The sequence below is a fragment of the Hetaerina americana genome, unplaced genomic scaffold, assembly GCF_022747635.1.
Source record: "Hetaerina americana unplaced genomic scaffold, ioHetAmer1.1.p SCAF_1, whole genome shotgun sequence".
NCBI lineage: Eukaryota > Metazoa > Arthropoda > Insecta > Odonata > Calopterygidae > Hetaerina > Hetaerina americana.
Genome location: NW_027286069.1, coordinates 74,966,086 through 75,095,148, shown reverse-complemented (window position 1 = coordinate 75,095,148; position 129,063 = coordinate 74,966,086). Strand labels below are relative to the sequence as shown.

Genomic DNA, 129,063 nt, shown 5'->3' with positions numbered 1-129,063 from the left:
GTCGAGCTTTAAATACATCACTGAAAAAGTAAGATAATTTTTAGAATTCAAGCATTATTAGAGTTGTCCTAGTATTTACAAAAACTGCCTCCTCACCTTGTGAAATAATTTTATAATTGTTAAATATGGCTAGGAGGACATGGAAAATAATATGCTATTTTTCAAGTCTTTCAATTGAAAAACATAATTGAAAATCTGTACTTTTCTTTCTACTCTAAGGGAAATCTTGCTCCCTCTCACCTCCTAAGCTATTATATTAATGCCTCTTCATTCAGTCATTTTTATTATGCATCAGCAGCTTTCTTGGTGAGGAAAGTGTCAATATGGCATCTTTCTCCAGTTTATTTCGGGCCAGGTCAATCCTTGTGGCAGCAATGATGGATCCACTTGATGCTGGGTGACATTGTAAGTAAGAGAGTAGATTTTTCGCTGAAACAAAGCCAACAAAGTTTAAGTTTTGTGATGGCCCTTTCAGGACATGAAAAACAAAAAAATAGAACTGCTTCCTCTTTCCTGTACTCATGATTTAATGATTAAATATTTACCGAAATGTGCCAAGTTGAGGCTGTTCTAAATTAACGCATCAAATAGTGACGTGTTTTTACTATTATCAATTTGATATTAGGGTGGGAGAAAGGTTGATTTAGCTGCTTTCATAAGCTTTTATGTCCATTTCTAAGGAACGCCTATGTTTTCTTGAGGTATCACTCCTACCTGTCATCAGGTACTCTTTAAGAGTTCACAAGAAAACACCAATCCCCAATTCATTTTCATATTATGAGCAGGCGGGCGTGTTCTTGCTAAGCCGTGGTTACACTGGACGTGGATGCAATATCTTAAAATCAAACGCGTGAAAAACCGTGGATTCCGATACGAACCTTATTTTTCTTTTGTCCTACATGCCTGGAGGAAATCAAACTATTATCAGATTAATTCGGCTCTGTTAACTGAATGTGGTAAAATTGATATTATGTCAAATGAGGTCTGCTTTAAGTTGTCCACGCAATTATACGATCGGTAACCATGTATTTCCTTTTAGAAAAATCATAATTTCATAGGAGTATTGTTATTTCTCCATTGACCTTACCAACGCCCAGGAGGACGTTGGGACACCATCATCCTTTTCCATGTGAATTCGGGTGAATGGCATGTTCATTATATTGTTTCAGGCTACACTTCGTGGAAGTATTTATTACCCATACTAAAAAGACTGTACTTTTCCGCAGATTTTTATTACGAGGCACAATGCGTTTCACCGACTTGCGGCAACCACTTGCGTACCTGATTATGCCGCAATTCGGTGAAACACGTTGTACCTTATAATAAAAATCCGTGGAAAAGTACAAAGTCAGTTTATCTTGGAGAATGGCACATATTCTTATAGGGGCTTCTCCCCACACTCTCGAATTAAAATATCTTAAGTTTTATTTTACTGATATGCGTCCAATATGCTCGGCTGGCTGGTTCTGAGGGCTATAGATGGCAGGTGTAAAAAAAGGAGCCGACTTGTTTTCCCACATTTCCAACGCTTTAAACGCTAATTCAAGTGGGACAACGCTATTTTGACGTTTCTTGTGGAAAAATGACAGAATAAACCAGGTGTTCCTTTGGGTGGCCATGGTCCTGATTCAATATCGAGATCGTTCGTTCACTCTGTTACTAAGTAGCTAAAATTTTTAATTGACTTTTTGAAACTTTTTTATCTAGAATGATTTATGTATGTCTAGCATTCGGTTTGCAATGAATTATGTAAAGAATATATGAACTTTTGTATTTACAAAACGTAAGTTCTTTTGGAAAATTATTTAAAAATTGTTGGCTATACTTTGGCAGGTGTAACCTCTCTTTGTATTGATAAGTAGCAATCGCCATTAGCAGATGAGGGCAATGAACCGCTTCCTTAGGGTTAATAAGTGACCATTATAGTTAACTACATGTGCAGATTGACTCTCTCACCTTCGTTATTTTTACGTTTTTACCAAGACGTCTCCTCTAGTAACTACGGTGCATTTCCTTGGAAACGTATTATAAATACATAAATATGTCTATAGGATTTATACAAGCCGTGCCGTGAGGGAAAGTTGAAAAGCAGTTTGAAGAGAGAGTTCAAGAGTACGTGAAACCGTTTGGGAGTAAACGGGTGGTACCCAAAATTCCAATAGTTGTTAACACCTCGCACATCCTAGCGGTGGCTTGTAGAGTAGATGATGTAGAAGATTTACCACAGCAACCCTCCATTTTTTCTTGTTTAATAATGTTTCTTTTAACTTAATCTAGACCCCCTTCCTCATGTCTTTTTTATTTCTCCAAGTATTTTCTCTTGGCCTTTTTCTTTGTAGCTTCACCTTCTTTGTTATAATTAAGGTATCATTATATTTTCAAAACAGTGTTTCCCAGTTATTTTTACGTTTCTCCTTACCTGTGCATCCCCTTATTCCGTTCTGATGAATTTTACCAGCCTCTCCAGCACCACTTCCTGAAAGCGTGTCATCTCCCTATATATGAAGTTTTCACTTTGGCGTGGTTTCTTAGGCATTAGGTGCCACCCTTCGAATAGAGGTTTATCACATAATTGCATCATTGTTTTGAATCGCAATTTAAATTAAATCAGCGTAATCTCTTCATCAGGGATGGACTTGACTTGGGCTGTTCTTAATTTAATGTTTAGCTATTACCATCTCAAGTGCTCTCACTTTTAAGGTTGGTATCATTCCTTGAGGTTATCCCAGAGCCTCGTATCTTAGCTCCAGCCCCACCTTTTTTTCTCTATGCTAGAAAATGCGATCCGTAAATAGACAAATATTTGTTGCTTTTATATTATTTTCACCAGAGGAGAATTAAGCAGCTCATGGTAGAACATACTTTTGCAGTATCACTGCTCTAGCAATGACATCTATTTACTTTTTGGAATATTATGACGTTCTGAATTTTAGCTCGAATAATTATACATTCTTTTCCAATTTCCAAGATGTAAGCATTTAATTTTTGCCTTGAAAAATATGGGTACGTCGGGGAAATTTTGATATTCGGACATCTGTTAACCCTGTCTTCGTTAAACTTGCAACACCTCTGGGGTCCCATTCACGTGAATAGAAGAAATAACTCTAATAGCGTTTCGAAAAATAATTATTGGCTGGGTCACCATCAGAAAACGCTTTCTACCAATTCTTCTCCCAGGTTGATTCTGTATCAAATCCCGAATGCCCACTCCGTTCGCCCCTCTCCCCCATGAACCTCATGTCAGAACCACCCTCTCCCGGCCGGTTGCGTGGGACCACCCTGCTCGTCGTCGTCCGTTCATTTCATTTTCCAGCCTGGCGACCACGCCCTCCCTCCTCTTCACGGACCCCACTTGTGTCTGATGCGAACACCCCCGCACTTTTTTCTTCCGCCCTACCCCTTCCAGTTCATACCACTCTTCCCTCCCTCGTCGGAGCGCCCTCCCTTACACCCACGCCGGACGTCGCGGCTCCCGCTCGGCCCAACCCACAGTCCCAACGCCGCCGCCGCCGGGTGTCAAACCGTCTCCCGAAGTGGTTAACGACGACGAAGAATCATTAAGGGCGTGCATCCGGCAAACAAACTCATTCCGGCCAGGACGTCAGTCAACCTTCCGTTCGAGAGAGGAGAAGTCCTGAATCGAAAGAAGAGAATGATGATGAAAGAGGGAAGGGAGGAAAGAGGCCTTGTCCTTTACTCCCTGCTGTTGTGCCTCGGAGGAAATGAAGTCATTCCAATGCATTTAAGTGACGGGTCGCAGGACTCCAAACGGAGAACAAATATGAATATGAAAATGTGGGCGAAGACTTTGACAAATGGTGGAGGTTTTGTGATTGTCTAGCGGCCATATTTAGCCTCTCTTCGTTTCGCCCCACGTTATTAACAGAAACCATCACCGTCTGGAATATTCTGTTCCTTCCACACATGGGTGTGCGTGAATGCCAGTGCAGGAATATAAACGATGAAGTCTGGGCTCTAGCAGTACGCACTCGGCTACGTTCTGAAGGTGATTGCGCTTGATATCGTGCAGATGGCGAATATCTACCCTCATCGCGCTATAGGTACGATCGAGGTAGCTGATTGAACGGTTGCCATCTGTTCTGTACTTCATTCATCTTCCGAAGGGTAGAATTTATGTACTTTAAGAAAACGAGATTCTTTCTCAATCCAATATCCCGATTAAGAAATCATGTCGTCAAAAGACACGCCAATTCTTATCATACCTTGCGATAAGAAATTACTTACAATTGGCACATGCTGACGTATGACGTCAAATAATAATGGCTAATACAAATTTAATAGATAATATCTCGTTGGTGTGAATAAAGACTTTCTCGCCGGAACTGCTGCCAACCAGCAAGCGTAATTTCAGGACATGGATTGTGCTCTTTGGTAATCTCATAAAATTTAGGAATTGTAAATTGAGGATTTCACGAAAAAAATTTCCTTTGATCCCACTGTCATGGTGACAGGAAGCAGTATGGTTCCAATTTGGTGATGTTTCGCCGCCAGAGGTGGCCGGAAATGTTTTGCCCTCGGGCGGCCGCCTGTGACTTTTGGTGGCTTCTGCCCTTATCTCTTCACTCTTAAGCCGGTGATTTACCCGAATGCAATGTGGGTAGGGGGAGAAACCCAACGTAAGTTTAATGCGGTGGAGCAACGAGAAAGAATACCTCTGCGTACCTATTATTTATTCTTATTCATGGAAACTCAATTAGTATTATGTGACCTCTTGAGAGTACGAGCATTTAATGGAAAATATAACTTCAAAATATAAACTGATAATAATGGACTTGCATGGCGTAAGAGAGTGAATTAGTGAACCATAATCGCGATAAAGAGGACCTTGGCAAGATAAAATATTCAACTCCATTACCTAAGGACCACAAGCAATTTTTCTCGGGTCTATCCCATCGACAAAGATAGGGATGACAGGGTTAATGCCAACAGTATAGATTATGCTATTTGTAGTAATGGAAAGATAGGACAACGGAAAAAAAGATCCGAATTGGTATATTCTTAAGTAAATGAACCAATTAGGTAAGCATTCAACAATAGTGTTGGTAGGATGAAATATTATACCCTGGTACCTATTAGTATTAAAAACACCTATACACTTTTTTTGGGTGTAAAAAGGTTTTTTATTACACTAAAAGACGAAGCAGTCCCAGGCTTAAATGCTGGCATTGACTTGACTTGATAAAAAATAATCAATGGATAATAAAAACTGGGTCAGGTTCCTCATTTCTGCCAGTTCTGCCAATGTCCGTCTCGCACATTGGCTTAAGGGCTTCGGAGGCGATCAGAAGCCCTGGATACGATGACATTCGAGTTGGGCATCGGTGGGGTAGGAGGAAATGGAGAACTGGCCCGGTGGAAGACCTGGGTGAACTTAACCCAGAAACCGGGAAAGGACTAGTTCTGTGATTAAGTAATGAATGGTTTGAAAGCTGTTTACTATGATGCAACGGGAGCATGAAATTTATAGAAATAATTTAGGTAAACTATTGCTAAAAATAGAGTCATAAGAAATTATTTTTACTACATTCATGGAAGTAAAAGGGACTAACTAGGAAGCAGCAGATTGCTGGCCAGGGTGAATACCGTGGGAAGACTCATGAAACCCGTGTCCAGTTGTGGATGCCTGGGATCAATTTCTCGAAGTCATACATCAATTTGCAAGTCCTGTAAAAAGTCTTAAATGCAATATGCGGGTAACATAAAAAGTTGTGACAGCAATTACTTCCGGTCCCACACTTTATTTTGCAGTAACATAAAAATATAGACTTAAAAGGGGCAATTTCCCCTTTTATCCAATTTCCCCTAAAATATCCCGGAGTTGGGATAAGTTGCAAAAAACACTTAGGAATACCCGTTGCGTGCCTATTCTTGAATCTCACAAAAATTAATGAAATTGACGGCGACTAATCATGGAGCCCACTCCTTAAGCTATGGTACTGTTGTGCCAGTATCACTTGAGTTTAGAAATGAAACGTGATAATTTTTCCCTTGCATATACATATTTTGAAAATCCTTCGAAAGAGAGTATTCGCCCGAAATGATAAACAAGACTATCGAAGTGACCAGTGTTTAAAACTTTCTTTTGAACATATTTTGTAATGCAGGTGGACAACAAGTACTAGTAACAAGTGCAATACCATTTATTACCATCAGTGCTCTACGGGAAAATTTGAAAGATTTGTGAACCGTCTTAGGCCGCTGGTATTTACTGCAAAGATATAAAAGTTGCTAAAGTAGATATACTAAGATAAGATGCATAAAGTAAATATACAAGTAGATATATTTGTAGCTTAAATAGCCATTATGCCGTCAACGTTTGATTAATAACCTAGGAGTTAAGTTTAATAAAAATAAACTCAATCAGAAATGGCAAATGAATTAAGTTGAAACGATGCTGGTTTCAATGGGCAAAATGTCAGGCTGAACGGTACTTAAAATATTAAAATGGCAACTATCAAGTTGAACGAGGATGCGAAGAAACGACAAAATAGAATCATATTTTTGCTCTAAGAGGAGTGAAAGGAGAGAGAAAAGGAAAATAGGAAAGAAGAGAGAGAAAAACATAAAATACAATTACGCATGAAGCTATACGGAGAAATGGTAGACAATGTGAGTCGCACAGTCGCAATGGATACTTTTCAGAAGATGGTACACGGAATAATTGACTTCACACATCGAATAATAATACGGATGCTGTAACGGCCAAATGTCATCAATCGGGTTAATAATGATAACGTCTACACCTTAGGAAGATTTTTGATTGCGACCAAGAAGTTATTCATTCAACATTACGCACCGGAAAACAATGGAAGGGCAGTTTTGTGTTTAATTATTAGAAATAGGTGAAGTTAGAAGTGAACAATCAGTGCATAAATCTTAAATCGATTGGAATTGGTGAATACATAAAAAGAAGAGAAAAGAAATTGGTGTTGGTCGAACTGATTATGCAGACTGTAAATGGAAATGAGGAAGTTTGATGAGTGTGCTTTCATACCGAAGTGCGGAAATGGTATCCGACAAGCTATTGAATTTTAAATTCATTTAGGCCAATAAGGTGGTATAGAGGCAAGCAGGTGCCCTAACACTATTAATTGAATATTGATAATATCTTTCATATGTAATGCTGAGTGAATATATATATATATATATATATATATATATCTTAACTTATCTTATCTTATTTATCTCAACATCTTAACTTATTTATATCAATGTACTACTTCAGTTATATTTTCTTCCGCAACTATAAAAACGGTCGCAAGACCTTCACCCTCGCCTAAATCAGCCTAAACGTACCAATTTCAATTCCGTCTGTTTTCAAAGTAAGATCACTTAGTCAAAGAAGTTTTTTTTCACCGGCACTTATCTCGCATTCTTCGGTAGCAGCAAACAGTCGATTCTAATTGGTCAATGTTTAGCGTAGTTTCGTTAATGAGTGCGTTAATTGCCTAGGCATAAAACCTGCTCCCGTGATTCTTCAAGGAAACTTGAGACTTCAAAAGGGAATCTTTACTTATGGGTACTCTAAATGTTAAGTATTTTCTAAACGTCAGCCAAACCGTGTTGATTGATCAGCGCTCCCTTAGTCTTCATCTAAAGATAAACAATATGACTACATGTGCACCAGCCCTCCCCCGCCGTTCTTCATACTCAGAAAATTACTGATTTAATTGATCTCAAAAGTAATGAAAAATGTGCAAGGATTATCGCATATCCTGGAGTCATTGTTTTACTTACCAGAGGCCTTACAAAAATTAAAAAAAATACTATCTATTAATATAAATCGCGTCGAGTCATGTTATCGAATTCGTATAACATTTTACAGTGAACTCACAACAATTGCATGCTATAAACTGTTTAAGCCAAGATTTTCAATATCGTTTGTCAATGTCAATATCATTTACCAAGTCAACATTTGAAATTCAGAGACGGGGGTTGACCTTGGAATGTAATATATCTGTTGATCATTTCCTGCAAAACTATTGACAATGGGTATCGATCGAAAAGAACGAGAAAAAATAAGAAAGCTATTTTTTAACAATGAAAATAATTCAGATATTTCATGGGAATTTAAACAGTTTTAATTGTGCCAGTACTTTCAGTTTTATCCCATTTCGCTAATCCTCATTTTCTTAAACATACGAGGGTAGGCTGAAAAGTAATGCACACATACTTGTAGAGCGCAAACTAAATGACCTTAAGAAGCACAACAGGTGGCAGGTGGAAGTAACATTCCCCCTCAATGCTCATGCACAAGTTTAAGGTCATTGCGTCCATCCAGTGTATTTCGAGAAGCCAAAGTTGGAGCCGTGTTCTAGTGCTATGTCAACGCTAGTCAAACAGCATACTGTTATCGAATTTTTAACTGCTAAAAGGCAGCCAGGGGCCAATAATCTGGCAACATGACAACGCTCGTCCACACCTCGCGCGCAACTGGAGACGCTCTGCGAAATCTGAAATTTGAGCTGATTCCACACCCTCCTTATTCTCCGATCCCATGCGACTTGCGATTTTTATCTTATTCTTCAACTCAAGAGACACCTCAAGGGTAATCATTACACCTCGGACGGTGAGGTGAAGGCAGCTGTCAAGTCCTGGATTCGAGAAAAGTCGGAAGAGTTTTTCAGTGACGGAATGAAACAATTTGTTACACGTTGGGAGAAATGTGTTAGCCTTAACGGTGACTATGTTGAAAAATTAATATATGATTTTGAAACTTAAGAATTTTACTTTAATATACTATACTTTCTGTCCGCACTTGCTAATTGTTGTTATTCGCGCTCTACAAGCATGTGTGCATTACTTTTCAGCCTACCCTCGTATTTGTTTGAAGTAAGAGCATGAAATGGGACAGACAGATGTTTGACTTGCTTCACTCATGCGCAGACGCTGCGCAGAATTAAAAAGAGGCTGATCATGCGAAGTCAGAAGCTCAACGTGATTCTTCAAAGGCAAAGGTGGCTTAATCATCAATTATCTGCCTATTTTCGGCGCTAGTATTTCATCCGTTATATATCCATCTCCTTCAGGATTTCCGACATTTTACGATTGTTTTTGACTGGTATCATAAATGAGCTCCATCCTCTCTCCAACTTTGAAGCGTCCAACTGATTCTCACAAGAAATGATGACACATTCATTAGTCATACTGGTTGTTTCTCACTTAAAATTCTATGCCCATCGCCTATCGTGTGCCCTCTTTTGCCTTCGGCACGACTGCTAAGTTTTTTAAAACGTGAACTATGTTTTAAAAGTTAACACGCAGCACATGCATTTAATAATACGTTTTTAGGGCATGACAATATGATGCTACTCAATGATACTACAAACATAAGGAAGGAGCTTTAATCCTATGTTATTCATCTTCAATTTATTTACTTTTTTGCATACTCGTATATCGACCTAATTTTCCAATAACAATAACCATGTGAACAAATTCACTAACGATGCAAAATGAATTTGGAATATTTTTCTTTTCATCGAGTCTTGATATTGAAAATTGTCTACTTCGTTAATTAAGCTGTTCATTAAGTAAGAGCTATTATTCTCTCATGAAATAATTTCCGATTGCATTTGTAAAATCTCCTTATGATCAAATGGATTAAAGTGGAATATTCGAAAATAGCACAATAATAATGGTTATCAGGGTCAACCTACTGTGAATATTATCACTTTTCTAATTCGCGGATTTCATATATCAAACAGAAAATAGGAATTTCATTGTCGTCGCTGTACTGTAGCTGTTTAAATGGCAAGGTAATTCTAATTCGATCGGAACTGATTCTCGTAATGCACAGACTGTTATTTACGCGTGTTCTGAGCCACATTCTCTCACGAAGGCGATGGAATAATTAAGTGTATGCAAGTCACCTATCCCATTCGGTTTCTACACTAGGAGATGAGAGTACGATTTTATATTCAACTAACAATGCGATTGCGTACAGCCACTGCACGCTAAATATGCATGCAATGCACGAAGTAATAAATATACTAATGCCGTCTGTATTTATCTGTAATCAACACCTTGAAGCCCTTTCTTACATTTTTGTAAGGAAAACAACATTGCAAACAAAACGCTACTGCCCGAAATGCCAAAATGACCTCAATTGAGGCAAACATTCATGGGGGATATTCTGTCTCTTATACATGTACATATGTACATTTTTTATGCGGTTCTTACATTAAATCTAGAGTAAAATTCTTGCACTAGAAGCATGGCGCATCCATTTGAAAGTTTATAATTTGTGCCTCGATTAAACCTTTGAGTGGACTCGTTAACTCGTTGAGTATAGCACCCAACCGACGGTCGTTGGTTTGAACCCAACCTCAGGGTGGATATTTTGTTTTCACATGATGCATTTTCAGTTATTGAGTTTGCGATGCGTCAAACTGTTAATATTCTGGAACTCAATCAGTGCTATTCGAGTAATCCTGGTGCTATTTAATTGCTAAATCATGTTTACGATAGAGTTCGAATCCAAATGAAATACGTGAAAGTTGATGCCGAGGATTATATTTGTGCGCTGAAAGGCAAAATGTGTAACGATTAACTCATATTGATTTATAACTCTTAAGCCTTGGCGAAAATCATTTTAGCGCATCTACAAATGCAGGAAAAAATGTATGGACATCGGTGGCAAACTTTTAAACTAGATTATGTGAAAAAATTGAAGATACTGTTGCAAAGTACTCACCGCTCTTACTTATATTTCATGTTTGCTAATTTGTTATGGAGATCTCCTCAAGAGGTATCTCATATCTATGTTTCTGAAGTTACAATAGCCTTTGTAGAGCTAGAGCTGAAGTGAAATAATTTTAAAAAATCTAACTTTTATTCGCTTCCATTTCAAATTCACGCTTCGAAATATTTTTGAAAGTGCCACTATTTTATTATTGTGAACGAGATATCCTTTTGTACGCATCTCGTCGAGGTAGTGGGTGTCTCATGACGCCCAACACTAACGTGAGTTTTGGCCTCTTTGGCTTCCGTCCCTTCTGTGCGCAGCTGTTCATCATTTTGTGAAAGAACCGGATAACGTCACGTGTCGCTGACTTCAGTGAAAAACACTTCGTTGCTGCAATCACCTGCCTTGGCTTTGCCTCACGACGGGACTTTGGCAGCGCGAATGCAAAGAGGACGGGTGGACTTATCTATATTCCCCTTCATAAGAAGGCAAAACATATGTAAATTCATGTCGCTAATATTTTGTTGCAATGTGTGTTTTTGTGAAAAAAATAGCGGGCAGATTCAATTGCAGACTTATTTTTGAAACCTACAGCGATTTTACTGGAAAATATTTCTAACATTGGATGCGTTTTCATCTATTCAGCTAATCCGGTTACTAAAAATCGGATGAGTTCCGCCACTAATATTATCATTTAGACCTATAGCTCTTGGGAAGGTGAGAATTCCAAATGAAAGTTATAAACCCGCATTTGCTCGCGTAGTGGCCTGATTATGCAAAGTGATGCATGTATGCAGCGGAGAGTACCCTTGTAAAAAAATACATTTTCATTACACTTATAACTGGAGAAGATGTTATTATTTTTAGTCTTTCGTGTGTTGCATGAAAAACACATTCTCTTACTGACAAAGTGTAGGAAGCTTATAGTGCACAATATATCAGAACGATTTTTGCATAATTGTTTGATGTGGAACGTTTTTCCAAAATTTTTTCATGGAGAGAAAATATATTCAAATCACCAAATCATAAAATAACCAGCATGGACATAGCTGTAAGCTGGTTTTTTTTTAATTTATCTCAAAAGAATGCTGGTCCTCATTTTGTATATAGGTAGTTCATTGGTCTCATAAAATGGAGGACAAGCTGAGGAGAGTACATACTATCCACCCCTATTAGTGGGCAGTATTTTTGGAGATTAACCTTAAATTGCTGCCGTCTGCAGGAAAGCAACTAGGGCGTTTCATCTGGGAAACATATGAGCACACCGCTAGCACTCGAACAATTTGTGCGCGTTGATATGTTGTCATGGTTATTATAAGTGCCAAGAAACATTCCTTGTATAAGAAAGAAACTATTTTGCCTTTACTGTGCCCCTCCAGAAAGGCGCTCGGGGCAAGTAGCTTCGGCTTCCATCATCAGCCTCCCTTTTACGAACATTTCATTGAGAAAATTCATAATTCCTCATATTGACGTAATTAAATGTGGAATACTATCATAGTTGACCGGATTCATTCTGTTTTAAATAGGCACGTACGGCATTTTTTTGAATCTCAATTTAATTAGTAATTACCTATCGATTTTTCCATTAAAAGAAGATTCCAGGTGGCGATTTTGATTTAAAATGAAAAAAACTTGTTTATGACTTATTCTCATGACATAACCATTGCAATATTTCCTAACCGTTCCATCGAGGGCAGCTAAAACAAATGTTTACTTACTTAATAGAATCCGTTGATAAATCCATTACCGAAATAAAAAATATATACCCAAGTGTATAGCCGACAGCAGGGCATCGAAGGAAAACATGCATGATTCCCCTTTGATTTTCGATGGTCTCATATATTTCAGACATATTATTATTTATTTTGTTTACCAAGCCATTTAAACCTACCAATATAATATGCTGAAAAAACTGTCATCCCAGTAAAAACGGTATGAAGGGAAGGAAAGGTAATCATTAACGAGGAAGATGTGTTTATCTTTCCCCTATTTCCCCTTCAGATAGGGAAAACTAGGCAAATATCTAGAGTTGATGGCTTAATTTTAAGGGCGATAAGCATTAAAATGTCTAAGTTATATTAATGGAATTTCTCTTATGAATACAATCCATAAGGAGTAACCCAGATCGGTACGGACGGCTACCTTCCCCAATGCTTTATGGAGGCGAGCATTATCCTTACGTCCGTATTTTTCTCAGGGTATTTTTTGGGACCTTTGATTTTTTGGACGGTGAATAAGATGCCAAAGTGTGCCAAAGAGAAGTGAAACACGCAATATTCACATTTCCAAAGAAAAAAATGCAACTCGTACATGCGTTGAAGCCATTTATACCTATAGCACAAATTACGGTTACCTGGGTTGTTACTTACGCTTGCTAGTTCTGGCTGGTTTTACCTTTGTCTTTGCCATTTCCAAAATGTTGATCTTCTCCGATAAATTATGTCCAAGTTTCATTGGTACAAACGTTTTCCTGGTATTTTCAAATCTAATTTAATACCGGCAATGGCAAGTGCGTGAGAAATGTCGCACTTATACTTAAAATGCTTTAAATATTGTATTAAAAACTTTTGTTTAAAAGTACCTGCGTTGGAATGGTGAATCAGGTATTGATATAATGTTGACTAACTGCATTTAATAAGAGTAGGTGTTTTATCAGCTGTGAAGTTTGAAGAGTTGTTTATGGCTCGTAATTAAGGTATTTCGTTGCGAAAGCTATTGAGGAAAGATCGCAGGAAGAAAGAAACGAATTGATCTCGGTACTTAGACTCGATGAAACATTCAATGTCAGGAACGAATGGGCTGTGTTGAAATGATTGGCAATTCTATGATAATATGTCTCCATAATTATTTTTTTTCGGATTATCGTACTACAATGCTGGCATTTCAATTATCCTTATAGTTTCGGAATGGCATTCTGTAACGTACATATTCTTGAAAGTGATGTTTTCATGCACATGAATGTGAAAGTGTTAATACTCAAGAAATTGACTTCTTCACGTATCAATTTTTTAATTATTTTTTTACAATTTATTATTCAAATCTGATAATTACAAATTCGGAGAACGTTCCATGGTTGTTTTAAGTGAGTTTTAATTTATTAGATGCATTTTCCTATTTCCCTGGAATATTGTTTGCAATTTCCTCTTTATTTGTGAATGAAAACGGCATATCTATTTTTTCATTCTGCACTTTCAATAATGTTTAATATTAATAAAGTAATATGCGCCATCCGTGTGTAAAGAGTTCTCTAACAGCTAATATAACTATTACAACTAAAGGTTCTCTATTGTATGACGACTGTACAGTATCTATTTTTATTTACTAAAATAACAATACTAAACGGCTTCATAAAAAGTCTTGTGCTCAGCACGAGAGAAATCCGTTTATCACCCTTGACGCTTTGTTCACCAATGTAGAAAATGTTTAAGTCTCGAGCGTAAAAAACCGTCATTTTGAAACTTTTTCCATAAATACCTATTCTTAACTGGTGAGGTTTTTCACACTATACCAATCGCCATCCTCGTTTCTACTTTTGTATTATTACCATTATTGTGCTACGCCACTCAATGCATTACTACGTAACTACGTGTTTACGTTTTATTCGAATTTTCTTCACCTGCATGATTGATCAATTACAGATCAGCCATGAATGCATTGCATTATATAATTGCTAGTTACTAGAGAAGTAATATGTAGTGTATGAAATAGAGTAGGAATACAGGGTTGCAATGGATACATGGGGTGGCCGTATTGCAACCCTATACAACTGTGTAAATGGTACCAGTACGAGCTTCGTAATAGCAACTGGGCAACATCTTTACGTTTGATGGAAAATAACTGGGCTTCGTTTAAAACTCGGCCAAAGAGTTACGTAATTAGTACCTAATGATGCAAGGTGGCACTGCTAATACATGATACCATCTAATGTAAACCGTTCCCACCCAGTCCAATATTTCATCCCAAGTGTTCAACTTTTGACTACAATTCCAAGAATTTGCTACATGACCTTTTGTCAGGACATCAGTTTCTTTGGTAGCTAAAAGAAGGTTATCTCACGTTATTGGTGATTTATAATCCGAAATTTGAACTAAAATTGAAAATTTTGAACCGACTTGTTTTCGTCCCCGACCCGACCTTTGACCCGACGTGCTTCTATGCGTGTAAAACATATATGCTTCTATTATTTGTGAAGGTATTTTCGTAACTATGCATAAAATTATAAACGAAACAGACAGGCTTCATAACGATTGGGGATAAGGGTTCTTTTTTGCGCCATCCACTGCTTAGTGATATTTTTGCCCATCCCTTGACGCATGTGAGAAACTTTAGTTGCGTAATAAACACGGGGATGGCCAGTAAGAAGGAGAGAGGGATGGTGGAGCCTTAAGGCGCTCTAAAACCTGGGTTTAGGCTTCCTTCCACTCCACCAATGACCCTCATCGACTTCTATTTACGTTGCAAAGCTGTGTACGTTTGTAGTGAGATAGTTTCCGTCAACATTCAATTATAGATAAATCCCTCGATTAGTGTCATTCTTAACGGTATTTAGTGATGTTTTTAGTTTCTAAGAAAATAGAATGGCGTTCAATCAATTTGATTTTTACGTAGACATGCGCAGCGCGAATACTTGTGTGCAACTGTGCCAAACGAAATAAATATGAAAGCCGACAAAAGTAAGTGGCTTACCATGTGATTTATGAATGTTTTCGTGGTGCGAATCATGGGACTCAATGGGGCACAGTGGAAATGAATGCGCCATTGAGAGCACCAAGACTTAAGGGGAATGAGTTTCTAAAAATCTGTTCGTAATGGAGCCTGAAGCAAAAAATGCGAGTAACAATGGAATAGATAAATGATGAATCGCTAAAGTCATTCTAAAGTCGTCTTTCTCACCGTTACGACATTCTGGGAAAAAGAATGAATCGCAAATGAAAAAATAAGATGCAAAAGATGTTTGCTTTAGAAAGTGCATATTATACAGGATATACTTGTAAGTATATAATATCACGTGGGTATATAGGCTATTTGTGTTTTTTCCATAGACCGGTAAGGAATTAAAAAACTAAAATAAAAGTCTGTTGCATTGAGCATATTCTGGTCTTCGCCGAGTTCCCTCAAAGTCTTTCATCGATATTATCAATGACCATTTATAAAACTTTACATCCTGTCAATCCTGCTGTGTTGCTGAAGTCACTGCGAATATTTTATGTTAGTTAATATTACGCCTCATGAACCGAAATACAGCTACTCTAATTCGTACTCGTCGACAATTGCATTTTAACTAATTTTCTTGTGCATATTTTGTAGTCGGGACGAGATTTTAAATCAAAAGTTGTTTAGCAGTCTACGGAAACGACGCCAAAACTTCATCCATGACATCCTTCAAAAAAGTATGCCGATATCCCTAAGGAGATGGAGCAGGTCTTCTTGAATGCTGTCGAAATTGGTGCTATTATTTTTTAATTCAAAGTGCTTATTCCTTTTCAAATTATCGTATAACACATAACTATTGATGAAGTTGGTTGGTATCATTTATATCTCCGTTAAATATTCTGAAGTATAATCTAAGTTTTATGGTCTCCTGCGGTGCAAGGGAATGGAAAATGCCCCGATGACCCTGCCTTTATTTCTGGTACAATAGCTTATTTTTCCAATGAGATTTTTTTTCAAATTCTTTTTCAAATTTTTACATTTTTCCAAATGCTCGTGTACCCATTCGAAAATGTGTTCTTTCGAAATAATAAGTCGAAATATATTTTTGCATTTAATAGTATTTTGCTGACTGTAAATTATCAGTTCCTGCAAAACAAAATAAGTTTTCAATGAGGAATATGGTGGGACAAACGTAATCTCGAAGTAGCTGAAGCGAAGTTATTTATAAAATTATTCCACGGGTTTGTTTGCCTATTGCTAATTGAAATGCTAGAATTGGACGACGGTGAAGATTTCCCTCTCTGATCGTTCGGCACGCATCCGCAGGCGTAATGCGCTATACCTTCGGCTTATACGTTTTTCCTCACTGTGTTCAGCCTTGCGTAATAATTCCACACGAGGAACAACCTTCAACCCTTTTCCTCTTGCTATAACGCTCGTCTCTTGCAGCGAAGAACTGTTCCGTGGAAATCACGGTGTGATACAGAGAGTGAGTGGGTGGAGTGAGAATGATAAAGTGGGGGGAGAAGACGCGTGATGGGGGAAGGGTAGTAGTTTAAACCCAATGGGGGTGCGCGAAGTCAGTGCTAAGACCGCGCTGATTTATTTAAGCGAACGTTTTTTCGCCCAGCTGAGCGGCTTCCATGCATTTCTGCGGCTTATTTTTTCAAGATAGAAGGAAAACTGAGCAGGAATGTAAGCAGGTGGTTTAGAAAGACGGTGGCCGCGGACAAAATATAAAGGACCATAGATGAATGAAGTAATGGATCAAAGAACTTTTATAGAAACTTTCAAAAATACGTGTACCTCTCGTGTTCATCTTTATCGTGCGTTGTCACCTATTTTGTGGCTTTTCTTTCGTCGCTGATACTTAACGCGGTGGAAAAATGCTTCCACTCAAGGCTACGGTTTTTCATCGCGTGGAAATCTAAAACGATGCAGACATGATAAATTTCAAGGAGGCATAAAGCGTACCAAGATAAAAATTCACAATGGTGATAGAGGTTGAAAGTGAATCATCAGTAATCTCACAATAAATGCTTTATTCACACACGACAATGGTGTTGATGATAGGCATCATCATCACACTAAACACTAGGTATCCTCCCAATATTTTTTTCTCCATTACTCCACTTTCTCCTCTTAACCTTCCGGTGAAAAAGGTGGTTATGCCGTCGTCACGCCCACGACTATATTTATGGAGAGCGTTGGACTACTGACCGGAGAGCTCGGGTTCGATTACCGGGAAATTTTCTCTGGGCACCCGCAGCTCCACCCAAGCTATGTGATTTTTCGAGTCCCAGATCTTCCTGGGAAACCATAACTGGCACAGGGAAAGGAACTGGCCCCCCTACCCTGATGTGTGAATTTCACACGCCGTCGGGCTTTGTACTGGGTGAACTCTATCATCACCTACCAAACCGACCTTCGGGTTGATTACTGTGTTTATGGTTTATATATAAACCTTATATTTATATGCATTATTCGATATTATATAAATGGTTTATTTATACACACACACATACATACACACATACACTCATACGCGTGTGAAAATATGATTGCTTTTAAATTACGGATACTCCTTCGCTATATGAATCAACAACCGAAACATCACCTGTTTAAAAACAATATTCTACTGATAATAATAGCCCCTATATTGGGAGTACGGACACGGACATATGAAATATCTTCGCAATCTGTCGTTAGGAATTGTGGCAGCACACCTGTTTTAATCACGAGACAAATATAAAATTTACCGTAAATCATCACGGTATGTAAAAACGGGAAAGCTTTATTTCCGCAATATTAAAATAACCAGTAATGTAGTCTTTTCCTCGGCTACAGGACTGCCATCTGCATGGCGAGTTACGGGTTAGTGAAAATTAAATCAAATGTTTCTAAGGCTAGCGATAACATAAATGCAAGAAAACATTTCGGCGCCTAGGAAGGTTGGCGGAAAAGAGTGGGTGGAGGATTTGGGAGGTAGTCATGTTTATGATTGAGGAGTGACCGGAAGTACAATCAGAATCCATATTTCTCGCTATTCGTGTCGCTGCAAAACTCCGTCGGCGTTTCTTCCATCAGTAGTTTCCCAAATGATTTCTCCTGTGCACCTAACCATTCTACGAGTATTGTCTTCTCGAAATCGATTGCACCTGATTGAACTATTCATGTAGCTGATGAAAGCATGTAACTCATTCGTTCATTTACCACTGTAGCGAAAGTATAACAATTTTTTAGATAGTTAAGTACATTTTTTGGTCCTCTGTATTAAAGAGTTTGGCACGATATGTATTGACACTTGAAATAATAAATAAGTTTAGGCAAGAAATAATTTGGGAGTGATAAGTGGAAAGGATGAATATGGGTTATCAAGTTTGTCATTGTATATACATGTATGCAGCCGAGAGGTTTAGAATTAAGTCACCCAAGGAAAATCTCTCTCTCTCTCTCAGCAATTGCATCCTGTTATTACTCTTGTGTGTAAAACACTGCATCTACATACTAATGGTAAAACACTAACAGCAGTATGCTGGTTCGTATTGCTATCAAGGTATTACTTTTAGGAGGGTTACTAGCCAATTTAGAATAGTGAATGCGGGCATGGCGTAATGTTAGGCTTGGCTCTCGCTTGCGACATGCTGACATGTGCCAAAACTGACTGGTAGAGTTCTGCAACTGTTAGTTAGGAATGCTGATCTGGGTAACGCAAAGACATACCCTACCTTTCATTACTTTTAAACGCCAACTTGAAATTAATTACAATTAATGCGTATATATATCGTACACAATGTTTAAAACGGAAAAAATGTGATTCACTATCCACAAAATGCTTCATGTAAAGAAATTTTTATACAGAATAAAACACGGCATAATGGCAACTTGTAACCTGCGAGGAGAGGGCTCAGATAGGGACCATATTTTTCGAAATAGTCAAAACTTGTTAAGGTATACTACATATGCCTTCATTTAATCTTCGTTAGACATTGTGACCTTTTTTCATTCTCTCTTTCAGCGTTTTATTGCTTATGATAATATCATCAAATTAGGAATAAGTATGTGATGAAACGGGCATTATTAGAACGCTATTAGTAACAGTGCGACAACATTAGACGCTTTGCTGCTCTTTTCCGCCAAATATGGAATATGTATATTAAATAAATATTTAATTTGAGTGGCATGAAAATCGTGGATCTAAATATATTGAATGGCATAAATGAGATTTTTATCTGAATGATACCTTCGATTTAAGGCTTCTAATTTTGCTCTGGGAAAACTGAGGTACCGTTCCCAATGATTGATTGATACTAAAATTAGCTTAATAACAGTTTACGTTCAACAATAAACGTCTATTTGGTAATAGCCACAAGGTCTCTTCTTTCTGGAGACGTATCTTATTATGAATTCCAAGTATTTCATACTGAGACAGACAGTCAATCTCTATAGTGGAGTCGTTGATGCCGCAGAAATCTTAATTATCATGTTCACGGTAATGACTTTTGGAGTCATGAAAATTCTGAGGGCTCACAATTAGTAAGCATTTAGGACTAGTCAGGGTAATGGGCAAAGGATTTCGAATCATGTGACTCCCTAGAGGGGTAGGAATGCAATTATGAAGTTTTATTGTACCCATTAATTACTAATGCGCTCCTTCATTACGCTAGTCATTGCAAGTCGATTAATCTTGAAATTTGTGTCGTTTCTTTGTCGGCTTATAAGTTTGAAAGATGGAAAACTCCGAAAGATATAAATAATGTCGGCGTACACCAACACCAAAGTTGCGGGACTTGCTGGTCTGGTCTTTCAACAATAGGTATTAATTTAATATGATGCACACTTTCATGATGAAAAATGTCACATTAATATATTACATCAATCTCCAACGATTATTATTGGTTTGAATCCAGTACCAGATGTACATTTTGAGAAGTTTTGGCTACATTTCCTTGTTCGACTCTGATAAGGTACGATTGCTCGAACAGAAAATCCATGCATTCTAAATTGCCACAGGGGTGGGGTTAAGGGCAAAGTCTGACCATCTGCAAGGTTATCCTTACACATTGAGTCTGTTTTATGGCTTCTGTTTTCCACCACTAATTATGCGCTCTCTCAACATATTCTTCAAATCCGGTTTCTAGTTCTATGGAATTTAGACACAACTTGAAATACAGGTAATGTATTTGTAAAAAGAATGATTCGTCGTTAATATTTACATTGTTCTCAAATAGAGCATTTGGATGGGTTCATTTTGACAATCTATTTCAAATAGCCGATGGTCCCACAAATTAAAGATTTAAACATGCATTATACATTGTCTCTAGTGAATCGAATTTTTGTGTGTTAATATATTCACTCATATTCTCTCATAAAATTGGATTCAAAGACGTCATTCATTACCCAATATTACACACCTATATGGGGTTTTATGGGCCGGCCCTGTATTCCGAATAGCAAAACGCTCTCGTCAAAAAACCTTAAGGGTGCGCGAACGAATCCGCTGCAGGTATTATTTAGTTGCTCCGATTTCTCATAATGCTATGATTCTATTCTGTTTTATTGATGCTGCGATTGAATACTGTATCAATGTTTTGCTGTGCCCGGTTTCATGATGCAGTAAGGTACGAGTATTTTGTAAACATAGATAAGTAATATACTTTATTCTCACGATCACTCGACGTCAGTTTGAAATCACTGCATGAAATACAGTAGTTCCGCCTTTGATTAGGGGACTGAACTCCGCACAAAATATAGTCTTCGACTCGAAAATAATTATAAACAAAATTGGTGAGTATAGCGTATGCATCACTGTGAAGTGGCAAATGTGTTTGCCTGGCCTCACCTGTCACTTCGCTTAGAAATCGCTTTCGCACACTCCACAGAGGCCCATCCACCGCGACGACCGTGCGGTCTCGCCCCGGTGGGGGAGAGAGGTTGTGACACGGACACCTGAACGTGCCCACCGTATTCCCAGACACGCGCGGGCTCGGACACGCGGACGGTGCATGGTAGCACTCGCGCGCGCATGGACGACTCGGAAAGGCTGGGTCGGAGAAGCTTCTTATTTCGACCGAAAAAAACGTGCTTGGCAAGAAAGAACGGAAAGAGAATAAAAAAAACAGGAAGCTCCTTTCCCACACTCGAATTGCGGGTGAGAGCGTAGAAGGGGATCCCTCTCGTGTCATGGACCGCCGCTAAAACTACACCCTGACGCCAGCGGTGTACATCCTATTCACAGTCCTGCACACGGCGTCCAATTTTTTCTCCTCCCCCCCACCCTCCCCGCATCTAGTATGCCTCAGGGAAGAGTTGACTGTCGGTTGCTAGTTGAAGCTGCGCACCGGTTGTTTGGTGAAAGACCGTAGACAAGAGGGAATCCCGGCTGTTTGGAGAACGAGGTTTTCAGTCATTCTTGCCTTTCCCTCTCCTCTTACTACGGCGTCGAGGTTGTCTTGCGCCCCTCTCCAAGAAGGGAGGAAAGAAAAGAGAGTTCAACCCAGCTGGCGGAGGAGGCGACGAGTGGGTGAGGAAGGTAGACATCGTCCTGCTCGCACCTAGTCCCCACGAGCTCTTTCTCTTACTTAAAAATTCCCTTGCTTTTCCCTCTCCGAAGGTGCGATCGAAAGCGCTGAGAGAACGGAGTTGAGGGGGTAGCGTGCGGAGGAGTGGTCGGAGGGAGGGCTCTTCAGAGGGAGGGGAGGGGTGAGTGGGTGGTGGAAGGGAGGGGGGAGAGAAGGAGTTGGAGGGAGGTTTACCTTCGTTGTCGCCCCCTCATCCCTAACTACACCCACCCTCCACTTATCCTTCTCCCCTCCCTTCCCTGCCCTCCCAGTTCCCGACTACAACTCCTTCACTCCCTTTCTCTACACCTCTCTTCACAATCACCAACTCCTTACTCCTAATCGGACCGTGGCTTATCTGCTCAGAAATACTTCCCCCCCCTCCCGCTAGCGCTCAGCGGTGTTATCGGCTGGGAAAGACGGTGACGGAATAGCGCGGCGGTTCACGGACGTGATCGACGCCGGAGTTTTTGAGTTGTGATTTCCATATTTTCGTTCGCTCTCGGGGAAGGAAGGACCCTCAACCAAGAACCCTCTTCCTCGTCCCAGGCGGTTGCTGGTGTCATTTGCTGCCGCCCGTGTTGGAAAGAATCACACTGGAGGGATGTGGATGTACGACCCCGATCTCAGCGTTCTCCCGACGGAGTTAAATAGGCGGTGGGTGACAAAGGGTTCAATGGGAATCGCAAAGGCTCTGGAAGGGTTAGAGTGGAAGAAAGAGATGCGTGTGTTGTGTGCTGTGAGGGAATCGGAGCTTGGGCTGTCCACCGAAGGCTGTCCACCGAAAGGGACAACCTTGCCTCCTTCTGGTGTGCATTCGCCGCTCTTTTCTCCCCCATTTGTGTCACTATGTGCTTATAATGTGTGTTCTCTGGAGTCCTTTGTCTCGCTTCACAGAGCTACCTCGTATATGTGTCGATAAGCTGATGTGTGGCTCATGTGTTGATGATGCTTACCCTCGGATCGAATCGGACAAGTAAGTGATTAAACGACACGCGACAAGACGAATTCTGCGCTATCGTGACGAAAACGAGGGTTTCATTTGGTAAGAATTGAAACAATCGAAATTCTTCCTGCTCGTATTGGGCATCGGGCGGCCCTTGTAGGGTAGTGTCGCTGTCACTTGGCAACATTTATTTAGTCGACTGTCGTTTTCTTTTATTGATTTTGATTGCGCCTCATTTTATAATATAGGCTAAGTTTAATTTATATTTTATAGCAAGATGCTTAAATAATGCATCATTTGTAATATAATATAGCCTACGAAAAATGAAAACTCCGATAGAATTTTAAATAGGGGAAGTTGTGGATATCCGGTCTTATAAGCATGCGTCTCAATACTTTTCCACGAAAAAACTTTTCACAAAAACATTCCATTTTAGGTGTGTTATAAGTTATTAGTTAAGTGAGGACTATAAAAAAAATAAAGAAGGAACGGTATGCATTTTGAATGTTTCAACATTTTGTTGGTATGATCAAGTTAGAGGAAATATTTATCCTTATTTTTTCGATGGCAGAAACACTTGGAATCCTCTTTATTCTAGAGGAAAGTTTTCACCCTTTAAACGCGTTCTCGAACTTTTTGAAGGGAGGACGGCGTAGGTTCATTATTGACTAACAGAAATAACGAAGACCCAAGATACATCTGGATGCATTGTGTGGGAAGAATGCGCGACTGCTTACACAAGCAATAGGCAATGACATTTATATCGCCGGTCTTGCGCCTCGTGCGCCCCGTCGTCGGACCCTATCCGTGGACGCCACTGTGACGCGGGTCGACATTCCGCTCGCCGCCCGCCTTTAAAGGCAAGTTTTCGCCAAATCGCGGTAGTCTAAATTTGAGAATATCTGAATTGGTAAATTACTTTTCGCTAACATCCTTTAAGATGGGAACATTTTTTTTTCTTTTTTTCAACAACTCTTTCGTGAGCGGCAAGGAACTAGGATCGTTTTGCTTTACAATTAGTTCCGACGATGATTTTGTAAATAGCGACCGGGCAAATGGTTTGCCGGAGTTGGCTTTAGTCGGGCCACCTTTCGGAGAAGTGTAATTAGGGAAGACGACCAGCAGCTGAAGTGATTCGCGCCTTAACGATTTTCGGCCCAAATCCTATGGGTGTTTGAGGGAGAGTCAACCGAGTGAGGCACAATTTAGTCAGGATTTATATTTCGGAGGGCGTAGTTACTGCGTAGAACTTAAGTTATTCTTGTTTCTCGATGCACAATATTATTGCGGATTATAAAATGTAAGTTGATGTACGGGAAAACGGAGTAAAGGGAGGAACAGATAAGGGATATAGGATTGAATTTAAGAAAGTGGGAAGTACGTTTATATGGAACTGAAAAAATTGTTTGTGGTCTACTGACTCTTAGGTTGTTTAGTGTACTACGGAATACAAAAATGCAGCTATTCAAATTCCCCTTAAAGTAACATGTACAAAACGTGGAATAAACAAGGCTGCATTCTTTCATTCCGTAATGGACAAGTTCCACAAAGTTAAGCCAGAAATTACCAAGTTTAGAGAAATTTTAGTCGGGGCTTAGAAGTGCAGCCGTGCTTAGTCCCTTTCGTTAACAAAAACCTATCTTTGACCGCTATACCGCTGTTAATAATATATATTTTGATACATCCCAAGAACACAGTGCCAAATTGATTTACCCAAACGTTTGAGTTGCTAGAGAAAATGTACCTTGGTGTGGTCCGATGTTTGATTGATCACTCCTAGCCAAGTCGCTGGTTTTGGTAGGCCTTTGGGAAGATGACATCTGATTTTCGTGTTTCACCGTAGTGCATGAATATAGCCCGACAATTTTCAGCAGGGAAAAATCGTCTCGCTGAAGGACATGACCACCCGAACATGTGAGGATCACGAACACGATAATCTCCGGTAATGTTTTTGACATTCATTCAAATCTCCGGGCCGGAATTGCATATGAGGTGGCAACCCTGTCTGCAGTCCGTTGTCTTGCCCCGAGGCGGATGTTCTATTCTCGAACTTGCAAAGGCACGACTGAGCCGAGCGGTAGCGGTTCCCTCGCTCATTCACCGATGGATGTCGTCGCTCCATATCTGCGCGGCGTGAGTCACACCGAGTTTAATCGCCCCGTTTGGAATCGTCGGTCGACAGGCATTGTTGTCGGCGCATAACAGAGGGCGATCGGCGAAGGTGGGAGAGCATCGATCACAAAAGCTCGCAATATAATAGGTGATAAGGGTGACTGATAAGGTGGAGGTTCCTTGGCCGGTGCGGGCCGGCGTATAAACTATGCTCACAAATAAGGGGCGATATGCACTCGAGTTATGACCGAAAATATGACCCGATCAATTTAATTAGTGTGCGGTTTGCATCTTTAGGAAGATGTGAACCCACTACTTCCGGCTTTGGCGAGCTGAAGGTAATACTCTTCGTCGCATTAGAACGCACTGCGGGGCATCGGATTGGTTCGGTGGTTATTGTATGGGCTACACACCCCGAGACCCCTGATTCCGACGGTGACGGCAATATTCAATGATAACCAGACCAAACTTGGGAAGCTATGTGGAGAGCACTTCAAGTGGAGTGCGAAGTCCGTCCTGATGGGGCTGGGGATTCGTGGACTTCTTGGCACCATTCATTGATTCAGGCTGTTTCCAACACCCAGTTTCTCTCCATCCTTCCTTCTCCCAATCCCTGAAAATACTGTGTGTACCAAACTATCCATCTATCCCTAACGGTGCAGATGACCTCAGCTGTCGGTCGCCTCCTCTGACTACTACCACAGGCTAAGAGGAACTACAAAATATTAAGTCAGAATTGCTTCCTTGGTCGAGGGCCTTGATTTTAAAGTCCAGTGAAAGTAGAATTTTCAGCGATACTCCGGCACTTATTTGGGTTCTCTGTGGAGAGCACTCCACTGTCGACTACATCGCGCGTTCTGTTTCGGAGTTGGCGAATACTCACTGAGGGTTTCTGCCAAACGGTCTTTCACGCGCCAAAATCCTTCCTACTTTCTCTTAGAAACCATCAATTCAAAACTGCGAGATACGAGATTCGGACTTAGTTATCGAATTATTGTCATATTCAAAAATCTTATGTGCGTGTATGAATAGGCGAAAGTAGGCTACCTTGTATGAATTTCCGTGAGTCTATGCGGAAGAGTTTTTGAACTTATTTCCGTACTTCTAACCTAAAACCTCTTCACCAGCCATGCCGGCGAAAGAGCAGTTACATTGTAATTTTGACGTCACTTAGACACGCCTCTGCTGTCTTCCAAATCGTTTCTACAATTTTTTTATTGAGTCGATAAAGGAGGTGGTTGTATTATCGTAAAACCTTGGGAGAGTACATCTATGACATTATTGCATGCACATATTGTGTCATTAATTTGATCAGGTGTATTTTCAACTTGTATTTTAAAAGCTAATCTCTGGATACAATGAATAAATTCTGGAGACCTAATACCTCATGCCACACTTCCTCGTGGCGGCTTTTATAGTAGAATGCAATGTAGATATTGAATAAGATTATGCTGATATCTTATTCCTCAGTCTTTCAACAAGCTTATTCGATTCATTAATTTTAAAACTTATGCTTGAAATTATACTTCAATAATTACGATATACGATATAGTAGTTCCTATTTTAAGGAGCATTACACCGGTCAAGATAGTTTTGCGATCGATCCAGGGAATGAGCCCAGCTGCACTTCTAAGCCCCGCCTAATATGGCACTAAATAAATGCTCCTAATATAAATACTATCGTTCTGCATTACCGCAAACCATTCTTCCGCTTCACATACTTCCTGCGTCCCTTAATTCCGCCCAACTTGCGTATTCTTTTCCTGCTTTTATTTGGCTCAAGCAACATTCTCCCATCTATCACATTCTTCAACATTAATTGTCTCTCAGAATAACTTACATGGACTATAATTGCCTTTACCGACCTTCTTCCAACAATTTATTTCCTCGTTTATTATGCCGAGAACTTCTTCGTTTGGTTTTCTTTCCGTCAATTTCACTTTTCTTACACCCTACCCATATCTAAGACGTATCCAATCCACACATGCTCTTACCTCGCTCGCTAAGGCGAAATTTCCCATCCGTTGAATACTGCCCTCCTTGTTAAAAATGATGTGGTTTTCATTGCTCTTTCATTTAAGATTTCGGTAATTAACTATATCATTTTTGTGTAAGTGTCTTGACTAAACAAAATTCTTTTAATTCCTTTTCTACTGTGTCCAGCTTCATTTAAAAGACTTCTTATACAGAAGAACTGATCCAACTCCAATTCCTTTAACTCCTACATCAACATACAAGTATACCTACTAGTAATCTACGTACTTATAATACCCCGCAAGGGCGTGTGGCGGGGGGCGTTAGTACCACCTGTAAATAGGAACAAAACCACATGCAAAATCAACAAATCCATGCAAACCTATACCCACAGTGGCGTATGCATTCATGCTATAATCCTTTCAACTTACACGCATGCAAATACATATACAAATGTATCCAATAACTTGCAAGTAATTTGACGAATAAGAAGTGAAGAACTCCAATGGGAGCTTTCGCGGCGTAATTCCTTAAATTTCAATGTTTACTCCTGCCTTCCTGTTTCTTGAGAACCGTTATCTGCAATTTCTATTCATTCATTCTCATCCTGCAACTATCACACTGATACTGTCATGCGCTGAGCAATGAATATTATTTATTGGCTGACTGGTCAATTGAAGCTTGACCATCCGCAATTCTTACTTAATTAGTTTCTCACTGATTGTCATTCTCTCCTCTAGCTCTTTCGAAGCCATTTCCTTCGTATATAAGACGTACGTTTGAATTATCTTTCCTACCGCTTTTCAATGTCATCCGTAAGTGCGGAAAATACAATACTTGTACGTATCTCTGTATATATTCCTTCGAAAAAGAGCGCATTTAAAAAAATTTCCGACGGAGAACAATAGCGAAACCTGGACACAGTAAACATACGGTGTCAAGGATGAATTTCCCTTGGGTTTCCAGCCGGGTAAGGTAATCAGCGGCCAACATTTCGACAGGAAACTCAGCCATTGTCCTCAGTGCTTTGAGGATGATGGCAGAGACAGCCATCGAAATGCTGACCTTAACTGACCGGAAACACGGGAGAACTCCATCCCTTACCATACCATTCGTCGCGAAAGCACCAGATTCATTCATAAGGAGTCATTTTTTTTTCTTTTTATGCCTTTTTATCTCATTTAAGGAACCATAAAACTGCTACGAATACAGGATCATGCAGTGAGATCTATGTATTGCACTCTGAGTTGATAATGCCTGTATAAATCTAATTATGTACGGATAGTTTATGCATTATTTTCCCCTTTGATGTGACCTACCGTAAACAGCCGTCCTTTCATTATTGTATGACCGAACGAAAAGAGGATTTCACTCTATGTTTCAGTCTATTTTTATTGGAATACATTCTTTAAAAGCCAATAGTGGGACGATTTCTTGGAAATTTCATCGTAATATGCAAGTGAATGTTGGCGTTTTGCTAAATTGCAGTTTTATCAGTAATCAGCGAACGTCACGCCGGAAACAGTTTCATGATACTGATACCTCTGTTGAAGAAGATAATGCATTCATGATCAGGTGTCAGCTCTTCGAGTATTTTCCCAATATTCATAAATAAAATCCTCTGGAAAAAACTTTTAGGATCGAGAAGACTCTCTTACAGTATATATAGTTTCCTTGGCCTAGACTAGATATGTATCATACACTTGCCGTGATTATGAAGTCTTCCTTCATCTCATCACAATCACGACATCTTAAAATTGGTATATTAAGGCCCCGAATGAAAGGTGATGTTCTCAAATTTCAATTCAGCCTTTAATCAACTTTCGCACAATAATATGATTAAAAGAAGTTTCAATCATCCTTCGGACGATACACAATTAGTTACGAGCATAACTGATTCAATTTCTCTCCTCTTGGAGTGTACTCCAGCTTTTCTCAGGTGTGTCATCTATTAAAACGTCTGTATTTTCATGGAAAGTCTCAAGTAGGTTTCGGAGAGAACCGCCTTTTATCTTTAACGCTCAATCCTTATCATACTTTATTTACCATTGTTAAAAGCATCTGATTAGTGGGGAAATAGGCCAGGAAAGAGTTTTTACGGGCTCATGGAACCTAGTATGGTGCTTTGAAGTGATGATATCTTTGGGGCATCCATAAATGACTTCAACGAGAATTTTGGGATTTTTGACTCCACCTCATGCCATTAACCGTCACTTTATGAGACCTTGCTGCCAGTTAGCGTCACGTTTGCCCCTTGGTGCCCTCCCTCGAATGAAAATTAGTTGCAGAAAAGGTCAGTTTAGTGCTAAATTGATGGGACTCTTCGTTATAAAGTCTCCTAGTGGACATTTTGCAAAAAAAACATGTGTACCGCGTTTTCGTTCGCTGCTAAATATTTTTTTTCGGGGCAGGAAAAGGGACGGCATAAGAAATATTCATAAGTTTTGGTGCGTTGGTTGGATCTAAACCTACCAAAGTCGGGCCACGGGGGCCAGGTTTAGACTGGAATCGGTTAGTGTTTTCAGGGTTAAAAAGTGATCAGAAGAAGAGGGTCAAAATGTGGCTCACTTTACTTTTCACGATCCTTGACGTCATTTGAACGCAATAGCCAGCCTCCGCTCAACACCGAATTGTCGCAGACTTTCCGTATTAGTATGCAAGATTAAAAATTCTGTCGACTGCCTTAATGTACATGTAATGTGATTGATAAAGCTGGAAAATAATGAATCTTCTAAATTTAGTGTCAACTTGGAAAGAAGATTATTTTTGAGTAAAGTGTCCAGTAGACATAAACGCCAAATTCCCTACTCATCTAGGTACAAAACCCCCTAAACTTACAAACTTCCATGAATCATTCCGGTTCTTCGAGAATCTTCAAATCGAGACGAATAAAGTCAGAGTGACCAACTGTATGTCACTGAATGTAGTTGATGTGATAAGATATATAATAAGGAGTCCGTAAGTTTAGAAGGTTAAAAAAACCGGAACAGTGGCACCGATGTGAAATTCCCCTGGTCTTCACAAAGATGATCACGGGAAAATGATGAAAATATTTTAAATAACGACCAAAACTGCAACTGTTACATTCATAATACTCGTACATTTCAATTACCTTGAAACTGGCTTCCTGTTGGGTAGCTCAGTGCTAAACACATAGCAGTGTCGACAAGAATTTCATCACCTCAAGGATAATTATACAGAAGATGATCATTTTAACGTTTTCATATATTGTATAGTAAAGGATGGTTGTAATTTAATAGGTCAGTACTATTTATTTCTAGTGTATTCTTCTGTAGTAATTTTAGCACTGAAATTCAGTTTTTTTTCTCTTTCAGTCGGTGAAAATGTTTTGCACCAATAAGTAGAATTTCTCAAGTACGTATTTTCAGTTATGCATTTGTGAATTTTTTACGTGGGTAGAGCACTGGGATAATGAGTGGAGGTTCAGCGTGGTTCCTGTGGATAATCCTAGTTTCACCCAAGCTGCGTGATGTTTCGGGTACCAGATATTCCTGGTAAACCACAGACGGCACAAGAAAAACGGCTGGATGCACTCTGATGCGTTAATGTCACCCGCCGTTTTACGTAATGTGAGCCAAGCTCAATAACCTTTCCTATCAAACCAACCTTCGAGTTAGTTACTACAGTGGTTTATGTTCATTTATAAAGATAGTTAAATTCCGGGTTTAAGTGCAGGATGATGAGCGTTGGCTGCCGCATTAGATATTTCGAGTAAAGTGAGTGAGTTCAGAGAGTGAGTTGTAGATGGCATGAAAATTCACTACTTTCACTTACTAATGCACTCAGTACTTCGTTTTTTTATATCCCTCATTGACTTACTATGCCATCCTTTCAGTACTGTGAGATTGATGAGTATAATTCACTTCCTTCCACTTCGGCGCATAGGAAGAGATGGAATTGAAAGAGACGGTTATCTCTACCCTTCCATTTTATTGTTCAGTTAATTTGGATATTATAATCATATTTAAAGAAGGGTGTTTAAAAATCAATGAACTCTATGGAATAGGAGTTTCAATCAGTGACTTGTTTTGGAGGGCAGCTTTTTTGACTGAGTTGTCTATTCAGGTAGAAATATCGCATCCGTTAGTGTTGATATACGTACGGGTACGTACAAAGATATCCACAAAGGTTCTGTTCTACATCCAGGTCTGAATGTTTAATCAAGGCCGTAGTACAGCTATATTTTAAGAATAAGGACAAATTTATGTTTCTGTCTTATTTTAGGTGCGATTTTCAACTGAACAGGCTGGAAAAACATTAAACGATGACGTAAAAACCACAGTTACTTATCGTTAATGCCAAGTAGGAACCAACTCTCTCGGATATCTTTTATCATAATTACCAAATCATCATTTGGAATGCAAACGAACACCCAGTGTATTGTTAGAAGTGATCTAAGGCTTAGGTAGGTTTTAGATGAATCCAGTTATTAAGCATTGAAATTCTATGCTTTGTCAAGCAGGATACTTCGTGCAGAAGTATCCTAGCAATCCTAGTAATACTCAAGCATCCAAAATTACAGCAAACCATTTCTGTGCTTTACAAACTTTCTCTCTCTCTTCATGCCGTCAAAAGTGCATATTATTACTCTCTTCCTAACCGAAAATTTTCCTTTTTACTATTTCCGTGGCGTATAAGTCAAAATTAACCGTTTGTAATGGAAAGTTTAGTCTTGCTCCCTCGTTTATCACCGCCCATTTCTCACCCTGATACCCTTACCTGTATAGTCAGAGACGTGTACGTTTCAAATATGCTGCCTCTCCCACCTATCTAATCCTATCTTCTGCAATGCGTTCATGAAGTATGCCCAGTACACTCTGTTGATCGCCGTCCCCCTATGTACGAACCAAGCAAATACATCCTGATTATATTCTATACGCATGTGCAAAAACACGGAATCATCATAGGTTTTTACCATTTTATCAGAATACTAATTTCCTCGGTTTGAAATGCTTATAAAGAAAATAGAAGCCATTTGTGTTATAAACTTATAATTTATATTCCGAATTTACATCAGATTTCTTTTATGTATTTAAAGTTTGTTAGACCTCGAAATATGCGAATTAATGGAGCTCTCTGTTAAATTAAGATTTCTATTTAATCTAAATAACCTAAAAACACCCTGTTAAAAACTGATCAGAGAAGTTGAATTTTTTGGTTTCGTAGCTTCTGTGTTTGAGTTGTTCGTCTGAAATATTATTGCTCTGGTTCCTCAACTTGAAAAAAAAATATGTTAAACCTATAATGGCTAACCCGGAGGTAGAATTCGACCTCGTAACTATTGAGTTAGTTACCTCGGGTACATCAAGTAGATGCTATTAATATGTGAAGCTGAGGAATTAGTGAAATGCGTAACATCACAGGTTATTAATCTGAGGGTTATTTTTCAGCAGCTTTCAAACTAACCTGTCCCCTGCCAATTCCTCCATTCCATCATAGCTCTTCGCTTCGACGGTTCTTATCTCCTGATTCTCTTAATTTATTCTCGCTCTTACTCCGGAATTGCTTCCAGCCGTGGAAGAGTTAACTCCATATAAAAGTTTTAATGAACCGTTTCTTTGAACCAATACTTTTTTCTGTGAGTAGTTAGTTCTTCTGATAGGATACCGTCTTTGGATGTGCCATTCTGTGTACCATATCCTTCTAGATTCTTCCATTGCTAGTAAACTTTCTGCTTCAATACGTATACTTATTTCCGCATGTCTTTTGGGAGTCTTACTTGGAGATTACCATCTCTTTCTCGAATTTTGGCCATTAATGAAGTTGATTTAATATCGCTTTTGTTTGAGTTGTACTTTCCCATCCATATATAGGGACCGATATGCTTGTCAGGTCTTCATTATTTTCTGCAAGCAGAGTTCTGAGGTCCGCAAATCGCAACATACTCATCCTTTCTCCGTGTATTCGCAGGTCATTTATCTTTTCCTTGATCTTGTTAATTGTCTACTCAATGTACATATTAAATTTAAGGGCTAGGATAAGTAATTTTATGGTACGCCTATTTTTACTGTAGCTTCTCCTCTGCTTTAATCTAGCTTGATCACTGCTGCCTGCTCTCGATATAGTACGTGTGTAAATCTTCTGTCGTTGTACCTCGTTCATTCCAATGTGGTAGTTTGTAAGGGTACTTGCCATCGTATTCCAGTGCATATATCAAAAGCTTTTTCCAGACCAACAAATGCGAAATTGATCGGCTCATCTTTCTTGTTCCTCTAATTCTAATTATAAAGTGGTCCTCACTGAAATACTCATCCGCTTTCTTATCTACAGGGTTTGTCCGGAAAATAAGTGTACTGAGCTCAGGAAAAAAAAATTATTACACTTTTACATATCTCAAGCTAATATTCCTCAAAATAGGACCCTTGTGAGTCGATACACTTGTTCCAGCGGCGTTCCCATTCCTGGAACGCTCCCGCGAAGGCATCATCGGGAACCTCTCGAAGACTCGTCGTCGACCTCTTCTCTGCCCTCCACGAACATCTTGTGCCACCGAAAGATCATGTTTCTGGACATGGCTGACTCCCCGTAAGCCTGGTTAATCATACCGACAGTTTTGGTAGACGATTTCCCAAGCTTTACCGCAAATTTGATGGAATAACGCTGCTCCAAAAACTTCGGCATCGCGTTCCGTGACGTGGGTCGAGCGTGGAGGTTCGCGTTAACAGAGCTCCTCACTACACCACAGCTCAGAGCCGACTGCCTTTTTCAGCGTCGCTTGCCAACATACCCCACTCCAATCGCAGCCCGTCAGAGCGGTGCTGGGCGCGCCTGGAGCGTCGGAAAAAAATCAGTACACTTATTTTCCGGACGAACCCTGTATCCTTCAATGAATTATGCTCGTACATGGGCTGTCAGACAAATTGCTCTGCAGTTTGCACATTTTCTGCCTTTTTCTTTTGTGTTTATAGGGAAATTCCACCGGACCGACTGTTCTTCTGTTTTATACAATCACATAAGGTGGTATAGATATGTCAAAATCTTTTTTCTCGAAATTTCAATTATCTTGGGAGGACATATCGTCGATCCTTGGTGCCTTATTTGCCTTTAAAGCTTCACTTCAGCGGAAAATCATATCCTAGGATGTGATCTCATTTATTATTGCCATCGTCAATATCCTATTCTCCAAGTATTCTCGCATGAATTTCTTATACAATATAAAGATACGCAGTGGGAAACCACCTCAATCACTACCATTATTTATCCCACGAAAAAATGATGATCATAGTTCTTAAATTGAGTCCTGGCAATAACGACGTTCAAAAGTTAACTCTTAAAGATATCATTGGAGATTATAGAATGTTACATCAGCTGTTTAAAATGTACCAAGCGTCTGCTCAGCTGTCACGACAAATCATAACATGCGTTTTTAAATTATATAATAGCCAGAGAGAGAAGGGGACGGTTTCATTGTCGCTCCTCATTTAAGTGAATGAATTCAATCTTAAGTCGGAGTTAAAAATGTGCTACCTTCTGCATGTGAGTCTGTATGTCGTTTGATAGTGACGCGAGAATGGGATGCGAAGGAAGAGATGATAATGGTCTGCAAAAATCTGAATTTTCAAAAAATCGATTTTTTTATCTCAAACGTATCTAGAAAAGGTTTTCTAAATTGGACCTAGCCTATGTTACCTTGCGTATTTTTACCCTATTTATACAAAATTAGAAATCCTTACTCTCGTGGTAACATCACATCTTGGTGTGATGTGTCCCGAAACAAGCAAATTAATTTTCAGATTTATATATTGTTTAGGCATTGATAATTTTGGGCTGTTCGAAATAAGTTGGAAGGATAGCGGAGTTTAATGGAATGATAGTTTTATGGTAATTTTGAAGCGGAAGGGAAGAGAATCAGCGGGGGGTGGAAATAATATTGAACAATACGGTAGGAAGAAGCACAGTAAACGTAGGGCAAGTGAGTAATAGAATATTGTTAGTGGAGGTAAAAGCTGATCGAACGAACCAGGCCATTCTTCAGGCCTATTGTATATGCCACCAACCAATCACGCGGAGGAGAAAATAGACGGAGTGTACGATCACTTGAATGAAACAATTGTGGGTATTCCTAGGAGGAAACATTTAATAGTGATGCGGGAATAGGACGTGAGGGTAGGTGAAGGATGACATGGTAATGAGGGTAATCCTAAAGAACACCTAGTTTAACAGCCAAAATAGGCCTAGGTATACCTGGAAAATGCCCATTGCCTCAGAGACGTTTCAGTTAGCCTATATTATGGTTCCGTACGGATTTAGTTGCTGTGTGATTAGTTCACACGGTTTTCTGAGTGCGGATGCAGATTCAGATCTTAATTTAGAACTAATGAAGTGTTACGCCATGTTGAAGATGATATATCAGGTAATTCTGTCGGGGAAATGGAATGTTGGGTTATTAAACACGACGGAAAGAAAGCAGTACCAGGAGGCACCCGAGAAAATAAGTGAGGATACAGGGAGGGGTACAATATAAGGAAAATGGGAGCATTACAGAAATGGAATATCCAAATCCGCATACGACATTATAGGAACAGTGGATGGGTAAAGAACAAGAAAACCATGGATTACTGGAGAGATAATGAAGAAGGTAGCTGATAGAAGTACATGGCAGAATATAAACATAGAATTAGGTATAAGTAAGTACAGGATATAAATAATAAAGTGAGTGAGGAAACTAATAGAGCAAAAGAAAGGTGGTGGAGTAAGCATTGTGGGGTTAGGAGAGTTCACAAGGAAGGGTGAAATAGGTGCGCTGTACAGAAAGGTGAAAGAACTATCAGGAAGTAAGGGGGGAAGGCCCGTGCATACTTTTAAAGATACGGCTGGAAAATTAATGATTGAACCTGGAAACATTCGAGAGAGATGGAAAAAATACGAAGAATCTATGTGTAAAGATAAGCCAGCGGGTTGAAAATTGGAAGAGAGTATGACGTTGATGGATTTAGGTTAGGACCAGGCATACTTCATTGTAAGATAGAAAGGACATTAAGGGAATTAAAATTGAATAGGTAGTGGGGATTGATAACATTCACTGGGGGTTACTTAAGGGAAAATGCTAAAGACATTGCATGGGAAAGGAGGTAGAGTCTTGAATAATTCGTACCATTTATGAGAGAGGAATTTGGCTAGAAAATTTCTATAGATCAGTATTAGATTCTATTCCAAAAAGGGGAAGTCAGCCATGTGTGAGTGACGTCTTTTGAACAAAGAGTTTATTTTTGCTCCCAGAGAAAGTGGTAATTAGGATCATCAGTAAGAGGATAGAGATGGAGGCAAATGAATACTTAGGGTATGATCAGTTTGGATTCGTGAAGAAGAGAGGCATGCATGATGCTACAGCAGTAATGAGGTCACTAATAGAAAGTGGCATATAATACAATCAGGATGCATTTGATGATCATCCTCTAAGATCAAATGAAATAGAGTGGAACATGCAGTACGCTTAGGATATATTTGTTTGTTTCTTAGATTTCTAGTAGGCGTTTGATAGAGTAAATTGGGAAGAATTAATGAATATTCTGCAGAAAATAAGAATTGATTGGAGGAATAGGTAACTTATCCGCAACCTGTATATGTCTGAGGCAGCTCAGGTGCAAGCGGCGGATAGAGAGTTGGGGTGAGCTGTGTTAGCAGGAGGGGTAATACGGATGTCCATTATCACCCGTGATTTTAAACCTTTCGTGTCTGTGGATGAAATGGTAAAAGAGGCAAGGAAGAACTGGAGATAGGAATTAAATTCGGCGGATGATTCATTAATTCAGATAAATTTGCCGACAATCAAGCTTTAGTTTTTCAGCCAGCCAAGGGTTTGCAAACGTTACTGAGCGAATTTAAAAGCCAGTGCGATAGATATGCAATGAAAAAAAATCTACACAAAACAAAGGTTTTGAGAGTTTCGGGAAAGAGGAAGACTAAAATTATCGTAAAACAGGAAAGAAAAACTAGAACAGTGGACCAATCTTGGCAATGTTCTGAACCAAGGTGGTCAAATTAGTAGGGACACAAGGGCATTAGCCAGAGAGGCTTACACAAGGAGGGAATCGATGCGATGGACGTTGAGAAAAGATGCAAAGAAAGTATTAGTGAAACCTTTGACATAAAGCTTGTTTTTGAAAAATGCGGAAATAGTCTTTGAAGCAAAATTATAAGCGTAGATAAGAGGATTTTGAAATGTGGGTGTGGGAACGGACGGAAAAGGTGAAATGGGCAGAAATAAAAACAAACGAGGAAGTGCTAGGCATGGTGGAGAGGCGATTGTTGGTAGAAATCCAATGGAGGCAGGAAAGGTGGATGCAGATCATTTTATTTGGTAATAGGTTATTGAACAATGTGTTATATAGAGGGGAGAATGTTAGGCAAGAGAGGGAAGGGTACGGAAAGGATAGGAATGCTTGACGTTATGAAGGGAGGAAGGAAGTATGGGGAATTGAAGAATGGTTTATTCTAGTGTCGTATGTCGGGCTGTGTTTTGTTAGGAGCGGCAAAGAAATTTAAACTGTCATTGTTCAGTCTGTTTTTATCCAAAACCTCCCTAAAACATTAGATTACCATTAATGCTAATCCCGAATGCATTGATATTTGCTCTGCGTTCATTAAAATGGTCTCTCACGGCTCTTATAAGCTACTTTGAATGTTCCCCAAGGTAGTGGCTTTGAGCAATCATTATGTTCTCTATCTGTATTCTTGATTTTAAGATGAAACTTGATTAACACCAAATTGTGGTCGCTGTCTTAATCTGACTTCGGATAGATTTTGCAGTCCTTCATTTGATTCCTAAATTTTAAGTTCACGAATATGTAGTATATAATATTTCCTGGCTTTCTCCACATGTATCGCCTTCGTGTGTGGCTCTGGAAGTTTCTTTGCCACCAACCATTTGTACAGTTTACTGATTTACAAATACTTTACTTCCATTTTATTTCGCTTTCCTTGACCTTTCCAGTCTCTAAGAATAATGTGAATTTCTTCTCCCTTAACATTTTCATTACTTAGACGATACACCTCCGCCATATTTGTATGCCTCCACTTTGGCATCATTGTGGTCTTTCGTCCACATTGTATCAATACGTTATTTGTGGGTTTCGTTGGCTCCTCACTTTTCAAACATTCAATTTTATGATAAATACTAATGCAAGACTTCACTACTATAAGAATATTTTTCTTTTCTGCTCCCTGCGACACGCTTTTTTGTATGCCACACCATTTCAAGACATTTTATTTTATTAGGAAGGAAAATTAGATAATCAGAAGAAAAATGTTTCTTCAGAGCTAATATGGTCGGTGGATTGTGCGCGGGTGGACATATACAAGGGTAAATTAATTCCTTCGGATGATTCAGTAAACCGTAGGGTTAAATCCTTTAAGTACTTGCATGAATCAGTTTAGAAGTCCAGGTGAATCAACTTCTATCGCAAAGAGATGCGTGCGTCGTTCAATAATTCCTTGGGTAAAACGAGGGAAACTTAACTTTGGTTAGATTTTTTTCATCTAAGTAGGATTTCCACGAACTCTAGATGTGCCACGAACTCTATCCAAATCGTCTTTGATCCCTCTCAGTGTTACGCCTTTAAATAAAAGTGTTTAATCACCGCGCGAAACTCATTTTTCTCAATTTTTCAAATAAACAAAAGCTTGTTGCTTCAATCGACTATGAAAGTGAAATTACGTGATCTATATTGCTGAAACTTTAACGGCAGTCTAGTAAGAGGCGACACTCACTAGAAGTAAATATTTTCCGATAATACAAGTTTCATCTCTTGGATTTTCTAAGGAATTAATCAACGACCCCCTTTTTTACTTCGGCAAGTATTCAAAACTGATGTTACGTAAATTTTGGTGGAAATGAGCTCCAAATAAAAATAAAGGAATAGCATCACGACTCCTGATATATAGTGTTCAAAAGACTTTATTTTAATTAACCAAAATTTATTCTTGAAATGTTTCCATAAAATCTATTTTCATTTAGGTTTGGTGGGTTAAAGTGAAGCTCTGAGCTAAGTCTTATAATGTACATCAGTTTCTTCACTCGTGCAATTATGGAAAATATTCCTTAGAGTTCCTATAAGGCCACTTTTCCTATATCCGTTATGGTTTTGATTGAATAATTCAACATGTTAATTGAGAAATGATGAAAGACTGTACCAAAATTATTCGTTTTCTCTATGTTTTTTAGTTTAATTAGCCACTGTTTTATTCTTAGGTGATGCATACGTGCCAGCCTTTTGTTTTTGGCTCTTAATGTTCAACACAAATGGTGTTTGCCGTTGGTTTTCGTCGCGGTGTCTTCCTCTCCGTTGTTTCCAACTAATCCCTTATATCTAGATATGTCCCGATCTCGTTCTTATTTTTATTATTATGCCGCTTAATGTCTTTTCCTCCGCTAATATTATCTTCACTTTATTCTCTCCCACTAAGGTTATCGGGTTGCTTCCACGTTGATCCTTCGGCTGGATGACGTTCTTTTAGGCGTTGCAGTCAGCATCTTCGGATCTGTAGATGCTTTCTGCAACGTCAGCGAGACTGTCGTCCAGCCAAATGGATCATTGTGGGAGCAACCCGATAACCTTGGTGTGATCAGTACATCGCCACGAAATGCTTAATTATAAGTTTTTTCATTTCTAATTTCAACTGATCATATTCTGAATTCGCCTCTTGCACCTGTTTTCGAAGGTTGTTATTCTTCTCTAGTCTCCTTTTTTAAAGGTCAATTTCTGATCCATCCATTCGAATGTTTTCACGTAATGCTCTCTTGTTTGTAGATCTAGTCTCTTTAGCCATAACAATCTCTGATTTTTCCAAACGGCTATGTTTAAGTTTACCTCCCAGAGCATCTTGATGATTCTCTCTCTGATTTTTCCCATTACGGGGAGCTGCGTTTATTCAGCTGTCTCACTGCTTGTTCGAAATCACTTCTCGTCCGCCTCATTCTCATATTTCATAAGTCTTTATTCCAGTGGTTCCGGTCCTTGATTCACCGAAATTTGAGATATGAAAGCGTGGTGGTATTTAGATTGTAAGTGATTTAGACCGAGTGGTGAGAGACTTTCGGGAGAGACTTTCGGAAATGAAGCGGGAACAAAATCAATGGAAACGAGCCTATTTACTCCTAAATAAATCTAATAACAGCCGGGTGTACCTGCAGAGATTGTTGCCTCAACTTCGCCTATGGCAATGAAACGGGATCGCTTGTTAATTGGTGGGATCTGAAAAAAATCCCCACACGCTCATTTCGATAAGCAAATTGAAAGATGGTGGCGTTGACTAAGATAAGGTTGGATCGCATTCTTTTGAAGAGGCGGTGGTAGACTCAAAGATAAAACTCGCGAGCAAAAATTGCGTTAGATACTTGAGTCGTGGTTAAATGGTTTCAAACACTAGTAAGAACTTCGGCGTTTGATAAGGTGGCATCCTATCATACATTAATACACCGTATTTTATTCACTTGATCTTCTGCTGGATCCTAAAATGGTAGTATTCAAAAATACTATAGTTAAAAGAATATAATAAACATTCACAGGAATGAAGTACCACGCACTTCCCTTAAGGAGTTTAGGCAAAATACATTTATTCATAAAAGCCATCGCGCTAGGAAAACTTTCAGTAAGTAGTGTTTCAAAATATTAAAGTAAAAACAGACGACTCTACTGGCAGTAGATTTGCTTAATTTAACCAATTCCTATTAATGCCTTAATTAAGTCAAGCCAGTGACTATTTTTTCGCTTAAAATAAAAGGTGAAACCAATAATTATTGGCCAACAAAATAAAACCATAACACCAGCTTGCGGCAGAAGAAAGGTCCGGCAAGTAAAATTTAATAAGGCAAATAAGCAAAAATGGTAGCAGTTAAGGAATTTAGTTACCTGAGAGGAAGCTTGCCAGCGTTGAAAAACGCATCAAGGATATTCCGAAGTCAATTGCGAGACGAAGAAAGTATGATATCACAATGAAGATTACCCGGAAATTAACAACAGGAAACTGAGAAAATTTTTCATAACACTATGAAGTTGAAAAATTATTTTATATAATACAAGGCATGAACGGAAAAAGTAAGAGAAAAGAGAAGGTGGGTCTATTTTAGAAACATATTATATCAGAAGAATGCTGAAGATTTCATGGAAAGAAGGAACACGAGCAACCTACGAAGATTCAGTGAAGTAAGAAATCATTAAAAAACATTGCTAAGAATAAGGGACACGCTCAGCAGACATTTAAAGAAATTCGCTAACAGTGATTCACATATATGGATAAGTCCAAAGCAAAACGTTCGACTCTAGATATCAAAATAAGTGAAAAATACGTTATGTGTTTTAGAAGCTACTGAGGAATTTTGGAGGGACAACAGGTAGCCGAGATACAAATGTTGTGGAAGGCGAGGCCGCTTAAATAAAACAGGACTCGTTTTACTCGTTGGGTGCCGAAGCCAGGATGGTTGACCGTACTGGCGTGAGTTATACAAATGAGTGGCTTTACTTACTTACTTTACAATACTTTACATTATCTGCTAAAATGTATCAGTAGGTATAACAGAGTGATAAAAATATATTGTTTCATTAGTTACTCAAGGTGACACCGTATTTTATCTTATCAGAAGGTGTAACCAAATAGTTCCTTAGTGTCTCACCTGTAAACTGTTGCATTGTTCTTTCGGAGGTTTCCGCGGCGTGGATCAGATGAGTTCTGCATACTTCTCGGGTTTTCACTGCGCGTATTGACTTGCATCAGCAACAGTTCCATTGCACTGTGGCATTCCAAGTGATGATAATGAACGTAGCACACTTTAAAGCGAGCTGAATATGGATTGTAGATGCAAACAAATAGCATCCCTTAGGTCTCCAAGTAACTAAACAAAGGGGAGTTCATCTTATCATTGGTACCTTTTTATGGGAATGAGAAAACAACCAATAAATGAAATCATGATCCAAAGTCTTTTAATTTGAGAAGTCTAACATGTAATTAAGTGTGTATGCGGTAACATATTCATGACTCCGATTACTATTGGCCTTATCATTGAGGAGTAATGTTCGTAACCCGCATGATCCTTTTAATGTCAATTCAGAGTACGATACAACGCAAGTCAGAATAGCAGAAGGAAAAATCACGATAGGAAGTACGAAGGGAGGAAGACGGATATCCGTTGCCGCCCATGCTTTTCCACTCATATGTTGGGGAAATGGGAAGAGAAAGGTGAGAGGGTCTGGAAATCAGAATCTAACTTTGGCGAGAGTTGATTCGCGGATGACCAAGTGCTAGTTAGCCTGTCTTCAATGGGTTTGCGAAGTTTTTAGTAGGGTTAACCGCAGGCCTAACGTCAATCAGTAGGCTACTTCTCATAATCATGGTGACATACTAGAGCGTTGAAACACCCAGGAAAAAGGATCCCATTCAGGAAATCGTATGAAGCACATACTTCCAACACGCTACCTCTCATATATCACTAATGTTTTAGTTCAAAGAGGACCATCAATTGAGAAAAAATCTTATCGCCTAGCATACCATCCACTTTCTCGAGGTGAGAAAATTGCTGGTAATTGCTCCATTTTCGATGACGAGTATACAAAGGGAATTGAGATTCTCGATCAATCGCAATAATACCGCTAACGCACAAATCTAAGAAGCAAGCACATTCGCCGCCAACAATTATAACAGTGAAATCACCAATACATGTTATTACAAATGCCTTACTTCGACATCTGTTCTATTACGAACTATTCCAAATTGCATATAATGTGATTTCAAGTGACTTATGGTTAACTTTATTAATTGACTAAAATCATTTGAAAATTTTGTTAGAAAGGGAAATTTTCTTTATTCAATTTAATGTGCGTAAATCAATGCCATATTCTAGTTAACATATAACTCAGTGAAAATAATTTTTTAATTATAACTGTTTCATTGTATTCAGTACGGACTGCAGTCACTAAATGAAAAAAAGCCTTGATTTTAAAGCTGCAAGTACTAATTTTTAGTTGACTTAATTTAAATAGTAAAAACATATAGTGTTCATTGGTAGACACAAAAATTTGAAGGTGATAAATAGGTAACTATTACATTGGAAAAAGCTAATTAGAGAGGCTCAAGAAAAATATCCAAAAGGAAGAACGAATGATTCACATATCATCAAAATGATTACTTGTAGATGAGCCTCATTTTATGTCGGTGTAGACTTCTCAAGGAGGAGAAACAATTGGTGTCAACTAATACATCTGCAATGTAAAATGTATGGATCTATATTGATGTGCGTGTTACATACCTGACTAGGATACTAGAAAAGTTGCAAAACGTATTTATTATAAAACAATCGTGTTGTTCACGACCTCGAAAAATTATAGGACTGCTAAGGGAAAATATTACAGTGAAGTTACTTACGGGCGCCGTATTTTAGTAAACACTTGGCAGTATGATCGAGTAGAAATTGGAAAATGTACGAGGGTAGTGTGAAAGGATCTCCCCAAGAGATGCTTGCGCTTGCACCAAAGCAACGAATTTCCCGTGTAGTATTAAATAATCCTTTATGAGTAAACACGTAACGCGTCAATGCTCTGGGAAGAGTGGTGCAGACGCCCTGCTGTTGCTCCCGTATAGTGCTTTGTGAATATGGAAAAAATTAAAATTCGAGCAGTGATTAAATGCTTTGCAAAGAAAGGTATGAAAGCAAAGTAAATTCAAACTGAATTTCAGGAAAATCTGGGGACTCTGCTCCTTCATGTTAAACTGTTGCCAGGTGGATAAACGAGTTAAATTTTGGTCAGGACAGCTTAGATGATGATCCGCGTCGTGGTCGGCGAAAATGTCCCACTACCCCAAAAATTATTGCAATAGTGCATCAAATGGTCATGGAGAATTGTAGACTTAAAATGCGATAAATCGCTGAAATTGTAGAGATGTCATCTGAACGGGCATAACACATTTTAACCGTGGAAATGGATATGAGAAAATTATTTGGTAGATGGGTACACTTTCTTGGAGAAACGACTCGTTGGATCACAAACGAGATTTTCTGCGCCGGTTTGTGGCCGCAGATGAAACTTGGGTCCACTAATATACCCAGAAACAAAACAGCAGTCAAAGCAGTGAAAACTTGTTGATTCACCTCTACCAAAGAAAGCAAAGGCAATACGGTCGGCCGGAGTGGCTTCAGTTTTATAGGATGCGAAAGGGATTCTGCAGATAGATTATCTTCCCGCTAGTCAAACAATAACAGGACAATACTACGCTAACCTCCTGGATCAACTATAGCAAAAGATACATGATAAAAGGCCAGGTTTTTCAAGGAAGAAAATCATCTTTCATCAAGAGACAATGCACGCTGGCACACAAGTGCTGTTGCCATGGCAAAAAACGTGAACTTAGATGCGAATTGTTGCCACACCCGCCTTGTTCGCCTTATTTGGCTCCATCAGATTTCCATGTCTTCCCTAAGCTCAAATTTTTCCTCGGTGGGCAGAGATTCTCTTCAAACAAAGCACTAACCTCCGAAGGAGACGGGTATTTCGCAGACCTGAAAGAATCTAATTTTCGAGATAAAAACATTGGAACATCGCTGAACTACATTAGTCTTCAGGGAGACTACATTGCAAAACTAAAAAAAATCACGCCTGCGTGAAAATGAGGTAATTATAATATAGTCTACATCCGTGTATGTTCATTTGCGGAATGAAGTCTTACATTCCAAATTAATCAGTGCTTAGATTCATTGATTGATAAATGCAATCGAGTCGTTACACTCAACGAGAAAGGGGTTGGAAAATGTTCAATGGATGGAAGGCACTTTTATTTAAAGTGCGACGTCTCACGGCAAGGGCTTGAACAATGAATACCGACAAACTTGTACTCTAACGCGAGGAAAGATTGACGGTTCTTTGCATCATCGACAGCATTTATTCCAAGTGGAGAAATCTTAGGTATAAATGAACGTTTCTCATGCCTCTTAAAAGGAATTTAGGATACAATATTGTGCTTATTGAAGGTTTTTAATTCAAGGAATCCATACTAATGACGCGAAAAAATATATTATTAGCAATAGCAGCTACATTGGATTTTCTAAATTTGTAGCTGACCCAATCAATTATTATTAGATGTTTTCGCTTCAGTTGACAATTACTTTTAAAAACCTGTATTAATGGAAGTTACTTTTATTTTTATTGAATTTTGATGGTAATGCGGAAGGGTATCCTTGATGATGATTTTCGCCTGTTATTTTTCAAAATTTGAAAGAGCTTGGTGGCTAACTGGTAGTATTCGAATACACTGTGAAACTTTATTGCGGTTTTTTTAACGATATTCTTTGTCGTTCCACCATGGTGAGTGTTGAAGATCTACTCTGCCAAGTACGAAATCGTAGCGAATTTTAAAAACTATAAGCGTGAAATATTGAATTACGAATGACAAATCTACCCCTTCTGCGTCTCAATGACGAATGAGATAAAAATGCAGGAATGAATACGAGGACATTTCCTTGACTTGAAGAATATATATATGTAAAATTGAAACTGTCTAAAAAATTAACAATATATATAACTGCAATACTTGGAGGGTTTAGCTAAAGAATATTTATATGGTATGGTATTTAAAAAAATTTATCGAAGTATTCCGTGTGAATCTAATCATAATATCATTTTAGTACACATAATTTATTTCATAGTTTCGATATATATTGTAGTTAATACTGCATATTAATAGTTCTAAAATTAGTCTCGTTAGTTTTCCAAATGTATAGCCGAGGAGGCTACTTTATTTATGATGAAAACGAATTTAAAAACATGTCTTCGTGTCATTAAGAGGATAAAATGTTACCGCCAAAATCGTTTTTGGTTAATATATATGGCCCAAAGTATACCAATTGAGAGAAAATTGATCCACCCGGTCTGTATCTGGGATGATATAAATAATTTTACCGAATTTATTTTTAATTGACTGATATCACAGTAGTCAATCTTCTTTCTCGACAACCCAATCGCCAGATTTTTACTATGACGACTCATTACCAGGATAAGTAGAGTTAGAGTTACTTAGCAGACATTTGGCGATGGAAATGGTAGCGTTTTATCGTAGAAATTGGCTTAAATGAATTTAAACGATATAAAAATATTATTGCCTCATCTTTCAAACATGATAAATGAGAATAAGTGCGGATTATGATAGAAGGTAGTAACAAATATGACATAATTGAAGTATGAAGCTAGCAATTTGAGCGTAGTAATGACCGTAAAAACCCTTGCATTTTAGGTAATGATGCTGACATGCTTTGAATAAAAATTATTTTATTCTTAAAGATTTCCCTTCGTGTTAAAAAGGAACACGTTTTACCTGCAGATTGTCGGTAAATCAAGCTAACCATATCGCAAAATGACAAATTAGAATACAGCCTATGAAATAAGCGCTCTAACCTACTATTGCCTTTCGTTACTCATTTGTAAAATGTTTAAACGGAAATCCCAAGAGATGGCTTAAATAGGCTGTCGGCTGTTTTCATCTTTCAGAAGTGCCAAGGTTATAGACATGATACAGATCGAAGTTGAATCAATGTTGAGAATCATGTGCTAAATACTGAAAGTTGAATGACTTGTTCGTGGGCTCAATTGATGACAAAGTTTGTTTTGAAACCGTCTCACTTACGGCTACGTCATAAAGCAGCCATCTTGGATTATATCGGAGAGCCTGTGCAGTGGGATTAGTTCTTTAGGGATGACCCCGTGACGTTGTCCGTCCAGGAAAAACCAAATTTAGGTAATTTAAATCTCCACTTATAAAGCTTATTTAAGTGCAAATGTATTCCCTCTGTTTTTTTGTTATAAAATTAACTGTCTCGCCTACTGTTCATCACTACCAAATAAGACTGTGACAAATTAATTGTCAATAACACTTTTTCCAGTCATCTGACAAGTGTTGTTTTTTGAACTAATAATTTTATTTCCTCTGTTATTAGCTACCTAGCCTGTAAAACGCCCATTTGATCTGTTTTGACGGTATTAGAAGTAGTGCAGATTTTGCTCATTCGTTTTTCTATTTATTTGTGTACGTTTTTTATTAAGTACGTTTTTTTACTCCCATGGAATGTGTTTTTAAATAATTCCAGTGGTTATTCCTCTCATATTTAATATGATTACTACTGCTTGCACCGTTCATGAAATGTCGGCCAGATAGTGAGCCTAATGTTATTATTTTTACTTCTGGATGAAACCTACCTTTTCGAAAAATATGATTTCATAAGCCTACTTAGTTTACTTACTATATGCCACTTTCAGTCGTAGAAATTTTATTGAATGTATTTCAAAGTTGAATGCAGTTGCTTTTAAGTCTTTCGTATTTCTTCGATCAACATTTTGCTATTCAACCTCGTAACAAATAGCAGTGCATGCTAATGAAGAAATTAATTTTTAGCCAGGTTCATTGCATTAAGTGAAAGATAGTAGTTGCACGAACTTTGTTCAAGCCATCTAAAGGGAGTTTAGTAGATCAACAGTTAGGTGCATAGCCTGTTACCCGTATTTATAATAGTTATTCAGTAGCGTTATTAGACGCTATTAATGCATAATTATTTGCTAGTGTTTGATTTAGGCAATATGGGCTGGTTAATTACAGCTCGTATTAGTGCTGTCTTAATAGTTAGTAGTAAATTAGCTGTAATTTGGAATAACTATGTCACGTTTTAACAACTAGGCCGGCACAGGTTGTATTTCGCCGGTTTTGCTGCATACCTTGGTGTTACTTACGCAACTGCTGTGTAATCCCTAAAGTCCTCTAGAACCTACCCATTATATCCTAAGAGTTGTATAGTTGATGTTTGCATATGCTAAATCATAGGCAGGTTATCCTTCATATATACCCGTACTAGTTATCCATTATGGCGCCCTTCATTATATTTGATTTTCAAGTGGCTATGTTGAAATTATTTTCCTTGTGAGGAATATATTCGTAAAATAATGTATTCCGGCAATTTGCTGGATTGTGATGCAAGCAAGCAAAGGGTCTTAACCCTTTCCAACATATGCTCCATCTGCAGCTTCACCCAGGGTGCAAGCAGCCTCCCCTTCTCCAGCAAGGGGTCATCCTGGGCACAGAAGACTTCAGCCATGAATCCTTCCGACCACGGGTAAAGATTGCTAGAATTGGGGTGGTGTTAGGTTGCACATTCCCTGTTTTGACACTTAATACTTTGGGTCTCCTTTTCTAGAATACATGCGCAGTGCATGATGTCACTCAGAAATATTGTGTGATGATTGGTTTCAAGATAATTTACTGTTCTGGTGGTGGAAATGAATGGTAAATTTTATGTATTTGCTGTGTGCATGTGTATTTTTCATTTATACCACCTGTTTGCATGATTTACTGGTCATCAGTGTATTTTGTTTTAGTGTGATGATATTTTGGTGGAATTTGATGGCTTACATTTCCATAGCATATGAGTAGAAAAGCTTAGTAGTTTAAGTATGTGTACATACTAATACTTGAAAATTTTAGTGGATCATGCTTGACTATGTTTATGTTTAGAAGTTGTTTGGTAATTATTTCTTGTAAAGTATCTATGCTCAATGTTTCAATGGGTATATATATGTATCACACTTTAATGGTTGGTCTTTTTAAAGTGCTTAAAATAGTTTCTTGTTCCCAGCTTCTCATGAACCACCCCAAGGTTTGTAGGGTGTACAGCATTCGCAGTATCACTGATTAAATTGTTCCAGCTTCCTGTTTGAGCTGAAGATAGAAGCTCTTCTGGTTGCATTCATTAATGTGCTTTCAGACCTGCAGTGTTTGATGTCGTTGAAGGACCAACCTTGCTTTTGTGTTTCTTTCCTCCTGCCTTTTCCAGTTTTTATGATTGTAGAAGATACTGTTGTAAATTTTTTCTATTAGGATTACTTTTTCACCAGTTAACCTCGGACCAATTTGGATGGCTTTACAAAGACTTAGGATGTTGAGAAGTTATTGTTGATAGTTACAGGTATAATTAAGCTAAACTTAGTAAAGAGTGCTAATAACATGCCTTGATCTCAGGATAGAGGAGGGTAGCAGTTCAAGAAACAAGTGTGGGTAAATGGGTCTTCTAATACATTATGTCAAGTGTTTTATCATTTCATTATATACCTTCTTTTTATTACTGTAAATAAAAATAACAAGTTTGCAATATTCTTAAATGCATATTTTGTGAGTTTAAGTAAGTTTTTATTGAAAGTAATCATTTCTTGTCATGTTAAATTTTCTATCAGAGTAATCTACGAAAGGGAATTTAATGAAATGAAAATTTTTAATTGCTATAAATAGTGTGGCTGGTACTTTGGACAGATGTGGAACTTAGCAGCAAGGTTAAGAGAAACTTGCCAAGGATATTCAGGAATTCATCTATTTTATCTTGTTGTCTACATCTAGGAATCCCAATAAACTACCTTAGTTTTCTGTCTAGAGGGAGATTGAATATTGTACTATTTTTATATGTAGGTCTTTGTAAACCTTGTTAGATTTCTTCAATGGTAAACATATTTCACATTTTTAGCCACTTTTGATGATCCACATTTGAAGTTCATTTATTTTAAATGGCTGTTCTTTTTGAATAAGTTCACTTATCCACTTGGCACACTCAAACCTTGATAAATATCTCACATATTTGCCATTTTTGTAAAGTAATAAATAATATTATAATCTGAATTCTCATTACCTGCTTTATGTATTTTTGGCTTGATTTGTGGCCCCCAAGTAATAGGATGACCACTCTAAACTTGTAAATTTGACATGCTCCAGTGTACTGGGACTTCTCTAGTTGTGTGACATGAAACATTTGATTTTGTTCGTCTGAAATACTTGAAAGAGTATGGGATCAGATGATTTTGAAGAAAAAAATATTCTTGAATATAGTGACCTTTTAGTATCCCCTATCATGTGGCAATTAAATATCATGTAATAAAGAATAATTACAGTGGAAACTCATGTGAGCATAAACTGTAAACTATCTATCTCATAAAGCAAAATGCTTTGTAGTGAAACAATTTTTTGCATATAATTTATGTACAATACTGTAATATGGAACAAAATAAATTATGTACAAGGTTTATTCAAAGAAAATTATGCATACAATGATTAGGATCATGGATTGCGTTCTCCTTTTCTTCTAGTGCTGAATTTAGCAACAGGGAATACAAACTCTATTTGTTAAAGCAAAAAAGAAACTAAATACATCTTGAATGATTTATGATGCATACCTACTTCCTTTTTACCAGAAAGTTGTGTAGAGACATTTGTTTTTTCCAATGCTTCAAAATTTGATAAAAATCAAATTTTGAAGCGTTGGAAACTTCCCTTTCTTACAAATTATGTTCTCATTTATAGTGTCATTTTGCTATTGCTTTTTGCTTGTGCATATTAGAAGCAACCTGTCAACATCGTTGAAAATACGTGCGCTTTTGTTGATACTCTCGTCACTCTATTTGAAGTATCTGTCTCCTTAGTCTTGTCTGTGTTCTTGAAGAAGAGGCTAATCATTGATGTTGACTGATTTTTCAATGATTTTTTTAGTTTCTACAGTTATTTATTATTTTTATTTTATAAGGATTTCTCTTTGAGGTCAATTTGAAAACTATGCACAAAATATTATTAAACTTTGCCTTAACAAATCACTAATAATATGTTTGAATACTAGTTTGGAAAAATGCGTGATCAATAGTGATGCTAAGATTCTAGCGAAACGAGTGCTAGACATAAAGTGCTGTCTCACTTCTAGACAAACTGTACTGGCAGGGCACAGTGAATCCAGGAATCCCCCTCTCCTCGTCACTATTTAAGCGTGTCGTATTTGGGACTAATATTTTTGCTTGTTTTACGAATTAGTTGCTGTGCAAGGTGCAAGGTCTCAAGCGATGTTTCTCTGTATATGTAAGATCATGTTAATATTGCCTTTTTTATGTGTGCTATCTCAAATAAGCAGTTTTGATAAAATAGATATGCTCCATGAAATGAGTATATTTATGTGATCATGATTTCCATCTCCAATAAAAGTTGTTCACCAGCATGTTCTTAAAGAATTTGATTGGAAAAATAAAGATGTGTTAATTGCTGCAAAAATGCTACTGTAAAAAATTTGATACCAAAAGGAATGAAGAACTGGTACCGACTGGCTGGGTTACCAACCAATTCTTTGGTAGGGGCATATGGCTCTGAATTTCTCTCAAATTTTTCCCATGGAATTCTTGTCCTTGCAGAAACTTCCAGCAGCTAATTCCCCATAATATAAATGAGATGGCGTAACTCCATGTTTTCCACATTTTACCATTAATCGAATTCAACTGTAAGGAGATGTTTCAACTTCCTAGCAAACCAGGGATAAATATTTAGGTTAAATACTTCCGTTTGATTTCCTGTAGGGATTTCTAACTCCATGTATGAATTATTACAAGTTCATGTTACAACAATTCATCAGCTTTAGTAAGCTTTCACCAATTTGGTATTGATAGGTTTTTTGTAAGCCATTTGTTTAAATATTTTATAAATTTTTCGCTAACCCTAATGGTGGTGGGGAAATTCTCGTCTGCCAACCCAGGGGTTGCAGGTTTGATTCCTGCCTAGGTGGTTTTTCATCCACCTAGGGCTTAGGTGTATGTAATTGTAACATAGTTATATCGTTGTTTTTAAGGCCAAAGTGCTGTTTTCGAACAAATACAAAATAAATGAATATGAGGTAAAGCACAGTGTCTGAGCTCTGTGTAGATAGAAATTGCTCTTTGTACTTTGATTTTTGAGCCTGAAATCAACATTATTCTTGTTTCTTATTAATGCTTTACTTGATTTACTAATATGTAACTGTATAAAAATAGTAACTTTGAATGTAAAAATAATTCATTTACTAACATTTTTAAAAGTTTCAAAACAATGGATTTCCTTTTCATATTTCAAGATTTAGTAATTCCCCATGTATTGCCATAGAGCTATGAGTGTTTATATTACATTAGGCCAGTTTTCACATTTTTATGACCCTCTCTTTTGCAATGGTCTGTAAGATAAGAACCATCCCTCATCATGCATAAGTATTGTCATTTATGTATCAAATGGAACCTTTTCCTGTCCTAAGTTAAAAAAAAATAATATTTAAATTTGAAGGAAGTATTTTCACAATGTTTATATACTGATCACTTCATTCATGTATGTGCTTGTAGTGAAATGGTACACTACCTTAAAAGACAACCATTGCATATTTTAGTGGTACATGTGAGAATACATAACAGCAAAATGGAGCAAATATTTAAAAACTTATAAAATGTGGTATTTTAATGGAATGTCATAATTTCAGAATTGATGGGACCAAAATTTAAAGAAATATTGAATTACAGTTATTAAGGAGGGAAATATAACTTTTTATCTGTCTTATACATATCTATTTCAGTGAATTTACTAGAAATTCATTCCAGTTTTCTTCTGTTACTAAGGATTCAGATCTTCCTCTCATTATTACAAAGCATTCGAAATGTTTGTTTTACCCATCTTTGAAAGTGTCTTTGGAGTTATTTCCATTTCATAGTAGATTTTCCAGCCTTCTAGTTTACTCGGACACAGATAACGAACGCCAAAGGTTTATAAGACTAATTTCATATAAAAAAGTGTGTGGTCAGCCTTGACCCAAGCAAATACATAATTGACCAGTTGTGAGTGGGGGTTGCCTATATCTGAAGAAAAATCACTAGTAGAATCCAATCTTTAAATTAAATATAATTTTTTCCGATTAAAAAAATTCATGATGGTGGAAATAAAAAAGAATTTTAATATTTGCATCAGCGATAGAATCCTCTTACCTTACCTCTTTGCTTAATCTGGAAATTATTTAAGAGAACTGAGAATTCAAGAAAATGCATCTAGTTTTTGGATTCAGCTTTGGTAGAAATTTTTCTCCAGTAGAGTTCAGTTTTATACTTACTATTTATCAGTACAACTTGAACTAGATAATTTTCTAAGCCAATGAAGGTTGGTGAAAGATTTTGTCTTGAATGAATACATGTATACATATTTTTGCAGCTTTTATAGAAATATACATACATATATATTCATATATATATATATATATATATATATATATATATATATATATATATATATATATATATATATATAAATATATATTTTGATGTCTTTCATTGCATTTGTTGCATGAGGAATGTAATGTCATTTGAAAATGAGAACCATGATAAACTAAACTTCATTTTGTGTACATTTTATGTAGCTTTCACGTAAAATTTCTCATTTGAACATATTCATATGTTCGTAATGTAGAATAGTTATTTCCAACCAAAGATAGAAAAGATAACTAACTATTACAAAAGAACCAATTTTGTAATAAGCTTGCAGTTATAGTTCACAGTTCTAATAGAATCTCTTCTAGCTCAGAATTTTGTACATGATAGTGTTGCTTGCATAGCATCTCATGGTAACTCAAGAGTTGATGCGACCCACATGTAGGTTGTGGCATGCAGCTGTGAGCATGATGGTTAATGTTGTTTTTATCATTTACTGAGGTATGAATAACTTTCAGGTTTCATGAATTAGGTGTGGCCTTGATTCTTACATTGGAGTTGTACGTTAATTGTGTGATTAATTTGGAACAAAATGATAAAATATAACAAATGTTCATGATAGTTATTTACTTCATTGTTAATTTGTGATTTGACATGTATCTTAAGAGAAACAGGAATAGAAAACTATGAATTGTCAAAGAAACTGTGGGAGATGCTGTAACAGTAACTTTTAACGGAGTCATACACTAATATGCATTTCATTGCAACAATTTCAGTGTAAAAATCATTCGCCTTGACTGGGATCCCGGTCAAGGTGAATGATTTTTACACTATGAAATTGTTGCATTGAAAACTATGAACCTTAAAAAGAGCTAAAGAAGTTTAGAAGAGTGCTTTTTGGTAGACATTATTGTGGATTGTTAGACACCATCTTTTCCCTTAATGTGGGTATATCTTGATGGTTTTTCCCTTCACTGGAATGAATTGTTTGATAAATTGGACTTTTATCAAGCACTCAAAACTCACTTCTAGATAACAACTATTTTCATATGAGGAATTAAAATGGCTCCTCATAACGGTAAGGCATATGAAAGTTAAAATGTAAAGAAGTAGTTAGTGGAACATTAATGAGAGTAGGTATATAAAGCTCAGAATAAGATATTGTAATAATTTTATTCATTCGAATGACAGTTTTTTAAAAAAAAAGGAAGAGCCTGTGATGGATTCCCACCCACCCTTCTCATTCCACCTGGTATTAACTTTGCTTGTCCATATCTTACAGTGCTTTGTTATTCAATGACTTAAATTTTGATTATCTTATAGATATTATCCCTCCAAGATTTAATGCATAAAAGAGTTGAAAACAAGTTTTGGAATAATAACAATAATTTGACTTTATTCGAACGAGATTGAGACTGTGGCAATCCCATCTTACATCGAACCCGTAATATTTTGAGGTGAACTGAAGGGGAAATATTCTTTGCCTTGAAGTCCACCATAGGTTCTTTTAATTATTAGTCATGCTGATTTTTAATATTTAGTTCTATCATAGTTAAAATAGCTCAAAATTTTGCATATGACTTTGCAAATTAAGGTCCAGAAATTCAATTAAAAATGTTGTTCTCATGACCACACAACTTAGATATTTCTGGAGTGAAACTTAATTCCCATCGTGGCAATTATCATTCCAATGGCTTTTCAAAACAGTGTCTAAATTCAAATATCGCCAGCCCTTGATGTTTTGGACTATGAATTACTTAACACTCTCACTCTTCTTACGCATTTTACTAATCATTTTACGCACTGAATGGTTGAGGCCATAACTTTGTAGAATTCTATTTTTAACTAAGGAAAAATAATATCTTTGCTTTCTACAAAATAAACTTTATCCGTCAACTAGTTTCGTTACCCTGTAAAATCATCAGGACTAGTGGTACAATATACATTTTTCTGAGTTATATACTCGGTCGGGTAGAGGTAGCGGATGGGAGATGGGGGAATGTAATTAAGGAAAGGAGAGGTGTAAGAAGGGGGGGGGGAAAGGTTGGGAAGGGAGCGTGGGTCTGTATCATGGGGATTTTTTGGGGTGTAGAATAGGAATGTCCAGGAGGGGTGAGTGGAAAGGGAAGAGGTGGTCATTAGTTATCTTTTCCTTCTTCTTAACCATTTTTAGAATTTCTAAATGCTCTCGGATATCCAGCTGCGTCCCTTTCTTCACTCTGTGCAGTAAAAAGGGACGCAGCTGGATATCCGAGAGCAGTTAGAAATTCTAAAAATGGTTAAGAAGAAGGAAAAGATAACTAATGACCACCTCTTCCCTTTCCACTCACCCCTCCTGGACATTCCTATTCTACACCCCAAAAAATCCCCATGATACAGACCCACGCTCCCTTCCCAACCTTTCCCCCCCCCCCTTCTTACACCTCTCCTTTCCTTAATTACACTCCCCCATCTCCCATCCGCTACCTCTACCCGACCGAGTATATAACTCAGAAAAATGTATATTGTACCACTAGTCCTGATGATGTTACAGTGTAACGAAACTAGTTGACGGATAAAGTTTATTTTGTAGAAAGCAAAGATATTATTTTTCCTAAGTTAATCATTTTATGTTTAAATTCAAAGGAAGAAATATGTCAAGGCCTGTAGCGATATCCCAAATATTTGAAGCACGCAAATACTTAAGATTCAAACCTAAATTTTAAATTCCTACGTGTAAAAAAGATTGAAACTTCAATTTGTGAATGATTTTCTGTTAACTTCAGCCTATCCATAAGTAAAATATACATGTTAGATATTTTACCCCCATTTTCACTGATGAAATATTGCTAATAAAATCAGGAAAATAGTCATACTAATTAGTTCATAAGGGTTTTGTTTGTTTAAAGCAGTACCTCCAGCTAGATTTGTTCAAAATAAGAATGCTGTGTTTTGAAAAAAGGAATATAAAAAAATAAGGAAATGCTATCTTTTTGCTGCTAAAACATGAATATAATACTTCAATCAAATGATATGCAAAGGTAATGAGAATTTTTCAGGAACTAATATTTTTTAAAACTATTATCAAATTCATTAGACCTTTCTGTTATGGTACCATGTAAGAAAAGGTTAATTGGTGATGGGCTTCAGTTGTAGGTTTTATTTTAGCTGCCTCTATGTGAAGTTTTAATTTATTTATGGATTTGTATAATGGATAGTAATATGCTTTTGAAATTAAAATGGAAATGTAGCCATTAACTTTCTTAGTGAAACAAGTATGTTCATCTTTTTTGCTCTTTTAGGAAGGTGGCTTACATGGTAATCATCCACTAACACTTGTGGAGCATAGTGTCGCTTTCCTATCCTTTTGGTTATCACTTCTTCCTTCTAATTTGGTTAACTTTTCTGTTATCACAGCTCCACTTTCTCTCTTTGGCAGATGTCCTAATTATCCTTCTCTTCTCTTATAGGAGATTTAGTGTAATTCACCACTAAAGAAACATTGGCTTTAATATAATATGCATGATTGATGAAATGGCATTGTTTATTATCCAATTTTATTATGGTATAACCAGTTTGGGACAATATCAGGTGATGGTGATACCTAGTTGTGTCAAAATCATTACTATTCATTGAAACTGGTGGTACCATAATAATATTGGGTAAGGTAACAAGGTATGTTTGAATCAGTAAAAATGAAAAAGAAATTGATAGTTGAGTCTGGAAAAATTAAAAGATAACGTGCATATGTGTTAAGATTCACTAATCTATAGCATGTATTACTTACTGTTTTGATATTAGTTGAGTGGCATATTTCTTATCATCCATTAACGGCATGTGATACTCCTTCCTCCCTTGGACCTCTGACTGCTGCTTACCTGCTGGGACAAATACAGGTTCAACCCATCCTTCAACATGGCTGCCATCAAGCAGGTCATCAATGATGCTGTTGAAAGAGGTATGTTAAAGTTTTTGAACTAGTGCTGTAATGTGGGGAAGCAGGCTAGGATGTATTGCAAGAGCAAGTGTATCGGATGTAACAGCTGTATTGTTTTGGTTGGACTTAGTTGTAGCTTCATAATTTTAATCCATCTGCTTTGCAATATTTTTTGGTAGTAGACCAAATTAATATAAAATCTTCTTTTTTATTCAATATCTATTCATTTAGTCCATAGGTATATAGTGCATTTTAATGAGTTCTGCATGTTTCTTGGGTTTTCATTGCATTTGTTGGCTTGGATAAATAAATTTCACCAGTATTCCAGCTGGGGCCATCAGGTAGATGGTTGAAATATTCATCACATAGGCCATCCCATCTTATACCTGTCGTTTGAGTGATTATTTGCCAGATTACTTATCCATATACTATGGAGTGAATATCCATAATATCAGTTGAAGTTTAGTGGTGTTTGGGAAATAAATATACACTCCTTTGAAAAAATGTTGAATATTGTCTCTAAGCCTCATCAAATTGTCATTTTCTTCATCAAGCAGTTTTACCCTGTGCTGACGTTATGATTTTTCTGTACTCTTAGCAATCTTTTCAGTGGCTCCTGTGATAAAAGGGATGCTTGGCTTATGCTTTGGCCTTCAATATTTGGGTTTATTATTTTTTATCCTTTCCCGGGTCATGCTTTCGGTGCAATTGTCCTCCTTTCAAAGAGAAGTGATTCTATCCTGTATTGATTAGGGAGGCAGTCAAAATAAACACCAGAGTACTGAAATCAAGAAGATGGCTACATAGTTTGTGGAAAAAAGTTATTCAGCATTCAATAAGTTCTCTCGGGTTTCCCACCGGGTCAGGTTGCTGTACACCGACGTTTCGAAGGTTGACTCTGCCATGGCTTCACCCTGAAGACGATGGCAGAGTCGGTGTACTGCAACTTGACTCAGTGGGAAACCCGAGAGAACTTATTGAATACCATACGCCAGGAAAACCTGAGATCCTTCAAGTTATTCAGCAACCACCCAATCAGAGGGCAGTTATAAGATGGAATGGCGTACATGTAAGTGGTAACAACTACAGCAATCTACCTTCGACCTAGAGATGCCAGCTGGAATGGTGGTGAAACTGTTGTCTATCTAAGCCAAAAAATGTCGTGAAAACCCAAGAAACATACAGATCTCATGTATTCATTTTGATATTTTGGTGAAAATATTTAAACTTACTGTTTCAATGCTAGTTTAACAAATGTTTTGATAATTATTAAAACAATCTGGTAGGGTGTTTGGCCATTAACTTGGATCTTCTATACATCAGGTATATAATTTTTCCCAAGGTTAATGAGTGTTGTGTTTTAATAATTTTTAAATATTACTTTTAGCTGGTGGTTCACTTAGTAAATTATTGCTTCATTCCAAGTGCTCTAGCTAAGATAGCTAGAGTTTGCTTGTTTGCCAGATATAGTAAAATATTGGTGAATGACTTCTTTTACAAAGCATTTAGAATCCATTACTTTGAGATTGACTAATCCTTTCTGCTTTGATTGTCCATTTCATTTCATTGCATTGCAAAGTCTGTTATAATCCTAAATAAATTTTTCGGTTTTGGAGTGAACAATATGCCTAGTGCCTCTTACTTAAGTGCGACCAACAGATTAAAAGAATCAGTTGTAATTCAGATGCGGTGGTTGGGTTTTACTTGACAAACTTTTCTTATTGTTAGCGCTAGAAAAAAGAATTAATTTTTTGCGAAGGGTTTGAATGTATTGCAAATGATAGTAACACTAGGGGTGTTGGCAATGCGTATTAGGTGTCTTTCGTCAAAATTGTTCTCACGAAACCTACTTAGTGGACCTTAAGTCATGAAACACCATTCCTTTTCAGGATATAATATGTATCTTAGGCAATCTATCAATTTAAAAAATGTACTGGAGACCTCTAATTTATATTTAAAGTTCTAGTTAATTCCTTGTAGAAGATTATTACCTTAATTTAATTTAAACTTGATGTACCCAGATATATAAAAGGTAACTTCATCCATCAGAGAATTCAATTGGAAATCAGGAATGGGATTCCAACAATGGTATTCAGTTGAAATTGCCTTTCTATAGAATGTCAGAGAATTTGGTAGTGCGTTATAAAACAAGATTTTTTTAATTGAATAAAGAATATTTTAGTGATAACATTTTTCTGTCTAGAAAAACTTTTTATGGTGTATCTGATTTCAGTATACATTAAAGTCCGTTCTTGCCTTGATAATGGTTTAATTGTAGTTCTATTCATTGGGGTTTGTGATTGAATAATTATATCTAAATTTGTGATATAATGATGCATATTGGATTTAATAACTAGGATACAATCAATATGACAATTTTAAAGGCATCATCCAAAAATTAACTGGTTAATATTTAAAGTTAATATAATATATAATAAGTTAATAATATTTTAACATTAGAAAAATTAAACTCAAACAGCTTATTTAAAGCCGATGAAAATGTGTTCCAATATTTGCATGAGATAACTGATTCACATGCATGAAAGTAAATTATCACATTCTCATTGGTACACCTCAACATGCGACAATGGTTCCTCAATGCAGAAGGTAATGTGAACATATTCTAAAACCTTTGTGCTTATTTGGGATATTAGCAAGTCTTAGAGTTATGTGCTAATGTAGTTGATTAAAAATTTAAATTTGCCACTGCTAACCATTCTGATTTTGTCCATCTCAGAAATATCATTGTGGAAATTCTTAAAAATGTTGTCTACATTTATTTGTAAACATCTCTGGTAGGTAGCATTGCATGTAAATTTTTGCATAACAATGATTGTATTGTTTAATAAAATGAAGGGTGGTACAATTGGTAAATTATTTGATAGAAATCAACTCTGTGGGCACAGCAAAAATCTATGTCAAGCAACTCTTATGGCTGGCTTGCAATTTCATGAAATTGTATCATACCTGAATTCCTTTAATTGACAGTGAGGATGCCCACTCCAATGCGTCTTCGAGACCTCATTCGGCAAATACGTGGTGCACACACGGGTAGTGAGGAGAGAGCTGTTGTAAACAAGGAATGTGCATATATTCGTTCTACCTTCCGGGAAGAAGATCCCGTGTGGAGGTGTCGTAATGTTGCCAAACTCCTCTACATCCATATGCTTGGGTAAGAATCATTTTATTTAGTGTTATTGAATCGAGTGTGAATTGGTGGAAGTTATTGAGATCCATAATTGAAACAATTTTGTGGTTTCCACAAATTTAATGACAAAAAACATGGCACAATGGATTTTGCTCCTCTTGTTAACTCATATCTCTTGGCATTCTGTTGTGATGATTGAACCAAGTGCACCACCCCTTGGCATTCATCCTTTTCCCCTTGCCACAAACTTGCATGTCCCTCCCCACTATTTCCTACCAATGGCATTGCAACCTGCAGATGTCACAAAATGTATTGTACATGATTATTTAGTTTAGAAAAAGGCGTTGTGCAATGTTCATTGTCATGAAATCTGTAGAAAGCATAAAGTTATGTATATTATGAATGATTTAATTGATTAAATGATACCTTAAAAAATGAAGATTCAACTGGGAATAATACCTATTTCAGTAGAAGTACTGCTGACTGAAATGTGTACCTATGGTGGTACTAGTAGCAACTGATGTGGTGATGCTACTTACTAAGTGTAAAAGTTTGAAATAAGGTTTTTTTTATTGGAAGAATGATAAAAAGAGCTTTATTCAAAGTGTGCTCCATTGTTAGTTATATATCTTCCCCATTTTTTGGGCAATTTGTAAATACAATGTTAGTAAAAATCGTTCCCTTTTGCTGTGAACCATTCATTGAGCCATTTTTTCACATCTTCGTACAAACCTAAGCACTGCTCAGCACGTGGGTGACCTATTGATGCATACAAGTGGTAATCAGAAGGAGCCAAGTCTGATGAGTAAGCTGCATGGGGTAGAACTTCCCAGCTGAGTGCTTCCAATGTGCCATGAGCCGGTTTTGGTTAATGTGGATGGTGCGCCTGGGTCTACCCATGATTTTTTGCATTTGGGTTTCTCCAAATAAATCCACTTTTCATTGCCAGTAGCGATACGATGCGAAGACGACTTCCTTTTTTATCGTGCGGGAAAAATTTCACATTTGTTTTAGAGAGGCAGATGGAGAGGCATTCTTGAATCCAGTCTTCTTAATCTTTCCAATCTCTTGAAGGCAATTGGAAACAGCTTGTTGACTAATGCTCAAGTGCTCTGCGAGTTGTTTTTGTGTTTGTGTTTAAATTTCCAAATCTTTGTCCAACAATGCTTGCAATTCCACATCTTCGTACCCTTTTGGCGGTTTTCCATGTTCCTTGTCTGCAACATCAAATTCACCTCTTTTGAAATGCTGAAACCATCTTTCACAGGTATCTTACGATGAAGCATATTCAACATAAGCTTCTTGAAGTAATCACCATGATTCAGCAGCAATTTTCTCCAAATGAAAACAAAAAATTGGTGGTTCGTGAATGCTCCTTGTTCGAAGTATATTTTAACGTATTGAACACAGCAACACTTAACTATGCAATAATTTCAATTTATCACTCTTTCACGTCTGACTCTTGTTGATGGCACAACAAAATGAGATAGATGTCAAATCTTAATACCACAAACTGCATAGTTGCACCATCTGATGTCAGAAATCTGCATTTCATACTTGAACACCTGGTATATGTATGTGTTTCTTATAAATCAGCATTAGTTCTGTCTCTTTCTGTGTGCTCAAGTGTCTTTCTGTTTTCTATAGTACTTTGCCTACACTTAAAAAAGTATATTTGCGTGCCATATCTTTAAAAAAAATGTGTCTGTTATCAGAATATACTTCAAACATTAAAATAATAAGTTTGAAATAAACTTTTTAGTATAGAAAATTAAGGCCCATTTTAGAAACTTTAATCATGATAACAGAGGGCACTGATGCGTCTTTAGAAATAACTATTATTAAGCATTCTAGGTGAATAGTAATATTTTGTTTAGATATTCATTGCAAATTTCTACATTTAAATGCTATATTTGTTGTTACTTTTCCAGTTTTTGATTCGTGTGACCCAAATCATTTATTATTATAGTTGTGTGGAATTCATGCCATAATATATGCTAGATCTAATCCAAGGAAAAATAACACTGAATGCCAATGAAAGGAATAAATTGAAAACAAAGAGTTTTTCAAGTTTTCTATGCAGTATATGATAATTTCAGGCATAAATAAAGATGAAAGAATTTTGCACATAGTGTTGGTGACCACCATGGTCTTGGCCAAAGAGCACTTGAGGATATGGGTATAACATTAAAGTTCTTGGTGCTGGACTTGTTCTGGTGTATTGGCTTCATGTGCCTAGTTTTAATACATTACTTAAACCTAACATACTGGTATTGTTCTTTTGGCTTTTTGGCCATTGGTTCAAATTGTTCTCACATTTCTGTTCCTCTAGACTTCATCTCAAGCTTCATTGTTATTTTTCTTACGCTTCTGAGTTCTTAATTTATTTTAGCTGAAACTTTGGTAGATGTTTCTCTAAATATATCCTTTTTTCCCTAGATACCCTGCCCACTTTGGACAATTGGAATGCTTGAAGCTGATAGCCTCACCACGTTTTACAGACAAGCGCATTGGATACCTTGGAGCGATGCTACTCTTAGATGAGCGACAGGATGTTCATCTGCTTATTACTAATTGTTTGAAGAAGTATGTGATTATATTGTGTATTATTGATACATTTTTTGTTGATTTACCTCTCAAGTGTGACTATAATATTTGTTTTAATTCACATATTTTGAATTGGATAATGTTATTATTGTCAATTTAATTGGCAAGTGCCATAGTCATTTGCTTATACCATAGTCATTTTTTCCCGATTAATTTCCACCTCCATCCTTAGTGACCTTGGAAGTACTACCCAGTTTGTTGTTGGGTTGGCATTATGCACCCTTGGTGCTGTAGCCTCTGCAGAGATGGGTCGAGATCTTGCAGGAGAAGTTGAGCGCCACCTTCGGTCTCCTAATGCATATGTACGGAAGAAGGCGGCACTATGTGCCACACGGATTTTACGTAGGGTTCCTGACTTGCTCGAGATATTTTTGCCTGCCACACGTTCTCTTCTTTCAGAGAAGAATCATGGTTAGTGTTATTATTTAGGCTAAAGAGATATTTTATTCTATTATTGCACATTATAATTTGAAATTGATGCAGTTTTGTTTTAATTGAATTTTATTCCAAATTTCATCTATCAAATAGGTGTTTTAATCACTGGTGTAACCCTAATCACCGAGATGTGTGAACACAGCCCTGATACGCTTGCTCATTTTAAGAAGGTTAGTTTGAACTACTGTAAGTGTTTTTACCTAACTTTATGGAAATTATTTTATGCAAAGTTATGCCAATATTTCATCATTGATTGAATGAACGTTAAGATTTGTTCATTTTAATCATGCATTTTATGGTACATTAAAGCAGATTGCAATAATTTAAGCAGCATATCTTATCAAGATTGGTTGTGCATTTATTTGAAACTTCAAATTATATATTCCTTGTACTGCCATATGTTGTTTTTACCATCTGTTTTACTTTTAATAAAATACTGTATTTTCGCATCAATAATGCACACGTTATCTGTACAAAAATGTTCAGATGATCGAAAAAATGACAATACGCATTAAGTAATGAAAATTGAAAAAATCCAAACATAAATGTATTTTTACACATACTCATCCGATATAGACATTTTTACACACACTATATATAATTTTTACGTGCGCATACAAGTGTTGTGTATATGTATGTACATATGCGAGGCATCTATTCCCGTTCAAGATAACTATGAAGCCCTGGGCGTGCGGTATCTATACAAATTTATGATAACTACAAAGTTCTGGGTGCCCGTTATACATAAGGTGCACCTTATCGATGGGAAAATACGGTATTTACCTTAGTATGAACTTGAGCCTGATTAGAAGAGCACATTTTCATGTAGTGAGCAAGATGAAAGGTAATGCATCTATTTCAAAATAGGAGAAAATCTAAAAGCTTGATGATGTTTATTGTGCAGTTCATAGTACGGTTTAGAAAAATAACTATAAATGCATATTAATACAAAGTCAGTATCATAAGTTTCCAATTGCTACTACTTCCAATGGAAACCATCAGGGGTCTTCGAGCGAAGTCTGTCAAGTCATCAATGCTATTGATTTAATAGGTGGAGGAGCCGAGGTAAGGGGTGGATTCTAAATTAAAATATATAAAGAGCAACTTGCAACTACGTTCACAAAAGCTTTTGTAAGAACTTTATGAAGCTCAAAATGACAGGCCTTGTTTCAATTTTTATCCATTCATGCTTCTATGATAAACAATCATATTCTTGATGGTGAATAGTAAATCATTGTGTCATTTTACCAGCCTGCTGAATTTGAAACTGTGAAGTAATTGTTTTTTCTTTTCCATGCGAGTATTGGGTAAACCTTTGGCCTAATATCTCATACGTACACACTTATGCTGCTTCAGGGATTATAGTTTTTATATTATTATTTTTTTATAATTTTGGGTTTTTGATTGAGTGACTGGTAGAGTATTTGAACTAGTGGATGATATTGAATGTACATTGGTGGATAATTCAGAAATTAAATAGGTTAGATGAAGAGATTGAAAGGAATGTAAATGTTGGAAAAAAGGTTGGTAGGGTTTGGAGATTATCTGAACATGGATGTTCATTTTAATCCAGCAAAAATTGTTGCTGCATATGAAAGTGTGCTCATCTCCACATAAATGTCGTTAGGTGAAACTTTGATTTGCTTATGTGCAGGATTGCCAATTAAATATGGTTGTTTTTTGATTTGAAATTTGCGGAGTATCTCAGGTAAAAATGAGAAAGATAGGTTGAAGGATGAATGGGATATGAAAGAATGTGGATTGGATACACTGTTTATAAATAGTAAGAAAAATGTGTGCTATGTTGTTTGATCATGTTGAAAAAATAGAGATTTTAGTGGAATGAACAAGAATTTGCGATACTTTTTGAACAGACCTCATATATTTCTGTGCATCAGGTACAGAGAAGAAAAAAATCACTGTAATTGGAGAAATAATTGATTAAATGGTAGCAAAAGTATTTTTAATGTTCAATATTTCTATGGGGCATACGTGTCTGTTGTGGTCATGGATCTTAAGTAAGTTGTAGGAAATTGGGTAATGACTATCTAGAAAATGTGTTTAATTAAGCTTTTTATAAACTGAATTCCCAGGCTTTGTAGTGCAGCACACTTTGCTGGACTAGCACTTTAAGCATGTTTAGTAGTTGTCAGGAAGCAACTTTCTTGAGCCTATGATGATGAAATTTTTTTTTGTGACTGAAATGATACTGCCCTCTCCACTGTTAGCATTTTGTTGAGGTTACTGCTGTAGTGAAACATTATATCACGATTTTTTTCAGAATATGTTTCATTTTCCGGTAAATCCATGTTTCTGTGAGGGAGGGTTCATTAACTTGCAATTACAGGAGAATCTCTGATGAAGCAGTGTACTTGCACGGGTATTCTTCATATTTTTGTCCATACTTTGGCATTCAGCAGGCATGTACAAGTATGCTTGTATCACGTGCTGAATATCAATACGAGTACCAACAATTCCTTGTAATTTTCGATACCTATTGTCACTTATTATTAAAACATGATCAATATTTGCTCTAACAAAAACTTTTTTGATTTTGTGGCAAATCTACCAAACTCTGGGAATTTATTATTGTTGGATAGTAGACACTCAGTGTCTACTTTGAGATAGAGGAAGTAGATCTTGCTGGGAAGAATCATTAAGATAGTCCATGAATGAAAGGTCGGGAAATAAAGGAATGGTATTGGCGTGATATTTCTGATGAATATCATATTTAACTCATATTCTAGTTATGTCTGAGTCTCAGCACCAACAGCCAAAAAATAGAAGTATTATAAATGATCCCATTAAATTTAAAAGAAATTAATTTAATGGTTTGGAAGATGGATACATTATGACTAATTATGTATAGTGTTACAGAAGTATATTTTACTCCCAAGCACACATTGTCCTCAACTACATAGGCAATTCGTCTTAATCTTTCTTCATAAGTTGAAAACTGCAAAACTCAAAGTATGTTTACACTGATAAATAGTGATTGTTTAGTTGAGAAACACTTTATGGTAAGTGAAAATATTATAGAACGGCTTGCCTCTAAATATGATAACTAAGTGTTTTGTCTGTATTTATATGCAAAAATCTAAGGTATCGAAGAGAATAAAATGCCATGCCTATATCTGCACACTGATAATTGATAGTTTGATGTATCAGAACATTGGGGTACTGACACTTCATTGATGGTAATATATGAACATTTGGAATTTCCAAATGTCTTGAGTCTAAAAAAAATTAATAAACAGTCCGTGGAATAAGTGGCAGGACAAGATTACCTTGGGTACCTTTGTGAAAAGTGCACTCAAGCTAATTATTTCTCATGTGCTGAGTTGATCATTGTTGCTGATCAAAATTTCTGCATTTCTACACTGCCCTTATGGTAAGAGAAAGTTAGGTTTTAAGGCTGGTGGAGAGCTTTGGGAAGGAATAATATTTGTGGGAATCATATGTAAATTATTTATTGGGTCATGTCTACAGTCAGGTTTTTAATTTAAACTTCTTGAGTAAATTTGAGAAGAGTCTTTTTAAAGTCAGAATGTGATGAATTTCTCTGCCTTGGTATGTTAATACCATTCATTATTACCATAAACTTATGATAATTGATAGTTGTGATATGCAGAAATCATTTCAGCAACTGTTGCACATATCTTCACTTTAATTGTATTGACTAATGGAATAATATATTTGCTAAATGCCTTAAGTCATTTTCATGCACATGCTGGATGTCTAGGTGACAGGTTAAAAGAATAATCTCTCTTGACTGTAGCCTCAAAACCTAATGGTTTGTCTAGTGTGTCTATTACAAAGCAACACTTTCATTTTTGTGCCATCCTTATGTACACATGTTTACCAATTAAAGTACTGAGTAGTGTAGTCAACTAGTACCCAAAAAAATGATGATGTCACTAGTGAAAGTTGTGTTTGGTAACTTCATGAAGTAAAAACTGTTAAGCATTACTTGTAATTTAATATTGGTGAGAAATCCAACATTTATTAGTGGATATCCAGGTTTGGTGGAATAAACAGAAGACTGCAAGATACTAGTGGTCTATCCACAAGGGTGGACCATCAATTGTAGTAGCATTCGTTGGCTTGTAGATCTATAGACTCTCACTAAATTGCTTTTCCCATGAAATTCATGCATGGGAGTGTACAGAAACACTACCTTTTGGATGTGAAGATTTTGTGAGCATGTGAAAATGTATTTTAATTATGTACTATTGAGGCTGAGATCATCTGAATAATTTGATGCTCCGCTGTGTGTCTGAAATTTTTTTGGTTATCTCGTAGTCAGAAAAACCTAGTATATATTTGGATGATGAAAATGGTATTTCCTTCTAATGAATAAACCTTAGTAATTACTGGATATAACTATTTCCTTTTCTAAATAAAATAATCAAAGAAAAATCCAGTGAATTGAAGATCATGTATTGACTCGATAGATTTGAAGTTGGATAAGATCAGTTACTTCCTGGAACTGTATACTCATTGATGTGCTTCATATTCATTTTTCATTCATTCTCCAGCTTCACATTCACCAATGATTCATTAACTAGCTACATTAAATACTCTGAACCTAATGGAACATCCTGCTAAATTTAAGAGTAAAAGTGATGATGGTCATTGGCCTTTGAGATATGTATTTCATTTTCAGATAGCTATCATTTGAATACCTTTACATCTGAATTCTTTTGGACATACACTTCAAGTTTATGTACTTTCTTTAATAGTCTATAATGGTTGCATAAATTTAATGTCGCATTTCAGCTCTGGAATCGGTTCTCTGATCAGTCTTGGGGGATGATTCCTTTCTCTTCATTAGCTATAACAGTTTATTCTCAGCTCGCACTTCCCCTGCCTAAGTGGGATAATTTTTTTGGGAAATACAAAAGCTTATTCTGGTAAACTGGAAATGCATTAAAATGTCCCTAATTTCATGTTATACACATTTTGGAAAGTATGAACAAGTTGAGGTGAAACATATGGTATATCACTCAAGACTGATGGTTTTGGTAATTGTCTGTATAATGAACTCAAGCATATATAATTTAAAATCATTTAACTTAAAAACTCATGACTCATTTTATCAGCCCATAGGGTCCCCTGATTATTGAAAGTATGATGGTAATTAATAGCATATTTAAAAAACCTGTCTTAATAAGGGCATAACAATTGTAAACTATTTTCTTAAATATCCACTCGAGGTGACATATATTGTTTGGGATACCCTGGAATTGACTTTTTCATGTAATAAATTTTTTATAAGGGCCAGTATAGTTTGCTTTAGAGGTATTTATAAAATTTGGCTTTTTAGGCATGCAAATAGTGTATTATTGGGCTAGTTTTAGTGAAGCACTGTGTAGCATTTATTAAATCTTTTCCTGTATTTATAATTTCAAGGATAACATTAAGGTAGAGATTTTGAAGTTATACCATAAACTTTTCATTCAGCAATTCAATCTGAAGTCATTGTAATTATTTAATTAACTGATGAGGTGCTAAGAGCTCAGTGTCAATTAACTTGTATTGACATTATATTTGATTATATAGTTGAAGTCCAGACTATAGGATGATTGCAGTTATTGAAATCAAATCTAAAGCTTAAGTTTTTATCATTTTTTAAAGTTGGACTGCAGTACTGTATTGAGAGAGAGCAAATCCATCCTTTAGATGTATTTGTACACTTCATCTTAATTATCTTTATGCGTATTCTTCATCATAAAATATCTTTAACATAACTTGAAGTATCAATATTATTCATCGTAATTCTCAAGAGTAGAGTAGGGACAATATGATATTATTTTGGTGCACTTCTGAATTGTTTCTTGTCAGTCTTATATATTTTGTGCACATGAAACAAAGTTGCACATGCATGGAAAATCCTATTGTGTTATTCAAGAGGTTACTTGCATGTAGCAGTATCATTTAAGAATATTGCTGTTCTTATGGAAGTTTGCTCTTTAACATTGAGTTTGTGATCTTGTATGAAATGCTAGGAAAACATGAGAGTAACTTCTATTGAAAACATTTCAATAGAATGTTTTGAGACTTTGTGGAAGTTATTCATATTGGAAAAGAAAATACTTTATTCTTGTGCATATATTTTATTATGCATGACCTAGGTTTCAACTTACAGATTCTTTCCAGAGCGCAGAATAAAACCAGTCTTCTTTAAGAAAGGCAACTTAGGGAACCGTTTATCTAACTGCTAGGACCAAATACCCATCATGGAATGTATAAATTGCATTGTAAGTGCTCTGCTTTTTACATTGGACAAACTGGGAGGAAATTCTGTGAATGTGTGAAAGAACATTACAACTGTTTCGAAAACAGAAATCCTTCTTCCCATTTTTCCAAGCACATAATGGACAATAACCACACAAGTGACTTTGTTCCTGAGATTTTACATTTGGAGAAGAAAGGTTTAAGATTAGATGCCTTGGAACGTTTGGAAATTTCCAAGAAAAGTCATTATAAGGGTATATTGGTTAATGACCTGATGTATTCCTACCGGTCCCGCTGACGCCATACCCAAACGCCCTCTCCCCTTCCCCCCTCCCCCCATACACAAACACCAGTTTCCCTCTTGTTACCCTACTACCATTTTACCAGCGCCTCCTCTTCTCTGTCTAGTATATAAAGCTGTGTGTCCTCTGTACTTCACCTGATGATGACTTTGTAAGACGAAATCTAGGGCGTGCATGATAAAATATATGTGGAAGAACAAAGTATTTTCTTTTCCGATATGTATATTCACTTAGTGTGCACCACTGAAATAAAAATGAATATTTAATGTAGATAAATATTGGTGTTTTTAAGGGAACTTACACTCAACTTCCATTTATGGAAATATTTTGTATCTTTCCGTACATACAGTCATTGCGTGTCCATACTTAAGAATTAGCAGATACTAGAAATGGTTTTATATTGTAGCCATATTCATTAATAGTCGATTACAATCACACAATTTTATTTCAATTATCATTATTATATTTCTAATGGAATGTTTTCCTTGTAACTTAAATATTTTCAGAGCAGAGATTGTTAATATAAAGATATCCCAGCAGCAGAAAGGAAATAATGATATACCTTAATGAACACTTTCTTTTCTAAAGTCAAAATGCAGTTTTAGAAGTTAAATTACAAAATTTAAGGAAATGTTCATTGATTGTCCATAATATTTGTTCTTGTCGATTTGTTATGTCCTTTGACTGATCCATCGTTCCCTCATTGAATATGTTTAAAAATGATATTCATGATTCCTGAATGATGATGTTTGGTTTCATTTTTATAAATATATTTTGTTAGTTTTAACATATCACATGCTTCTGGTCATGCCATTATCCTTTATGTTGAGGAAAGGGCCAAGCAATTGTTTGAGAAATTAATTTATTTTTGAGAATTCAATGGGTTAATCAATCATTAAATCCAGTACTTAAGATTGGTTTGCCCTATTTCTCAAAAATTGATGCCTAAGGGGAGGTCCAAGTGAGTATAGAACCAGAAAACATTTGGAAACGTTTTCATCATATAGTACTTCAGTAGTCTTGGATTTATTGATTTCAGAAGTCCAGCAATAACTTTGAGGTTAGGGAAAAATACCCTCTGTAATTTTTGGGTTTTCTGGTTTAATTAATCAAACTAAAGTTTTTAATTGTTATTCAGATGTTTTAAATAATATGAAATGTATTTGCTTTACATAGGGTTGTAGCATATTAATGATCCACATGAGAGAGCTCTGCATTGTTTTAATTTAATTCATTCAGTCCACTACCAGATTTTCTGAAGTAATTCAAGTTTGGAGTACATATTAGTAGCAAATAATTAATTAACTAAAGTTGAGTTTTAAGTACTATGTGCACACAGATATCTCAATTACTTTATATAATAAAGAAAACTTAACATAATAATGTATTGATAGAAAAAAGAAAGGTATATAGGATATTGGTGTCTGTTATTATTCTTTATGGACATTTTCTTATTTGAACTAATTAAAGTTATTTCAGTTTAGTCAGTTTTTTTACCAGTTCATAAATTCTATTGATGATATCAATTTCTTATTCATACATTTTTTAGGAAAGGACTAGATAAAAGTGCAATCATAGGCTAAGAATTTTCCAGGAGTTGAATATGACATTATTATACTAGGTCTTAGTATATTACACTTAATGGGTTAGTGCTATGCTTTTCTTAGGTAGGTCTAATGTCTTGTTTCTTTTGTTTTTTCCATCCCCTCTTACCTTTAACCAATTATCTCCATCTGGGCCTCATGAAACATCGTTCCATGAACTACTCAACCCATCCCTATTCCACAAAATGCTACCTTCTGCCTTTCCTCTACTGCCAATCAGGATCCTGGCCATCGTGAGGTAAACCACTCATCTCAGATTATTTCTCTATACTTCTGCTTCAACTTGGAAATGACCTTTATTTATGCTGCTCACCTCTCATTTAATTACTGGCCCATTTATTTGAAACTTTTTTCTAATTGGAGTCTTCTACATTTTATCCCATTCTTAGTTAGTTATCATTACAGTTTTACCTTTCTCTCTCATTTTGTATATCTTCCTCTTTTGGTTTCTTAAACTTTTTGTCTTCATTTCCTGGGTATAGGTGTGCATGCAGTGTTGTTTTGAGGTGGTCCACATACTCTAAAATTTTATTATATATTTTACACATGGGTTCTTTTACAAATGCCTCTTTTTGAAGTGCTAAATATATAAAACTGCATCCTATGATGGAATTAACATGTTCATAAGAGATGGCTATGATATTTTCAGCGTGTGGTTTTGGTAGATTATGAGAATAAGTATTAGTGTGTGCGTGAATAATGTGTCATTTATTTTGCTTCCTGTGGTTCATAGTTATCAGTTATTTTGTTAAAATTTTGCTGTGCATCAAAATAATTGCTTAAGATTTGCTTTTGTTGTTAGGTAGTCCTTCATGTACTTACTCTTTAGGGACAATGTACACGAGCAATAAAATGCTCTATCCACTCTCAAAAACTTGCATTCATGTGAAGAAAGTGGGAAGTGATGAGAATACATTAAGGACAGTGAACTAAGCAAATAACATAAACTTCTTCAATATGTTGATTAGGGGTTGAAGGAATCCACTCTGTTTTAAATCAGGCTGATTGCTCGTGAGGGAATTAATTGGTAATTAAACACCGTGTCTTGCTAAACTTTATCCATTTAACTGCCAACTGTTCTTATTTTGCATCATTTCAGTAAATCATTAAAATGAGTCAGTGCTTTAAGGGTCTATGTATCTTGGTCAAACATTTTGACTTCTCAAAATTTTGGTATTTTGACCCCTCTTGTGTTTAATCTTTTCTGCAAGTAGATGAAATTGTCATACTTACAGCATTTAAATAGCTCATAATAATGCCCCCAATAAAAATAATGAAAGCCAATTTTTTTTTTAATTTTCTAAATATTAATGGAATATATCAGAGTTGAATACAAAATTTCTCTCTGGTTCAGAGTAGCCTTTTCCATTTGCCAGATTAGAATTTTAAACATGACCTGGCAAATATTTTTACAAATGTTCACTTTGAAAATTGACTTCAAGTTTTTCAAGTCCTTTCTATCTCCCAAAAAATGTATGTGGATTAATTTATTGGAGATTTAAAATACCAAAAAAATATGTTTTACTGTTCAATGTGTGGTAATAAATTTTAATACACAGTTCCACAGTTTAGTCAGTGAAGTTGTTGTTGAGGCAATGCATCTATTGATTTGATTGTCCTTTTGCCTGTCATAATTAATATCTATGGATTTATTTGATTTGAAAGTTTTCTATTTTGTGCATTGCCATTTCACAATTTGGTCCCGCACAGGTATTAATATTGGATGCAAATTGGTTATCACATGTGAAAAAATATTGTTGCCATCTCTGTTGCCTTCTCACATATTGGGTTTGAGTACTCTAATGCTTATGCCATTTAAGGATATAGTTTTTGCAAAACAAATAACCTAGTAAAATATCAAATCAATACATTTAAGCTTGATGCCATGCATTTTCTGCGTACAATTGCACTAATTCTTCATGAGGTGTATTAGCCATAGAGAGAAATTATTGGTTCATAAATTTAAGCACTTGCAGGTCAAAAATATTTAGAGATAGAGAAAATATTTACTTCATAGCACATCACTTAAAAAGTTTGGCACTCTGATTGAAAATGAATAAGAGAAAGTAGGTAAATTATTCTCATGGGCAAAGCATGCATTTGCAATATTTAATTTCTGAATTTTGTTTCAAGTTCTGTAGGTAGAAGGTAGAATATTCACTATATTTATGTAGTGAAGCTTGTTTTTATGATTCTTCGCATTATGCATATGGTGAAAACATTTATTTTTAATTATAACATTGTTTGAATTTCCTGGTAAATGTTAAGACAAGGAATAAGTAAAATATGCTCAAGAAATATTTATGTTCACTATCAATACTTAATACAATATAGCCCTGTTTTTAAGGTAGAGGGGAAAACCAAGTTGGTATTTTTTTTCGATGGCTTGCGATAGTTGTGCGTATCTGAAGCAGTGTTTTTGTTATCACTTGCTCAATGCCACTAATTGAAAAATGCAAATGTTAATTTAGCCCTGTGTGTATCTGAAGCAGTGTTTTTGTTAATTTAGCCCTGTGCCTGAGAGTTACTTTTTAATTTGATGTGTACAAAATGAAATACAAGTAATCTATTTAAAATTGTAGGTTTTATATTCCATTATATAACATTATAATGCCACATGGTATTATAATAGAGTGTAGGTCACATGAATAGCTTTCTATGTTATATTTTGATTTCTGAATTTTATCTTAATTATTGGGTGATATGGTAGCCTAGTGGGTAGCATGTTGGGCTGCTAACTGCAGCTTCTTGGGATCAAATTCCAGGGCCTTTCTAAGCACGATGCTATTGAAAATTCAAGCAATTCAATTTGCTTCATATCAAAACCTTTATTTGATACTGCAGGCAGGACAAGAAAAGAAACTGGTTCCCTTAACTTCATGGCATAAATTGCACATGCTTTAAGGCTTTTAATACATAAGTTTTTCAGTGGTCCAAGCCAGGCAAATAGGGAAACCCATGTATTAGATATCAAATTTTATATAACCCTTGATAACTCTTGATTTTGTGTAATAAGTTTATAACTTTTTTAATTAAATGAACTTGCTGTGTCCCACGGTGGGTAGTCCATGGTTGACAGTCTTACTGGAAAAGGTTGGGTGGATTTGAAAAGCTACAATCCTTAGCCATAATGTATCACCGAAGCCAAGGTGCTTTGTGTTGTTGTTAAAACAGGTTTCTATTTGTTTGCTGAAGTAATAGGTTTAAATGCTACTTCCTGGATAGCAGATTCTTAGATCATCATTCAAAAATGCTTGTAGCTTGCCTGTTTTGTGCTGGCCTGTTTTGTTTTGGTTTTTGTCAGTGAAGAAATCAGAAATATATGTATCAATTTCTTTAATAACCATCCAGTGAATAGTGTGTGGTCATTGTGTCGAGTTTTTTTGTGAACTAGTTTTATTACTGACTGTTTATTTTTAAATTGATTATTTTGTCATATATTTATGACACATATAATTTTTATAGTTAAATATCAGTGTTTTTAACATGAATGTAAATTTTTTTGAAGAGCATTATGTCAGTTTTATTATGTCAGTTTTAGTCTGTGTGTATTTTGTGCATCTGACACTGCATGTAGTATTTATAGATAACTTTCTGCTGGTCCATATGATTTTTTACAACTCCGATTTCATCTAACTACGCCATATTCCCTGTGCTTCAACTTCAGCCTTTTGCAAGTATTGAAAATACATAAGTATCTATCAGCATGTAAGAAAAGATGGGTATACATTTTTCTGCACATTTTTTGTTCCATTTTTGGGGAATCTTCAGAGGAAACCTCAATTTTCACTGCCTGTTTTTTTTTAGAATGAGGTTCTTCTCAGAAGTGTTTGTGCAATAACTTCCAGCACCCAGTTTAAACTTCACTTAGTTTGTGCCTTTTGCTGCTCAATTCTCTTTCAAATGGCTCAGAGCTACATAATGCAATTATTAACCATTTTGCTTTCCAGCCATTATATCCCAGCATGGCAAACTTCTCTATGATCAGATCCACATCCCATACTGTGGGTATCCATACACTAGTCTTATGTAATATTCAGTGGAATGTGGCCATGTATTGAAAATGAATATCATTTTCAATTTTTGCCGTCAAGTTTAATTTAATTATCATAATAGTTTTTTATGATAAAATGATGCTTTTAGAAGCTCAACCATTAGTTTGATTACCAGTGAATGGCAATGCAGATGCTGACCTGCCAATAAACTGGGAAATTAGGGTTTTATCCTGCATTTTAGTCTATACCTCATAATAGGCAACTCGTGTCTCAGATTGCTGTTGATGCTTCTGAAGGTCATAAGTAGGAAAGCACCTTCATTTATAAGTAATAGTATAATGGCGTTAAAATTGTATAGCCAGAATAAAATCTCATGTTAATGATTTATTAATATTTAACAAAAGGAATTCAATAACTTCAAAGAAACTAACCATTTTTCAATCACTAGATAATATGTGACAGTAAATTGCAACTTGAATTGATTTTTACCATTTTCCAATAGGTTCATGAGTTCTTCCTCCTATGGTCTTTTGATGATCTCCCTATTCTTATTTTCATTTACATCAAGATTTTTTCTTCAAATTAACATTAATGTTTTTTGGTATGTGCTCTTCAGAAGTGCCTCCAATTAGTTCTTCTTAACCACGTTTGTCATTATCATCCTCTAATTGAAAATTCCAAGAACCACTTTAGCTATGTGTGAAATCAAATAATAATGTTATGTATTACTCGCTTATTGCTGCATTTCTCTTTTTAGAACAGGGACTAAAACTGATCTTACAGTCTTCCTCCCAAATCCCTCCCTCATTAATGCTGCAAATTTGTCAATAAAAACTTTTCCTCCCACAATTTTCTAAACCCTCATGGTTTTATTTGATTTCCATTCCCTTAATCCCCTTTCTATCTTGCTATTGAGTAAGTGTAGACCTTAGGTATCCTCATCTATATGTACATCATATTCTCAGTGTGTAACCTTGCTGGCCTAATGCCTTTAACATACAGATATATTCCATCTATCTATCATGGATCCTTACTGGTTCGACTAATATTTTTCCTGTCTTACTTTTGATTCTTTTCAAAGATTTTTCCATTTTACTTCCTGACAGTGCTTTCATCTTCCTGTGTAATGCACCTATTTCATCTTTTCTCCGTAACTTATCCTCGCAGTGCATGTTCCACCACACTTACTTCACCCTATGTGTTTCACCCCTCTGTTTATTGTTGAACTCTTTAGACTTCCTTTGACTCAATTCATTATTTATATTCTTCCATCCATCCATCTTTCCACCTCTTGTCCAACTTTCTAATCATCTTGTCCATAATCCATTGTTTCCGTGTCCTTTTCCTATTTCCTATTCCTATAGTTTCTATTCTATTTTTGATACGCCTTTCGGGTATGTTTCCATTTTTCCTCTGTTGTGCCTAGCACTTTTTCGTCACTCATGATTTTCTCAACGGTCGGCTGATATTCTTTCCTTTTCAATCTAATTAGTGCTTCTATGTTCAATTTCCTAATCCATCTTTCCTGTTTTATCTTTTTGAATCGGATACCACGCTTCATAATTATTAAATTGTGGTCCAAGTCTGAATCAGCTCCCAGGAAAATGTGTGGGTATCACGCTGTTCCTAAATCTGTGCCTAACCATAACATAGCATAGCTGATACCTTTCCGAGTCCCTCATTTTTTTCAATATGTACTTAAATCTTTTGTGGTATTTAAACTAAATGTTGGTGAAGATTCAGCCCATCTCCTCCATAAATCAATTGCTTTCTCCCTGCGGTCATTTCTTGTTCTTAAACTGTAGTCCCACATCTTGCTGCCATCAAGTACTGTCGCGTTCCAATTCCCCATAACTATCCAATGATTCTCCCAAGCAACACGCAAGATCGTTTCCTCTAACTGATCAACTTTTTCCTCCCTATGATTGCCTGGTGGCATGTATGCTGGAACAATGATTAAGGTCTTAAGTTCCACTTTTACTTCTACTAATAATCTTTCAGCCGCTTGTTCCATGATTACTTTGCTTCTACCTACCTATTTGTTCAGTATTAGAGCCACCCCTTGCTGACTCTTCCCCCCCACTGTTTATTACTCTCTATCACTTCAACAATTCCCTCTATTCTTCCAACTCACCTCACTCAGCCCTAAAACATCTATATTTCCTCTCTCCATCTCTTGCTGAAATTCTGTAATTTACCTTCCTCAACATTGTCCTAACATTCCAAGTTCTTATTATAACTGATTCGATCTTCTGCATCTTCTGTCCTGCTGCCGTTGGTTTTGCTTTGCAAGGTTTTCATGAGATGGTGATGGCAGAAGCCATGCCTCTCCTGCTGCATGACACACAGCCAATTAAGCAAAGTCTCGTAGTTGCCAGGACTAATTTTCATTGTAGTATTCATCTTAAAAATCATGGGATGAATAATTGAGGTGATTTCCTATTGCCTTCCTCAATAGTGTTTTTAACATGACACCACCACTTAATGGCTGCCCCACTAGGGTCAGATACCTTTACATCCGCCTCACTGGGGAACAGATATTGTGTGGGATGCCATTCGTCTGGCTCTTACCTTTTGACCTACCTGGTATGGGTTACCATACCAGGAACAATATCATTGCTCCTGCCAGCAAAGTTCATCAAAATGAACAAGCCCTTCACCATGTCAAGGTTGTAATCCATAGGGAAGGTGGGAAATATATGCATAAAACCACTGAATTAATTTTAAGGAGTGAAAGAGTAGAATGGCTTATTACTCATTTATCAATTCATGACCATAAACAGGTTCTGAACTTCATTACATATCCCGGTAATAATAGAACATTTAAATTACATAAAAAAAAGAATGATGAAAATTATGAAAAATCAATTATGACAAGGTGTTGGTTTAGGGTTGGGAAGTATGTGCATGTAGTATTTTTATATACTCAATAAATAACTAATTTTCCCTTAAAGTTTTAATATATGTAGATTGTGAATGAACATAAAATATAAGAAACAAGGGGAGTGGAGGATTATGGTGGAGTGAAGGAATTTTGTAGAGGCACATAATTTAATAGTTCTTAAAAGAAGTGGGAATGGCTGATGGTTGAACAGTTCCTTCTTCTAATATTTACTGCTCTCAGGTTTTATGATTTTGTTTGTATGTATAATTAAATAATGCATTGTGATTGAGGTCCTCAGTCTTTCTGCATGCGCAAAAGATGTACTTAAATAAGTTAACAGTATGTTTCATGTTATCTGTGTGAAATTCAAAGTTACATGTGTAGAGTAATGAAATATTTGGCATGGTGTATCTCCATCATTGGTAGAAAATTGTTGGCTCTCTAGGAATGCCATTAAAATATTTTGCATAAATCATTTTTATTTTATGCATAGGCATGAGAATTTTATCTAGGTTCAGTACTGCATAAGAAAATTGTTTATGTAATATGATACATACATTGTCTATTAAGGAATAAAAGTTTCTTGTCTAAGTGATTGATACCACTTCTGTGCCATAAGGATTCAACTTGAAAAAGTTTATACATTATTCTTACATGCATTAACATTTTGATTCTTTGGTATTCCTAATTAAAAATATGAGTATTTGTTATTACTCTTGGTTTTGGTTTTTTCAGGGTGTGTGATTAACTATTTTCATTCCTTCCTTTGCTATTCCATGTATCATTTTGGTGAATAAATTAAATTTTTTTTTGAATGATGCTACTTGGTTTTCAAATAAAACATAGGGTTTTTCCATTATTCTCTAGTCTGAGAAATGGGTTTTATGTTCGAGGCAATAATTTCTGTAAGGAATTTGCAAAAATGTGGTAAATTATTTTTAAATTTGCAATCTTACTAGATGCAGCTTGTTAATAGCATACATACAGTGTGTATTATTTGTCAACTTTGAATGATTTTGTGAATTTTTTGTTGGATGGCAAAATATTTAGATGTTCTACAAAAATATTTGTCTTTATTTTATCAATTTCATATTTTAGAAAACTATTTGGAATCTGTGCTGCATGGTAGATAAAATTGTTGACAAAACATTGAATTTCATTAAATTATTTGCATTTAAGTGCTAATTGAAGTACATATCGTTGAATGACCAATTAAATTTTAGGAAATGATATCATTGAAAATAATCATTGATGAATTTTTCGTGACAATCAAGGAATTAGGTTATCCACTATCTATTTCTCATTCTAATATTTCTGTTTTGCTCTGTGATCTTTTTACATATGTGCAGATTGTGCCAAATCTTGTTCGAATCCTGAAGAATCTCATTCTGGCTGGCTACTCCCCAGAACATGATGTTTCAGGAGTGAGTGATCCATTCTTGCAGGTATGTGTCATTCCTCTTGCATAAAAAATAATTCGTCAATATAAAATCATTTTGTTGATAGAAACTGGTGACACTGAGTCGTATTGACAAAGTTACATTATTTGGTGTCATAGAAGAAATGAAACGGTGCCTGTGAATTCTGCTTACTCTGAATTACTACCTAAGTCTTTAGCCTAAAGTAAGTTAAAAAGAAAATGATGTGTGTGGTGTTCATAATGATAGTGTTTTTATGACTGATTACCTAAAAACATAATCTTGGTAGAAGTCATTCTGCTTGATTCTCCAAAATAATTTCAATCGGCCTTTAGGCATGCATGTATCATGAAATTATTTTGGAGAATTGTGTGTATATAAAATTTTCACCTAATGTAATTCACTTGAAATTTCTTTTGTGGCATTATGCAATTCATGCATTCAAGTTCATGTTTTTCAGTTGAAAGACTGTGATTTAAATTTGATGAGTGAAATTGGACCAGAAGTTCACATTCATTAATATAACCTTTCAATTCATGTTCAAATTACCTGACATGACTGGAATATCATATCTTCTAAATTAATTATACTCTATTAATTGGATATTCATTCTAGTGTGAGCCTGTTCTACTCAATTAGTGGTTTCTTGTGCCTGTTTTTAATTTCTTACTAAGCAAATCACTGTGGAATATTCAGTAATTAGTGAAATAAATAAAAATTACTCAGTTTTCATTATAGCCATTATGAATGTTCTAATAGCTAATAATAATTGTGTCAGGGTTTCCTCATTGTATATGTAAGAAATATCTCCTAAATTAAGCTATGTGATGAAGCATGGCTGTATTTCCCAGCCCAGTAGAGACACTTTTTTTTACTCCAAGATGTGCACTAAAATCAGCTGCTGGAAAAAATTACTATTTTGAATTTTGTTCCTGCATCAAGTATAGAAAATGGTGTGTGTGGATCATGGTTCCTTTCTGGTAAATAGAGCTTCAGTGGTCAATGTGAAATTATTGCATAATCTTTGTTGGTTACTGGAAGTTTCTTTGGCAGAGGATTTGCATGACCATTTGGCCGAGCAAGAGACTTATGGGTAAAAATTGGTGATACATTTACCATCGCTTGTATTTCTCTCTACAATCCGTTTCTATCAATCCCGTGTATAACCTAATTTACTTTCTTTTTGTATTCCTTTATACATTTCAATGGCTGTCTTTGGTTTTATTTCTGCAATGTACCATGGGCAAATTGAACTCGGGTGTTGAATTCTTTGGTTATGGATTTCCATGTGTAGGAATGATGGATTGTGGTAATCCATGGGTGGAGCATTGGACTACTGACTACCAGGCAAGCCTATCTGGGCACCTGAAGCTCCACCCAAGCTGTGTGATTATTTGGATACCAAGTCTTCCTGGGAAACCAAGCCTGCACCGGAAAGGGAACTAGCCCCCCTTCCGTGATGTGTAAATTTCACACTCCTGTGGGCTTCGTACTGGGTGAACTCAGCAATCACCTACCAAGCTGATCTTTGGGTTAATTAATGAGTTTCTGTTTTTTTATGCAGGAATGCTTTCTAGTTAACTTCCTAGTGTTGCCAGTTTCTGAAATTATCAGGATGTTTGTTTCATAACCTGTTGATTTTTATGTTTTGAGTGGAGTTGTAGCCATTTTTGTTGTCTTCCACTATTGTATCTTTACCTTTAGGGGCAATTAATTAGTTTATGGAACAATGTGGCGACCAACAAGTCATACCATTGAACTGATTGATGTGTGATGAAACATTCTGTAAACATGGTCCATTAGAGGTCCTGAGGGTTTTAGATAAATTATCTTTTAGGGTAAGAAGAATTTTGGCCTGCTTTCTGTGCATGAAGTTCAATTCTCCTACCTTGGCATTTGATTTTAGGTGAGAATCCTGCGGTTACTTAGACTTTTGGGTAGAGGAGATGGGGAAGCTTCTGAAGCAATGAATGATATATTGGCTCAGGTGGCTACAAACACAGAAACTGCAAAGAATGTTGGGAATACCATCTTGTATGAAACAGTGCTTTCAATTATGGAGATACGATCTGAGAGTGGATTGAGGGTGAGTAATACCAGCTCTTTGATTGAATTGTATTTTATTTTCTCTGCTTGAGTTATGCCCACTCCTGACGATATCATTTTAAATACCATGCTAAATAAAAATTCAAAAAGTTAGTGATCCCATTTTCATTAGCTTCATTAATGGAGTGATATTAGTTACAATGTGTAATAGCTGTCCATATTTACCATATAAATATGGCTATGTTGAAACTCAATACAGAGGACTACTTAAGGAATCAACTTTTACACATTGAGTGGATGACTCCTTACGTAGTTATTTTTTGGCATTTAATAAGATTTCATTTTAGTTCACTAAGTTTGGAAGGTGTAATTTTTGCTGATGTTCATTGGCTTGTAAAATTGTTACCATTTTAGCCAAAAAACTCTAATAAGATTATTCAATCACTAATGGCCATGAAAGTTACATGAATCAATGAATATGCTAATTATTCTATTTTATATCTTTAATAATGAAATCTTGGTGAATGAATGGAATTTGATAAATTTACAAAATACAGTTTAAAATAAATATCAGTTGCCTTCCAGGTGAACATTGATCAGTTGAATATGCCATGAACGTAATTAATTACCTATGTTCATTGATAAATTAATCCCAGTTTGTTTTGAGTTCTAAGCATTAGAGAAGAAGTATTGTATGGATTTTTAAATATGAGATATCAACACTTTTTGTGTGTGTATTCATATGAATCAAAAAGTTCCTCAAACTCTGCTGATAAATACTACCTTGATCAAAAAGTTCCCGGAATAACCACCGTGTGGCGCTCCCATCGTTCCGATTTGAGTTCTGTTTTTTATGTTAAATTGGTACATCTGTTGTTGATATTCCCTTTAAATCTTAGTGTCATAACTTGACATTTGCAAAAGTTACGTAGCCAAGAGTACATCTATCCCTGTGTGTGTTGGCGATTTTTTACAATTGCAGAAATGGATTTAAATTTGCAACAACGAACTTGTATTAAATTTTGCGTAAAAAACGGATTTAGTGGTGCACGGACGTTGGAAATGTTGGAAAAGTGTTTCGGCAACGATTCTCTAAAAAAAACGGTCGTTTACCAGTGGCACGAGCGGTTCAGAAGTGGTCGTGAGTCAATCGAAGATGATGAACGCAGTGGCAGACCATCGACATCGAAAGTCGGTGAAAAAATTGATAAAGTAAAAGAAATGTTGGTCAATAACCACAAATTAACCATCAGAGAAATAGCGGAGGACTTGAACATTGCCTATGGATCCGCCCAAGACATTGTGGTTAATGATTTGGGTTTCCGTCGTGTAGCAGCAAAGTTGGTGCCGAAAGACCTCAATTTCATGCAAAAAAGAGACCGTGTTGACGTCGCAAAAGACATGATTTGCGAGGCTGAATCCGATCCCACATTCATCAAAAGGATCATTACTGGAGACGAGACGTGAGTTTATGAGTACGACACGCAATCCAGACATCAGGCAAGTGAATGGCGTTCACCAAATGAGCCGAGACCAAAAAAACCACGTCGTTTTCAGTCAAAAAAGAAGGCAATGCTGACGGTTTTCATGGATTACAACGGTGTAGTGCATCATGAATTTTTGCCAGAAGGCCAGACAGTAAACAAAGAGTATTATTTGGGCGTTATGAGACGATTGCGTGAAGCAATTCGCCGAAAGAGACCAGAAATGTGGGCAGAAAACTCGTGGATTTTGCACCATGATAACGCACCGTCGCACAGTGCTATCATTATTCGTAATTTTTTGACGAAAAATGCAACAAATACCATCCAACAGCCACCGAATTCACCTGATTTGGCTCCCTGTGACTTCTTTCTGTTCAATCGAGTTAAAAAACCATTACGGGGAACGCGTTTTAGCAGCCGAGAGGAAGTAATGGAAAAATCGCAGGAAGCACTGATGGACATACCGAAAACCGAATATAAAAAATGTTTCGAGGATTGGATCAAGCGCTGGCATAAGTGTGTTGCAGTCGATGGGGATTACTTTGAAGGGGACAATATAGATTTAGATGAATAAACTTGTATTTTTAATTTTCTGATAAAATTCCGGGAAATTTTTGATCAAGGTAGTATAACCTCTATTTTTAACTCCTTTGATTGGGGTATTTTATTCAAATTAGTTAATTGCATTACAATATTAGTCAAAGTTCCTAGGGATTTCCTGATATTTTTTTTTTTTAATTGCATAGAATTATTGTTTAAACAGTTATGTGTCAGGAAGGAAAAAGTGTTTTATTTAATTCAGTCAAGCTCTGACTGTATATAAATGTGAGGTAAGTTTAATGAAAATTCATTCAAACTTCATTGTGTATTTCAGGTTTTAGGAGTAAATATATTGGGTCGCTTCCTTCTGAACACTGACAAGAACATTAGATACGTTGCCCTGAACACACTATTGAAAACTGTACATGTGGATACAAGTGCTGTCCAGCGTCACAGAAGCACAATATTGGACTGTCTTAAAGTAAGTGATGTGAAAGGCTGGTAATCACTTCTCATTTTGAAGTTGTGTATTTGTATTACCTACTACAAGTACAAAGTAAGAAATAAGAAGTGGTATCAGTTGTAATTTTAAGTCTATTTATCTTCTCTGACATATTCTCCAAACTCATTAATTATAAAGTTTGGCAACTGAAATTTTAATTCATAAAAAGTCTTCTTGGTGGATGATATTAGTTGTTCCATCTTGAAAAAGTTTTCATAGGACCCAAAAACATCTTGGCTAAACAAAAACGAAATTGGCTAGAGATAAAAGAGATTAAGGCCTTTACTCCAAATGTTTATCAAAAAGATCGTTTTTTTATGGCTGCCGCAAATATAGTTGATGGAATTTTCATGTTGTCACAACTCCATGGAGGCCGTGTGCAGGCAATTTGCCACAAAGGAAAAATAACATGATTTTTATCTTTCCTCAATATATTTGCTATTGCTTTTAGACTTAGTTGCTCAATGGTGGCACCATGAAAACTGAAAGTGCATTCTGGCCACCTTAAAGTTTTGCATGAGTGGGAATACAATGATGCAAGCATTGGGGAAAGGGAAAAAAGTAAAGGAATCAGTGAAGACAACATATACCATTCAGGGTAATATTTTAGGTTTTCTTATTGTGAACACATTTCTTTCTGCCAGAGCAGAACTGAAGCAATATTGAATTTCCATAGATGCTGCTGGTTAAGGCAATAGAGAAAAAACTCCGTATAGTTTTTATTGTATGCATTGGGGTGATGTGAAGTTAGGGAGGAAGGGGGGGTTGGTAAGGAAGGTTAGAAAGTTGGAGATACATGTGAAAAACTAAAGAGAGTAAAAGAATTATTCAACTATGCTACATAATCTGTAAAATGCTTAGAAAAATAAACTCTTCTGCTTGATGACTGCCTAGGAATTGGCAATGGAAGGAAGTGATTAATTTTGCTGTGGACATTGGGTGTGGAATTACTGGCATTTTCCAGCATTAATATCACCTCTTCCTCAATGGGATCACAAGTCTGATTGTCATTTCATATAAAAACATGTTTGATGTGGCCAATGGAGACAGAGACATTATGTCCATGAATATGCACTTAAAATGTTTTGGAACCACAAAACATGGACGTGGTCCTTATAAGAGAATTCTAAATAACTGTGAGTACCATCATTTTGAAAAAACACTTGCAATGTACTGGCAAGCTCTTTAAAGATAAAAGTATTTTTGTAACCATGGTGATTAAATGGTTGGGGCTGAAACCTGTGCAGTGTTCACAGGGTAGTCGCATGTGGCTGACTGTGGATTCGGCTGATGGGCAACGAACTCTGCAGGGAACCGCTGAGTTTGCCTATAAATCTCTCTTGGTGTAGCCTTAATATCCTCTTACTAAGTAGCATGTAACCCTAAGAGAACTGCTGGTAGTGTGTCCATCCGCTGTTGGTTGCCATGACACCTAATTTCTGCCTTCAGTTGGCATTGAAGGTGCTCCACCATCCCATTGGTTGACGGGTGATAACCTGGTGGGGTCCAGCCACATCAGGATGACTCTGGAGAGAAAATGCTCTTTTAGATTGGGAAGAATTTTAAAAAGTGTTCTGCTACTCCTCATTGGTCTCCTGCGATGCTGCCAATGCAGAAAAACATAAGGCAGAGGAAATTCCCTCAATACAGGATATGGTGTCTGCAACCGTTGTTCTTACCAGCGACATATCATATATCTGTTATTAATTGGCCTATTAGGTCCAAATGCTGGAATTGGCAGGGAGAACACTATTGTTTTATGGTCTCATTCAACTTAGTGATCCGGAAGCCAAGAGGCTACCAACCTTCTTGGCTGAGTTGCTGAAGGGTTGCACCAATAGAGGCGTTTGAGGCATCTGTGAAAAGACCACGAGGAAGGGAAATATCTGGGTGTGCCAACATTGCTCATGGGCAGAGTACTGGCTTACTGGCATAGAAAAAACTTTGAGCTCTGGAGTCCTCTGTATGGTGTCACTGCTCTCCACAATCCTTGCCAGGAGATGAATTAAGTGGAGATTGGCGGCTTGAGGAATGCAATGGTGATAGAAGTTAACTATTCCCAAGAACTACCTCAACTTTTAAGTAGTGGATGGATGGGGAAAGTTTGCACCATTTCCATTTGTCTGGATGGGGGCACCTTTACAGGTGCTCCCTTCCAGACATTAAAGTAAGGCTGGTTTTTATGAATAGAACTGTCTTTTGTGTTTCAAAAAACAAAATTTCTGATAAGGAAAAATGAGGTGTATATTAAATGCTTCCTTATCATATTACACAATTTGTTAGATTGCTTTATTTAGAAGAATTTATTTATTATATTTCACAGACCTTTGCCGTTATGAAGCACTGTTGATGATTGTGGTCTTAATTTTTTTGGAATATGACTTGTTTGCATAATTGTACATATTTTTAATGAATTGTCATTTCCATTCTATTCAGGATCTAGACGTTTCCATTAGAAGGCGTGCCTTGGATTTAAGCTTTGCTTTGGTTAATGCTTCAAATGTGTGTGCCATGGTCAGGGAATTAGTTACTTTCTTAGAAAGGGCAGATCCTGAGTTTAAAGCTACAGCTGCATCCTCAATTGTTGTGGCAGCAGAGCGTTATGCTCCTAGAAGAAGGTGGCATTTGGATACCCACTTGAGGGTCCTTTGTGCGGTGAGTTGAATAACATTAATATCTTTTCCATTCATGTCGAAGTAAAGAAAGCATCATTTTCTATTTTAGCCTTAATAAATTTATAATATACGTGGTTTCATGTATATAACTTGTCAAGACTTAAATTATTATGACTGAATATACATTGTAGTTACATAGTCACCAATCAGAAATGCATCATTATCTGAGACTTGTCTTTAGATTGTATATTTGGAGAAGATATTTCCATTTTTTTTTTTAAATCATGGATAATTTTATGGTCTAAAAGGAGAAATCACTGATGAGATGAAAAACCATTTTTTTTAAATTTTGGGGCCAAAATAAAAAATAATTTTGAAATAGCCTTGGTTTTAGCTCTGTGTTTTCTTTCACTACTTACATGACTCCCTTGGCAGCAAATGAAGTGATTAGAGAAGTATTACTTAAGAGAAGTTTCCAGAAATGTAAAGCAAAAGGAAAATGAATCAAGAAATCAACACAAATCTAAATACCAAAGGTGCCATCCCATGAAGAAATTTTAATGGGTTTATTAAAGTCATTTTAAAATTTGTCTTTGGCCTGCCTCAGAATTGTGAATTCAGTACTCGTGAGAAGAGAGATTCTTGACATTAAAAAAGGTTGCTTGAAGAGACATTGTTTTAGACAAAAAGTCTTTATTTTCTGCCTAAGAAGTCATGTATTTTAGCTAGTAATAGGATTTAAGAAGTCAATTTTTCACTTTTAAATTCTTCACTTAGGCTTTGAAATGAAAAATTGTCGTAGGAAATTTGATTTTCAATGTAAAAAACAGGGAATTGGATTAACACAATAACTTTAAGGATATTTCTGTGGTTATTTTTCATTCAAATTCATACAGAAAGGCGTTGCTGAAAGAAAACTTATCTATTTCTATAATTGCAATTTCTTGGATTTCTAAGGAGTTATTTAAGGGCCTACATGATATGGAACATGGTTAACAGTTTATATTATGTGTAGGAAAAAATGATTAGGAAATGAATTAGAAAACATAAAGCCAAGATTAATGATAACCAGGGTGATCTCATGAGAGCCTGCTTATTATTTTACACTACTATTTTTTTGTTTTCATATTTTTGCCTTTTTCTTAGTTTTATCTTGATTTGTTTCTTTTGAAGGCTGGAAACTATGTCAGTGATGAAGTGGTAGCATGCACTATCCAATTAATTGGTGCCAGTGGAGCAATGGACCAGGCATGGATGGTCCGTCGGTTATGGTTAGCTTTGTCAATGGGTAATTCAGAAGAGCCTTTAAGAGATGGGTCACCAGCATCTGATAAACAACCACTGGCACAGGTGGCTTTATGGGCTATGGGAGAATATGGTGACCTCCTGGTTAGGACTCCTGAAGAACATGATGGAGATTCTGGAGAGGAAAGCACTCCAGGAGCTGTGAGTAAGGTATGTATCATTTCATGCCTATGGATAACCATGTCATAACTTCATTGTTTTGAAAAGGATAGCAGTTTTGTTTAATGTCACCACAGTTCAGATATAGTCCAAACCTTCAGTTCTGAGGGTTTAGTATATATATTAATGTAGTGCATATCTTTCATAATCTGGGCTGAGTTTGGCCATTTAGTGTTGGTGGTTTATTAAATGGTCACAAAATGGCATTACTGAGTAACTGATGAATATTAATTTTTTGCTTACCATGTTACTCCAAAAGTAGATGAGTGTACTTGCAATAGTTAACTAAAGCATCAGTTTTCCAGCTGTATGCGTTAAATAATGATTAAAAAATTTCTGCATGAAGCAAGTAATTTTATATGCTTAGTTATGTGACATTTTTATCATGGAAATGTAGATGGAAAAATTATATGTTTTGTCTATTATACCGTAAAGCGTGGAGATAAAAGAAAATTTGTATCTTTTAGCAGTTCAGTTAGGGTGAAAATTCTTGAGAATTGGACTCAGGGGTATCAGTTGTGAGTTAGATTTGGGTTTGTCGCAGCTGAGCGGGCTGTTTGATCTGGTAGAGATGTGAGAGAACTATTTGCTCTCAAGTTCCGTATAAATATGCGGAAAATTAATGGTCAGGCTTAGAAAATACTGTGGCTATAGGAGGAAAAAAGACGAGAAGCTATCAACAATTAGGAACTTTCAGCAGTTATAAGTGGTAAAATAGTGTAAAATTCTTTGGCGATGACATTCAAGGTGTAGCAAAAAAGCTTGCTAAGCACTTCCTGGAAGAGAATTTCACAGTAGTGGCTTGTTTAGGTAGTTAAGGAAAAGGCAAAATATTTGTGATAAAAATGTCCGGTGAAGTCATGATTGCTACTATTGACACTCCTGAACCATTTAGGAAAAGTTTTTGGCCATAATGAATGAATAAAGCAGTTTTCGGCATGACTTGGTGGAAAATCTTCATATTGAAGTTGAAAATAAACAACTTGGCTTTTCCACATAGAAAATGTTTTATTTACGACCTAGGTTTCGTTATACCATAACAAAACCTAGGTCGTAAATAAAACATTTTCTATGTGGAAAAGCCAAGTTATTAGTTTCAATTTTAAATAATGAATGAAAATAATTCAGTTACCTCAGATCACTATAATTGTCCTGGAGAGATTTGTCAGAAAATAAACATGAGTCATGAAGTGAATCCAAATTTCATGGATGAAAATTCAGTCAAGAAAGGGTCTCCATACTTCTATGTGCTAATGCAGACAATGGTCACAAGTGGAAGTGTTGTTATGAGGAAATTCCTAAAACCTTAAGGACTTAAAAAAGAGGGTAATGTAATTAGTTTCCACAGACTTTAAAAGCATGTGGAAAGTATTATTATTATTACTTTTTATTTGCCCAGAGATCAGAGTACAAATATACCAGGTGGGTGGTGTATGTACATGATATAAGGCACGTCAAAAAGGAGCAAAGACACAGGCTCAATTAAGATACATAAAAGAAATGATGCTCATAGTTACATAAATGTTTGGCACAAACCCATGAACATTGGTTGTAACATGCACATGAAATATCAATTCAGAAAAATCATTGATCTCCAACATGAATCAGACCATGACCATTGTTAGAAATTTAAGTATGAACTTACTGGTCGGGAATATTGTTGATATATTCGTCAACCGAGTAGAACATACACCTGCTATGAACATACCATGCTTCAGATGAATATTTTGACCCATCAATTGATAACATTACTTTCTGAGTGCAATTGTGAATATAGGACTTCGTCCAGTTTAGAGGAATTCCTCTAATTCCTATTCTATTGAGTTTAATTGGTTGTCTATTGAGGTTTACATTATCAAAAGCCTTTGACAAGTCAAAAAACATTCCAAGAGTTTTGCATTGAGTATCTAATGAATTAAATATGCTGTCGATTGCCTGACATATGGCAGTTGTGGTAGACCTTTCAGATCTAAATCCATGCTGAGAATTTGAAAGTAGGAAGTTTTTTTCGAGATTAGATGCTATTTGCTTATACATGGTTTTTTGAATATTTTAGCAAGTGTATTTTGAACGGCTATTGGTCTATAGTTGTTCAAAACTTGACATCATTTCTAGAGTCATTGCAACAGACAGGTTCGACAATCACTTTGTTCCTGAAGTTATGAAAAGCCAAAATATTCTGTGATTTTCAGTGAATGGAATAAAAGTGCACTCGTGATTTTGGATCCAAGAGTTTTAGAAAACGGCTGTCGTCTAAGAAAAGTTAGTGTTTTTTGTGAAGTACTGTTGTCAGTATCTTTTAGGACAATTTCAGCATCAGAATACCATAGTTATTAAATATGTGGAAATATTAGTGACATATTGTTGAAATGTGCATAATCATACTGTAAGAAGTTATTTGCCTAAATATTGTGAAAAATATGAAAAATTTCGTTCCATGCAGGTAATCATCATCTTGGTGTAATGCAAGTTTGCAGATGTGTAATTTAGGCTTCTTTTTTGCGAAGACTTGTCTTATTACTAAATTTAAATGTAAAATAGATCATCATAAATGTACCCTGTGGAACATTGAAATGGAAATAGCATTTGTAAATCAAGCTTATGATTGCACGTATGCTCTTAAATTATAGTTGTAATTTTCCCAATTCAGGATCGTTATTGGTAACATGTGTTAGTCATTTTTTCCTTAAATGCTATTCTTTTTTTACAGGTAAGGGAAGAAGATGTGATAGAGGTTATACGAGTGTTGCTTTGGAGTCCTCAAATATCTATTGTCACCAAGCAATATGCATTACTGGCATTGACCAAATTATCCACTAGGTTCCAGATGTATACAGAGTAAGTAATTTTGGATTTTCTCCAGACGTTTCAAGTAGTTTTCATGAAAAATGAATAAGATGAATTTAAGCTTATCCTTTTATATATTGTTTTAAGCCTCCGAGAAGTACAAGTGTTCTCACAATGTATTCCTTCTAATGGTAGCCGTGTCCGAGAGATTGTATCAGCATTTGGGTCCCATCTCAATGTTGACCTTCAGCAACGAGGAGTGGAATTCTCTCAGCTCTTTTCCAAGTATGATCACTTACGCCATCCCCTTCTGGAAAGGATGCCTCCGCCTCCTCTACCCACATCTGCCCCCCCTCCTGCTGATGTTGTGGCAGAGGGTGAAGAGAGTGAGGAGTTACCCATCAGGAATAGGGAAGAGCCAGATTCAGTAAGATTTTAGTAATTTTAGAATATTATATCATAATTTGGGCAGTAACTTGTGTTAATTTTTTATGTATATGTCATTAAATATTTGGTTGCTATTTTTATAACAGGCAAAATAATGTGATATCTGTTGCAACATCAACTGAAAGATTACCATATTTTCCCATCGATAACCCGCACTCCGAACTTCATAGTTATCATGAATTTGTATAGATACCGCGTGCCCAGGGCTTCATAGTTATCTGAACGTGTATAGATGCTGCTCATCTGTATTTACATGTATATATGCACGTAAAAATGATATATAGTGTGTGTAAAAATACGTCTATATTGGATGTGTGTGTAAAAGTATGTCTACGTTTGAATTTTTTCAATTTACATTACATAATGCGCATTGCCATTTTTTCGATTATCTGAACATTTTTGTGTAGATAATGCGCGCATTATTGATGGGAAAATACGGTACTTTTTTTGGAATTAGTCTAAAAAAGTGCAATACTTTTGATGCTTCGGTTCTCTATAAGTGTTAATATGTGTCCAAAATAAAATTGATCAGCAGGTTAATTAAAGATATTTAAAAAATAAAAATAATCCTTTGAACATTCATGACTAACCAGTAGATAGTTTTTCATACTGACTCGGGGAGCTGATAACTTGTCTACAACTGAAAAGTTTCTTGCATTACAAGTAATTTTCTGTGAATCATACTATTGAATGTATTGTATTACAATCTCAATTTTATGATTACCTTAACACCCGAGTGTTTCCAAATTAAAAAAAAATTGTCGAGCTACATGATGGTGCTGGAATATTTATGGTATGATCATATTTACTCGTAGTTTTGGCAGTATTTCTAACCAGTGCTGCAAGAAGTTCCATGTGTGGAAAAATAGTGTTCATGATATTTTGTCATTTTATAATGTAAGGTATTATGTGAAAATATCCACATACTTTTAATTATGCTCTCACTCATGAAACAGTGAAACAAGTATTTGTTGTGGTCTACCATTAATTTATGAACGAAGACTTTCTGCTATTGATTATATTTTTATTGTGTGAAAGGAAACCACATAGTTTTTGTTTCTAAGAATTGATATTCCATTTTTAGCATTAATAACTTTTGAAAGAATGGTGATTTTTTGACTAGAGAAAACATTCAATCAATCTTTAAAATCTGTTTCTTCCCCTTTTGTTAGAATGAATTGTTGGTGCTTCTTGGGGGTGGCGATGAGAATAGTGGTACTACAACAGATAGGAGTGTTGCACAGAAAAGAAGCCCAGGGCGATCAGCTGGGACTGCTGACCTCCTTGACCTCTTGGGTAAGTAGGAGTTGAAGTTATAGAAAGTATTTATGGTGAAATTGGGTTCGGATATTGATGCATATTATCCTTACTCCAGTTTGCTGCCCTTTGCTCTCAGCCCTAGATAATTATAATTTCATAAAAGATAGACGTTCATTTACATGATATCATTCAGGTGTATTAACATGAATTTTTGGCAACCCAAATGAAAAAATCATTTTGCAAAATTCATTACTCTACAAAAGCCATAACACTACTGTAAGTAAGTTTATGGTATTCTGTATTGAGAGTTTAGATGTACATAATATCTATTTAGCATTACTGACCAACTACTAGAGTTCTAATCAACCACACTTATTGCTTATGCATTCATTCCTCGTTTAGAGTAAGGGATGTGTTCCCGAGTCTTTGCACTATTAAAATTTTGTGTAAAACAAGAGAATTTCAGCATGGAGGAGATAATGATGTATTCCATTGGAACACAAAAACTCTTTGGTCATGTAATATAAACAAAACATTCTATTGAAAAGCTTTGGAAATGCATTTTTGTTATGATATCTACTTTAATTATAGTCTTCATTACGTTATATTTTGGAAATTCAGCGAACAGTGAAACTTCCCTGAATGTGGGGGTTACGAGTTATGGTTCACAAGTTTGCTGTTGTATGAATCCACTTGAAAATGAATGGGTTATATTCTATTTTGGAAGAGTATGCATCTAAGGAGTTAAAACAAATGATGACCTAGCTTAGTAAGAAAAAACAGTAATAATGGTATAAAGTTATGTTCCATTTAAAAATTGTTTAATAACTAATAAAATTGAATTTTCACAATCTCCATTAGGTCAAGTTTCTCTATTATAGTTTTCCCCTTACACCCGTGAAATGCTTGCATAAACACTATTGGAGTGCAATGTTGTACCCTTGCTGCAATATTCTCATCAAATAATAGGGGATGTTCCTACTACTGTCCATTAGGGCATAGTTTGGAAGCCATTGGGCACCAGCCGCTTGGGCTGAAAGAATTACATAACATATTTAGGGAGACAAGTTTGGAATGAGGGGTTTGGAGGAGGCATGGATATGAGAGATAAGAAATCTCCTCTCATGTGATCTAAAAGCTGTAAAAAATGGACTTAACCTCCAGATTTAAGTTAAACAAAGCTGTTAAAAGCACTTAATACTTTTCATTAGGAGCCAGCAAACTTTGCAAAATGTTGTATCTTTTAATGATAATTTTTTCTTCATGACAATCTTTTCAGGGATTCCCTTTTCTTGTAAACCATAATTGAAGGCATTATTTTTTGTACTATTCTCTGGGAATCCCAAATAAAGATTTAGAAGTGCTTTTGATTTAATGAATGAATTAGCAGCCTGATATTGAAAAGTTGTGCAACGGTTGGTTAGTTAGTTAGTATCAGTTAGATTTAGATACTCTACTTTGTCTCTAAAAAGTACCTTAATTATTCCAGCTAATGGATCGAGGGGTTATTAATGTTTGTGTTAGTCTGTGTGAAAATTAATTTTTTAAGTACTAGGAATGAGTAAGAATCATTCATTGTCATCTAAGTGGCTCATTAAGAAAAAAGCAAGCAAATTCTCTCCTGGTGTTTCTTATTTGTCAGCGGCTGATTTACTCCATTAAAGTCATTAATTACATTCATCTGTAGAACCTTGCTACCCTCACTGAAATGTATTAAAATTCAAGTGCCTCTAGCTAAATATTGCTGCTCAGCTGCAGTATTCTCCAGCATTTTAGTAACATTCAAAATCCATGCTTCTTGAGTATTGCATAAATTTTATTTTCTTGTGCTTAATCCTCATTATCTATTTCTAACCATAATCCTGTATGTATAGCACTCAACAACAATGCAATCCCTTGGCTGTATAAATAGCTATTGCTTGATCAGTTACAAGCCTAACTGACTTTATTGCCTTATTGCTCAATTTTATTTCGAGCCCAAACCCTTCCTATTCCACCCTCTACACTTCCTCAGCGTATAAGTTAAAAAGCAATGTTGATGACTGACAACCCTGTCGTACCTCCATGCCTATTTCTGCCCATGCCATTTCTCTCCCTCTACCCTGATTACTCTGATTCATATACAGGCTTCAAATTAATTTACTCCATTAATGTATGAAAGCGATTCAAAAAGTAAGGTCCCCTATTTTATTTCATGAAAAATCAAATTTATTCTCAACTTTGTGTGCATCGTTGGAAAGATTGAGCATCTAGCTATTTTTCAACACAGTCGCCTTGACAATCAATCTTTTTTTGCATCCTTGCAAGCAGCTTTTTAATAATGGCGTCGTACCTTTCTCCCCCGCGTCACGAAACCAACTGATGACTGCTTCTCCGATATAAATTAATCGCCATTTAGTGGAAGTCTACGGTGAGAAGTGTATGGACATCAAAAATGTGCGGAAGTGGTGCAAGGAGTTTTTTGATGGCCAGGAAAACATCCACGATGAGCAACAGTCAGGGCAGCCGAGTTTGCCGGAATCAACATTGGCTCCAATTGACGAGATGGTGTGCAACAACCGGAGAATTACCCTTCATGAGATAAAGGAAGGCCTTAATGAAGAGAGTGGCTACTTCTCTGTGCAGAGTATTGTGTCGGAGGTCCTCGGTTACAACAAGGTGTCTCAATAAAGGAGTGTGTTTGCATCATGATAATGCACGTCCACATGTGTCACATCAAACGACCACCCTACTCAATGAATTCGGCTGGGATATCATCAACCACCCTCCCTACAGCCTGGACGTTGCTCCCAGCGACTACCACTTGTTTCATGCTCTCAAAAAACACCTTGGAGAACAGAAATTCAATTCAGACGAGAAAGTGCAAGAAGAAGTCATCAGTTGGCTTCGAGACGTTGGCGGGAGAAAGGTTCGACGCCAGTATTAAAGTGATTAATCGTCAAGGCGACTATGTAGAAAAATAGCTAAATGCTCAGCCTTTCCTAAGATGTGCACAAAGTTAAGAATAAATTTGATTTCTCATGAAAAAAAATTGGGGACCTTACTTTACAAATCGCCCTCATATATCTGTATTCCACAAATGCATCAGCTTTGTCCACTTTAATCAGTTGAACTCCTCGAAATGCATGTAGTGCACTCAGCCTCATTATATTTTATTAATGTTCTCATTAATTTAGTGGTATCCTTTATCCTCCTTCCCCTTTCTAAATTTTGATCTTTGCCTCTGTAGTTAGTTTTCTCAATGTAACCTTCTATTGATGATTCTCATTACTGCCTTTACAGTATGTTAAATTAAGCTCATGGTAATTTGTTACTACAATACATCTGATTCACTCTATTTTGGGATGGAGATCATCATTGTTGTAATGAAGTCTTTTGAGTTCAAATCTGAATTTTACTGCCCAGCAATCTATTCTTTTTATTTTTTCTCAAACTCTTTTGTGATTATGTGGCTATTTATGAACCAAAGCTTTTCTGAATTACATTCTCTTTGTCTTTCTAAGCTGGCTGGCTTAATTTTTTTACCATAAAACCCTTTTATGTATTTTTCTACCTTCTGTGTATCTCATCTGACTCCATAATTACTTACCAAGCTAGTCATTGTGTTGGAAGTGGTTGAAGTGGCTGTCATAAGTTAGAAGGTATTCAAAACATGAGTGATCAGATTTTGCAAAATTAAGAGGTTAGAAACAATATCACTGTCATATTTCTGATAAGCCGATGTTGTCATAATTACTGTAGTTTTAGGTAAATAATTCTTGTTTTTGTGTGAAATTTAGTGAGCTTGGCAGTCTATTGGGGGACTGACTTGAGGGCCCAAATTTAATTATGGGTGATGCCTCCAGACACCCTCTTGTTTAAACAAGGTGTGTGATTCTTAGGGTGCTAGGTCTTTATAGGAAGATGCATGCAGCATAGGAAAAGGGACTATTTCCCCTACCCTCATGCATGGAATTCACATGCTGTGGGGCTTAGTATTAGATGAGCTCAACCCTTACGTATCCATTCAAGTTTCTAGTAGTCTGCTGTGGTTATTTGAAATATAAAAATAGATGCAAGGTTAGGTTGTTTGGGGAAATTAAAGTTTATTTTTGATTGTTCTGGCCATTAAGTAGTTGTTCAAAACTCGATGTTGTTTCATAATATTTCTCCAAATTCTGTTCATTGCTAATAAACTTCAATCAAAGTGCACCTTTTGAATTCAAATACTTGTGTTCCACTAATTGCATCATAATTCATTTAAATATGTGGTTCTTTCAGTAAGTTCATAGAAAATCCAAGAGATGGCACTTGCAGTGTCAGAAAAGGTTTGCTTTTAGTAAGCGCCATCTTTCACTAGACTGTTGTTTAACTTTCATCTTTATCCATTGCGTGGTTTCAATTTCATATTCGATTGATTCAACAATCTTTAGTTTATTTCAAAGTTCCTGAAATAGTTGAGGTCACTGGTATATCACAAGGTAGAGTGTTTTCAATTTTCCACAAAAAATGTGGTGCACTAAATTGCACAAAAAAGCATAACTCAATAGCCTAAAAGCAATGCCCTTCCAGCCCATGCAGTGCAATTTGTGGTTAAATCTTCACGCTAACACTTCATCTCCCTTATTGTCCCTTCTGTACAAACTACGTCTGGACAGGAGCTGGCTGCTCAATTTGGTCTGCATAAGCCCCAGGATATGTTTCTGTATGATACAATATTTTGGTGTGTGATGCTAGAAAAACTTCAAATCTTAAGCGTGAAAATGTTTTTTTGCTCTCACTATATGACTTAAAATTTCAATTTGCGTTTTACGAGACATTTATCTTGGAAAAGCAATAGGGTACTGCAGCTCAACAGGCCCTATGGATAAATGACCACTGCTCACTACATATTAGGGAGGACCTCAATGAAAAGGGAAATAAACTGTAAAACTTACTCATATGTGGCTTCCTTTTTTCTTGCGTTTAACAGGTGATCACAAAAGAAAGTATTGGTCACAACTATTGCAGTTCTTAAGATTACCTAATTATTTTCCATGGATAAGAACCATAATTCAAGTTTACAAATTCCTTCAATTGCTGGTATCATTATTCCTGCTGTCATGTTTTTATCTTTATACCAGGTGGCAGGGCAGCACGTAAACTGAATATCCATAAGTCAGATTATTTTATGGTTTACAGAATAAGATCTGTTTTAAACTGCATCGTTTATTTGACTATAATCAACAAAAAACAATAATGTTATCTACTACTTGGAATTTCTTGAGTAGCTGACATCGGAGTCATTCTACGTGGTAATAATTATTAAACACACATATCTTGAATTTCTTTTAGTGCTAATGGTTGTACTACTATATTAGGAAGGATATAATTTCATCTTCTTAAAGAGTAGCATCTGATATAAAAATTTTAAAATTGGTACATTTTCCATTCGATTGAAGCACCTGCTGCACTTCTACTCAGATAAGAAAAAACTGGGTTGATCAGGTTGTTTTTTGTTGCTATGTCAAGTCCTACTGCATACATTGTTTCTGTATAATGTTTTATGTGTAAATAATTATCTTAGGATATAGATTTGTCAGCGACATGACATCACTTCTGTCATTGGATCTTATAAAACTGCAATATTAAATGTAATTTACTATTCTTTCTTGTGAGCTATAGAAAGGCATTTGGTGATTACAGTTGTCAATAGCCTTTTTATGTGCATGAAGAGTTCTTAGTTCCAATCTTATTTTAAATGTGAATAAGAGAAAAGTAGAATGAATTTCGAAAAAAAAAACATTGCCATTATGATCTTCATTGACTGACCACTATCTCTTGCTAATGACACATTATTTCTAGGTCATTCTCAGTAGAGCTATGGAAAAAATATTTTCAGAAAGTCACTTCATTGATTTTCATTTGATATCACTGTACCTGACAAGTAGGAATCCGTATTTAGTTGAAAAAATAAATGCTCACCTTGCCTTCAAAACGTTGCTCATTGAGCAGTACTGTAAATTTCCTTTTAGTGATATGTTATTAGGTAATCATTTTGTTTGTTTTGTCACCTCTTTGTGAATCAAATCATATTCTGTAGAAATAGTTAATTGCTTATATGTAAGATAGCAGATTGCTGGGCATGTTTTCATTGTTTTTGTCTTATTTGCTCCATTTAGGCCCCTTTCTTGATAATGCAAGTCAATGTAAAAGCATTTAAAAAGCAACCAAATTTAGTAGAAAATTTTCTGAATTACATTCCTGGGAATTTAGTCAACTAATAAAGTTTGACAGTTGTTGACTGACTTGTACCATCACGAAACTGGCTTGAATGTGTAATTTTCTAAGCAAGGCTTTTGATTTACAAGGCACACTATATTTGATAAATATAAATTTCACTGAATCAAGTTTCTATGCATGTGATCTCTGAATTCACCTTTTGTTTTTAGGTGGTTTGGACACGAATGAGTCAGCACCAAGCACTGATATTCCCACTCTAGTGACCAACAACAACAATTTAAATAATTTAATGGGTCAAGTGACATCATCAGATTCTAATTTCTTTTCGGGAACAGTTTCTAATAATGAGGCCCCTGTAACTATAACTCCCCCAACAGTCAACTCACATCAAACAGGTGAGAATGGATTACTGATAACATTCCTTAGTGCTAGTTGTAGATGAATATTTATATATTAGTTACATATTTTTTGCATTAATTTAATTTTTAAACATGTAGATTATGAATTGTGTTGACAACATTTGTAGTTTTGTTTTTTGATCATTCATGCTATCATAATTTTTGAGGTGGGATAAATATGTAATTCTCCATCTGAGAGGCATTCCACTCCCCATCAAACAAAAGTTGGTGTTTAATTTTATGATGATTACTCTAGAAAAAGATATATTTTGTTTGTTAGAGTCATGCAATACAATGTTATAAATCTGAAATCATGAGTACTCCAAAATTATGATCAGTCAATTGGTCACTGACTCATATTAGGTACATCTCTGATAGCTATTTGCTTAATCTGTTCAAAAAAATTCCATACCGCTGTCCATACTAAAAAGACTTTGTACGTTTCCACTGATTTTTATTATAAGGTAGAAAGCATTTCACCGACTTGTGGCATCATCAGTACCTGATAATGCCGCAAGTCAGTGAAATGCATTGTACCTTATAATAAAAATCTGTGGAAAAGTACAAAGTGTTTTATTATGGATACTAAATACTTCCATGAAGTGAAGTCTGAAACAGTAGAATATATCCATACCTCTAATTTGCACTCCCTCCCCTAATGTAGTTGGATGGCATATGTGTTAATTATTGAAGATAGAAATTAATTCTCAGGCTTGTTAGGGTATATGAATTACACAGGAGATGTTACTCTGCATCGCATAATCTTAGTTTTAGTAAAAAGGAAGATGTTTACATTTCCGTAGCTAGATGCAAGCAAGTAAATAAATACATTAAAACATGTGAATCCTTTAAAATATTTGAAAGATAGTATCTAGAAAATTTTATAAGAACAAATTCTATGTACAAAGTCTATTTCAGGTGTGAGGAAAAAATGAAGTGGTTAGTTTGCTTTAATACAACATAAAATTACCAACATAAATGAAGAACTTTATTTGTTGGTTGACCAACCGATAACTTAGTGCCCTTTAATGTCATATTAGTTTTCATTTCTATGTAAAGAAGTTCATTCATTATAATCTGGAGCTTTCTTTGTGAAGCATAGAAGCAACTTTAGCTGTAATGAAACCTTTAGAACACCTCTATCTACATAGGTGATGAAATCTTGGTAAAGTTTTTTATATTTAACTTGTGTTTTACGTTCCATTCAATTTCTACTAAGCCCTCAGTCCTGCTTTATACATTATGCCCTTTGTATACGTTCAAGAACTAATATTGTTTATATTTAACAGGTTCACCATCGGTGTTGGCTCTTGATAAAGAAGGTCTTCGGATAAGTATTTCTTTGGCTCCTGGATCTGCATTAGGATCATCAACCTCTAACTTCATGATGACAGCTACTAATCTGTCAGCATCGCCAATGATGCAGTTCCTCTTCCAGGCAGCTGTTCCCAAAGTCAGTATATCTTATTTCATGTTTTCGTTTTCTTTTTGAAATACTATTGTTTCATTTTTAGTTTAATTAAAACTGCACAAAATTTTAATGAGAGGAAAATTATTAATCAATTTAAGTTAGCTTGTGTAGTATTTGAAGGAAAATAATCTTCATTTACCTCTTGAGTTGTGAAATTTTCTCCATCATTTTTATTAAATGTTGAACTCAGAGCAAGAAAAATCTTATTTTGAAACTAGTTGAACAATCTGGCATTGCTAGCAAAAATGTTTTGCCTGTGTGTATGTTTATAGATCATGTATTAATATTGTCAAGCTTCTGATTCATCAAAAAGTGCCTCTCTTCGAGTGAAATCCCAATTTTGTTCTTTTACTTAACGTTAGCCAACATTTGGAGTAATTTTTGGTAGAACCAAATTTGCGCCAAATAAATTATGTATTTTATTTCAATTTAGTGTTTTTTAATTTTGGTAATTGCATTTAAAAGAAAATTCTTTTCACTAACTGGTCATTGCTTCAAAGTAGCATGCATTATGCAGCTTATGCAGATGTAAAAAGTAATCATGATTATGTCATCCTCAGGTAATTAGTATATAATAATGTTCTAGTAAATAATTAATGAATGATCATCTTAAGTATTATACATGCTAAAATGAGAATGAATTATTTCATAATCACCCCTCAGTAAAAGTCAAGTTTGGTAGCCTGAACTTATAGGAGACATCTTTCACTGGCATTGAAATTGAAACCAATTGTTTGGAAATAATTAATGTAAGATAAGATTAATTTCCATTTAGTGAAAATACCTTTTGCTGTTATGGTAGACTCATTTTTTCATGTAATATGTGTAGTAATATAACAGATGCTCGTGAGATACAAGAGGTGTTGACCAAATTCTAATTACTCAACTGTTTGAATTTTGATATGACTTATAAAGTATGAGTTTTAAAAAATGCGAAACTTTATCATATATCATATTTTGCATGATATCTTAGTAAATGCTAATGCAAATAATTGGACATGTAGTGGAATTTCCTCGTACTAGACAACCGATTTTAGGTTTTTTTTGCTCTGTTAGGGTCTTGTACCTTATATCTGTATTTTGTTTATGGGAAATTTTCTTCATTGGGTAATATGGGAGAGACCTGAAAAGGTGCAAGCATACTTTAACTAACAAAGTTAATTTATTCACTAAGTTCAAACTTGTTCAAATGAGACAAGACTAGAATAAGTCACTATAAGGCCCTAAGTAGGAGTTAAAAGTAGAGATAGATGGCAAACTGCATTATTTTAAATTCATAATTCTGTTTTTTGAGTAATCCTGTTTTTGCCTGAATGCTATTGAGTAGCAGATGTGCCGTGAAGTTCATCCAACTCGGCTTTGATCTATTTCAGTGTTAAGCCTCTAGAATAGAAGTGTTCAATTACAACAGGAAACTTTGTTTTTCAATTTTTCTTAATATACCAAATTAAGCTACTCAAATTGACCATGGAAATGAAACCATGTAATGGATATACCTGAAACTTTAACAGCAGTCTAGTGATAGAGGAAACTTACTGAAAGCAAATCTTTTCTAATGCTAAGAGTGCCACCTCTTGGATTTCATAATGAGTCGTTGAATAACCCATGTAAATAACCATTGGGGAATGTTTTATTATGTAAGCATGGATCAATGTCTTAAAATGCAGATAGTGATAAATACTTCTTATTGGATGCTAGAGTTATTGTTTCACTTTTCAAATATGTAATTGTTGTAATTTATCATGACAGGCATTCCAACTCCAGATGCTTTCCCAATCTGGGACAACAATCCCTCCTTGTGGTGGACAAGTCACTCAATTGTTCACCATAAATAATCCCAACAAGGTAAGTGATTTATCTTTTGCTGCATAAGTACCTGCAATTGATGCAATTTAAGCATGTCTTAATTTTGGTGGAGATCTGGATTGTGTTGTTATTATCCTGAATATAAATGGACTAGTTGTCTCTACATAATATTTAATTAAAGATTTTATGTAATTTTTGTCGCTCTTATAAAAAATTACTTGGGTATATTTGTATCCTAAGACAAGTGTCTGATTGATTAGATCTTTTTCCTCGACCCATATTCATTTAAATATGTATTAAAAATTTCATTTTTGATTTTCACTTATCTGCGTGGGTGAACTGAAATATAATACTTCAAAGAAATAATATCATCATGGTGATATTCTTTTTAAAATGCATAATTTTTTGTGATTTAAATAAAGAATAACTTTTCCGCTAAATTTCAATTAAAATGATATGGATTTTTAATCTCATTTTGTCATTTCTACATATGTAAGTACAGTATAAGGGAAAATATTGGTTGTGTAAACTTAGGTTACTGTGAAATAAAAAGTATTTAGCCCAGTAAGTCTTACATAAGAGGTAAAAACTAAAGTACAGTTAGAGCAAGATGTTCGTAAATTTATGTTGCGCTTTACCTTTTTCATTACTCAGGGGCCCTTAAGGATGCGAATAAAGGCGTCATATGTTCCAGCTGGAGGTGGGCCAGCGGTACTAGAGCAAGCAGAGGTGAATTCATTCCCAGCCTGTTAGTGTTGGTGTTATTGTTCCATATCCTGCACGCCCTCCTTCTGTATCTGGCCTTCTCCTCAAGCCTCTGGCACTTTCTACCTTCCTTATGAGCACTGGAGCAGCCATTTGACCACCATTCACTGCCATTGCAGTTGCTTGGTGTGGGAAGTGAATGTGTTTAGAGGAGAGACGAAAGAGAGAGACTTGGTGGTGGTTAGTGAAATGAGTGATGCAATTTTTAACAAATTTAATAACTATTTTTTAAAAAGACTCCCAGTGAAAAATCATCCAAGATGTGTGAATGGTTCAAGTGTGACTGTCTAGCATCCTTCTGGTTGCTGACCCAGAGTGTTCTCTTCTGGGTAGTGTTCGTGTTGAGGATTTTTTAGAGTCTGGCTGTCTCATTGGTTTTTCTTTGCCACTCCCCATCCTTGGGTGTAGTTTGGCAGTGATTTTGAGTTGGTGCTTTTCTGGGCTTTGTCCTAGTGATGCTGTCCCAGAGAATGTTTAGATCCGTTGAGTTTGTTTTTGTGAGAATGGTGTCAATCTGGCAGCCCTGTTGCCCATAAATTCCCAGTGCTGTGCCCTTAAAGAGCATCCTGATCTGGTTGAACTATTACCCTTGGGGTTGGGTGCCTGTTTCAGTTGGCGCAGTATGCATGGTGAACATGAGAAATGAAAGTTAGCCAAACAAAATGGCATTAGGGACTTAAGAACTGTTTCAAGTCATTTGTTTTATTTTTAGTTTATTGGTAATTTTTATGTGCATGCAAGAGAAAATGACTCTTATGCATATTGAAAATAAAGATGCTTTTGCAGAGTATAAGATTATTTTATTTGTGAAATGAGGGTGCCACATACATGAAACAGTGGGTTAAGCTATGAAATTGCAATCTAATTAGTATGTATATCTTTTGTGCATTTTCTGATTTCATGCTTTTTTTATCATTTGAATTTATGACAGTACTCTAAATACGTGTTAAGATTGTTGGCATTCCATGCTTTGTATTTGAAGAGGAATTTCTACTTTGGTTCCAATGGCGATAAAGTCTGATAATGTCCACAATAGCTATCTCCAGATCTGAAATATTAGGACCCATCCCTGTGAATGCTGATTGGAAGTTTTATGATGAGAAATTATGAGATTCGAAACAATTCGATTATTTTGTGCAAAAAAGCTGAATTTCCTCATTCATCTTAAAGATGAAATTGAGGTGTAGTGAAATGAATATTTTTAAAGGCCCCAAAACGTTTGTTATTAATCTTTGTTTGAACAACTTTGTTTGTTTGTTTTTTGGCAACTGATACTGCCTTTTCAAACAGTTCTTTTAATCCAGTTCTTTTAGTCCAGCGATGAAAAACTGGAAAAGTTGGCAATTTTTTCAAGGTGTATGAAAATTATTTATTAAAAATCCAATTTTAAAGAATTTTCCATTTTAAGCAACACAAAGTAAATTTATGTGTCCTTAAAACATAATTGCACTAGACAATAATAGGAATATACGATATATTTGAAGTACTTCCTATATCTCCATTTAACTCTGCCTTAATGAATCTCTTTGGAGCAGGTAAGCGATTACTGAGGGAATAAATTGAGTAGCTTCAGGCGTGATGTGGTGGAAGTCAAACATAATGAATAACTGATCGTAGCACTTTTCCACTTGATAAAATGTTTATTTTACGGCCGGGTTTTGATGTATTACATCATCATCAGGTAACAAACTGAAGTTGTGTGCCATCTTATATACATTTAAGATTCTAGGAGGAGGGGAGAGCACATGGTAGGAAACGAGGGGGGGAGGAAGAGAAAGGGGATGGGAGACAAGAGATAGTGGCCTTGGCTGCTATCCCCTTGGCCTCCAACCCTCGCCTACTGGCGTCATCCTGGCTACCGATGGGTTATTGATGGCTGCCGCCATTCACCCAAGTGGACCACTTCACACCCTAAGACACCCAATGTGTCTTAGGGTGTGAAGTTTCGACATTGTTAAAAACAGTACACCCTATGTGTACTGTTTTTAACAATGTCGAAATGCTGTTTTTCCGCTATCCCTTGTAAAAATGTCCAAGAATTCTCCAGATAATCCCAAAACTCACAAACACAACATTTAAATTTAGAATGAAATAATAGTGAATAATGAAAATTTAACTTATCTGCTAACTGAAGAGTGAAACACTGAAATGTTTAAAAGGATGATGGATAATATGCCTCACTGAAGGATGCTGGTACATGGTAAAAGGGTATGAAACTTATTGGAGATACCCGCACACCTTTATCTGCATATATGACTACAATAATTAGATTTTTTTAGGTGGTGTTTACTTCATGATTAGAATTAAGAGATTACATATTTATAACTAAGCTCCCCTTCCTATCATTAATCAAAAAAAATTTTTTAAATGAATGCAAAAATTTTCTAAGAAGGGTATTTAGAATAACGCAAGGTTTGATGACATCACTTAAGGAAAAAAAATCCTCATAAACTGAAATTAGAGCAGGTTCATAAAGTGGAGTCTCAGGAAAAAATACAACAATGAGAACTCAAAAATTAGAGCAGAAAACATCAAACATGCTCATAAGGATTTTTTCAAAAAAAGACTAATGGATTTAGTTTAAGTTTTCACTGACTCAGCAAAATTATCAGAAAGAGTTCCACTTGTTTAAATTAACACAAAGAGGTGCTTACAATACAATTAATCCATTTATGTAATCTTTCTTAAATTATTCCATTTTGATGCTCATATAAAAAAGACAATACAAAAATAAAAAAAATTAACTTGAGTAGGATGATAAGTTAAAAGGCAATCTACTATGGCTGTTATAAATTAGCACCACTCGTCCAAAATGAAAACTAAAATTTGCTAAGATGGTTTGTGTGAGAAGAAATTCCATGACCGTGACCAACGACCTCTTAACCAGAATACCCTTCCATGGTGGTTTGCATGTTTTGAGTAGGATGACTTTCAGAAATCCTGATATAGTTGAATCATGGTAGAGCCTGATGATACTGAAATATGTACCACCAAATACCTTCCCACTGAATCTGGGAATGATTGGAAAGAATATGAGGTACTTGGGTGCAATAATTTTGTTTCTTTTTATATTAGTAGAATAAGATCACCTATTCAAGTGGGATCAGTAAAAATATTTTTTAATAAATATGAAACCTACAGTGACACTTGGTAGGCATTATGTCATTGAACTAAAACACCAGTACTTTAAACTTTTTAAAATCAGTATATGTATAATTCAAACGCTGACTCATTCCAGAACAAGGTTTGAGGTACTAGATAAATTATGTTTCGTGTATTGATTCACCAGAGACAGTATAAATTAACACAGAGGAGAGATAGGGATCACCAGATGGAAAGGTGCTGCATGTTTTATAAACATTTAATTTGTAACAAGTAATACAATAATAAATTTTACAAATGATTGACTGGGTAATACATCATGAAATCTTTTTAACTGTGATTACATACTAGACTGAAATGTTCACCAAATACTTGAAGCGAAAGTCGCGATCATATCAAAGACAAACTTGACACTGCAGCCACATTATAATGTTTTGCTCACAATCAATTTCATTTTTGTAGCATACAACTCACAAAAAATACACCTTTTTCTTTCCCATTTGGTATATGTTATTGCATATAACTTGATGAAAAATTCAAATGGATAGCTACCTTTGCTTTTAATTTCAGGCTTCTTAAGACAGGTTCAAACAAAAGTGCATTAAGTGCATGTGTCGACAGCATTCACAGTAGAAAATTTTACAAAATAAGGTACATATGTATACATAATTTATTAACACACTTTACAAGAGTCTTTGAGCTTAAGTGAGATAAAATAGATTGAAAATACTTCAAATACCTCAAAACCACAAATATTAGGTTTATCAGAATTTAAGAGTGCATCTAAAAACAGCTCCTTAGAACAATTTTTTCTTAACAGCAGTATACCTTTCCATATAGCTATCATACCCTTCAACATGGGCAAGACTATTAGGGGGGAAAAGATTGCCTTCAATGGCTAGCATTGAGATACCCGAACTATCTAAAAGACAACGTGGGATAGCGTTTAAAGTAAGGCAATTCTCTTCAAGGCGGAGAGTCCTCAAACGTGGGCAATTGGCTAAGTGTTCAGATAGATCGGATATCTGGTTCTGCAATTAGAAAAGAGGGTAAGTTTGATTATGAGAACAGATTCCTGAAAATCTACCATGCTAATCGTAGAGAAGTGACAGGCAGAGTATGTCTGGATACTCTTCTTTCCTTACCAATATTGGGAAAGTTACCTGATTAAGATTTAGTTCTACAACATGAAGCGTAGATAAATTCGGGTCGTCTGGCACCTTAGTGATGGAGTTCCGAGAGAGGTCTAACATATCCAGATGACGCAAACCACACAAGGCCAGAGGGAAATCTTGCAAATTATTTCCACTAAAATGCGCTTCCTTAAGATTTTTTAAGCAGGATAAAGTATGAGGAATTTCCACAAGAATATTGTCACGGACTGAAAGTGATTCCAACTTCGTCAGCTCCCCGAGAACTTCTGGTAAGGTACGGAGTACATTTTTGTCCAACGTAAGATGTTTCAAATTTTTGAAATTTTTAATTTCTTGAGGTAAATTTGAAAATCGATTATCAGTTAAGTCCAAAGTACGAAGAACTTGCTCCAAATTACTCAGAGGTATAGGAAATTTAGTCAGCTTTCCCTTGGAGATTCGCAAGACACCTGTTTTCGCGGCGGTTTCATAATGTTGTTTCAAAACAGAATTTCCCATTTTTACCACAGGCTAAGAATAATGCGTAATAAATTTTTACACAGAAATAAGGAAATCGTAAAGAAGCAATCCGAGTTGCAACCCAAACTTCGTAGACCCGGCTAATATTTGAAATTAACTAAATTTACCGTACAAAGCCAACCATCCACGCATTAACCAGGCCAACGAAAAAGAATTTTTACCTCTTTATCGTAATTCATTTGGAGGATTCGGAGTAATCTCTATCGTGAACGCGTGTAGCGCTGTAGTCGCGATATTGTATCCGGTGGAGTTTGTGATAAGTGACATTTAGATAAATTGACATTAATACAATGATTGATTTTTCAGTGATTTTACAAATATGTACTCGGATAGAATATTTTTCGTAATTAGACGACGGGAATCCCCGGAATGTCTGCTACTCCTAAAAGTGACAAAAATGTCTCCGGTAAGTAAACATCAGTTTCTAATTAGGTTTTATATAAAATATGTGATTCCTTTTTTCATTTCATCTGGAGTTGAGGTGGACTTTTCCGTGAAAGAGGGTTATTTATGAATTAAGTGGAGTAAATTTAGGTTTGTATTGTTGGAGTAATCTTTTTCATCGGCGTTGTTTTATGTTTCGATGTATAGGGAAGTCCAGGCACAGGTGATCCTCTGCACTTCTTTATTGGTCGATTATATTGTAGTGATAAGTCTGAGATAGGCAACTTTATAGTGTCTATTGTTCTTATTATAATGAGGAAACAATTGAATATTGTATGTACTGCTTGTTTATTCAGTATGTCGTGATACTTTAAGGTTATGAAGCGGTGAAAAGTCTTAAAGTATGACTAGCTTTCATTTTGTCGAATAACCAAAACTTTCTTCAGCTAATTAGAAACGACGTCTAAGGAGGCCGAAGTAAAATTCCAAATCTGCATATTTATTCCTTACGGATTCATCATAGCTCGCTCCATTATAGGGGTGTATTTAATTGTTAACTAAGAGGAACGCTACACTGACATACACTCCGTATAAACGTCAGTTAGATGAATATAGCAAATATTGAAAAAGTGCATGGATTCCAGTTATCCCTAATTATATATTTAATTTGCTGCGTCCTTGTCTATTTTAAGGTCGTTTAATTGGGTGCGTTTTTGCTTAAGCTCAACCAGAATCTCACTCTTCCTACTCGCATCGTTCTATCACCGATACGTGAATTCCTGAGTCAGATTACGTTACGAGTTCGTTTAGTGAAATATGTCGTTTGTATTTTGTGTTTTTTATGTTTAAAATTTAAATGGTTTAAATGAATATAATTCTGCACCATTTTACTATGTTTATGCCACATCAGACAATCAAACTCATTATTAATTGATAGCGTATTTTTGTGGGTATGATGAAATTTTCTTACATTTATTTCTTGTTCACAATTTTTGTTGCATGATTTGCCATACATGCTTCGATAGACTTAATCATCTAATATATTTTGCCATAACGAAGGTATTTCCGGAAAGCATTTATATAGATAGCATTACTTACACGACATCCAGAGCTAGAGGCAGAGGCTGTGATCTTCTGTTGCATACAATTGTTTTAATTAGATGAGTGCTGTGAGGCTCTATTTTAGTATGAAATTACCCAGATGTGAAGAAAAAACATGAAAATTTACTTTCTAGCGAAATATTTTAGGTATGACTATGGTTATTGTCATTTAAGTTCAATTGAAGCAACTTTTCATTTTGTGTGACGGGGAAAACAACTTTAAGTGTCTCTCAATGAAATTTTACAGTTATCAGGTCGCTAGTTAGAAATGCGCGTATGCGTAAAATTAGCATATGATTCAATTACGGATCCCGCAAACCCCTTCAGAAGGAGTAACCCCCGAGTTGCAGCCGTTAGGTCAATTCCTTAATGTGGAATGGTTACACCTAAGTTCGACCATTTACCATTTGTGTTAGAAAAAAAATATTGCCTGCGGTGATATATTTAAAAGATATTCAAAGTTTCCATTTGCATCGTGTTTTCAGGAATTTGTATTGTAATCTGATTTGTTTTGATATTTTTTTAAAACTTTCAAACCGTTTCCTCTTTAGAATTGCAGAGAAATATATTGTTGCGTTTGATTGATTGCCTAGTTTTTAAATCGAGTTTCTACCATTATGGTTGGTATTGTGTCTAACCGGTCCAATTCATATGCCTTCGTTTGTAATTTATCTTTCTTTTCTGATCGTAAGAGGTCCCCATGATGTTCCACTAAATAACTAAAATTAAATAATTTCATTTTAATTTTTTTCGTTCTTCCGAAAATGTTTCCTGAATTTGTAATACATCAGATTTTTCATAAATATTTTAAAATTTTATGTTCACTTCATGAGCGTATATAATGATACGGTCTTTAGAACCGCACATTTTTAAAACTCTCCTTGGTTAGTTCTAATGTACGATTTACGAAAGTAAGGATATATGATGATAGTGGATGGGAAAGGCATTACATCAAATTTAAGAGCTATCATATAGATGAGCACTAACGATAAAAATTTTCTTGTGAGAGTAGGGTGAAGCTGTATCTTATAGCTCTTTCGGATATGTATTTACAATTTTTTTTAAGTTACAGAAAAGGATATTAAAATTATGAATGCAAAGAGCCATGTATGGCATGGGTCAGGGGCTTCCAACCCGTGGGGCTCGTCCTCCTAGGGAGTTGAGGGAGAAGTTCTATGGTTCGTGACGGAGTGAAAAATTAGACCAAAATAATACTTTTTGCTATGGCTTAATTTTGCGGTTACTTCAGTAATTAGTGAAACTGCCTGGCGGCCCAACTTTAACCTTTGTAATGCTACTCTTTATTAAAAAATACATAAAATGTGGCTGAACTATCTGGTTAGGACTTGTGATCAAATCCTCCGCATACGATTGTTATTACATACTTAATTCTTAAGTTGTTCGTGTGTTTCATGGGCGAAAATTATTGATTAAATTATGGAACTTTCATTAGGGTTGTCCCCGTATGAGTATCATCTACGTGACCATTAAGAAAAGACGGCCACGGTTTTATCTCACTTTTCTGGCCCATTTCTCCTTGTAAACTTAGTCCATTTTTACAGTTCCACATAAGAATCCCCCAATACTTCAAGATCCCCTTAAACCGAAAAATGTGCTTTGTTTAAGATGCAAATCATTCAAATTTTCTCCTTCCGTTTCCAGCGTAGATGAGCTAGATTTGCAAAACGTCGTCATGGTAAACTTAGCAGCGTATCCAAAATATTTGAGCAGCTAGGTTTAGAATCACTCACGGAGCGAAGGTTAAATTACAAATTGAAGCTCTCGCATGAATTGGAAGACGGTCTCTTTAGCAGTGATGTTGAAAATGTATTATTACCCCCATCGTTCTACGGTAGGAGAGATCACGCTGGTAAAATTGGAGAGATTAAGTGTAGAACATATAGATTTAAGGTGTATTTTTTCCACGAACGATAGGGGATCATAATAACTTTGTTCGACCGCGGTAGGGTTATGTTCGGGTAAAATTATTCTGGTGTGTATTAACCCCCTGCCACACACCCTGGCGGTGGCTTTCAGGGTAAATGTAAATAAATATTTTGTAACAGAATAGTTGAATGGCCATATTTTAATGGCAATTGTTATAATTTTATGATAAGATTGATTCAGTGGGAAAATGTTCTCTAATTTTTGTGTTGGAATAAAATAGTGTTGTTCAGAAAGCGGACGTCATTTGTTCCTTTGAAAGGCTTTTAAAAGGTAAAAATGTGTCATATTCTTGTTTACTTTCGTGTATCAATTGTTGCTCACTTCCTGTGACAGAGTTTAGGGAAACATTGTTTGTTTGCTTTATTTTTATAGTTTACCTTCGTATCGCAGTGTTTTACGGGACAGCCATTGCGTGTCATTTGTTTGATTCAATTAATCAGAGAACTTCCGGATAAACATAATTTTGTTCCTTTCCTGCAGAGTAAAGTATTTCTACATACTTCATAACTTTTTATTCAGTGGACATGAAATAGGGTAGCACTTACGATGAGGAGGAAAAATGGCTTTGTTATGTAATTTCATGTCGCACGTCTGTTCGTTTAGGAAAGGGTACATAGCTAGAGTCCCCCAAAATTAATTAGAGAATATTGTGTTTTACCTCTACAGTTGGAGTAGGCGGGCATAGGATAACAGTAGAAGTTGATGAGTATCTTCGCCGCATAAGTCTAATATTGGCAGAATGTATCCAAGGCAAGGGATTCTCTCAGGCACACGTTTTTGCCGAGAGACGCAGGAGTGTTTACGTGCACAGTGCCCAATTGAACATTAGGTTTTCTGTTGAATGTTATTGAAGAATGCATTTAAGTGACGTTTAAAAATCAGCCGCTTTCTGAATAATACTCGTATAAAATAAGAACATTGCATGGAAAGGCCTTAGCAAAAGGATTGAAAAACAAAGCGGGAAGCATTTGAATGTTGTAATCGTAAATCTTTAAATCATTAGGATTTAGCGTATATTTTTTAATTGTTGCCAACCTCATCTCACTAGGTAAATTAAAAAAATTAAAAGATTTGTTTATCTATTGAATTTGATTATTTGTCGAATGGATGAAAAATATAAATGAATTATCTGGGCATTTTATTTTTTAACTATATTAAATATATCCCGGCCGATAAAAATTATTATTGGTAGTGAACCGTTTAAGGTAGGTTTTGGACACTGACAGGTAATCGCTACGCTACCCTTCTCCAAAAGGACGACCCGACAAAAACTACTCTGCATAAAACTATTTAAAGTAATGAATCGAATTTTTTTCGAATATTGCGCAAATTATGACTAGAAAAAATTAGGATAGAGATAAATTATCCTCTAAAATTTTTTTGATTATCGCACATAAGTTTCGTATGAATTTGTGTCCCAATTCTTTTAAATGAAATGGCTTTTCAAAAATCTCCCGCGAAATGAGGACTGGGTTTAATTTTATCCTCTCCGCGTTTGAAGGGTTGACAATAGGGCAAAAATAATCTTAAATACGTTGTACGGCAGTTTCAGGCTTGTAGAATTTTTCCTTACCACAAAATTTGTATTTTGTAAAAACCACCGAAATTATGCAATTGTGTGCCTCAAAAAATATTGTATATACTTGTCAAACAGCATCTGGTTTTTGGACCCAAAATATATAAGCTTGTAAAGTGAAACAAAATCTTTCGGTCGTTATATTCATAATAGAATTGTCGTTGGAAATATTCTGTATTTAATTCTATATGCCGATAGGGTAGATAGTTTGTGTAACATTAAAATGCGCTAATCGTTTTTTTCTTCGCGATGAAAATTCCTTTTTTCTAGCATTCCTGAAAATGTATAAAGGATGAAATATTTCTCATAAAAATGAATAAATCAATGGATGTTAGCAGATATGAAACGGCGGGATTCAGTCGCAGAAATCCATTGAAGCCAATTTTTTTAATTATATGGGCTTTGTTTCAGGAAATTTCTTGAGAAGGATTTTCAAAAGAATTTCCAGCCACGTTTCATTCAAGATATTCTCCCTAATAAAGTATGTTTTTGGACGGCCCATCTCGCTTATTATCCTCTACGTATTGTGTAAACTTCTTCCATTTACCTTCTAAAAAAGCCTTTTCTACTCTTCCCCCCGCTCACCCAATTTTCTCCCTTCTGTTACGACGTCCAACATCTCACTACCTTCCAATATTTCGTCCGTTAACTTACTCCGATTTTTTCTCTTAGTTTACCTGTCATTAATTCTCTTCTGGTAAATGTTCCTTTTGCTAACGTAAGTCTTCTATTGTCTGAAACATCATGCCTCTTTTCTGCAAACTTAGCTTAATAATTTCGCCTCCCGCTTTTATTCCCAGCTCAGACCATTCCCATACCACCTTGGACATACTGTATATTGAGCACATGTTTGGATGGAGGACGCATCACTTCATCCACCGTTTAAATTCTGTCTCCATTCCCTCCACCTCCAACCTACTTATGACCACCATCGACGTTACTTACCTCTATACCCTATGCAGAAGGCTTATCCTCTCTCCGACATTTTCTTTCTTTACGCCCCCCACCCCAGCGCCCTTCGACTGTACTTCTCCTCAATATAGCCACTTTCGTCCTCACAAAAAACGCGTTTTCGTTCCAAAATTGTTTTGTTTATATTTACAAACCAAAGGTACAGCGATGGGAACGAGTATGGCGCCATCATACGCCAATCTCTTCACGGGCCACCTTGAAGAGACTTTCCTTTCACAGCAACCCCTCCAATCTCTTTTTTGAGTCCGCTACATACTATAGACGACATTTTTATTCTCTGGACACACGTCCCTGAGTCTCTCAATAATTTCAGATCGCCCTGTATCAAATTTTGTGTGAAAAACGAAATTAAGTAAGCGCACGCATTCCGAATGTTGACTGTGGCGTATGGAGAAGCTACCTTGAACCGAAGCAACGTTTATCGGTGGTACAAAATGTTCTCAGAGGGCCGAGAAGATGTGAATGACGAAGAGCGTGTCGGACGCCCGAGCACGTCAACACCAGACGAAAACATTGATGAAGTGAAGAAAACAGTATTGGCCAATCGTCGATTCACCGTTGGGGAAGTTGCCGAGGACCTAAATGTATTAATTGGCGCGTACCATTCGAATTTTACCAATGATTTGGGCATGACACGGGTCGCCGCGAAATTCGTACCAAAATTGCTCAATTTCGACCAAAAACAGCAACGCATTAACATTGCTAATGAGGTGTTGGACTGTCCGCGACGACCGAAATTTGCTCCAGAGGGTCATAACTGGTGACGAATCATGGGTTTATGGTTATGACGTGGAAACTCCAAATCACCCCAATGGAAGCTGCAGCACGAGCCAAGACCGAAAAAAGCGCGCCAAGTTCGGTCGAATGTGAAATTTTTGCTTACAGTTTTCTTCGATTGCAGGGGCGTGATGCATCATGAGTTCTTGCCACAGGGTAGAACAGTAAATAAGGAATATTATCTGCAAATTATGCGCAATTTGCACGAAGCAATCCGCCACAAACATCCGGATATGTGGAAGAACAAAAATTGGCTTTTGCACCATGAAAATGCCCCAGCTCACACATCGTTACTTGTGCGCAAATTTTTGGCCGAAAACAACACACTAATTTATTTATTTGACAGTTACGTTGCAATTAGGCGATTTTCCTGGTGGCAACGGTAACATGATGCCGCAGCCACCGTATTCCCCAGATCTGGCCGCCAGTGGCTTTTTCTTTTTCCCGAAACTGAGGAGGCCCATGAAAGGAGGACGCTACGCTACGATTGACGAGATCAAGACTGCATCGAAGAAGGAGCTGACCAAGATCACAAAAAATGATTTTTGGAAGGGCTTCGAGGATTGGAAAAAACGGCCCAAGTGTATAATATCCAATGGGGATTACTTTGAAGGGGACAAAATAGATATTCATGAATAAATAAATAATTTTTGAAAAAACTCAAAATATATATTAAAGGAAAGACAAGCACTTGTGTAGGAAATCAAAACCCATTCACTAGGCGTTCTTATTTCTTTTCGGCTTCTTATTCACGTATTCACTGTATGGCGGCCAATACCAATCCCCGTGAGGCCTTCGTTTTTCAACTTCTGGTGGCTAGAAAACCACACAGCTTAGATTTTAGATTGAGTTGTAGGCTGGAATTTGAATCAACGACTCTTCGTCAATACCCCCAACTCTCCATCCACTAGGCTACCACTAACCTTCCCCAAGAGGTAATATCAGTGTGGAATTTATCGTAGAGTTTTTTAATACACAGTCCTTCCCAGTCTCATAAATTACGAGACTTTATAGCTATCAGAATATATTTTAATCAATCAATCGGCAGAATATATTTAATTTTCCTTGAAAATCGGAATTATGAAAATATCTCCTCAATATCCACAGTTTATGACAAGATACCATGATTTACTCTTTATTGGACGAATTTAACGTTCCTTGCTGTGGGAAGTGTAGTTTTAAGTATAAGTTAGTAGTAGTAGTAGTGTAGTCAGCACTGGAGAACGTTGCTCAGTAGTATGTATTAAACCAGTGTAATGGAATAAAAGAGTAAAGACCATCTTTCCTTGGTGATGACATTCAAGAATGTTTTCAAATGGTTATGTTTAACTAAAGAAATGGATTGGGGAAGTTCATGGATGATTGGCGTGGAAGGAAATAAGTGCGGTATCGTAGGAGTATTGCAAATAATATCTAATAAAAATAGTTTTTAATATTATTCAATACCATTTATAACATTTGAGTCATCGCTGTCTGCGTAAGAAGTGACATTGTAGTGGAAAATATGATTTCCGTAAAAATATGAAAACTGTAACATGAAGCTGGTAGTTAAGTTTATTTCGGACTTCATATTTGTAATATTTTTACCTTAGTGTATCGGTCGTATATTTTTATTGATAGTTGTGTATTAAAAGTTGGTATTTAGTGTCCGCTTTTGCGGGAGAATAACCTAGCCGTGTATTGTGGACCGAACCCAATGTTAATTATGCGGAGAGATTCCGGTCAAAATTAGTATTGCACCAGAATACATTTTTCACTGACTTGGCGCTTTGGCGCTTGTTAGTGCCGATTTACCTGTGCCTGTAACTTGCAAGGAAAGCCGCATGGACTGTGCAATCAATTAAAAACGATTTCTCAATTCAGGATTTCGAAATGTCCGGAAATACGTGAACTTCAAGGAATAAAGGAACATTTTAACCAACGAGGCAAACTTATTGCATCAGATTTTTCCATTAAATACGACGAAATCAGTGTCTAAGAAGATAATTTACTCGAAAAATATGAGCGTCATCGTGCATATGGATTGTGTCGTGTAACATTTTTTAAAATATTTGTTTATTTATAGTCTTTAATCGGGTGAGATTAAAAATATGTCCCGCCTTCTTCCTCCCGAACCCTAAACATAACAATGAAGACAATTATAATCACCCAATGCCCTAGATGGGGGAAAACTTACCAAGTTCTGAATCGAACTCGCGACCTCTGAGTTGGTAGACGAGAACGTTGCCCCGCCGACGCTGGCAAAAAGTACAAGAATAGCCTGGATAGTTCCCATTATTAGCGTAGTTTACGCTAATACTTCATCGCACTTACACATTGACTATGGTATCGCTGAAATTTTTGCGTGTGATGTATGTATGTCTACATTTACAATGAGCAACGCAGTCGCTCGTGATTTGGAGATTGACCGGTATAAATAAAGTAGGTACGATCCCTTTACAGATTGAATTACATGTACTATATGAAAAATACTCAGCTTACTCTCCACTCGCCAGTGCAATCGCAAATGATGGTGCGATGATAGTTGAAAATTTTAAAATTCAATCTCTGATTGCACACCGTCCACTATTTCCCCAATCACCACTTTGGGGTGCATGTGATTTACCTGAGTGTGTAGTATCTAAAACAAATTCTGGCACTTTTTCTTCGAGTAATCAATGGATGAGTTTGTTTATTTGTTTGCTAGATTCATCTATTCAACTTTTAATTGAAAGCTATCAGTTATTACAAGAAACGCCGCTTTTGTACACTTATGCAAGAACTCTTCGCTAATCTACCACTAGATAAATTTGGCTAAGCATCCCTGGGATTCGGGAAGTCAACATCAGGGCCTGGGGTAGTCTTGCTGTAAAGCACTAAATTGGCTCGTGGGGCACTTACCATCCCTCAATCGGTGCAAGCTCTTGATCTCCCTAACGACGTTGGAGGAAGCAGATTTTGGGTCCACCGCACTATTTTGGCAGGATCGGGCAAACCCATACTTTCACTCCCCGCGGCGCTCCCCCGTTGATTTTCTAGGGGTAGCATGTAAGACGGAGTGGAGCATACCTGGGAACCTCACCTCGTGGCACACCCAGGTTTTATGTTTTATTTACCTATGTTCTAGTGGAATACTTCCTTTTCGACTCCTCGTGTTGTTCAAGGCACAGTTATTTTGTCACAAGGCGAAAACACCGGAGTGGTACACGGAGATCCATGTACAGTGATAACACTAATGTTCAGCTCTTGAACGGCTCTACTGATTGATCCACGGTTGCAGAGTAGCCAGAACAGCCGGGCAGAATTGGTTTCACACTATTTCGTGGCCGTTGGAGAGGATAAAAAGATTCGGCCGGTGAGATTTGTCGACAGAGCGTTCGCCAAAGAGGCCTTCGCAGCGCCAGTCACGGCAAGGAGTCGCGATATTCTCCGTTCTTTGTTGGGCGCCTAAAATATAATTGATGACTAACGGTTCACCCTCCCCTACCCATACTTTATTCCCTCACTTTCTCATGTTCCTTTCGGTGTAGGTTTCATTTTCTATTCATCGCCCCTCGCTCTCTTCTCATACTCCTCCCCCATCCTCCCATACTCTCTCTGTCCTCCCCCCTTTGCGGACGCTGCCCAAAATAGAGACACTCCTCACCCTCCCAATCGCCCACCCCACCGGCCGGAAGGGCAGTCTTGAGTTGCAGCGCCGCTGGCCCCCGTGTGCTTCCTTCATCATTCCACTCACACCCCATGCCCCAGTTCGACGAGGGGTTCCTGGCCCTGCGAGGGGGGGGCCGCCGGACATACGAGGTGAAGGGAGCCCGCCCCCTTCGCCCCTCCTCTCCCGCCCTCCTGGTCTCCGTCGCCGAAGAGCCCTCCGTTTCTTCTTCTCCGTCCCCTTCTTCGCCATCCCTCTCCCCCCGCGGGAGAAGCACGACAGGTAAATGAGAGTCAAGGGGGGGAGACAAAAAAATAACCTCCTCGCGAGTGTCGTCCCACTATTCGATTCTATGCGATGACGAGGGGCAGCTGGGAAGCGAGGCCCCTCGTCCGCGAGTTTCCGCGGCTTTTTCAATTTGCTCCTTGGGAAACGATTGGTTTCCCCGACATTTTCCGTGCGTGAGACTGGGCCGTCGTTGGCGCGTGTCCCTTCTCGATCTATTCAAAGGCCCCTGCATCGCCCCCCCCCCTTCCCCTCCATCTCTACTGCTCTCACCATACCTCGGGCGTCTCGGAGAACGTGCTGCTCGTTAGCTCCCCGGTGTGCCGTGGTTGGGGTGTCATTCGCAGCATCTACTTCCCCTCCTCCCTTCGGAAAGGGACAGATTCATTGCGGTGATAATACAACCGTCTGGGATGCATATGGTGTCTCGCGAGGGACCGGATGGCGAGCGGCTCGATTTTCTCTAACTTCCTCGCACACGATAGGCGATTAGGATGTTACGGTGAGCATTCTCGCTGTCTCTGGCAGCTTTGTGAATGGTGCGTTGCAAGTTACCGTTTAGCCGTCCGCCTTGATAATCATTCTTAAAGCACAGATAGGTAAAGGTACTGTTGGGGGTCATTCGTTGGGTTATTCGTTGGTACCCGACCACTGAGAAGGTATCATCCGAGTATGACAGAGGAAGAAGAGAGTGATGTCGTTTAAAAGATATCGAATCAGAATCTTAACAAGCTTTCGGAATCTTAAAGCCTCTGTTATAGGCTAACTCTTACCGACGAAGTTCCCTTTGATTGCCGCTACTTGCTTAAAACAATGCCCATCCGTTCTTCGCCCCATGTTGCCTAAAATGCATGTTCTTTTTTGCGCTTTTACGTCGTACGTTCTCTTTTCTGCACAGAGGATCAATTTCTGCGGCCCATATTTTCTGGCATCATGGTATCCACGTTCTTACTCCATCCATCTCCAGTCGATGGGGAATCAATGATCGTGCAAAATAAATTATTTACTTCCCTCCCGTTATGTCTCATTACTGAGAAATTGTGTCTCCAAAACGTAATACCTTTATTACTCGGAGAGGTTCAATGCATCACCAATGTTCGTTTGGAGAGATTATGGACTGTGTGGCAGCTTTAGCGCCTTTCACTGAAAGAGGATTTCAATGCTTATGCTCAACGGGTTATGCTGCTCATTTATTCCTCCTCACACAACCCGTAACGTTTTCAGTGTCAAATGATAACACCATTGAATTTGCAGTTGTGAAAATGATCACATAATGATATTTTATGGGGCTCTGCGTAATGCTGTTTGTGAACGTTTATTCCACGGCCTATTCATCGAATGTGCAAATAATCTTCCTCCTGAAACGAAATACGAAAGCGAAATGACCGAATGAAAATATGTAACAAATCAGTTAAATTATTCCTAATTTCTCATGTTGATAATAATACGAATAACCTTGAGAATAGTAAGATGAATCGACTCCATTGATTTTTCTTCTTCTTCTAGAGACTCCTGGCAAAAGTATAATCGACAATAAATGTGATTATTACAAGTTATTGTTTGCGTTGAAATGGACTCATGGTGCTCATATAATTTTTTTCCTGTGTTCACTTCCACTATTTGTTTTTTAAGCTTACATTTTTGCACGATTGCCTCCTCAGAGCAGTTAATCACTTTTCCGGCAAGATTCTATCGACAGCCTTTTGTTGATAGCATATTTAAATAGCTTTTATAAGTTATTTTGTGCCTTTCGACGATCTTTATTGGAATGGATGTCGAGTCCATTTTTGGAATTAATTTGGAGCAAAAAAAATGGGGCCAGTCTCATACTTAGCAGCGAACATTGATAAGGTAGCTAAAGATTAATCAGAGAGATTAAGTGTAGAACAGATAAATTTAAGATGTCATTTTTCCCCGAACGAAAGGGGATCATAATAACATTGTTCGACCGCGGTAGGGTCATGTTCGGGTAAAATTAGCCTGCTGTGTATTCACCCCCTGCCCCCCACCCTAGCGGTGGCTTGCAGGGAAAATGGTGTATAAATAAAAAAAACAGCAAAATAATTATACGCTAACCTTCTAAAAAATTCGCAGTCGGAAAGTGATTGAGTAAATTGCTCAAGTAGGATCAGATTAAATTGCTTGGACGTTTTCCGCGACGATTTCATCCTATTTAATTGGATTTCTTACATTAAATTCCATGTTGTAGCGATAATGTTATAATTAATAGCTATGGTGAACTGTGACGTGCAGCCTTCATTCCGGTAAATATAAATTAGTTTCAGTACATTTCAGTGATGGAGCAATACATTAAAATGTGACCTACTTCACATTGGTCATAAAGATAGTGATTGATGTGAAGCTTGATTTTGATGATTGAAGCTGACCCTGAATTAAGCCTTTATGGCGAGTGAAATTCCCACGGCCTGGGGGTCAGTTTGAATCCCTGTTCCACCTCCTGTTTCTCGTATTCAGGAAATCGTACCATTCGGATTTTAGATTAAGTGACCCAAATCTATCACATGGGAGTTTGGAACAAGATTCGTCGGTTAATAGCCGTTTACTCCGTTCACCCCCTAGTGAATGGGGGACACAGCTTCTCATCTCCTCCTGCGAAGTACGTCTCATTCACTTTTGCTTTTACCAATTAAATTTTATGAATTCGGCATACTCACAAAAATAGGGTACAAGCACATTAGTGAAGACATTTGGAAGCAAAAGAATCATGGAAAGTATTTATTCCTGATCGATTTAATGATGAATTAATGCCAGCACGGAAAATTCTACCCATGTGCGTTATTGACAAAGTCAATGATGCCTTGGTTTCGGGTGCCGTAAAAGATGTAAATGAAGGAGAGTATGACTTAGGTTCAGCTAACGTTTTAATTCGTCGTGCTTGATAGTAAATACGAACATACGTCAGCTTTACCCAATAAGAGCAAATGATTTTTTTGTGTTTTATTGGTTGAATATTTCAGTTTCATTAATATTTATTGGCATACATAAACTTAATGACAAATAAATGGCGTGATTTTCGATTTTTCTGATTCGGAATAGTAAAACTGATAAAAGCTAGGGGAGGACGTTTTAATCCCAGTACATAGCTCACAAAAGAAAAATTTCACCTTTGTTGAATCCTTATACGATCAAGTACTTGGGGTACCTTAGAAAAATGTTACTCATGCTCGGATTTTGTAATAATTGCCCTTAAAAAGATATTGGCAGCTGGTCGCGCGAGAATACGAGTACATAATGAAAACGATGAGTGTGAATGTGCACTCGTCATTCAATTAAATAGTTTTGACATTTATAGATCATTGCCAAAAAGCATGCCAAGTGGTCATTTCCCTGCTGCCAAAACCATAAGAGTAACCCTTTGTTGGGCCCAACAAATTCAAACTAAGAAATTCACTTCATTACTGTCATATAAACATTAAATACCTTCCTTGTTATGAAAGTTGAGGAACTTTCACACGACAAAGAAAACATTACTTGACTTGTAGCACTGAATATTTCTAACGAATTGTGAGGAATCTATTGTGAGCGCTTGTCGCGATGTTGTCAGGATTTGTTGTACGAGTAAAAATTGGGTAAATCTGATGAGAAATTTTCTTATCTTTTATTTTTCATGCAAATCAAATGGGTGAAAATAAAAAGTGCATAATGAAGATTTTATAATGGGCAATGTATGATCGAATCAATCATCCAGCCTGGCACCCGGGGGCGGACGTGCTGGATGCACTGAGACACATAGACGTCAGTCACGATTTTACGATGACTTTGAATGTTGAATATTTTCTTATTGAACCACGATTGTTCGTCAATAGCGCTATTATTTGTATCATTATATAGACTTTAATTCTTCGCTTCCTATCGGAACAGTTTTGAGCGGATTTTCGTCTGACATACGATGCATAATTTATGTAGACTCACCGGCTTGACGAGAATTGAAGACAGGTAAAACGTTCGTTACGTTGGTATTCTTTCGATGGCAGGCATCGCTATCGCAGCCCAATTGTTTGCCAAACGTAGAATGGCAACATAGCGACATTATCTCCGTTCCCCAGTTATTGGTGCGCCAATAACTGTCTTACTCCCGGGAATGTTACCTCCATACCTCTTGGTTATGATTTTCAAAAATAAGAGTACAAAGGCATTCACTCAAGAAGAACGGCGAAAACACATATAAGTACGTTTTTTTATTAATTAAAATATTAATGTAAGGGACTCCCCAATTTTGTCTTGTTAATGCATGTTATTAGCAACAGTATTACTTGTTTTACAAACGTCTGGCCTGATCAATATCGAAATTTTGTACTCTAGCTGCTAGCCGATTATTCCTTAGATTAACGAAACATTTACTTTGGTGATAGTTGTTGTACTCTCTGTCAAATATTTACTTTTTAATCGTGTGAAAAACAAAAAAATATGACTTATTATCCAAAAGAGACACCTATAGTATATCCTCTGTCTTAAACGTAGATCTGTCATTTGAAATCGAAAACACTTCATGCAATTTTCTATGATGTAGTCATTTATTTAACAGAAATTAACTTCACAAGTAGCTGTATACGATATTTTACTTCGCAATGAAACATAATACCTGAAGAGGATAGTAGAACACTCATTTAATTACAGGTGGCCAAGTCCTAAAATCGGCTTGGGCTAAGCGTAATAATTATCTATCGAACCAATAATGGGTTAAAATAATATGGCGGTTCGTTAATGCTCCTTTTATTTCCATTTCTGAAACTGTAGCAACACTATTTTCATTTCTCTCTATATTCCTCATGAGTCGACCAAAGGCAATGCCTTTCGCGGAGACGTAACTCATACCTAGCATAATTTGTTTCCTATCTCTCGTCAAAGTAATGATAGAAAATTTCGTGCAGTTGTTCTAGACTTTTGCATTTATACGAGGGTCATCCGGAAAGTAGTACCCGTTCGTGCCGCATGAAATGCTGACGACGCGAGTAGCCGCTGGACGAGGTCAGATAGCTTCAGTGGCTTGTCTGCCTTCTCTGAGCCAAGTTGCGTGACGCTAGCATTGCCTGTGTTGTTTCTGTGATTGTTTACAATGTTTAAAAAAATTGAGAACGCCGCCAGTTGTGAAGTGAGGGCAGTGATTAAATTCCTCAATGCAAGAAACGTTCGCCCATGTGATATTCATCGCCAATTAAAGGAGGTGTATGGAGACAATGTAATGGACGAGTCGTCTGTTCGGCGGTGGTGTCGCAACTTCAACATGGGGAGGGGGAACACACACGACGATGAGCGTTCGGGGAGACCGTCTGTCATTACAGACCAACTGGTGAGCTCAGTTGACGAATTCGTGAGGAACGATCGGCGCGTCACAATTGATGACATCTGTGAGCATTTTCCCAATGTTTCTCGAACAATTGTTCATGAAATTGTTAAACACCATCTGCATTATGCAAAAATTTGTGCAAGATGGGTCCCTCGCGTATCTCAATGAGCTGGCGGCGAAGGACTATGCAGCAGGAATACAGAAACTTGTCACACGTTATGACAAATGCCTTAATTTGCTTGGAGATTATGTTGAGAAGTAGTTTAAAGTATCCTCTTTCAAATAAAATTTTTTATGTTTGTTAATATTTACTTTTGTGTCTTTATTTCACGAACGGGTACTACTTTCCGGATGACCCTCGTATCATCACCCTCCGCCTTAATTTGTAGGCTAGGCATGCAACTGGATTTTCTTCATCTGAACTGTATCATTTTTAGTTCAAGTTGTTGTGGATAGCATTTTAGTTTTCACTTCAAGCATTAGGTAGCCTTTCCTTCTTGGTAATCTCGTAACTAATCATGTGCATATCAGATTTGAAAGCGGTATGATTTGTTCTCTTATTCAACACTTTAAGACTCCAACGTCCCCGTAACGGAAACTATGTATTCATGTTCGGGCACGTATTGTAATGGCCCAGCGGTATCGAGACCCCATTTATATCCAGATGGGAATGGAATTATGCGGGCCACCACGCCATTGAACTCGGGCCGCAACTTGTGAGTGTTCTGGTTCTTGCCGCTTCCTCGATCTCGTCTATTCTGCCAATAACTAACCGCTTGGCAGTTCCCTTCGTCGTCATAATGATAGTGCTCCCTCTAAGTCCCCGGAAAGAGTGGTGGACTTCAGCGTTCCAGATCATTCAACTACGAGGGTCATCCGGAAAGTAGTACCCGTTCGTGCCGCATGAAGTGCTGACGACGCGAGTAGCCGCTGGACGAGGTCAGATAGCTTCAGTGGCTTGTCTGCCTTCTCTGAGCCAAGTTGCGTGACGCTAGCATTGCCTGTGTTGTTTCTGTGATTGTTTACAATGTTTAAAAAAATTGAGAACGCCGCCAGTTGTGAAGTGAGGGCAGTGATTAAATTCCTCAATGCAAGAAACGTTCGCCCATGTGATATTCATCGCCAATTAAAGGAGGTGTATGGAGACAATGTAATGGACGAGTCGTCTGTTCGGCGGTGGTGTCGCAACTTCAACATGGGGAGGGGGAACACACACGACGATGAGCGTTCGGAGAGACCGTCTGTCATTACAGACCAACTGGTGAGCTCAGTTGACGAATTCGTGAGGAACGATCGGCGCGTCACAATTGATGACATCTGTGAGCATTTTCCCAATGTTTCTCGAACAATTGTTCATGAAATTGTTAAACACCATCTGCATTATGCAAAAATTTGTGCAAGATGGGTCCCTCGCGTATCTCAATGAGCTGGCGGCGAAGGACTATGCAGCAGGAATACAGAAACTTGTCACACGTTATGACAAATGCCTTAATTTGCTTGGAGATTATGTTGAGAAGTAGTTTAAAGTATCCTCTTTCAAATAAAATTTTTTATGTTTGTTAATATTTACTTTTGTGTCTTTATTTCACGAACGGGTACTACTTTCCGGATGACCCTCGTATTTGATAGCTGTTGGATAAAATAACGCTTATGATTCCATATTTTGATTTCTTCTATCCTCAAAGCGCTTTCGAAGGGTATTTAATACAATTTTATGCTTAACAATAGATTAAGAGGCAGGTATTAGCCCTTAATAATCCTCTTATCTTGTAATAAGGGAAAGAGAAGAGAAAACATGATACTGTCAAGTGAAGATATAATAAGGAATCTTGCTTTCAAGGTGATATCATCTGAATTTCCACTGGGTTAAATACTGCTTAACTACTGATTGACCTTTCGTGGTAATACTCGTCCATTGTCTTCAGCTCTGAAGATGATGGTCGAATATTGCCTCGAAACGTCGGCAGTAACGTGTAGTAGTTTCAACTCTGTGGAAATCGCGAGAAGATTGCACAGTCTGTGCAATCCGAGGAAGTGCCAGATCTTTCGGCTCACTCTCAGTTTATCATCATCATAGATTATCAATCGGAGAATTGATTTGTAGCAGCTCTGCAAGCTATCCTGTGTCCTGTCAATCATCTAATTTCCTCGTGGCTCATACCCGGACTAAAGCTGATGGTAGCTCCATGGTCTTCCTTTGATTCCTTCCCTCTGTGCGTTCTTCAGTTATCATCTTCCGTAAACGGCCGTACCTCAGGATGTTTGCTTTGTGACTTTACAGTTCGATTTTAGTTCATTCATTCCTTTGCAGAACCGCATTTATATCACTTATGATATTCTTTTTTCTGCTGATCTCAAGGCCAATGTCTCACAACTTCAGGCAAATAAACTCTGCGTACGATAATATGAACTGCTTTCGTGAGTGTAGTATTATTTACCTGGAGTAGCTGTTTCTGTCGGTAGATAACCCCTTTTCACTTCCATATCCTGCTTATTATCTGTATCCTGCGTGCATTTACATCGCTGGTGGTAATGCTTGATAAATAGCGAAAATCTTCCATCTTTTCCGATACACGTTATCTTCTCAATGTACACAATACGGATCATGTACGATTTTTAGCAAATGGGTATTGCTCCATTCTTTATATTAGCTTCTTCGCTGCATTAACATAATCTTAGCAACACCACTTGCTCTATATAGATAGCGCGGTTATCAATATTCTGTTTTAGTTAATTCCATTTTCTTTAAAGATTCATACTGTGTACGTGGACTGAACCGTAATTAATGTGTCATTGACGGACAGCATTTTTCCTTGAAACATGCATTTTCGAAAGAGTGTGAACTCTTTCTATCGTATCATTTTTTTGTGACCAAGGAAACAGTTCACATGGCACTATTGAAGCTCTGGTCGTGCATTGATTTTACATGTAAGCGCGAAGAACGGCTTTTTGTGATAAAATATTGCGTAGTACATATTTCACTTAATGAACCAAAAGGGATGGTGAAGACGAAATATTTTTCAAGTTGGAAGTGAGCACGATGTTTTGAGCCGAGAATCATACCCAGGTCTTTCACTCCCTTTCATTACCTCAAAGGATAGCTCAAAAGGAGCTCAAAGGATATCGGTTCGACTCCATCGAGGCGGTTCAAGCGGTGACGACAAAGGCTCTTAACAGTATTCCGGAAACCGACTTCCAGCGGGCTTTTGACGAGTGGCAGACGCGCCGAACTACAGGTGTATCGATGCAGGAGGAATGTATTTTGAAGATTATTAGGTAATTGTAATGATAACTGCAATAAAGTTTGATTTTTGGAACCAGTCCCGATACTTATGGTACGGACCCTATATTTCAATGGGAGTAAATGGCATTGAGTAGATTTTGGACTGGAGGAGAAGAGTTCTATTCTCTTCATATGATAGGGATTAGTAAAAGAAAATCGTTAAGAAATGGGAAACACTCGTGGTTTCATCTGACGTCCTGAGTCTTCTTTGTCAATGGGCTAATCCCGGACGTCCCGTAATTTGTTGCTCAGTTGTTCACTCTCGTCTCCCATGTCTCATGTTGGTGAGCCTTCTTTTTTCTTCAGTCAATTTTTTTACCCTGCCTTATGCTGAGACAAGGAGCAGCTGCAGCTGAGAAAGGAAGCAAACATTGCAAATGGGCCTGTGCTCCCCGCGTTTTCCCACGCAATTCTAATCCCTAGCAGCAATAATATGAGCATTAGTGTGTAAGGGAATTAATTATTTATGGAAATAAATTCGATGATGATATTTTACTATAGCAGTTATCGATGTTATAAATATTTTTTTACTGTTGTGTATCCTTTGTATGTAGCTTTCTCTTGTAGGGAGAGAAATATATTTCTTGTCGGTATTAGCTCCCATAATGTTATATACTATATATATAGTATTTTTGAAGTATTCCTCAAGGAAAGTTAATTTTTGGCAGTTAGGAATGTTACGGAATATCTAATGAGATACGCTTTTTGGTCACCTGTGTGTGAATGCTAACAGAATTTTAGCCTGTGTACAACAGAAAGAGAGTTCCGTTGTTTGGAATGATATTCTGTATTTTTAGTAAATGTTTCCTGGGGTTGAAGAGCTTTTCTTTGTCAAGTAATGCGATATTTAATTTGCGTCAAATGAAAAAATATTAGTTGTTTGGACAAAGATTCTCATCCATTCCGCCATAGGTTATGCTATGTATATCCTGAGAAGAAGTACGTGTTATCTCTTGATAGTATATTATTTTAGTAGTAGCACTCCTCAAATTTCCCTTTGTATTGAAGAAGTGAAAGATGCCGACTTTAATTCTATCCATTACCCGAGCGAATTTCATGTACCCATGTGTTTTCGTCGCACTTTCGGGCGTAGTTATTATTTGAGACCGTTGATAGTTGATTTTTATCTTGCATGATAAACATACCTAAGTGTTTGTATTTTTATTATGAATTTTATTTTGCAGCCTCTGTAAAAATGCCATGAAGTATATTATATTACAATTTTGTATTTTTAACTCTATGTTTTATTATAGTGTTAACCAAATATAAATATACATTTCATTCACCTACTGTCCTAGTTGGCTTCATGTTTTTTAGTCTATCAGAAAATCTACATTTAACTGAGGATATTATTTATCAGGTTATTTCAAGTTTTATTTTCATGAATCCGCTGACATGTATTCCCCGGGCATGTACTTCCGCCATAAAATTGGTGTTTGGGACTAAAATATTCAACATCATATTACCCGCAGTCATACTGAAGTGGTCAAACTTCATTGCACTACTACCTGTTTCGTCGCCTATGCGTCGAAATGGGCAGTAGTGTAATAAATTTTAGCGTGAAAAAATACCAAGTTAAATTATTCAGTGACTTCTAAACTGTCAGAAGGCTTGAAAAATATTAGAAAATAGTATTTCCTTGACTTTTCCCCACCCGAAACGAAAATTTTATTTTCCCGGGCTTTAGACTCATTATAAACCAGTTGTGGTTTGGACGAATCTTGAGTATAGTAGTTAAGTCTTCT

General features: G+C 36.6%; 2 protein-coding genes across 7 annotated transcripts; one reads left to right on the top strand and one right to left on the bottom strand.

The window, feature by feature from the left end:
• The first annotated feature begins 22,220 nt into the window (after positions 1-22,220).
• Positions 22,221-104,075, top strand: AP-1gamma (adaptor protein complex 1, gamma subunit). Of its 6 annotated transcripts, none has more exons than XM_071591619.1 (20): positions 22,221-22,575; positions 47,964-48,053; positions 56,826-56,887; positions 59,855-60,038; positions 62,454-62,600; positions 62,794-63,032; positions 63,150-63,226; positions 71,420-71,437; positions 79,428-79,523; positions 81,403-81,582; positions 83,901-84,047; positions 86,505-86,723; positions 87,857-88,138; positions 90,858-90,985; positions 91,130-91,361; positions 92,554-92,677; positions 99,052-99,237; positions 100,530-100,693; positions 102,461-102,556; positions 103,172-104,075. In XM_071591619.1, exons 1-20 carry the CDS (start codon positions 22,523-22,525, stop codon positions 103,268-103,270), a joined length of 2,823 nt encoding a protein of 940 aa, XP_071447720.1. In that variant the 5' UTR covers positions 22,221-22,522; the 3' UTR covers positions 103,271-104,075. The 6 variants fall into 6 exon arrangements, with proteins under 6 accessions (XP_071447720.1, XP_071447738.1, XP_071447728.1 ...); XM_071591645.1 differs by lacking the exon at positions 22,221-22,575 and adding an exon at positions 46,342-46,687; XM_071591637.1 differs by lacking the exon at positions 47,964-48,053 and having other exon boundaries at positions 22,222-22,575.
• A 2,554-nt stretch (positions 104,076-106,629) lies between these two features.
• On the bottom strand, positions 106,630-108,234 carry LOC139686119 (leucine-rich repeat-containing protein 57-like). The gene is made up of 2 exons (XM_071583306.1): positions 107,548-108,234; positions 106,630-107,415 (listed from the first exon to the last, which is right to left on the bottom strand). Exons 1-2 carry the CDS (start codon positions 108,034-108,036, stop codon positions 107,182-107,184), a joined length of 723 nt encoding a protein of 240 aa, XP_071439407.1. The 5' UTR covers positions 108,037-108,234; the 3' UTR covers positions 106,630-107,181.
• Between the last annotated feature and the right edge of the window lie 20,829 nt (positions 108,235-129,063).

Excerpts from the sequence above, each read along its gene's own strand:
- AP-1gamma (XM_071591619.1), top strand. The coding sequence starts at position 22,523 with ATGTGGATGTACGACCCCGATCTCAGCGTTCTCCCGACGGAGTTAAAT. Across the intron at positions 56,888-59,854 it reads CAATGATGCTGTTGAAAGAG|TGAGGATGCCCACTCCAATG; the intron begins GTATGTTAAAGT and ends TTTAATTGACAG. Across the intron at positions 63,033-63,149 it reads TCTTTCAGAGAAGAATCATG|GTGTTTTAATCACTGGTGTA; the intron begins GTTAGTGTTATT and ends TCTATCAAATAG.
- LOC139686119 (XM_071583306.1), bottom strand. The coding sequence starts at position 108,036 with ATGGGAAATTCTGTTTTGAAACAACATTATGAAACCGCCGCGAAAACA. Across the intron at positions 107,416-107,547 it reads TAGAACTAAATCTTAATCAG|AACCAGATATCCGATCTATC; the intron begins GTAACTTTCCCA and ends TTCTAATTGCAG.